The sequence below is a fragment of the Salvelinus fontinalis genome, chromosome 22, assembly GCF_029448725.1.
Source record: "Salvelinus fontinalis isolate EN_2023a chromosome 22, ASM2944872v1, whole genome shotgun sequence".
NCBI classification, from domain to species: domain Eukaryota; kingdom Metazoa; phylum Chordata; class Actinopteri; order Salmoniformes; family Salmonidae; genus Salvelinus; species Salvelinus fontinalis.
The window spans coordinates 4,677,638-4,780,191 of record NC_074686.1 but is presented as its reverse complement, the minus strand read 5'-3'; the positions used below and the strand labels follow the sequence as shown (position 1 = coordinate 4,780,191).

At 42.3% G+C, this 102,554-nt stretch overlaps 4 protein-coding genes across 13 annotated transcripts; 2 read left to right on the top strand and 2 right to left on the bottom strand.

Moving 5' to 3' along the window:
* Window positions 1-558: 558 nt before the first annotated feature.
* LOC129819595 (sodium channel subunit beta-1-like) lies at window positions 559-11,191 on the bottom strand. 6 transcript variants are annotated; one of them, XM_055875976.1, is made up of 7 exons: window positions 10,797-11,191; window positions 9,875-9,969; window positions 9,473-9,712; window positions 9,131-9,297; window positions 8,339-8,576; window positions 8,062-8,203; window positions 559-6,181 (listed from the first exon to the last, which is right to left on the bottom strand). In XM_055875976.1, the coding sequence occupies exons 3-7, from the start codon at window positions 9,519-9,521 to the stop codon at window positions 6,112-6,114; spliced, it is 666 nt and encodes a 221-aa protein (XP_055731951.1). In that variant the 5' UTR covers window positions 9,522-9,712; window positions 9,875-9,969; window positions 10,797-11,191; the 3' UTR covers window positions 559-6,111. The 6 variants fall into 6 exon arrangements, with proteins under 6 accessions (XP_055731951.1, XP_055731950.1, XP_055731953.1 ...); XM_055875975.1 differs by having other exon boundaries at window positions 10,880-11,191; XM_055875978.1 differs by having other exon boundaries at window positions 11,136-11,151.
* An 18,031-nt stretch (window positions 11,192-29,222) lies between these two features.
* On the top strand, window positions 29,223-41,550 carry LOC129819594 (sodium channel subunit beta-1-like). The gene is made up of 7 exons (XM_055875973.1): window positions 29,223-29,537; window positions 30,601-30,840; window positions 30,995-31,161; window positions 31,893-32,130; window positions 32,316-32,457; window positions 33,493-33,564; window positions 38,459-41,550. The coding sequence occupies exons 2-6, from the start codon at window positions 30,792-30,794 to the stop codon at window positions 33,557-33,559; spliced, it is 663 nt and encodes a 220-aa protein (XP_055731948.1). The 5' UTR covers window positions 29,223-29,537; window positions 30,601-30,791; the 3' UTR covers window positions 33,560-33,564; window positions 38,459-41,550.
* Window positions 41,551-52,369: 10,819 nt separating this feature from the next.
* On the top strand, window positions 52,370-72,068 carry LOC129819592 (zinc finger and BTB domain-containing protein 22-like). Of its 2 annotated transcripts, none has more exons than XM_055875967.1 (4): window positions 52,370-52,816; window positions 66,129-66,340; window positions 66,754-67,570; window positions 70,698-72,068. In XM_055875967.1, the coding sequence occupies exons 2-4, from the start codon at window positions 66,134-66,136 to the stop codon at window positions 71,810-71,812; spliced, it is 2,139 nt and encodes a 712-aa protein (XP_055731942.1). In that variant the 5' UTR covers window positions 52,370-52,816; window positions 66,129-66,133; the 3' UTR covers window positions 71,813-72,068. The 2 variants fall into 2 exon arrangements, with proteins under 2 accessions (XP_055731942.1, XP_055731941.1); XM_055875966.1 differs by having other exon boundaries at window positions 52,371-52,816; window positions 70,695-72,068.
* Window positions 72,069-77,884: 5,816 nt separating this feature from the next.
* mbpa (myelin basic protein a) lies at window positions 77,885-88,182 on the bottom strand. 4 transcript variants are annotated; one of them, XM_055875971.1, is made up of 7 exons: window positions 87,922-88,182; window positions 82,122-82,214; window positions 81,303-81,332; window positions 81,029-81,049; window positions 79,832-79,915; window positions 79,697-79,712; window positions 77,885-79,008 (listed from the first exon to the last, which is right to left on the bottom strand). In XM_055875971.1, exons 1-6 carry the CDS (start codon window positions 88,039-88,041, stop codon window positions 79,707-79,709), a joined length of 354 nt encoding a protein of 117 aa, XP_055731946.1. In that variant the 5' UTR covers window positions 88,042-88,182; the 3' UTR covers window positions 77,885-79,008; window positions 79,697-79,706. The 4 variants fall into 4 exon arrangements, with proteins under 4 accessions (XP_055731946.1, XP_055731943.1, XP_055731945.1 ...); XM_055875968.1 differs by lacking the exon at window positions 79,697-79,712; XM_055875970.1 differs by lacking the exons at window positions 79,697-79,712; window positions 81,029-81,049 and having other exon boundaries at window positions 87,922-88,181.
* Between the last annotated feature and the right edge of the window lie 14,372 nt (window positions 88,183-102,554).

Genomic DNA, 102,554 nt, shown 5'->3' with positions numbered 1-102,554 from the left:
CTTTAGTTTGAGGCATTGTTCACATCAGGCAATGGTTCTTGTGAATAGCAAACTCAAATTCTGTGACTGTTTTTTATTTGGCAGGGCAGCTCTACCCATCATCTCCAATCTTGTTTCATTGATTGGACTACAGGTTAGCTGACTCCTGATTCCAATTAGCCTTTGGAGAAGTAATTAGCCTAGGGGTTCACATATTTTTTCCCAACCTACACTGTGATTGTTTAAATGATGTATTCAATATAGACAAGAAAAACACAATAATTTGTGTGTTATTAGTTTAAGCAGACTGTTTGTCTATTGTTGTGATTAGATGAAAATCAGATCAAATGTCATGACCAATTTATACAGAAATCCAGGTAATTCCAAAGGGTTCACATACGTTTTCTTACCACTGTATATACTGTTTGCAGGAAAGGTTAAACCTACATTGATGGTTATTTTGCTGTAGCAGTTTGATTGAAATGTTTTGGCGTTCTTATGGACAGCTGTAATTGCACTCTGATTGTTATTTAAATAATGAAAATTAAAAGTTCAATATTAAAAATGGCCAATCTTCACTTAATTAATTGTATGATTTTATTTGTCATTATAATCACATAATTACATTGTAAGCCTATGTCTTCATTGCATTTACATTTAGCAAGACCAAATGAACTGAGAAGAAGACATAGTCACATTATATTAGAAATACCTTTTGAAGTTTAGTACATTTCATGACGATTGTGCATCATTTATAAGACATACAACAGATGGAGTGGATGGATTGATTTACATTTTTTGTAATCGCTTTGGTTCTATTTTCACAAGCATGTGGCGAATTTTCCATACTCAAGTACAAGACTCTAAACTCACAACGCATGTAATACCCCCTATCTTATGTTCAGAACCTTTGATTGTGCATTCATTGGGGCCTTTCACCCCTGAGTCATTCATGCAAAATCCAAGTTTTCTGTGAAATACTATGAAATAGTAATACTTGTTTAGTCAGTAATACCTCAGATAATGCTCATGATTTAGTCATTTTAACTACCATTAAATCCATTAGCAAATAATACAAGAAACAAATGTCAAAACAGTTATTTTTAAGGTGATAAATAGAGGGAAATGGTAAATATGATTTTCCATGCAGTTTGACTATAACTTGACATGTACAATTTTTTAAATGTTTTGATCCAATGGCAGGTTGTGAGCATGTTGAGGAATATGTCAGTCTTACAGTATCATGACCCTTATACAATACATACATTACATTTACATTTTACACTACATGACCAAAGGTATGTGGACACCTGCTCGTCAAACATCTCATTGCAAAATCATGTGCATTAATATGGAGTTGGTCCCCACTTTGCTGCTATAACAGCCTCCACTAGTGAGGTCTGGCAACTGACTCGCAGTCAGGCCTGGCTCGCAGTCAGCGTTCCAATTCATCCAAAAGATGTTCGATGGGGTTGAGGTCAGGGCTCTGTGCAGGTCAGTGAAGTTCTTCCACACCGATCTCAACAAACCATTTTCTGTATGGACCTCGCTTTGTGCACAGGGGCATTGTCATGCTAAAACAGGAAATGGCCTTCCCCAAACTGTTGCCACAAAGTTTGAAGAATAGAATGCTCTTGAATGGCATTGCATGCTGTAGCGTTACGATTTCCCTTCACTGGAACTATGGGCCTAGCCCGAACCATGAAAAACAGCCCCAGACCATTATTCCTCCTCCACCAAACTTTACAGTTGGCACTATGTATTGGAGCAGGCAGCGTTCTCCTGGTATCCACCAAACCCAGATTAGTCCGTCGGACTGCCAGATGGTGAGGCGTGATTCATCACTCCAGAGAACGTTTTTCCACTGCTCCAGAGTCCAATGGCGGCAAGCTTTACACCACTCCAGCCAACGCTTGGCATTGCGCATGGTGATCTTAGGCTTGCGTGTGGCTGTTTAGCCATGGAAAACCTTTTCATGAAGCTCCCGACAAACAGTTATTGTGCTGACGTTGCTTCAAGATGCAGTTTGGAACTTGATACTGAGTGTTGCAAACGAGGACAGACGATTTCTACGCACTACGCGCTTCAGCACTCGCTGGTCCCATTCTGTGAGCTTCAGTAAGGCTATTCTACTGCCAATATTTGTCTATGGCGATTTCATGGCTGTGTGCTCGATTTGTATACACCTGACAGCATAGGGTGTGGCTGAAATGTCCGAATCCACTAATTTGAAGGGGTGTCCACATACTTTTGTATAGATAATGTACGTAGGACAAATCATCAGAAATAGGGGTATTGTAAAGCAGTTGGCTGTTGTAAAAACATAGCACTGCCCCATGCAACATTGCGCAGGATCACCTTTTCTACGGGACTTGTCAAACTTGTCAAAGCCTGTAATCGAACCAACAAATGCTGATGCTCCAGATACTCAACTAGTCTAAAGAAGGCCAGTTTTATTGCTTCTTTAATCAGAACAACAGTTTTCAGCTGTGCTAACATAGTTGCAAATGGGTTTTCTAATGATCAATTAGCCTTTTAAAATGATACACTTGGATTAGCTAACACAACGTGCCATTGGAACACAGGAGTGATGGTTGCTGATAATGGGCCTCTGTACGCCTATGTAGATATTCCATAAAAAAATCTGTCGTTTCCAGCTACAATAGTCATTAACAACATTAACAATGTCTACACTGTATTTCTGATCAATTTGATATTTTATTGGACAAAAAAAAAAATGCTTTTCTTTCAAAAACAAGGACATTTCTAAGTGACTCCAAACTTTTGAACGGTGGTGTACATCTAGTGACTCTTCGATTTTGTCCTATTGAAGCACACTGGCTGATGGAAAAATTATGATGTAGTATTTACAGCTATATCCATAGATGATTTGGTTTACCTTCCACCATAAATTGAGGTCAAATTGATAAATGTTATATATAATTTTTCAGTGTTCAGCAGTTATCAAACTACATACGTTAACTAGGCACTACATAATTGTGGTTAATTATTTATCAGTTTTGAGCAGTATGATTAAGTGGTAGTTATTGTGTTGTTAACAAATGACAAGAAAATCATATCAACAGCAAAGTGAATATTGCATTTTGAAAAAGGGTTACTTAGATTGAATATGTATACAAATTGAAAGAGTGATTTGGTGCAGTGAACTAGTGACTTTGAATTTGTTTGTTGTACTCAGTCAATTGGAAATGTGCTTAGAGTTTTGAAACATGATTTTTGTGATTAGAGTTGTGAAAATGTACCACATACTTGTGAAAATTGCACCCAAGTCATTGGGGGGGAAAATGAAATACAGTGTGTGATAAAGTTATCTTAATAGCCATTCAATCAGATGAATTATCTCACAATACCTCTTAATATAAATGTACATACACTTTAGAGACCGATCATTACAACCCAAAAAAATACCTTGATGCAGGATACACAATGATTAATTAGTTGAATTAGAAACATGCTTGTGTGTGTAATGCATACAGAGGTGCAGGCATAGCTGCGGGAAGTAGGGGTGCAGCACCCCTGAAAAAAACATAATAAAAAAAAGAAATGTAAAAAAAAAAAGTTTATTTTTCTCACAAAAGTAGTGTGTATTAGCTGACCGATATCCACCTCATTTTCGAACACTTTTAAAACACAGTAGCCAAATGCAGAAACTATGGATACAACTTCCTCCATGCTCACGCATTTTAATTCATATGTGCACCACTAGAAATCCCTGCATTTAAAGGTAGGTTTCTGTTAGCTGATACATAATGACAAAATACACCATATTACTGTCCTGCTAATGTGCCTGGACTTTGTAGGCTAAACTGCCTTGGTAAAAAACAGAACTGATCCAAATGGTTGCCAATCAGGCAACCTATTTCAAAATGAATATGCATTCTAAATGACAGGTTTTGAGCGGTTATTCAAATGGCAGCCTATTCACTGCCGTTTACAGCCTAGACTAGAGTTTGCACTCACTTGAAAACACTAACATTCTTCATTACATTGTGTTGTTGTAGCCTATGTAGGATACATTGCTTGTCCCTAAAAAACATGAAACAATAGAGCATGTTTTCGAGCATCGTACCTGGAGACGAGCATCGTACCTGGAGACGAGCATCGTACCTGGGGACTGGGAGGGAGCGAGCACATAATGTAAACTACCTATGCTTTATTTTAATTATACACTTTTTTTCTTCCTTTGACTGGATATATGCACTGCAGTATTAAGCCTAACATTGGGTTTATGAATTGTGGTCGAATATGCATACGCTTCTAACTTAGGCTATATTTTACATGTCGAGCTTGTCTGTCTTCATTGTTCTGTCGCGAAATTATGCATCTGGCCTCTCCGCTGCCACGGCTATTCCTTTTACATTTTGTGGAGTCCCAGTAAAAGCCAAAAGCTTGTTGGACACTTGTTTCAACTTATTTTCATTCACCTACTAATAACCTATTGGAGGAGAGATGCATGCTTGCTCTTGCTTGCTGAATGTAAAATATGCTACAGCATTAACGGGCGGGGAGTTGGAAAGGAGAAGTCCCTATTTTCTTATAGTATGCCTAGGCCTATCTTAACACTGGGCTACATCCTGACAAAATAGTCCTACCCCATATGAGTGGCTTGCTAATGTATCTTTCGGGACCTTATACACTGTTGAGGATAGACCAAAATTGATCCAAATGGTTGTATAATCAGGCCTACGCTGTTGACCTATGCAGTTATTTCGGCATATGTGAGCGGTTATTCAAATTAGCCTACATCACTGCAGTTTACAGCCTACGGGCAATTATTGCGTATTCACTGGATAACAATAATTAATTCCTCATTGCACTGTGTTGTTGTAGGCCAGGTATAATTGCCTGCAGGAACGCACTACAGATCTGTCATATCATAATCTGTTCATTTATTTTTCTCGCACGTTGACAGGTAACTATTTAGCCTGTAGTTTAATATTTAGCTAGTGAATGGCCTAATATCTAGCTAATATTTAGCTTCTTATTCCGGCTAAACATCAATAGCCTCTCTTCCAGTTGTTCCCGTGCGCAACAGGCTATATGCCGCAAGCCTCTCCGAAATAGGCCATTTCCTCTTCGTGTAAAATCCCATCGAAAGTTATAGTCTACAAAAGCTATAGATATTTATTTTGAGGATTTTTTTATATTAGCCCTAATAGCCTATTTGGGGGGAAAAGCAGGCTTGCTCCTGCTAATTGCTGAATGTAAAACAGGCCTACAACAGCATAGAAAATGCATGTCGAGGAAAGTTGAGGGAAAGTGCATTGGTGTGATGACTTTAGGCCAGTTATGATAACATTGTTGCACAGAACATACAGAGATGAGCACAGTGAAAAAGAACACCCAAAGGAATTGACAGCCATTCGAAAAATGGAAATCACTTGCAAACCACTTGAGCAAAGAGGCAATGGCATGCAGTACAATATGTGCAGGCTAAATGGCATTTGTTGTTGAATTGCTACATTTCGATACTATATAATTTTTCCCTGGACCTACATGTACATTGAAGTAGCCTATCTGTGAGTTAGAGACCTCACGAATGGTCTTGTGTTACCACCTTATTAACAGGCAGCCTGCAGTAGGATGCTTTGATCAGTTGATTGACAGATGTAGGACTGTAGAATGATAAACGATCAACTTTCCTCCCGGATGGAAGCTCACCAATGTTTTATAGCTATGTAGCCAATAGTTTTTCACTGTAGTCAACATTAGAGTTATTGGCTTGGTGGATGGCCCAGGCTAGTTAACTCTACCACAACAGAACCAGCCTACTAGAAGGTCTAGCTGACATTAGCGAGCTTGAATGAAATGAAATAAAATTATACTTATACACTTACACTTACTTAACTGTTTACTTGACTTTAATACTCTATAAATTGACTCTTTCAAATAATTTACTCTGGAAAGTTTGCCACCAGCACGCTGCAGTAGGGATATAAAGTGGAAGTCGAATCCATCACATACATTGTTGGCTGTGCCCATTGCAAATATCACTCCGATACTTGAATTTTGTAGGCTACTATGTGCTGTACTGCATTTACATTGTTTATGCTTTGAGTTTTCTTATCCTTTCACTTGCTGATAACAGTTTTTGTTCATGATACACCTGTTTCATTCTGCCACTTGCACTCCTGCACAGTTATCTTTACTCTCCGAGGCTATAGCTAAATATTCTGCATTCCTGGAAAGAAAGGAGAAAGAGAAGTGGTTAGAATATTGCCTGCTTATTATCTAAAAACCTGAGCGATTTCATCCCATAGACATAGATAGAGGACTTTAGTGCCCAAAAGCCCATTTTAGCATGGGCAGAGCCATTAAGAGCATTCACCCTTTTGACATAGTCAAATGGGTGGGACTTCCTATGGGTTAAGGAAGGATCACATAATTCCATCAGGAGGATGAATTATACTTGTGAGCAAACATTCCATAACTGCAGGTGCCGTGGCTTTATACCTGTTCAAACAACCCACTCCAGGTGGCAGTATGCACACTTTCAGGTTCTTTATCAACTCATAGAAGTATTAGAAGAAGATTGACTACTTCCAAATGGAAATGGCCCAAATGGCACCGCCCATGCTCTGACCTAGTGGGACAGATACAATGTTGCATCCTCTAACTATCTCTATGTTTCATCCTAACCTTAAATCATTCGTCCCTCCATTCATCCTGTATTCGTCTATCTATCCATCTATAACCATTCTAATCACTGTCATTACTTAAAGAATTTCGATAAATCAAATACATGTTATTGGTCGCGTACATATATTTTGCAGACGTTATCGCAGATGCAGCGAAATGCTTGTGTTTCTAGCTCCAACAGTGCAGTAATACAAAACAATACAAAATAATACACAAAAATAATACCCCCCCAAAAAAGAAAGAAATATCAGAACAAGCAATGTTAGAGTCACGAATATAAAAATACTGTAATGTATATGATGGTGTGCATACATTATGGACAGTATATGAATAGAACAGGTGTGGACAGCAGTAGTTACAGTGTATATAGGATGAGCCTACATATACAGTGTGAAACATTATTAAAGTGACCAGTAATAAATTCAACTATACAGCATATCTCCTACTATTCCTACGTCTATTCGTTCATAACCTCTTTATCAATCCACTTAGCCCTTTAACCTCTCTATCCATCCAACAACCCCTCTAACCTTCATTCAACACACCATCCTTTTTCCATTCATCCATCCATAATAACTTCCTTTATCCTTCCATGAAGACACCATCCATCCAACTTAAGTAAACCGACTTATTGCTTTAATGTAGCAAAGCGAAGCAAGCAGTGTCAGCGGAGCTAACATTCAATCAAAGACTGAACATCATTTATTTTGAATGGCAGCTTATTCAGTTTGGCCATTCAGCAAACATCATCGCGTGTAACTGCAGCGCTTTTGCCATCCAGCCCCCCCCCTGCCTCCACCTGCTTTTGTTCTGTTCTTCTAGAACCCTACCTATAGCTTGGTTTGATCATTTCAATTCACTGAGAACTTTCCCCAAGTTGGTAGCACCCCACGGAGCACAGCCTGAACACCAAGGCCATATCCATTATCATACACATTTGTATGTTAAATGAAATGTGATGTCAACGGAATACGTGAGTTTCCTCCCCGACACAACTATGTTTCACTCCTTTACCTTCTACTCAGCTTTTAAGCAATTGAAACATTTTGCACAACTACAATACATAGTTCTAGACGGCTGAAGCGAGCAAACAAACGTTGTACCTTCTTTGGCTTTTCTAGAGGGGCAAATGTGACGATTGAGGGACAGAGGGATGGGAAGAGTGAGAAAATGGGAGTGGCAAAGGAGATGAAGATAGAGAGAAAGACTGAGTACAGGAAGGGAATATTGAACAAGGAAGAACACAGGAATTGCACTACTCAGCACTATGGAAGAGAGGAAAGAACACAAATCAACAGGACGAACAGGCACAGAACAGACAAGAAAAGGACAGTGAGATTATGTCGAGGAAAACCGTAATAGAGGACCTAAAACAAAAGGATACAGCTGCAGGAGAGGAAGTAGGGTTACAGTGTTACTTACGCGCTTTCTCGTAATGCTTCCTCTCCTGCAGCTGAGATCTTTCTGAAGCAGTATACCATCTCTATGTAGAGCCAAGCCTGTAGCCCGATGATGGACACGTACATCATCACCTCAGAGACTATGGAGGCCGTCCCTCTGGTGGCTGTAGAGACAGAGAGAGAGGGGGGGGGGAGTCAAAGCACTCAAAAGGCATCACATAGGCTCTTAGCACTTACAAAGGCCTTAATAAAAGCTTTAAATTGCATACAAAACATTAGTCTGTATAGTAATACTGAACCTTTAGCCACCACTTTCAGGTGCACAAGCTTGCTGACAACGGTCGGGTATTCGTAGAACTCGTACGTCAGGAGCCGGTGGAAGAAGCAACGGTAGGTGCCCGAGTCATTGAAGGTGACATTGAAGAGGTAGATGGACGCATCCTGTATGTCTTGGCTCTGCTTACTGCCGCTCCAGTCCACGCGCTCCTCGAAGCGCTCATCCACAATGTGGGGGCCCTCCTCATCGTAATTATATATCTAATGACACAATGACATCTGGGTCGTTCACCTGGCACTGAAAATCTCTCCGGTTTCACTTCCTAGATCGACACCCGTATCTGGCAACATCCAAGATAATAGACTCAAAGGGATACAACTGTGTTTTGAGAGAGGTTCTTTGAGTAGGGAAGTATACTCAAAGTTCCATAAAGTAGCTGTGATCCTATCTGCCTATCGGCTGTCTCAGTTGCCCTTGTGATCTCTGAGATCTAAAATGTCTTCCAGATTAATTCCATTTGAACCGCACTCAAAACTCTGCCATATAATGTAGTTGGGCATTGTGGTGTGTGCATACCTTTGTGTGTTGTGCCTTGTGGCTGTGTGCTCTGGGATGGGCTCTGGGCAATGTGGCGTAAGACAGCATTGTCTAGAGGACTACTGCTGGCATACTCTAAACAGACTGTGGACTACCGTGGCAGAATGTTTTATGTGGGCACCAGAGCAAACAAAACCCCAACCCTAATCCTACATTCTACTGCAGTTTGTAGTAATTTGGTATACTATAGCAATCATAATCAGTCTCAGATACTCACATGTGCATAGTCAGCTTCCCCTTTGGCCTTGAAATACCAGTCGACTGTGGCAGAAGCCTCCACCTCGGGCCTCATCTTACAGGAGATGCAGCCCAGTTTGAACCCTTTGCCTGCAACGGCCTCAGTGTCCGAGTCCACCTCTGAACAGGCCCCATGGCACAGGGACACTGTTGTTGAGAGGAGAGATGCTATTAGTACTTAATATTTTGATATTAGAAATGGGTAGCTTCACAATTCAACAGTACACTGAAGAATATCCATATATTGAAAGATGTTGTCTATCCACAAATGGTCAACTCCACTAAGGTGGTCAACTCCACTAAGGTGGTCAACTCCACTTACCAAAGAGGGCACAAAGCAGAGACAGGAGCAGCAGCCGCATAGTAGACATGTCCTCGGGTGTAATGTATCAATGCTAGTACAAATCCTAGGGCTGCGAAGCCTCAAAAGGTATCAAAAAATATCCCAACAGTCTCTTTGAACACTCGAGAGTAAGATATTCCTTTGAGATGTTATCCAGAAAGACTTTGTTTGAGCAAAGTAAGAAATGGTAGGGACTGAAGTTGCTTCCTCCGAAATGACCTTAGAAATAACAAAAATAGGAGTCCCAACATCTTCAATAATATATTTGACGTGTGTTAAATTCCTTCAAAAAACACTTGATATTATAATACTACTAATAATAATAATATATGCCATTTGGCTGATGCTTTTATCCAAAGCAACTTAGTCATGCATGCATACATTTTACTCACGGGTGGTCCTGGGAATAGAACCCACAATCTTGGTGTTGAAGGCGCCATGCTCGTTGTGCCATGCTCTTAGTGCCATGCGCTTCTCTTTAAATGGAAACAATCTTCTTATTTAAAGACTATTGCATTAATGAATTGACATTGTTACATAGGCTACTGTTCTCAAATGCTTTTTTCATGCAGGACATGCAAGTTTTACCATTAATATTTGTTTACAATGAATGTGTTTTAGGAAAACTCTGCCGCTTGATTATTTCAATTCAATAAAGTGCAAATATAAGGCCAACAGGCCACGGAGAGACTTTCTAGAGAACAAACAGAATACCCAATACAGGCTAAGAGTGACAATCTAATATACAGTAGGCCTATTTAAAAGCCTCCCTTAAAAAGATGACTGCAGCCAATATAAACTTTTTTTTAAACATTTAAATCTAGCAAATAAAAGTGCTTCACTTCCTTGGCTTGAATCCACAAGTTAAACATAGGTTACAATGTTCAATGCAACATTGATCTGATTACTGCTGTTACAAAAGAGCCTACACATGCCTAAACTATAACTATGATTATGGTCAGTTTTTTCTATTGTTACAGATCTTTGTTGACACAGTGTTTACAAATCTACACCCTGGCCTGGGATTATCAGTTCCCTGAAGTCTTAATATCAAATACTCTAATCTATTATTATCTTTACAGGCTATTTATATCAACTGTAGTCGGATATTCTATTCGAATAGTAGGCCTAGTTCTAAATGACATTGACACGGTTATATATGACGCTTATTGGAAGAATCTGTCGACATTTTAGGCCTTTGGTTTAAATAGGCTACTGTAAAATCGCAAGCCACTGTATAGGCTAAATTAAAAATTAATTGCATGCCAGAAGAAAGAAGGCCTAGGCTACATAAGCAACATACCGATTATATTTAATTTTTTAGGAACACGGTAAATGTGTTATTGCGCTATTTAGTTTAAATAATCATCATTTGCGTTGTCTCACATTTTACTGTCCTCACGTTGTCCTTTCTGAACAAAATTGCCTCCTTATGCCGATTTGTCCTTTCTCCGGGGGAAAATTTAGGCTATCTTTTCCTTCTGATTGATTATTATTATTGTTGATCCATTTGAGTGGCAAAAAATTATTCCACCCATCAAATGACCCTGGACTTGTAGGCCTAGAATATATGTTTCTCCCAGGATTGCATTGCGAATAATACAGACTTCTGGCTCCCTGTCTGACGCTAATTTTTTTTTACCGCAGTGCATTTGGCTGCAGCATCCTCCAAACAGGACACTTGTGTGAAGATAGCCACAATAAGGCTTAGCCACAATAGCGGAATGACCTTCGCCTTCAGAATAAAGGTCCCCCATTGGAAGTGATTCAAATGGATACAAATACTGGAATCATGCCATATTTGGACGAGATAGGCCTAATGCTAAACAAGGTCGGAATGTTGTTTTATAAATTCAACAAAAGACAAGAATTAGTTAATTTGACACGAATTTATAAAGAATCTGTAGAAATTACACTGTGGATGTATTAGACATTAGAATTGCATTACTTGGTGACACTGACATATTACAATTCTGAAGGATTTACACAAATATTAGCGTCGTAGCTCATATTAGGGAACTTTAAAGAGCAACTGCCCCTAGAAACCAACTAATCCCTTTGAAAAAGGCCTATGTAGCATTGACATGAGTCAGAACACATTATTCTAGTGTCAAAATTGACTACAACGTGTAAATATGATAATTTTGGTCATAAAGTCAGTCTTATCTAAACAGAGTTTCGAACCTCAGTGCGTCACAACAAGTAAATTAAGATTGGGATTGGATTACAATTATGTCAACAAATCCTGCCCCCTTTTGCCAAGCTCCACGTGCAAATCGCCCCTCCGCCCACTCGCTTCCCTTCATTGAGGGAGTTCTATTACACTGGCCCGGGATGCACCGGGAAATGGCCCGTCACGTCATTTGGAGCAAGCAGAGGGAGGGAGGAGCACTCTTCTCACATTAGGCTAATCTGCGCCAGTCGGTCATGATGTCAACAAGGCAGCTAGTTGCATCATCCAGAAACATATCTTTTCCATAAAATGTTAGAATTTTCGGTCCCACTTTCAATTATGTTCAGTTAATAAAGGCTTCACAAAGCCTTCATAAGCACTACATAAATGTGTTACAAAGCATCTATTACCATATTTCATGCCTTAAAGGGTTCATAACGTGGCATAACTCTGTGACCTAATCACCAATGTCAAATGCGATATAACCCATTATGTCGAATATGATTTAAACATGTTCCTGCCATTTTCTTGTGAGTTTTTCCTAGCCACCGTGCTTCTACATCTGCATTGCTTGCTGTTTGGGGTTTTAGGCTAGGTTTCTGTATAAGCACTTTGTGACATACGCTGATGTAAAAAGGGCTCTACAAATACATTTGATTGATTGATTGACATGACTATGAGACGTGACTGTGTCTAGGAGGATTTTTATTTAGCTGAGCCTGTTAGCTACCTAAATTTGATTGAAACGACGATTGAGGTAGCTATGCAATCTAACTCAACACTTAACTATTACACAGTTTCTCACTGTCTAGTGGCACCACAAGTGGGCAGTTGATTTGCAAACTCCTTGGCGTACACATCACTGACAAACTGAAATGGACCACCCACACAGACTGTCTTCCCCCGCACCTACCTGATTCAGAGGGTTTGAATTAAATGCAGAAGACACATTTCAGTTGAATACATTCAGTTGGACAACTGACTAGGTATCCCCATATCCCTTTCTCTTTCCCTTTCAACCTCAGGAGGCTAAAGAAATCTAGCTTGTCACCTAAAACCCTCACAAACGTTTACAGATGCACAATTTAAAGCATCCTATCGGGATGTATCACCGCCTGGTACAGCAACTGCACCACCCGCAACCGCAAGGCTATCCAGAGGTTGGTGCGGTCTGCCCAACGCATTACCGGGACCAAAAAGATCATCAAGGACATCAACCACCTAAGCCACTGCCTGTTCTCCCTGTTATCATCTAGAAGGCGAGGTCAGTACAGGTGCATCAACGCTGGGACCTAGAGACAGAAAAACAGCTTCTATCTCAAGGCCATCAGACTGTTAAACAGACATCACTAGCCCATTAGAGGCTGCTGCCTATAGGCTTAGACTAGGAATCACTGGCCACTTTAAAGAATGAAACACTAGCCACTTTTATAATGTTTACATATCTGGCATTACTCATCTCATATGTATATACCGTATTCTGTACTATTCTACGTTATCTTAGTCACTTAATAATGTTTACATAGCTTGCATTACTCATCGCATATGTATATATTGTATTCTATACTATTCTACGGTATCTTAGTTACTTAATGTTTACATATCTGGCATTACTCATCGCATATGTATATACTGTTTTCTATACTATTCTACGGTGTGTCATTCATTGAATATTGTTTACCTATCTTGCATTACTCATTTCATATGTATATACTGTATTCTATACTATTCTACTGTATCTTAGTCCGTTCCGCTCTGACATCGCTCGTCCATATGTATATAGTCTTAATTCATTCCTACTTAGATTTGTATTTATTGGATATATGTTGTGTAATTTGTTAGATATTACTGCACTATTGGAGCTAGAAGCACAAGCATTTCGCTACACACGCAATAACATCTGCTAATCACGTGCATGTGACCAATAACATTTGATTTGATACACTGCTAACCAAGCAACAGCGCAGGGCATGCACACTAATGTAAGGCCTGTTAAACTTTGACCCCCACTGGTGGCATTTTTTTAACATCACATAATATTGTATATTATCCTCTGTGACAAAACTGACTCGTTAGCTCTCGTCACGAACGTGCATTATTTAATTTCCCTTATAAATTGATTAGCGCATTCATGTTTCCCCATTTATGTCGTAGTTAATTTCTCATAAATGTATATACTGTTGTCCTTTCCTCTTTTGCCAGTATCATAGGTGTTTACCGTGCGCCAGGCTAATTATGTGTTGAGGAATTGTTTGGTCAAGTAGCATTGTGAAACATTGCAGTTTCATATTCAAATGCAATAATTGACCATTTTGCAATCCTCCCAGTGGATGCGATGTTCAGGTGCCCGTGAATACATGCTCCGCTGACGACAAAGAAGTTTGTTTATTTCCATATTGTCATGTGTCCTGTGTTTGAAGTTTGTGTCTCAGAGCCTGCAGAACTGTTGTTATGAAATGTGTATTCATTAATGGAAAGTATTCCCGATTTGAGGATAAGCCAGGAATGTTTAAGATGTTTTTTTTTAGACAGAATATGTAAATGTGGGTATAATGAAGATGTCTGTTACGTTATTTAATATGCCATATTTGGGTAAAGAGTTCCATGGTTAATGGTATGGTCCAGAGGGAGGGGCCATAGATAGAAAGGTACCTGGTTCACCTGGAAGCTGGAGGGATGTTCTAGCTCTGGTATGTGAGCTGTGTGGGGAGGCTGTCCATAGCCTGGTATACCCCAACCTGCTATAGTTGGTTAGGCTGGGTAGGCCTAAATGAGGCTTAGGTTTTCAGTTTATATTCAATCCTGCATTTTGAGAGTCTGTTCATTTTGTAAATACCTTTTGTAGATTATGTAAATAGTAATTGTATTTCGTCATTCACCGGGAACCACCTTTTCACTGTTAATAAACTGGACACTATTTTGCCCTTAAGGTTAAGACTGCTCCAACATCCGGTCCCTGCAACACCCTCAGAAAGTACATTTCAGTTTCAAAACTATAAGTCCTACAAGCTGTTAGAAAGGTAAGAACTGTGTTCCACCAATTACTGCTCCAAAGTTATTTAATTCAGAAAATAATGCTTCAGATCTTTTTACCTAATGGTGGCTCTCTAAACATGTGCAAATTCCCATTGGAACACAGCCATTTTAAAAGTGCTGGGCTTGTGCAACGTGCCATATTATTATTATATACAGAAAGCTGAGGTCTCTACCTATCCATTGATGTAACCATATCATCTTTCTAATCCCCAGTTTGTCCACTAGACAGCAGTAGGAGATCACATGATGTCTCTTGGCCACTTGAAACCAGTTATGGATTGGATTTTCAAGCCTGACCTCTTAAAATGACTTTAGCAATCAGGGCTTTCAAGTTATGGTGTTTGTTTTCTTGAAATAAGACAGGGACTTATGACATTGCCAGCAGTAAGACTTGAGTTTTCCAAAACGACAAGGCCGGTAGCTTTCAAATGATGCCACTTTCTATTTTCTGATTATACATTTTTTGGGGGGAGGGGGGATACCCACCAAACTCACAAGGCCCAAAACAACCGCTCAGTTTAACCACAAAAGTTGTCCCCTGATGTGGTTTAAGCATTGTTGTGAACACAGAAAATCAATTTGTTCTATAAAAAAATAAAGTGTGAAAAAATGGGAGAAAGCTGATTTTTTTTTCATTCGGCAAAAAAACTGAATTAGGCAAGAAATATATACGGGTTTAAAAAGGCCCTACCAACGTGTTTTGCTGTGCATGACTGCACTTTAGAGTGTGTGTCATCCTGCAGCACAGCATTTTGGGAAAAGTTGAGGTCAGTCAGGTCCAATATTGGCTATGCATCCAAGAAGGAAGGAGGTTGGGCCATCCTAGAAATGTTTTAGACTAATATAATATATACTATTTAGCAGACGCCTTCATCCAAAGCGACTTAGTCATCCGTGCATACATTTTTACGTATGGGTGGTGCCGGGAGTACAACCTACTATCCTGGCATTGCAATGCTCTACCAAGATATATGAATTTCAATTTAATATGATTTATAAAGCCTTTATTAAGCAGTGCTTATGCCACCCTTTATAAAACACTAGTTTTTGTCATATCAGTGGTTAACATCAGTGGTCACACAGTTATGTCAAATTTATGAACCCTTTATAGAGCATGACATATGGTTATAGATTATTTGTGACACATTTATGTCGTTTATATGAAGGCTTTCTGAAGGCTTATGAAGCCTTTGTAAGCTACACGTCATTTAAAACGGGGCCGAATTTTCAAACCAGTTTTCATGGGGAAGGCAGATAACACATTTTTATCAAAAACAATCACTCTTGCATGTGAAAACACAGAATCCTACTCATCATATCATTTAGTCACTTTTGTTTTGAGCCGGTTCCAAAACTGCCCGGTTCCAAAACTAATACAATCACTTTTCACCCGGTTCAAAGTCATCCCACCGGGGTAACCCGGGCTAGACGAACCCCCTCATTGAATGGGGCCCCTTACAAAAAATATTGCCGTTTTGAAACTACACTAAAAGTGCAGTAACTGCAGTCAACTGTGGTATTTTGGACGCAGTAATTTCAGAATAACTGCAGTACTTCATTCTAACTGCAGTTACAATGCAAAATTACTGCAGTAAAAAAAAAATCTTATTTTGGACACAGTATTTGCAGCATACTGCAGTTATACTGCACTCTGACTGCAATCTTTTTTCGTAAGGGGCTCCGTTGTTTCATCTCCCCCAAACCGTTCAAGCCAAAAGATCACTGCCGTTTGAGACTTAAAAGCCCTATACGGATTGACCAACCAGTGGGGGTTAGTATACCGTTAGCTAGACCATGGACTACTGGTTATGTACATTTTTATAATCATTATCATCGCTAGCATAGCTGACATTAGCTAGCTAGCTACCTAACTAGCTAGCTTTGTTTTTTAAAATGTTTTTATTTATATACTTTTTTATATTTATAGTCCCCCCAAAAATTGCTAGCTACCTCAATACAACTTGGATTACAAAAACAACTTGGAGTACAAAAACCTTTTGTTAGGATTGTGATGTTGCCAGACTGACTTTAGATGCAGTATAATATAGCCAGAAAACTAAAGTTGAGGGGACAACCGTATTTTAGCAAGCTAACATTAACATTGCTAGCTATTTTTGATGAACTTTGCTAGCTAGTAACAGCAATGGCAGCATTGGCATCTCTCTAAAGTAAATTTGATGACATCATAATATGACAAAGTTGTTTCCTAATAATTATTTTCCTACTTTAGTAATGTCATCCTATGTCACGTTCCTGACCTGTTTTCTGTTGTTTTGTATGTGTGTGATGGTCAGGGCGTGAGTTTTGGGTGGGCAGTCTATGTTTTCTGTTTCTATGTTGGTTTTGGGTTGCCTGGTATGGCTCTTAATTAGAGGCAGGTGTTTTGCGTTTTCCTCTAATTGAGAGTCATATTAAGGTAGGGTGTTCTCACTGTTTGTTTGTGGGTGATTGTCTCCTGTGTCAGTATGTTACGCCACACGGGACTGTTCCGGTTTTTGTTAGTTCGTTCGTTTTATGTAGTCTGTTTTCCTGGTTCATGCGTTCTTCACGTTGTATGTAAGTTCGTGTCCAGGTCTGTCTACATTCGTTTATTTGTTTTGTAATTATTCAAGTGTTTGTCGTGTTTTTCCGTTTTGTCTATTAAATCATTATGTATTCACAACCCGCGGCATTTTGGTCAAATCCCTGCTACTCCTCTTCGGATGAGGAGAAGGAGGAAGCCCTTTACAGAATCACCCACCAAACCCAGATCAAGCAGCGGGGTAATGGACAGCAACGACAGCGCACGAAGCAGGATTTATGGTCTTGGGAGGAGATCATCGAAGGAAAGGGACCATGGGCTAAAGTGGAGGTGAATCACCGCCCATGGGAACAGCGGGAGACAGAGCGGAGGAGACCGGAGAGAGGAACCGGCATTATGAGGGGACACGTCTAGCACGGAAGCCCGAAAAGCCCGTGAGTACTACCCAAAAATTTATTGGGGGGGGGCTAAGAGGTAGTGGGCCGAGGGCAGGTAGGAGACCTGCGCCCACTTCCCAGGCTAACCGTGGAGAGCGGGAGTACGGGCAGACACCATGTTACGCAGTAGAGCGCACGGTGTCTCCTGTACGGGTGTATAGCCCAGTGCGGGTTATTCCACCTCCCCGCACTGGTAGGGCTAGATTGGGCATTGAGCCAAATGTCATGAGGCCGGCCCTACATATCTGGCCACCAGTACGTCTCCTTGGGCCGGCTTACATGGCACCAGCCTTACGCATGGTGTCCCCGGTTCGCCAACACAGCCCAGTGCGGGTTATTCCACCTCCCCGCACTGGACGGGCTACGGGGAGCATGCAACCAGGTAAGGTTGGGCAGGCTCAGTGCTCAAGGGAGCCAGTACGCCTACACGGTCCGGTATTTCCGGCGCTACCTCCTCGCCCCAGCCCAGTACCACCAGTGCCTACACCACGCACCAGGCTTCCAGTGCGTTTTAAGAGCCCTGTTCCTTCTCCACGCACTCTCCCTATGGTGTGTGTCTCCAGCCCAGTGCCTCCAGTTCCGGCACCACGCACTAAGCCATCTGTGCGTCTCCAGAGCCCTGTACGCACTGTTCCTTCTCCCCGCATTCGCCCTGAGGTGCGTGTCCTCAGCCCGGTACCTCCAGTTCCGGTACCACGCACCAGGCCTATAGTGCGCTTCGAGAGGTCAGTGTGCCCTGTTCCTGCTCCCCGCACTAGCCTTGAAGTGCGTGCCGTCATCCCGGTACCTCCAGTTCCGGCACCACGCACCAGGCCTACTGTGCGCCTCAGCAGGGCAGAGTCGGCCGTCTGCCCAACGCCTTCTGCACTGCCTGTCTGCCCAGCACCGTCTGAGCCATCTGTCTGCCCAGCGCCGTCTGAGCCATCTGTCTGTCCAGCGCCGTCTGAGCCATCTGTCTGTCCAGCGCCGTCTGAGCCATCTGTCTGCCCAGCGCCTTCTGAGCCATCTGTCTGCCCAGCGCCTTCTGAGCCATCCGTCTGCACAGCGCCTTCTGAGCCATCCGTCTGCACAGCGCCTTCTGAGCCATCCGTCTGCACAGCGCCTTCTGAGCCATCCGTCTGCCACGAGCCATTAGAGCCGCCCGTCTGTCCCGAGCCATTAGAGCCGTCCGTCAGTCAGGAGCCGCTAGAGCCGTCCGTCAGTCAGGAGCTGCCAGAGCCGCCAGCCAGTCAGGAGCTGCCAGAGCCGCTAGCCAGTCAGGAGCTGCCAGAGCCGCCAGCCAGTCAGGAGCTGCCAGAGCCGCCAGCCAGTCAGGAGCTGCCAGAGCCGCCAGCCAGTCAGGAGCTGCCCTACAGTCAGGAGCTGCCCTACAGTCAGGAGCTGCCCTACAGTCATGAGCTGCCTTACAGTCATGAGCTGCCCTACAGTCATGAGCTGCCCTACAGTCATGAGCTGCCCCACAGTCAGGAGCTGTCCCTCAGCCCGGACCTGCCAGAGTCCCTCAGCCCGGACCTGCCAGAGTCCCTCAGCCCGGACCTGCCAGAGTCCCTCAGCCAGGACCTGCCAGAGTCCCTCAGCCAGGACCTGCCAGAGTCCCTCAGCCAGGACCTGCCAGAGTCCCTCAGCCAGGACCTGCCAGAGTCCCTCAGCCAGGACCTGCCAGAGTCCTTCAGCCAGGACCTGCCAGAGTCCCTCAGCCAGGACCTGCCAGAGTCCCTCAGCCAGGACCTGCCCCTTATCCCGGTGCTGCCCCTTATCCCGGTGCTGCCCCTTATCCCGGTGCTGCCCCTTATCCCGGTGCTGCCCCTTATCCCGGTGCTGCCCCTTCATTTAGGTGGTTTTAGTTGGAGGGTGGTCATTGGGAGGGGAATACAGAAGCGGGGAGTGACTATGGTGGTGTGGGGACAGCGTCCGGAGCCTGAGCCACCACCGTGGTCAGATGCCCACCCAGACCCTCCCCTGGACTTTGTGCTGGTGCGCCCGGCGTTCGCACCTTGAGGGGGGGGTTCTGTCACGTTCCTGACCTGTTTTCTGTTGTTTTGTATGTGTGTGATGGTCAGGGCGTGAGTTTTGGGTGGGCAGTCTATGTTTTCTGTTTCTATGTTGGTTTTGGGTTGCCTGGTATGGCTCTTAATTAGAGGCAGGTGTTTTGCGTTTTCCTCTAATTGAGAGTCATATTAAGGTAGGGTGTTCTCACTGTTTGTTTGTGGGTGATTGTCTCCTGTGTCAGTATGTTACGCCACACGGGACTGTTCCGGTTTTTGTTAGTTCGTTCGTTTTATGTAGTCTGTTTTCCTGGTTCATGCGTTCTTCACGTTGTATGTAAGTTCGTGTCCAGGTCTGTCTACATTCGTTTATTTGTTTTGTAATTATTCAAGTGTTTGTCGTGTTTTTCCGTTTTGTCTATTAAATCATTATGTATTCACAACCCGCGGCATTTTGGTCAAATCCCTGCTACTCCTCTTCGGATGAGGAGAAGGAGGAAGCCCGTTACATCCTATTTCCATGCAACTCTAAGTTAGTGTAATTTAGACAAAACAGTCCCGCCTCCCAGGTGCAACCCATGTCTAGGGCAGAATTAAATAATGGCTGCAGCTATGGTGGTACTAGCTAAATCCTGTCTGAATACAACTAGCAGCTACAAACTCAAACTGAGGTAAAGTATGTGTTCACAAAAACCTTTGCATTGATTGTCATAGAAATATCAAAAATAAGTGCTACTTATTCTAAAAAGGCCAAATATAAACATAGCTCAAGGAATAACAATCTACATTTGAAGCTAATTCTATGCTTTACAGATGTAAACTGGCTTTCTCCAGACTGGATTAGATTCAGGCCGGTGATGCCATTAACCCATGCAACCAACTGCGACATGTTTCGCTATGGCCCTGGGTTGGTCGTTGTTTCAGAGGTGGGTTTTGTATCAGACATTCAACATGCATTCAACAGACATTCACTGATATTTTTTATTCATTTAACCTTTATTTACCTAGGCATGTCAGTTAAGAACAAATTCTTCTTTATAATGACGGCCTAACCCGGACGACGATGGGCCATTTGAGCGCCGCCCTATGGGACTCCCAATCACGGCTGGTTGTGATACAGTCTGGAATAAAACCAGGGTCTGTAGTGATGCCACTAGCACTGAGATGCAGTGCCTCAGACCGCTGCACCACTTGGGAGCCCAAATCTCTTGTTCGCAATACCTTTTGCATTGATTGTCATAGAAACATCAAAACAAGTGCTACTTCTTCTAAAAAGGTCTCGCCTGCTTTTACAACCTTTGATTTGCATAAAAAGTCAAGTGTTGATTTGATAGAAATAATCAAATCATATACAAATGCATTTAAATCTCTTATCCTTCATTTTCTTCCCCTCATGCTTTAAATTGTGGAATACCGCAGTGCAGCTGCCTTGGGCCACTTCTTTATTTAATATATACCAACGACCTTCCTTATGCCTTATCTGTAACTCAAGCTACTATATTTGCAGATGATACTACAATTTATACAGCAAGACAATCGGTTCAACAGGTACAGCAAGCTTTACAAGGAGATTTGGAGAATATCAGGGAGTGGGTTTGCCGGAACAAACTTGTTTTAAACACCAAGAAAACCAAAGTTATGTTGGTCTGTTCAACTAGGAAAAGGCCAAAACAGCATGGGATACAATGAAGTATGGGGGGAGTACAAATTGAGGAAGTGGCAGAAACCAAACTACTGGGAGTGCAGCTAGATAACTGCTTATCATGGTCGTCTCAAATAACTCATCTATGTACAAAAAAATATTAAAACATTATGCATGATCAGAAGGATAGGTAAATATTTACCAGGAAAGATTCTTAAGCAAATAACACAATCATTAATTGAGAGTCAGGTGAACTACTGTTCTGTGGTCTGGGGAAATGCATCATCAAGTGAAGTTAGGAGGCTGCAGAATGCACAGAATAAAGCAGCAAGGATTGTTTTAAGATGGAGATATGGTTCTTCTGTTGCAGTCATGCGCAATGTTCTTGGTTGGTCATCAATCGATAAGATAATTGAAAGGAACATGCTTATTTTATTTCATAATATACATAATTTAAAACGGCCAAACTCTATTCACAACGGTATTCAGTTGATAAGAGACAGACATTCAGTAAATACTAGGAACAGATTGTCCACCATCTATGTGTTATCCAGACAGAAAAGAGAAATAGGAAAAATAACATTTCGATTTAGAGCAATAAAGCCATGGAATAATCTAACTGGGCAAACCAGAAACCTCTCAATATATAAATTTAAACAACACTTTAAAACCATTTAAATATAAGACATAGAAATGTTATGTTGGACTAGAGTAAATGAATAATCTTTATCTTTTTAGACTGAGTATTTATCAGGTCAATATGTTAGTGTATTATGTCTGTTTGTAACAGTGTGTTTATATGTGAAAATGTGTTCGTATTATAAATTGTATTTTAATGTTTAAGGACTCTTGGAAGATTAGTCCAAATGAGGACTAAAAGAGATCCAAATAAAACATTTGTTTTTAATAAATAAAAAAATATCCTCAATACATTTTTCACGGATTGTCATAGAAAAATCGAACTAAATCAAAATTATTCAAACCTTAATAAAACTGATGGTTTGTGTCACAGCCATTCAAGTTTCGGCTTTACAAATGGTGTCACAGAATTACCTGCCAGTGAATCTTAGCACACCATTCCACAGCCTTCTCTCAGAAACAAAATATGTAACTGGCCCTTCCCAGCTCTGGCCCTAACCAAACCGATTGATTGCTAGGGACCAGGTTGCCAGGTGTCTCATCACACCTTGGGGTAAGCCAATCACAGGCAGTCATCTTGGGTTCCATATCCCCAATTCTTGCCGCCTCATCTCAGTGATCTTCAAGCAGTTGCAGAGAGAGCATTAAGCTCCTTCACCTCTTCCCTGCAACTGAACTCATTCACAAATCTTGACATATGTGCGATGGTGTGCGTATATAAAGTAAGTAGAGGGAGGGAAATTGTATTTGTGTATATTACTGCTGGTTGTTCAGTACAATATTAGCTTTTAGTTTTATACAGTTCTTTGCCATTTGTGCTCTATTCTGTAAGGTTCTGTATCTGTGCATTCTTGCCCTTCTGTATTCATTTGGTATGTGAATATTAATTGCCTCTATTTTCTCCTTTTACAGACCACTACCATTCTACTTTCCATATCTGCCTATGAATGTTAAAAAAGTATCCCTGTGTGTAACTCTGAGCTTGAATCAATCCCCATCTCCTCTGACCGGAGGTGGTGCTTGAGGGTCCCAGACCAGCAAAATACGGAGGTCCAGGTCGCACTCTTTCAAATGGTGTGTAATTACTGAGCACAATGGTGTGAAATTATTGATGTACATAATTGCATGATGTATAGGGCCCCTTGTCTGTCCAGTGCCCTGACCATTGTTTTGTTTCACTGAACTTATTGAGACAGCACTGAGTGACCTGTTCCTGCCAACATAACGCCACAACCCTGAAGATCTCCACCTGACTGCCACAATGAAGCTCACTCAGAACAAGCTACAGAAGTCAAGATTAATTTGGATAAGTAGAAAATACTGTATCCCACATGCCACAAGTTGCACTGGACCAGGATATCTATAATGGGATTTTTTTTGTTTGGTCGATGTGAGGACTGTTAAAGGGCAGGAATGCGACCCTTCCATAGTCCACAGAGAGAACTAGATTATTCATTTTACAGCATCAGAACCATATTCATATAGTAGTTTAACATCTTCCAAGAACAGCTATTCATATACAGTATGTAGCAGAAACAACATGTAAGTCATATGAGAACATCAATTCATAAACTGTAAAAGTCCCACAAATCCTCCATTAGGAAATGGGCTCCTGCCCACAGGCGAGTAACAACATACTGGGCCATGACAGACGGAGTGGGGACAGGGGAGACTTCACCTCATACCAGTGTGGATGAAACCACGACATACCCAGTACTTACAGGTTCTGTATATATCTGCGCTGAGGGTTTGCATGTTAGCTTAGCGTAGCAAAGCTAACATATTTAATTATTTTAAGTTGGTCATACCTAGGTTAATTTAGCCATTAGATGTAGAATTGTAGGACCTATGTAGGTATAAATATATATTTGAAACTTACTGCTATTATCCCATAGAAGCACATTCAATAACAGATTCTTAGATGGAAAAACAGATAGTCAGAAGATAAATCAAAAGGAAGTTTGTTTTGAAGTGTCTGTCTTGTCTATATTGTAAATCTACATCTCTTGTGTTTGTGAGAGTCTCATCTTACATAGAAGGGGTCATAATAGTTTGTAGCCCAAACCGTTCGGACCAGTGGAGACTGCTGAGGGGAGAACAGCTCATAATAATGGCCGGAACGGAGCAAATGGAATGGCATCAAACACCTGGAAACCATGAGTTTGATGTGTTTGATACCACTCCACTGATTCCACTCCAGTCATTACCACCAGCCTGTTCTCCCCAATCAAGATGCCGCCAACCTCCTGTGGTTCCTTACACTACAGACGTTTCTGTGAGAATGTAGTAATGTCTCCTGGTCTGACGAACACCTCTGCCACTTTTCACCGCAGATGTGGAAGGCCAACGTAGGCGGATGCCGTGGATTGAGACTTAGCCCAGGCAAAACACCTGATAGCTCTAGCTTCAACCGACAGATTTTGATGCGGATTGTCATATTATGCAAATCAGATTTCCGCACGGGGGCAGACAGCGCATGATAACGTTGCAACTGTTAACTCTTATGTTTGCCATGCGTTTAAAAACGATGAACTTGTTGTTCACCATTATTATGTATTTTTGTGACAATTGCCAACTGCTGTATCTTTGTAACCCCTGCCAACTAACGTAATGTAACGTATGACTGAGAAACAATATTAAACTGGAAATCTGTCTCATGTTCCTTTCAGTCTATAGTTGCTGCTCTTGAATGACTTACTTTTATTTCTCATTCATATTTTTTTTCAACTGCATTGTTGGTTAGAGGCTCGTAAGTAAGCATTTCATTGTAAGGTATACATCTGTTGCATTTGGCGCATGTGACTAATGAAATTTGATTTGATTTGAAGTCTGGTTAACCAACAAGAACATCTAGTTCCACCAATATCTAGTCTAGACATACTTCACTAAATATTACGTTACATATGGATAGGCACGAAAAACTATTTCATAGTCGATGTGCAGGGATACGAGGTAGATATGTACTTATAGGTAGGGGTATATTCAATAGGTAACTAGCCACCCAAGTGTTTTGTGTGCGTGTGTGTGTGTGTGTGTGTATTGGTTGGAGTGTCAGTATGTGTGAGTGTATGGGTAGAGTCCAATTTGTGTGTGTGTATACGGTCAAAAGAGTAAAAAGGTCCATGCAGATAGTCCAGTTAGCTATTTGGTTAGCAGTCTTATGGGGGTAGAAGCTGTTCAGGAGCCTTTTGGTCCCAGACTTACCATTCCGGTTTGCAGTGCGGTAGCAGAGAGAACAGTCTACACCTTGGGTGGCTGTAGTCTGACCAATTTTAGGGCCTTCCTCTGACACTACCATACGGTTGAGAAGGATGAGTCTGGCAGCACAACCGATTGGCAAATGTACTGCAAATTGAGAAATCATGTGACTAAACTGATTAAAAAGAAACTATACTATGAAACAAAGATAAATTATATAAAGAATGAGAGTAAAAAGCTTTGGAGCACCTTAAATTAAATGTAGGGAAAAAAGGCAAACTCAGTCCATCATTCCTTGAATCAGATGGCTCATTTATCACAAAACCCACTGATATTGCCAACTACTTCAATTATTTTTTAATTGGCAAGATTAGCTAATTTAGGCATGACATGCCAGCAACAAATGCTGACACTACACATCCAAGTAAATCTCACCAAATTATGAAAGACCAGCATTGTAAACTTTTGGAAAAAATGGTGTTTGACCAGATACAATTCTATTTAAAGTAAACAAGTTGACAACAGACTTTCAGTACTCTTATAGGGAAGGACATTCAACAAGCACAGCACTTGCAACAATGACTGATGATTGGCTGAGAAAAATTTATGATAAAAAGATTGGGGGGGCTGTTTTGTTAGACTTCAGTGCGGCTTTTGACATTATCAATCATAGTCTGCTGCTGGAAAAATGTATGTGTTATGGCTTTACACCCCCTGCTATATTGTGGATACAGAGTTAGCTGTCTAACAGAACACAGAATGTGTTCTTTAATGGAAGCCTCTCCAACATAATCCAGGTAGAATCAGGAATTCCCCAGGGCAGCTTTCTAGGCCCTTACTTTTTTTAGTCTTTAGTAATGACATGCCACTGACTTTGAGGAAAAATAGTGTCTCTATGTATGCGGATGACTCAACACTATACACATCAGCTACTACAGCAACTGAAATGACTGTGACACTTAACAAAGAGCTGCAGTTAGCTTCAGAATGGGTGGCAATGAATAAATTCATCCTAAATATTTCAAAAACTTAAAGCATTGTATTTGGGACAAATCATTCACTAAACCCTAAACCTCAACTAAATCTTGTAGTGAATAATGTGGAAATTGAGCAAGTTGAGGTGACTAAATCGCTTGGAGTAACCCTGGATTGTAAACTGTCAAGGTCAAAACATATTGATACAACAGTAGCTAAGAAGGGGAGAAGTCTGTCCATAATAACCCGCTGCTCTGCCTTCTTAACAGCGCTATCAACAAGGCAGGTCCTACAGGCCCTAGTTTTTTCGCACCTGGACTACTGTTCAGTCGTGTGGTCAAGTGCCACAAAGAGGGACTTAGGAAAATTGCAATTGGCGCAGAACAGGGCAGCACAGCTGGTCCTTGGATGTACACAGAGAGTTAACATTATAATATGCTTGTCAATATGCATTATGGAACAGCGGGGACTGTGAGGAAACTCAAACACAGGCACAGATATGTGGTAATAGAGTAGTGGCCTGAGGGCATTCACTTAATGTGTTGTGAAATCTGTTGTGAATATATTGTAATGTTTTTAAAATTGTATAACTGCTTTAATTTTGCTGGACCAAAGGAAGAGTAGCTACTGCCTTGGCAGCAGCTAATGGGGATCCATAATAAATACAAATACAAATACCACCTGGTATAAAGGTCCTTGATGGCAGTGAGTTCGACCCCAGTGATGTACCGAGACGTACCCACTACCCTCTGTAGCGCCTTGCGGTCGGGTGCCGGATCCTTCAATGGGGTTCTGGAGACGGTTTTGGACACAACATGGACCATAACTGCACCTCTTCCAGTTCAGCTTGAGTTAGTGGTTTATTGAAAATATTGAAAAATAAATGGTGACATTTTTCGAGAAACTGCCCTGTCAGTGGATTATAAGATATAGTGTTGACATTCAACATTCATTAATTAGTTAGGGGTGACATTTCTCTGGCCCCATCCCTCAGCTGTTTACCTAAACCAATGTTGTGGACTGTAATGCGCATTGTCAAAAGTCACACGGGTGTCCTCTTCCTTTTCCACAAAGCTTTGAAAATGAGCTATACAATTGCATACTTACTGTTTTCCAATTCAAATATCTGGTTCCTCTTTGAGTGTCTTTTCTAGATGTTTTTAGAATATGTTGCACTTGTTTTGATGTTGCACTTGTTTTGATGTTTCACTTGTTTTGATGTTTCACTTGTTTTGATGTTTCACTTGTTTTGATGTTTCACTTGTTTTGACAATCAATGAAAAAATTATTGTGAACAAGAGACTTAAATGCATTTTTATACGATTTCCTTATTTCTATAAAATCAACACTTTACTTTTTATGAAGGATCAAAGGTTGTAAAAGTAGGCGAGACCTTTTTAGAATATTTAGCAATTGTTTTGATGTTTCTACGACAATCAATGCAAAAGTTATTGCGAGATTTGGGCTCCCGAGTGGTGCAGCGGTCTAAGGCACTGCATCTCAGTGCTAGAGGCGTCACTACAGACCCTGGTTTGATTCCAGTCTGTATCACAACCGGCCGTGATTGGGAGTTCCATAGGGCGGCGCACAATTGGCTCAGCGTTGTCCGGGTTAGGGTTTGGCCGGGGTAGGCCGTCATTGTAAATAAGAATTTGTTCTTAACTGACTTGCCTAGTTAAATAAAGGTTAAATAAAAAAAAAATAATGGTGAATGTCTGTTGAATGTCTGATATAAAACCTACTTTACCTCTGTGAAACAGCAACCAACCCAGGGCCATAGCAAAACATGTCACAGTTGCATGGGGTAACGGCATCACCGGCCTGAATGTAATCCTGGCTGGAGAAAGTCCGTTTACATCTGTAAAGCATAGAATTAGCTTCCAAATTAGATGATGTTATTTCTTAAGCTATGTTTATAATTGATGGATGAGTACAATTGTTGACCCTGTTTGTCTGTTAGACAAAGTGCCCGGCTTGGTGCCAGACCGATCCCCTGGTCATGAATGGATGCTGGGACCTTCCACACAAGAACGTTAGACCACTCCGAGTCTCTGACATGTTAGCCAAGGTGGCCCCATTACCACCAGACAAAATGCAGATAGGCACAGTATCTGTATCGGCTGGGAAGGACAATGAAAGATGAAAGCTGCACATTGCTATATTAGCAGAACACTGCTTCTATGGCATTATGTAAAGGTTTGTTTATTCTACATGGACCTGTTACTACATTTGAAAGATATCAAAACACTTAGTTTACAACATCTACATAAATTCAGCAGTTGCATTCTTCTCATATTACGCTGTAGGTTACTGACCTACTCAAAGCTTCCTCCAGCATCTAACCATACATCTGGCTGTAGTTATTGAACTCAAACTGCAAGAGGTTTGTTTGTTGCGATTGAGTGGGGGGAAACAGCTGCAGGAAAGGCTCTGACAGATGGGTGTGTCTTCATGGTGGCAAGGACACACTCAAGAAACACCCACAGCAAACACCCACAGCAAACCATAAGCCCCCAAGCCAACTCAGGTTTGTCTTCTGTCATAACAGCATTTCTTGAGGAGCAAGCCAAAAAATGTGGCCAAATCAGTGGTGCAATTCCCCTTTAACTGTGGACAATCACCTCACTATATAGCCTATTGTATGTATTGACATTCATATTGCAATGCCTATGGGTCTTGTGTCCATGAAATGGGAAATCAGCCTACTCAGTGACATAAACAGATTACAATTCTGACGAGTTAACACAAATATTAGCGTATTCATGAGGATCTGTTATTCGGAGCCCCATGAAATGACACCATATCTACATTCTACAGATGCTACTGACTATTCCCTACAATACTTTTACTGTGGCACCCAGAATAGGTTTTGCTCTATAAGCCAATATGTAATCGATATGCAGTGATTCGCATTGGTGGCATTTATGGGACCTTGGAAAGTTTTTAAAACCCAAATTTAATAGAAATGTCACTTAAATATGAACAAATATCAATCCTTGTTCATGTTTAAACAATAATTTATCATAAATCATGAACAAATAAAGGTTATTATATTGACACTTTTCTACTATTACGTGGGGTACTTTTATTTAGAAATTATTCAACATTTCGCGAACCGGAAGTGTTTTTTTAGTGCTGCTGACGATACGCTTATTAGATTTATCAGATTTAGGTGATTTCATCAAAATGTGTGGGCCTGTACGCTGGTTGTGTGAGATAATGCTATATTATTCGAATTCGCAATGCCAGCCTGGGCGAAACATCTCTTCTACAAGTAGCCTAGCCCACGGTGTTGCTCCATAAAAGAACAGCGCTGTGTAGAAAAATGTGTTGATCCGTCAGAAGGGAAGGGTAGACTACATTTTTTTCCCCCGGAGAAAGGACACATCGGGATAAGGAGGCTCTTTTTCAGAAAGGACATCGTCAGGACAGTAAAATGTGAGACATTGCAAATTATGATAATTTAGCCTAATACAAATAGAGCAATAACACTCTTACAGTGTTAACATAAAATGATTGGCATGCAATGTATTATTAATGTATGCAAGTGGCATGCGATTTTGCTGTATTTAAACCATACAGTGTCGACACATTCAAATAAGCATCATGACGAGAACGCTATATTAACGCATTTACAGTCTATGCCCTCTTCTGTGGTGCATTGCATGACAGTGTTAATATCATTTAGAAGTAGGCCTATTATTCCTATACAACATTAGGCTACAGTGGTTATACATAGCCTATAAAGATAATAGATTAGAGTATTTGATATTTGAACTTGCTATTCGGGATCCTTGGGACGTCCATCTCTGCCGTCACCCCATGGAAGTTGAAACGTAAAATGATTCATTAGGGTTGGTGTTACGGGTAGGCACGTTCCAACGAACCGCCATAGCACTAACCATTTGATATTAGGACTTCAGCGAACTGATAATCAAATACCAGGCCAGGGTATAGATTTCTAAACACTGTGTGAACAAAACGGACCATCCAAAAACGGACCATAACAGCTATATCCTAGGGGGACATATAAATCAGAAATATCAATATCATTAAATGTAATAAAGAAAAATAGTATATTCGCTGTTTTTAAGGGAGGCTTTTAAATAGGCCTAACTGTATATTAGATTAGCACTCTTACCCTGTATTCTGCTTGTTCTCTAGAAAGTCTCTCCTTGGACAATTGGCATTTTTTCATTTGCACTTTACTGGAGTGATGAAGCATCCACTTAAAGGCACATTATATTTAATTGAAATGATCAAGCTCCAGTCTTCCTAAAACATTAACATTTTAAACCAATGTTCATGTTAAATACTTGCATGTATCCTCAAAGTGCATGGAAAAAGCATAGTGTGAATGAAAAAGCCTATAAACACAGTAGCTTATGTAACAAATCAATTAATTAATGCAATAGTCTGAGAATATTTCTTCCATTAGAAAATAAGTGTTGGTTGAAGGAATTAAACCCACATCAAATGTACTATTTTTGTTTTTTCCAAGGTAATTTCGGAGGAAGCAACTTCAGTCCCTACCGTTTCTTACTTTGCTCAAACAAAGTCTTTCTGGATAACATCTCAAAGGAATATCTTACTCTCAAGTGTTCAAAGAGACTGTTGGGATATTTCTTGATACCTTTTGAGGCTTCTCAGCCCTAGGATCTGTACTATCGTTGATACATTACACCCGAGGACATGTCTGCTATGCGGCTGCTGCTCCTGTCTCTGCTTTGTGCCCTCTTTGGTATGTGAGTGTAGATGTGTAGACTGAACGTTTGTGGATTGTCACAACATCTTTCAATATATGGATATTTGTCTGTGTACTGTTGAATTATGAAGCTACCCATTTCTACAATAAAAATAAAGCGATAATAACAACTCTTATCTCCTGTAAATAGTGTCCCTGTGCCATGGGGCCTGTGCAGAGGTGGACTCGGACACTGAGGCCGTTGCAGGCAAAGGGTTCAAACTGGGCTGCATCTCCTGTAAGATGAGGCCCGAGGTGGAGGCTTCTGCCACAGTCGACTGGTATTTCAAGGCCAAAGGGGAAGCTGACTTTGCTCATGTGAGTATCTGAGGCTGATTATGATTGCTATAGTATTCCAAATTACTGCCATGGTAGTAGATTGTAGGATTAGGTTTTGGGTTTTGTTTGCTCTGGTGCCCACACAAAACATGCTGCCACTGTAGTCTGCAGTCTGTTTAGAGTATGCCAGTGCTTTTTTTTTAAATGGCTAGGGTTAGGTTTACATAGTCCTCTAGACCAGGGTTTCCCAAACTCGGTCCTGGTGTACATCTCGTCACGAAGCTTTGATTATTTGAATCAGCTGTGTAGTGCTAGGGCAAAAAGCAAAACGTGCATCCAGGGGGCCCCAGGACCGACTTTGGGAAACGCTGCTCTAGACAAACCTGTCTTATGCCACATGGCCCAGAGCCCATCCCTAAGCACACAGCCACAAGGCACAACGCACAAAGGTATGCACACACACACACACACAATGCCCAACCACATGAAATGACGGAGTGCTGTATGCGGTTAAGATTGAATCAATCTGCATGCCATTTTAGCCCTCAGAGAGCATAAGAGCCACTGGGACAGCAGATGGGCAGATAGTGCATAGCTCACAGCTATGTAACCTTGAGTATACTTTCCTACTGGAAGCCTTTTCGAAACACAGTTGCGTCCCGTTGAGTCCATTTTCTTGGATGTTGCCAGCTACGGGTCGCGATCTAGGAAGTGAAACCGGAGACATTTTCAGTGCCAGGTGAACGACCCAGTTGTCATTGTGTCATTAGATATATAATTACGATGAGGAGGGCCAGCACATTGTGGATGAGCGCTTCGAGGACCGCGTGGACTGGAGCGGCAGTAAGCAGAGCCAAGACATACAGGATGCGTCCATCTACCTCTTCAATGTCACCTTCAATGACTCGGGCACCTACCGTTGCTTCTTCCACCGGCTCCTGACGTACGAGTTCTACGAATACCAGACTGTTGTCAGCAAGGTTGTGCACTTGACAGTGGTGGCTAAAGGTTCAGTATTACTATACAGACTAATGGCTTTGCATGCGCTTGTAATTCCGATGTCAATTATCCCAATTGTTAGGAAACATTTATGACCTGAAATTAAATTCAAAAAGTGCTTTGTAAGTGCTTAGTGAGAGACTCTGTGGTGCCTTTTGAGTGCTTTGACTCCCCCCCTCTCTCTGTCTCTACAGCCACCAGAGGGACGGCCTCGATAGTCTCTGAGGTGATGATGTACGTGTCCATCATCGGGCTACAGGCTTGGCTCTACATAGAGATGGTATACTGCTACAGAAAGATCTCAGCTGCAGGAGAGGAAGCATTACGAGAAAGCGCGTAAGTAACCCTACTTCCTCTAATGCAGCTGTATCCTTTCGTTTTAGGTCCTCCCCTATTACTGTCTTCCTCCATATACAGTAATCTCACTGTCCTCCCTTTCTTGTATGCTCTGTACCTGTCCATCCTGTTGATTTGACCTCTCTACTGTCTTTCAAAGTGCTGAGTAGTACAATTACTCTGTTCCTATTTGTTCAATATTATCTGTCTTTCTCTCCATTTGTTTTCCTTTCCACTCCCATTCTCTCTCAATCTTTCCATCCTTGTGTCCAATAGTCGTCACATTTGCCACTCTAGAAAAGCCAAAGAAGGTATATTTCCTAAAGAAAATGTGTGCGCTTGCCTCAGCACTCATGAAGTGTTAAAACCAATTATGTTCCGTCTCTGATTGGATGTTAGCTCAGCTGACACTGCCTGCTTTGCGTCTCTACATTAGAGCAATAGGTCTGGTTACTTCAGTTGGATGGACGATTGCTTGATCAAATCAAAAATCAAATCAAATTTATTTATATAGCCCTTCGTACATCAGCTGATATCTCAAAGTGCTGTACAGAAACCCAGCCTAAAACCCCAAACAGCAAGCAATGCAGGTGTAGAAGCACGGTGGCTAGGAAAAACTCCCTAGAAAGGCCAAAACCTAGGAAGAAACCTAGAGAGGAACCAGGCTATGAGGGGTGGCCAGTCCTCTTCTGGCTGTGCCGGGTGGAGGTGGAAGGGTAAAGGAAGTTATGGATGGATGAAAAAAGGGCTGGAGTGATGAATGAAGGTTAGAGGGGTTGTTGGATGGATAACGACAATTTAGAGGGGTAAGTGGATTCATAAAGAGAGGTTAAAGGGATGAATGAGTAGATCAAGAGAGGTTGAAAGATTGGAATAAACGTAGGAGATATGCAGTGTAGTTGAAATGCTTTAAGTGATGAGTGGCGAGAATGGTTATACTGTAGATGGCTAGATGGATGTATAAAATGTGAATGGAAGGATGAATAAGCAGATGATGATCTTCTAACCATATCTATCTTTCTCCTTTCTTTCCAGGAATGCCGAATATTTAGCCATAGCCTCGGAGAGTAAAGATAACTGCGGTGTGCAAGTGGCAGAATAACCCAGGTTTGTCATGAGAGAAAAAAACGTAATCAGCAAGCCAAAGGAAGCATAGTGTAGTTGCCTTGTTTGGCTCCCTCACAGGGGCAAGTTAGAATAACTTAGAAAGATGCCTTACTGTCAGTGGTACGGTTGTAAGGAGAAACCGAAAGGCTCTCAGAGACAATTACAAAGATGGCACATCTTTTTGGATCTTGGATCTAATTTTGGATCTAACACACCCACTGAGCGATCAATATGCAGTACTACCATCAGGGCGCAGACTCAGGTGTTTACCTCGTAAAAACAAGAGAGGCACTAACAGTTGTGTACCAGCATCAGTATGGCTTTTAAATGAACATGGATTTGTGTGACTTATGTTCGTTTTTTAAGGCACAGCTCAGCTCTTGAATGCAAAATGATTTTTGTCAATTAGGGACATTTTGAAAATTACAGGGGGAGGGGGGTTACAAAATAGGGGAGAGGCGTGTAACCTTATTTTTTGCTTTGGGGAGGGTTGTGTGGATTTTATTGGGCACGGGAGGGTAGTGTGTTTTTTTTAAACATTTGCCGTTTTGTAGGTTTTCCTATATAATTTATTGAATTCCACATGGGTTGCCGTCGTCGGCTCGGGCTCATATTCGCCACACTGCCACTTTTGATATCTGCCTCTCCAAAGGCCATGAAACAACATGTTTTGTTGTCCATGATGAGGCTTTTTTTAATCAGTGTTATTGACTTCTCAATAAGCCAGATTCGAGTAACTTCCATGACAGCTGAACGCCAAGCGGCAGCTGCGGCGCAATCAGCCGGGAGGTAGACAGCACATGGTGCTGAAATCAGGCTAATTCAAGTCATTCATTTCAACAGTCTTGTAGGCTAGTCATAGATTTGTCAGCCAATTCCTCCAATAGTGTCACCACTCCTTAAAAAGCTCTGTGACCGTGAAGGGCTTGGTGTGAAAAGTTAAAACCAGTGCTCGAATTGAGGGGGTAGGTCTTTGAAGGTATGCCATAGCCTACTTTTTGTCAAAGAACATGTCAAAATGCATCCTCCTCGTTAGCTTAAGATTTATAAGAAACGAAAACATGTTCTGATTATATAAAGTGATTTGTAACGACACTTTCCTCCACGATGCTCTAGAAGCAAGCAACACACGAAAGATGTGTCTGATGCGCATGGGAATATCTTTTGTTCATCTCTGTGGCATTCAGAGGCTGAGCCAGGAAGTTCTATAGCCGAGAAATATTTTTTTTATTACTTTGCCTTGGACGTAAGGGAGAACGGAGAACAAAGTAGCACAGGTCAGTTGTAACAGCTTAATAACTCAAATGAGAAACCACGTAGAAAGCTGTTATTCAATGTGCTAATGTTTGGTTAGTGTCTAAATGCCTAAGAAGTTTCGTTTAAATCCTTTGATTATTTTGTGTTTTATTGGAATGAAAACAAGTAAATATACTTGCTGCCTCTTTTTTCAATGATTGACCTGTGGAGCATTTCTACGTGTATCTAAACATATATCATTTTTATCAGTAAGATGGGGTCTTTTGATTGGTGTACTTGATGACAATAATTATTGTTGTATTTTTGTCAAAAGATTCGGATTAGTAGAGGGTCTTATGTGGGGGGTTAGATGTAACACAAAACTGTATATGCTATTTAAACACATTCACATCGTGATATAAAATGTCACTTCTTTACATCAAGTTTAGCAGGACAGCTAAGATAATATCTTAGAAAAATCCAATAAAAAGTCAAATTCATACTTTTGAATGCTAATATAAAATAGGCTATATACATTTTGGTAACTTTTGAGTTTTTGGTCAATATGACATGGCTGAAAGATAAAATCAAAATATTAGTTTAAAATCTTTTTTTTTTTTTTACCATTGAAGACAGTTTTACATTTAACCCCACATACTGGGTTAATTGTAACATTTCACTCCCGCCACTTTCGGTTGAATTGTAAATGGCTGGTATGTTGTAGTTACAGTGTGTAATGGTAGCTGAGATATGTAAGTTGTTTGTATAACAATATTGTTAATCGAACTCAATAACATTTTCATAATAAGCCAAACCCTAAAAGTGTTACCTGGTTCCCCGGTCTCCTTCAATCAAATAGGCCTACAGTGTGTAACTCCGTTGCTTTCAATTGAGCTATTCACTTTTTGTTAAAGAGATGTTTAAATGCAGCCGTTTTTATATCAATATCATTTCTGGGTAACTATTAGGTACCTTACTGTAGTAGATTTCCGTTAAAATTGGCATAAAATAGCTTTTAAGTCAGATTTTTGCTAGGACTGTCTAGGAGTGGTCTGTGTGGGGAGGGTAAAACTGAAAACTAGCTGTTATTGGCAGAAAGGTTTGGAACTCTCTTTGTTGTTATTGGTCTATTAACCAATTTACCACATGGTGATGTCACCATGGAAAGCTGAAACTCCCGGCCATGCAAACCTGCTGATTAGAAGGTCCTGTGTAACTATCAGCAACTATCAGGAAATAACACTGATCACATTTTTTCAGACTTTTACCGTGTTTGTTTCATCAACTGTTGTACAATATGGTACAAAACACAGGAAAACTGAATTTTAGGGACGCGCTTGTGACATTCTCTTTTTCGGTTAAGCCACGGAAGAGTAGTTATCAGTTAAAGCTTAAATTGTTCCGCGTCGCACCTCGGTCTGGACTGGAAAGGTTAACTTTTGAAAGTAGGCTACAATGCGTAGAATCATATGACGTCTCAGATGAAATTATTTGCAAACAGCGGCAGTTTCGTTGCAAACAAGTCACACCGGTTTGGCATGGGGAAATGTGGTAAGATGAACGCATATCTCTTCCCTGAAAAGTTTATTTTCTAAATCTGCTTTTCTTTTGGGACTTTTTGAGTGCGACATTTTCTCTTGCAAGCTGATTGTTTTGAGCTAATAAAAAGTAGATTACCAAAAAATACATAACTCATTTATTAGAGACATTGTTCATTTTATCAAAATGATTATGTTGTTGTCTTTGAATTGATTATGTACTTGCCAGATGTGTTAAAAATAGTGTACTATAGGTGTACAAATTGGGCTGCTATTATTTTATGTTCTGATCCGCCGACTAATAGCTGAGGTATTAAAAAATACATTCTGCTAATGTCTTTAGTCGTAAAATGAAATCTGTTTATAGAAGTATTTTTTTTCACGAGCCTTTTTTTTTAGCCCCTGATGTTAGTAGTAAGGCCTAGGCCTACATTGTCACTGTTACTGTTGTCATAATCAATATTTAGAGTTAATTCTAATTAGTTTTTTTTTTTGTATACATTTTTTTTCAAGTACAAGGGGAGGGTCATATGAGAAGAAAAATAATGTTGGGGAGGAGGGTGCATTTTTGTGGGGGACAACTCGAGTTGGATAATTTTCGAACGGTCCTTGACATTTATCTATTATTTACCATCTAAGCATTTGTATCTGTCATGTGTGAATGTCACTGTTAATATGTTTACAATATACACTACATTACCAAAAGTGTGTGGACACCTGCTTATCGAACATCTCATTCCAAAATCATGGGCATTAATATAAAGCTGGTCCCCCTTTGCTGGATTAACAGCCTCCACTCTTCTGGGAAGGCTTTCCACTAGATGTTGCAACATTGCTGCGGGGACTTGTTTTCATTCAGCCACAAGAGCATTAGTGAGGTTGGGCACTGATGTTGGGTGATTAGGCCTGGCTTGCAGTCGGTGTTCCAATTAATCCCAAAGGTGTTCGATGGAGTTGAGGTCAGGGCTCTGTGCAGGCCAGTCAAGTTCTTCCACACCGAGCTCGACAAACCATCTCTATTTGGACCTCGCTTTGTGCACGGGGGCATTGTCATGCTGAAACAGGAAAGGGCCTTCTCCAAACTTTAGCAACGAAGTTGGAAGCACACAATCGTCTAGAATGTAATTGTATGATGTAGCGTTAAGATTTCCCTTCACTGGAACTAAGGGGCCTAGCCTGAACCATGAAAAACATCCCCAGACCGTTATTCCTCCTCCACCAAACTTTACAGTTGGCACTATGCATTCGGGCAAGTATCGTTCTCCTGGCATCCGCCAAACCCAGATTCGTTTGTCGGACTGCGAGATGGTGAGGCGTGATTCACCACTCTAGAGAACTCGTTTCCACTGCTCCAGAGTCCAATGGCAGCGAGCTTTACAGCCAACGCTTGGCATTGCACATGGTGATCTTAGGCTTGTGTGGGACTGCTTGTCCATGGAAACCCATTTCATGAAGCTCCCGACAAACAGTTTTTGTGCTGACGTTGCTTCCAGAGGCAGTTTGGACCTCGGTAGTGAGGTCCAACCGAGGAGAGACGATTGGTCCGTGCTTCAGCACTCGACGGTGCCGTTCTGTGAGCTTGTGTGGCCCACCAGACAAGCTGGGCCGTTGTTGCTCCTAGACGTTTCCACTTCACAATAACAGCACTTACAGTTGAGCGGGGTAGCTCTAGCAGGGCAGAAATGTGACTTTTTGTGAAGGTGGTATCCTATGACGGTTTCAAGTTGAAAGTCACTTAGCTCTTCAGTAAGGCCTTTCTACTGCCAATGTTTGTCGATGGAAATTGCATGGTTGTATTCTCAATTTTATAAACGTCAGCAACAGGTGTGTCTGAAATAGCTGAATCCACTAATTTGAAGGGGTGTCCACATACTTTTGTATATATATCTTTATCTTATCCGACTTGCCATAACTGAAGTTCCTTCTGGGGAAAAGTAACTATTATATGCACACGATTCAACCAGATTCAAGCATCAAGTGAGTGGAGAGGTAATTATTGTAGAATCGAGGCTTGTCATGGATATGCACATTTACATCTAACAGAGTTCAACTGTCCTTGACCTCTCTCTTGGCACAGGATGAACCATGTGTAATGTATTGATGTTTAATTCTGCTTTCAGGAATTCAAGCGGTGCCATCTACAGACTGGCCTCATCACCGATACAACCCCTTCTTTTGCATGAAGACACCCGGAAGATGTATAGTATCTCTGAGTCTTTATTACCTTTCCTGTTACAATGTTAATGGATAAATGTGATATGATGACATGATCACTTTTAGAGTAGTATGTGTATGAATCCTATTTTTCAGTTTTAATGGTATCTCTAAAGTGTATGTACATTTATATTAAGAGGTATTGTGAGCATGACACAAGGCGAGATGGTTGAGCTCCGATATTTATTAATCCAAGGGGTAGGCAAAAGGTGGGTGGGTGACAGGCGAGAGTTCATGAACCGGGTCAGAGTCCAAAACAGTACAGGATGAAGGGCAGTCTTGAGGTCAGGCCAGACAGGGGTTCAGTAACCAGATTGGAGTCCAACCAGTACAAGGGGATAGGCAGGCTTGAAGACAGAACAGGCAGAGTGGTCAGGCAGGCGGGTTCAGAGTCCGACTAGGCAAGGGTCAAAACCAGGAGGACTAGAAACAAACAGACGGGGGGGGGGGGGGGGGGAACTGGCACAGAGAGACAGGAAACACAGGGATATATACACCGGGGATAATAAGCGACACCTGGAGGGGGTGGAGACAGTCACAAGGACAGATGAAACAAACCAGGGTGTGACAGTGGGAGAATGAATCTGATTGAATGGTTATCGCGAGATCACCTTGGATTTAGAATACTAGAATGGACACGAACGTTCTGTTGATAGTATAAAAGATCAGCCATTTTGGTAAAGGAGTTGGTCAACCACAATGGTCAGCGAGTGCTGTGAGAAGATGTTATTTAAAACAATGAATTTAAAACAATGACTTTGAAAATTATATGCACAGTAATGTTTATTAGCTAGCTAGTCTGCCAGTTTTAGTAGAATGATTCCATCATTTTTTTCTAAACAACTGCCAATATCCCGACATTCCAAACAAACAATGCAGTCAATACACTAGCTGACATCAGTTGGTGATATGACTTAGATAAAGTGTAAATGCAGCAAGGTAACTGATATTGTATTATATTATAAGATTCACAACTTTCCAAGAAAACAAACACTGAAAACATTTTTGAGGCAATTTATATAGAACATTTGTATAAACCCTGTATTTACTGGTCAAAAGTTTGGACACCTACTCATTCCAGGGTTGTTCTTTCATTTGACTATTTTCTAACACATATGGAATAATTTAGTAACCAACAAAGCGTTAAACAAATCAAAATGTTTTATATTTTAGATTCTTCAAAGTAGCCACCCTTTGCCTTGATGACAGCTGTCACGCCCTGACCTTAGATTGCGTTGTATGTTTCTATTTTTTGTTTGGTCATGTGGGTGGGTATTCTTTGTTGTATGTCTAGGTGTTGTATTTCTATGTTTATGCCTGGTATGGTTCCCAATCAGAGGCAGCTGTCAATCGTTGTCTCTGATTGAGAACCATACTTAGGTAGCCTGTTTTCCCACTTTTGTTTGTGGGTGGTTGTTTTCTGTATCTGTGTTTTCACCGTACAGAACTGTTTTGATTATCATTTCTTTCTTTCACTTTGTTATTTTGTATTTTTCGTGTTCTGATATAATAAATTAACACGGACACTTACAACGCTGCATTTTGGTCCGATCCTTCCTACTTCTCATCCGATGAAGACGAAGATCGTGACAACAGCTTTGCACACTCTTGGCATTCTCTCAACCAGCTTCATGAGGTAGTCTCAACCAGCTTTTAACAGGTGTGCCTTGTTAAAAGTTAATATGTGGAATTTCTTTCCTTAATGCGTTTGAGACAATCAGTTGTGTTGTGACAAGGTAGTGGTGGTATAGACAAAATATCAAGTCCATATTATGGCCAGAACAGCTCAAATAAGCAAAGAGAAACGCCAGTCCATCAGTACTTTAAGAAATGAAGGTCAGTCAATCAGGGAAAATGTCAAAAATGTTGAAAGTTTCTTCGAAGTGCAGTTGCAAAAATCGTCAAGCGCTATGATGAAACTGTCTCTCATGAGGACCGCAATATGAAAGGAAGACCCAGAGTTACCTCTGCTGCAGATGATAAATTAGAGTTACCAGCCTCAGACATTGCAGCCAAAATAAATTATTCAGAGTTCAACTAACAGACACATCTCAACGTTAACTACGATTCAAGGCACACTAGACCAGCATGGCTACCACATCATTCTGCAGCAATAAGCCATCCCATCTGGTTTGCGCTTGGTGGAACTATAATTTGTTTTTCAACAGGACATTGACCCAACATACCTCCAGGCGGTGTATGGGCTATTTGACCAAGAAGGAGAGTGATGGAGTGCTGCATCAGATTACCTGGCCTCCATAATCACCAGACCTCAACCCAATTGAGATGGTTTGGGATGAGTTGGACCACATAGTGAAGGAAAAGCAGCCAACAAGTGCTCAGGTGAAGCTGGTTGAGAGAATGCCTAGAGTGCGCAAAGCTGTCATCAATGCAAAGGGTGACTACTTTGATGAATATCAAACATATTTTGATTTGATTAACACTTTTTGGGTTACTACATGATTCCATATGTGTTTTTCCATTGTAGAAAATAGTAAAAAACAAAGAAAAACCCTTGAATGAGTAGGTGTGTCCAAACTTTTGACTGGTACTTTGTAATTATGACAATAGTTAGGTTGACAGTAATTCTATTACACAATTTCTGATATATTACATGCCTTTTATTTTCCTGCATAAGTAAAAGCAGGAAATGGCATCACCTATGCCTCTACTGCCATTCATTCCAATGTTATTTTACTACAATGACTGCCATTCATTCCAATGTTATTTTACTACAATGACTGCCATTATCGTTGAGGGTTTATTACATAGAAATGTCAAGAAACGCTCAAGAAATGTCATAGGATCTCTTATTTATCCCACTGTATCAATAACTCTATCCACTCCACCTGTAGTATGTCTTCTAGATTATGCACAATCATCATGAAATGTACTAAAAATACAACGGTATTTCCATAATAGAATGTGATTGATTATGATAGACTGTCTACAATGTACAATGTTGTGATGATAAATCAAATAAAAAAACTTAATTGAAGTGAAGATTGATCTTACTGAATATTGAACTTTTAATTGTCTCACAAGAACTCACAAGAACGCCAAAACATTAAAAGATAACTGCATCAGCAAAAGACCCATTCATTTAAGTATAAACTTTCCTGCAAACAGTACATGCAAATCTCACCAATTTCATAATAGATCCACTGATGTTGATAACTTCTCAAACCCCAACTTTACTTACATGGCCTTTCTCCTATACAGTTGGCACGAGTAATGTAGTGGAGGTTAAACGCATGTAAATGCCTATCTATTGGAGTAAAATGCAAAATATTGGGAGCGTTGCGTTACTCCCTACAAGCGACGATCACCGTTTACCCCCTACAACATTTATTTTTTCGCCACTACTGCAGCTGGTACACACAGTCAGTATTGGGGTAGTAAGTTAGGTTGAGCTGGTACTCAGGAAACGTCCCTAGATACTGGTGGCGTCCATGGATGTGTGTTGCTGACTTCTTAGGGGCAGTCAGGGTGATTAGCATACCTGGCTGGAGTCCGTCTGTGCTACCCTGCTCCACATCCCAACCTGAAAAGGAGATGTACAGTACATTTGGAAAGTATTTACACCATTTGATTTTTCCACATTTTGTTAAGTTACAGCCTTGTTTTAAAATGGATTATATTGTTGTTTTTCTCTCTTCAATCTACACACAATACCCCATGATGACAAAGCAAAAACAGGTTTAGAAAATTAGGCACATTTATTGCAAAAAAACAAAAAAACATAATTTACCTTTGGCAGTGATTACAGCCTCGAGTCCTCTTGGGTATGACGCTACAAGCTTGGCACGCCTGTATTTGGGGAGTTTCTCCCATTCTTCTCTGCAGATCCTAACAAGCCCTGTCAGGTTGGATGGGGGAGCGTCGCTGCACAGCTATGTAGGGTCGTTGTCCTGTTGGAAGGAGAACCTTCTCTGCTCTGGAGCAGGTTTTCATCAAGGATCTCTGTACTTTGCCCCGTTAATCTTTCCCTTGATTCTGACTAGTCTCCCAGTCCCTGCTGCTGAAAACATCCCAACAGCATGATGCTGTCACCACCATGCTTCACCGTAGGGATGGTGCCAGGTTTCCTCCAGACATGATGCTTGGCATTCAAGCCAAAGAATTCAATCTTGGTTTCATCAGACCAGAGAATCTTGTTTCTCATGGTCTGAGAGTCTTTAGGTGCCTTTTGGCAAACCCCAAGCGGGCTGTCATGCCTTTTACTGAGGAGTGATTTCCATGGCCTGTTTGGTGGAGTCCTGCAGAGATGGTTGTCCTTGTGGAAGGTGTTCCACAGAGGAACTCTGGAGCTCTGCCAGAGTAACCATCAGGATCTTGGTCACCTTCCTGACCAAGGCCCTTCTCCCCAGATCTGTGCCTCGACACCATCCTGTCTCGGCGCTCTTTGGACAATTCCTTTTACCTCATGGCTTGGTCAGGGAGGGGCCCACCTATCTGAGGGGATGTCGATTCTAGCATTTGTATTTATTTAACCTTTATTTAACTAAGCAAGTCAGTTAAGAACAAATTCTTATTTGCAATGACGGCCTACCGGGGAACTGTGGGTTAACTGCCTTGTTCAGAGGCAGAACGACAGATTTTGACCTTGTCAGCTTCAGGGATTCAATCCAGCAACCTTTTGGTAACTGGCCCAATGCTCTAACCACGATGCTACCTGCCGCCCCTATGGGTACAGTGGTCTTCTTCAACAGGTCCAGGATGGAGCCAAAAGGCACAAGAAAGAGGTGTTCGACACTTACCATCTCAGATTGTTATGAAATCGTTTCTGTAGTTTGAAACAGATACGATTAGCGTTCCTGCGACATTATTTTGTTGAAATATAATTTGAACTAATTGATTGCACCCAAATTGGCAATTTTAATTTATAGGATTCATATAATATTCAATAAATATAGTACCTAACATTCGGTTTGGACTCAACTTTCTTTTTTCTAACAATGAGTTAGACATGAGGAATCCAAAGAAATTTTGAAATGCCACCCACGGACCCCCCCACACCAATCCCACCCCAACAACATGTCTATAGTATCAGTTCTCTGTGGGTCGGGTTGGGTGTGATGGCTGTGAAGGGGTGGGTGTGGGCATGTTTGGTTGGCGGGGTAGCCTACTACTAGATACCGTAAGGATCATAGGAACATAGCCTATAAATCTAGGCCAATGTTACTGTGACAAGTAAATGTAGAAAAAGAAGAAAACAAAAATGTGGTTGAACAGTTAATTTATTATGTACTGCCGCCTATCAATGTGTCAGCACTATATGGCATACTGTACAGTATATAGGCATATGATATGACCATAAGCATGATGCAGACCGTGTGTTATAATTATATGGATTACACCACTGGTAGTGGTAGCCTAAATAAGGACATCTACAGTGGCCTTCCTTGTGCCTGGGACTGCAGCATAGACATTCAGCCAGTGGAGGCCGCTGATTGGCTGAATACCCGGGGCGCGAGGTGGTTGGAGTTGTCAACAAAGCAGCATGACAGAAATATGATGCCAAGTTTTCAAACTACCGGTAGTTTCTTAGAGAAGATATAAAAAGCCATCTGTGCATTTGAACAACAGCATCAATACTTTTGTATGTCAAAACTGAATGACCACTGCTGAACTGTTTTGAACAGATTAGATTATAGTATTTAGAATGAGCAAATAGCTCACGAACAAACGAGGGCACCACGGAGAGAGAATGCAACAAGCATGCAGATGCAATAAGTGAAAGCACATTGTCTAACTGGGGATAGCTAGCTAGCTAACATCAGTGGTGTAAAGCACTTACGTAAAAATACTTTAAAGTACTAAGTACTTAAGTCGTTTTTGGGGGTATCTGTACTTTACTATTTATATTTTTGACAACTTTGACTTTTACTTCACTACATTCTTCAAGAAAATAATGTACTTTTTACTCCATACATTTTCCCTGACGTACAATAGTACTTGTTACATTTTGAATGCTTAGCAGGAAAGGAAAATGGTCCATGCCTCCTTGCCCGTCCAACATTTCCTCATCTCCCACTCCTTCTAATGCGACTAGCCCCGATGCTTCTACCTCTTTTTCTCTGCCCTGCGACAAAGTTTCTCCCTGCGTCTGAGGTGCTAAAGGAGCTCCTGAAACTTGACCCCAAAAAAACATCTGGGTCAGATGGTTTAGACCCTTTCTTCTTTAAGGTTGCTGGTTCCATATAATCGCCAAGCCTATCTCTGACATTTTTAACCTGTCTCTCCTCTCTGGGAAGGTTTCCATTGCTTGGAAGGCAGCCACGGTTCGTCCTTTATTTCAATGGGGAGATCAAGCTGATCCTAACTGTTATAGGCTATTTCTACTTTGCCCTGTTTATCAAAAGTGTTGGAAAAGCTTGTCAATAATCAACTGACTGGATTTCTTGATGTCTATAGTATTGTCTCTGGTATGCAATCTGGTTTCCGCTCAGGTTATGTATGTGTCACTGCAACCTTAAAGGTCCTCAATGATGTCACCATTGCCCTTGATTCTAAGCAATGTTGCGCTGCTATTTTTATTGACTTGGCCAAAGCATTTGATACGGTAGACCATTCCATTCTTGTGGGCCGGCTAAGGAATATTGGTGTCTCTGCGGGGTCTTTGGCCTGGTTTTCTAACTACCTCTCTCAAAGAGTGCAGTGTATAAAGTCTGAACAACTGCTGTCTCAGCCACTGCCTGTCACCAAGGGAGTACCCCAAGGCTTGATCCTAGGCCCCACGCTCTTCTCAATTTACATCGACAACATAGCTCAGGCAGTAGGAAGCTCTCTCATACATTTATATGCAGATGATATTCTTATACTCAGCTGGCTCCTCCCCGGATGTTGTGTTAAATGCTCTACAACAAAGCTTTCTTAGTGTTCAACAAGCTTTCTCTACTCTGAACCTTGTTCTGAACACCTCCAAAACAAAGGTCACGTGGTTTGGTAAGAAGAATGCCCCTCTCCCCACAGATGTGATTACTACCTCTGAGGGTTTAGAGCTTGAGATAGTCACCTCATACAAGTATTTGGGAGTATGGCTAGACGGTACACTGTCCTTCTCTCAGCGCATATCAACGCTGCAGGCTAAAGTTAAATCTAGACCTGGTTTCCTCTATCGAAATAGCTCCACTTTCACCCCAGCTGCCAAACTAACCCTGATTCAGATGACCATCCTACCCATGCTAGATTACGGATATGTAATTTATAGATCAGCAGGTAAGGGTGCTCTCGAGCGGCTAGACGTTCTTTACCATTTGGCCTTCAGATTTGCTACCAATGGTCCTTATAAGACACATCACTGCACTCTTCTGTAAACTGGTCATCTCTGTATACCTGTTCCAAGACCCACTGGTTGATGCTTCTTTATTAAACCCTCTTAGGCCTCAATCCCCCCTATCTGAGATATCTACTGCAGCCCTCATCCTCCACATACAACACCTGTTCTGCCAGTCACATTCTGTTAAAGGTCCCCAAAGCGCACACATCCTTTTTTAAGGGCAGTCAGTTCGCTGCAGCTATCGACTGGAACGAGCTGCAACAAACACTCAAACTGGACAGTTTGATCTTAATCTCTTCATTCAAAGACTCAATCCTGGACACTCTTACTGACAGCTGTGGATGCTTTGCGTGATGTATTGTTGTCTCTAGCTTCTTGCCCTTTGTGCTGTTGTCTGTGCCCAATAATGTTTGTACCATGTTTTGTGCTGCTACTATGTTGTGCTGCTGTCATGTTGTGTTGCTACCATGCTGTGTTGTCTTAGATCTCTCTTTATGTAGTGTTGTGTTGTCTCTCATGTCGTGCTGTGTTTTTTGTCCTATATTTTTATTTTATTTATTTTTTATTTTTAATCCCAGCCCGCGTCCCCGCAGGAGGCCTTTTGCCTTTTGGTAGGTCGTCATTGTAAATAAGAATGTGTTCTTAACTGACTAGCCTAGATAAATAAAGGTAAAATAAACATTTACTTGATACTTTAGTACATTTAGAACCAAATACTTGTAGACTTTTACTCAAGTAGTTGTCACGACTTCCACCGAAGGTGGCTCCTCCCCCTGTTTGGGCGGCGCTCGGCGGTCGTCGTCACCGGTCTCCTAGCTGCCACCGATTCCTTTTCCCTTTTCTGTTGGTTTTGTCTGTATTGTTTTCACCTGTTCCTTGTTTATGGTTAATTCGGGGCTATTTAAGCCTTCGAGGCTAGGTCATTTTTTATTAAGGTATCTTTACTTTTACTCAAGTATGACAATTGGGTACTTTTTCCACCACTGGCTAACATCTTTGAAATAGCTTCCCATTTCTGAATTAGTCAGATATTAGTTTGAAAGACTTGAAATTGGCATGGTGGCTAACTAGCTAGCAAGCTGGGCTAGCACAGTCTGCTTATGAAAGGTAGATAACTGGCTAATTTGACCCAAAAATCTATCAAACAATTTCTCAATATTTCTCAAAGTTCCTGTAGCTGGCTAATTCATTTGATCATGCTTTGTGATACACCCGGTTTTATGCTGTTTTAGTCCACATAACATGTCACCCTGTGCTGTTATAATTTATGCTAGCAGTTCCCCCTCACAGCAAATAGCTGGCAAAACAATCCAAGTATGTTCACGCGGCTTGCTGCTGGCATTCACTGAGGGGCAGATTATTAAGTAACTGAACAGCTTGTTTTGAACAATATATTGTTCAAAATGTACACATTTACTGCAAATATTTTTGAGCATGTAAAACAAACCATGAATTCTATAATATCTTTTTTGGAATAATTTTTTTTTTTGGGACCATTCACAAGTAGTTTTTTTTACTAATCACAAGTGGGGAGCCGACCCTAATGCACTAATGGACGGGACACCTCTGCATTCAGCACCTTGGAGAGCACTGTGATCAGTGCAAAGAAAACAGAAAGAAAATAAAAGATTTTATGCGATTTCAGCACATGGTTGTGGACAGCACAGCATATGGGTCGATTTCAGAGCCAACAAAAATTGTATTTGAAATCAATAATTTTGAATTAATTTTGAATAGAATATTTTGGAATTTCTAATGCACACATTTTGGATTTGAAACTATTGCATTCTGTTTTTCAAATTCAATTTCAATTGAGCAGACGCAAGCGGTGAAGGAAGGAGAGCGACAACGCCGGGGTTCACGGCCACGACGCAAGCCAAATAAGCTGCCTCAAAATATTTTTTTGGGGGGGGGGGCACGGGGTGGTCGGCGAAGTTGAGGTGTGAGTCAGAGACCGAGGAGTTATTGGACAAATTGGAGGAGAGTGAACGGAAGGGAGAGTTAGAGACCTTCGAGGAGTTGTTGGACAAATTGGAGGAGAGTGAAGCGAGAGAGCTATTGGTTTGGCGTAGTATACGGCATTCGTCCTGAGGAGCGTGTTAGCCGTCCGATGCCACCTGTGCCAGCTTCCTATACTCGCTCTGAGGAGCATGTCATTTGTCCGGTACCATGTGAGCCGGTTCTACGCACCAGGTCTCCAGTGCGGCTCCACAGCCCAGTACGTCCTGTGCCTGCTCCTCGCACTCTCCCTCAAGTGCGCCTTCCCAGTCAGGTACGTCCTGTGCCTGCTCCTCGCACTCTCCCTGAAGTGCGTGTCCCCAGTCAGGTACGTCCCCTGCCTCCTCCAGGCACTCGCCCTGACGTGCGTGTCATCAGCCCGGTGCCACCTGTATCGGTCCCACACATCAGGCCTCCAGTGCACCTCTACAGTCCAGAGCTTCCGGCAACAGCTCCCAGTCCAGAGCTTCCGGCGACAGGTTCGGAACCTCCCGGCGACGTTTCACGGTCCGGAACCTCCCGACGACGGTCTGCATTCGGAACCTCCCGGCAACGGTCCGCGGTCCGGAACCTCCTGAGACGGTTCGTGGTGTGTAGTCTCCAGCGGGAGTTCCGCGATCCGGAGTCTCCACCGGGGGTTCCGCAGTCCGTAGTCTCCAGAGGGGGTTCCGCAGTCCGGAGTCTCCACCGGGGGGTCCGCAGTCCGTAGTCTCCAGCGGGGGTTCCGCGGTCCGGAGTCTCCAGCTGGGGTTCCGCGGTCCGGAGTCTCCAGCTGGGGTTCCGCAGTCCGTAGTCTCCAGAGGGGGTTCCGCAGTCCGGAGTCTCCACCGGGGGGTCCGCAGTCCGTAGTCTCCACCGGGGGTTCCGCGGTCCGGAGTCTCCAGCTGGGGTTCCGCGGTCCGTAGTCTCCAGCGGGGGTTCCGCGGTCCGGAGTCTTCAGCTGGGGTTCCGCAGTCCGTAGTCTCCACCGGGGGTTCCGCGGTCCGGAGTCTCCAGCTGGGGTTCCGCGGTCCGGAGTCTCCAGCGGGGGTTCCGCGGTCCGGAATCTCCAGCGGGGGTTCCGCGGTCCGGAGTCTCCAGCGGGGGTTCGGCGGTCCGGAGTCTCCAGCGGGGGTTCCGCGGTCCGGAGTCTCCAGCGGGGGTTCCGCGGTCCGTAGTCTCCAGCGGGGGTTCCGCGGTCCGGAGTCTCCAGCGGGGGTTCCGCGGTCCGGAGTCTCCAGCGGGGGTTCCGTGGTCCGGAGCCTCCTACGAGGGTTCCCGCTGTCCGGAGTCCTCGGCGACGAACCACGGTCCGGAGTCCTCGGCGACGATCTACGGTCCGGAGTCTCCGGCGACGAGCCACGGTCTAGTTCCTCCATTGACGTGTCCACGAGCGGAGTGGGTACTTCACCCCGCACCGGATCCGCCCCCGACGCTAGATGCCCACCCAGACCCTCCCCTATTGAGTCAGGTTTTGGGGTACTGTCACGCCCTGACCATAGAGAGCTTTTATTCTCTGTTGGTTAGGTCGGGGTGTGATTAAGGGTGGGTCATCTAGGTATATTATATTTCTATGTTGGCCTAGTATGGTTCCCAATCAGAGGCAGCTGTTTATCGTTGTCTCTGATTGGGGATCATATTTAGGTAGCCATTTTCCTATTGTGATTTGTAGGATCTTGTCTATGTATAGTTGCCTGTGAGCATTATTTATAGCGTCACGTTTCGTTCGTTCATTTGTTTTGTTCTTTGACGTTTTCATTTCCAATATTAAAGGAGGGAAACATATCACGCTGCATTTTGGTCCACTCCTTGTAACGATCGTGACACATACATTTTCCCCGATAGTAGAAAATAGAAAAATAAAGAAAAACACTTGAATGAGTAGGTGTGTCCAAACTTTTGACTGGTACTGTTTATACACAAAGATCTTTAAAAGGGATTTCAAAATAAAGTTGGGCATTTATTTCCATTGTGGGCCTTATTTTTTATTTTCTCTGATAAATTAGTTTTTTGGGGTATCTGTACTTTACTATTTATTTTTTTAAGCTACTTTTACTTTTACTTCACTACATTCATACATTGCCTATGCCGTCCGGCCATCGCTCATTCATATATTTTTATGTACATATTCTTATTCATTCCTTTACACTTGTGTGTATAAGGTAGTTGTTGTGAAATTGTTAGGTTAGATTGCTTGTTAGATATTACTGCATGGTCGGAACTAGAAGCACAAGCATTTCACTACACTCGCATTAACATCTGCTAACCATGTCACATCCTGACCATAGTTCTTGTGTGTTTTGCTTGTTTAGTGTTGGTCAGGACGTGAGCTGGGTGGGAATTCTATGTTGTGTGTCTAGTTTGTCTGTTTCTGTGTTCAGCCTAATATGGTTCTCAATCAGAGGCAGCTGTCAATCGTTGTCCCTGATTGAGAATCATATTTAGGTGGCTTGTTTTGTGTTGGGGATTTTGTGGGTGGTTGTTTCCTGTGTCAGTGTTTGTGCCACACGGGACTGTGACAGTTAGTTCGTTTTGTTATTTTGTATAGTGTCTTGTCTTTGTTTATATTAAATAATGGAAACTTACCAAGCTGCACATTGGTCCTCTGATCCTTCTCGCCTCTCCTCGTCTGAGGAGGAGGAAGAGCTAGACTGCCGTTACAAACCATGTGTATGTGACAAATAAAATTTGATTTGATTCCTAAATAAAATAATGTACTTTTTACTCAATACATTTTCCCCGACAACCAAAAGTACTCGTTGAATGCTTAGTAGGACAGGAACATGCTTCAATTCACGCACATATCAAGGGAACATCCCTGGTCATCCCTACTGCCTCTGATCTGGCAGACTCACTAAACACACATGCTTAGTTTGTAAATATGTCTGAGTGTTGGTGTGGCCCTGGCTATCCTTAAATAAATAAAAAATATTAATAAAATGGTGCCGTCTAGTTTTAATCATAATATAAGGAATTTGAAATGATTTATACTTTTACATTTGATATTTTAGCAATAACATTTACTTTTCATTATTAAGTATATTTAAAACCAAATACTTTTAGACTTTTACTCAAGTAGTATTTTAATGGGGCTTTCACTTTTACTTGTCATTTTCTATTAAGATGTCTACTCTTACTCAATAATGACAATTGGGTCCTTTTTCCACAACTGAGAAACCGCCAGAAGCTTCTATTTACCAAAGAGAGTGTTTGGGTCTATCTGTTCTCTTCTACCTTTCCTGGCTATAATGTTTTCTCTGGTTTTGAATCTGAATTTAGAGAACAGAATTTCAAAACTGAATCTGAATCTGTATCTGAGGAAGTTGAATATATGACATTTTGATAAACTTGAAATGATAGTTTGTAAACTTGATACAGACTATGAATGCAATATCTACGCTATTGAAACTGAATATACAAATATTGAACTTGACTATTCAATTAAATGGGAATTTAATTTTGAAACAACAATGCCATATTCATTCAATTCCGATTGAAATTACGAAACACATGTTCAATATATGATTTTAATGATTCAATTTGTGCAATCATTCAAAATTATGGAATTCAAATACAATTTCTGTTGGTATTGAAATCGCTCCATAGTAGCACCCAGCCACACCTCGCCCAATTTACCTCACTACTCATAATGGGGAGTTTCAGCACACCTATGTTGGGATTGTTCTTGTTGTATGTGACTCTGTGCAGGAAGAAGGCCTGTTAAGCGAGATGAGACTGCCATGTGTTCTGCTATTGTTCCCTTTCCCCTGACAATAGGAAATACATTGAAAATGATTGCAACTGCTCCAGATCTCATTGGGATCTGCTACACTATATGCCAAGAAGTCTAAATCTTCATGGCGCAGGTGACAGTGTGCTCACCCCTAGCAGGGTTGTTGGTTCATGCCACACCATGGAGCTGTTACCAACAATATCGCTACATTGGTAGTATAATCCCTGTAGTCTCTCTCTCAGGGCTTTGTTGTCAGTAAACACATTTACTGCAGGTGGCAGTAAATGTGGCGTTATACCTGTTCAAACAACACAATACAGGTGGCAGTATGCACCCGTTCAGTTTGCTTGCCAACTCATAGAAGTAGCAGAAGAAGAAAATGGACTACTTCAAAATGGAGATGGCCTCAATGGCACTTCCCGTGCTCTCAGAGACGCCATAATGGGACATATACAATACAATGTCTATCTAAGTCTATGGGTGGAACTCAAAGTACACAGTGTGCTGGTCCCTTTACCACATGGTCATTGATGTAGTGGTAAAAACAAAAAGTGGGTAAACGCTGATCTCCGGTTGCGGTGAAAAAAGTAATGCTCCCTATACTTTCAATTCATTTTTCTGCAAAGTAAACTGCATTTACCCTCCAATAAAATGACTGAAACCTACAGACACAACAGGCTATATGATAAGATGCTTATGGTAATGAAAAAAGGGACAATAATGTACCTGCCAGCCTTTTTACAGGGATATTCTAATGGTAAAATCATGAATAAAGGTTAAGTAGTCCGCACTCCTTTAAATGAAAATCATCCAGTCACAAGTATTCTTGTCTTTTTATTATGTTCATTGTGATGATAGGCCTAAACTCCTAATAAATAGATCATTCATTACTAAAAGTGCCAAGGCTATAATGACCATGCCTCTAGGATGGATAGTTCTAGGAATCGGGTATATTGACAATAAATAAAGAGGGGTAGATAGCTGCCCAAACCTAAATTATTTTAGTTCTGTGCTACTGTAACTACATGAGTTACAAATGGTCGCTACATGAGTTAGCAATGGTTGGAACTTGGTACACGATGGGCAGTCACAGACAAGCTCTACACTCCCACCCTACACCCACTTGACATGATGGAACTGTGTCGAGTTGAGTGTGCGTTACCTAACGAGAAGGACTGAGTGATTGAACAACGCTGCAAAGAATGTGCTTTAGCTGAAATCACTGGCATATTTTGAAGACTCGTTTCGCGTTTGGAGAACCTGATAACAGAGGTAATTAGCTAACTGAAGCTAATAGAATTGCACATATTTTTGTTTCATGCTAACTTGGCTAGCCTGACTAGCTAGCTACTGACTACGAGTTGAGTGCACTGGGTTGAATGGACTAGATAAACAATTGTCGGTCTTGCTAATGTTCACTGTTCCTGGCTATATTAGACTGACAATGAATTTGCGCCAGTTTAGGGCTGCGAAGATTACCGTTGGGCCTTTCAACCCTTTCTGGTTGTAGCTAGCTAGCTAATGTAGCTGGATAATGTTAACAAGCTAGCTAGCCACACCACAGACATAACCAAATGTTTCACCGGATGTATAAATCTGAAGCATCCGGATGGCGTTTCCATTCCACACACCACCAAATGATGATGAGAGCAAGCCCAGCGGCCGACAGTGGGAGAAGATAGAGCGAGATGGTTCCTAAAACTCCGGTCTTAGGGGTCTGGCCTGCACTACCGTTCCTCCTTGCCCGTCCAAATCAAATATTGAAATAATGTTATTTTATTTGACCGAGACGCGCACCGACAGAAATACGCATCCGAGCGAGCGAAACAGCGCCCCCCTGTCTCAGTATGTGTAGACCATGTATTTGATGCTGCCTGGATCAAAAGAGTATGGCATGACACTATTTCTGGCCATACAGCTTCAGATACATGGGCTACATATAGAGGCCCTGTTTCGCTCCCTCTGCGTCGATATTTACCAAGTCTCGAGGGGAAAGGGCAAAATATTGATCTGATGATCCCACATATCCAGTGGAAACGTCATAAAAACAACTGTCTGTCCGGAGCTCACTGGCCCAGGAGACTGAGTGCACAGAATAGGCTAGTTGATACAATATAGCAAGTGAAGCTGTAGCTGCAAGCGAACTTGCAATGATGATTTTATACAACATGCACACAAAAATGTGATGATTGTGGATAGTCATATTAATATAATAGTTCGATAAAAATGTTTACATGCTTTGCAAGAACGATTCCCCAAATAATCCTGTTTACATGGAAACATCTGAAATCAGGCTACCTGATGGCACTCTGATAAATGCAGAAAATTGCCAATCAAAATAAACATTCTACCACAGCAAACGTGTTATTTTTGGGAAGCATGTTTGATTCTGAGTTCGGACACATGAAGTTTTCATGTGAAAACTACTTCTAATACACATACATTCAGTTGTTTCAAATTCATGTCACTCACACTAAGAGGGAGGCTTCTCAGTGAGCAAAACCTGGCTGAAAATAAGTCAAAATGACAACTTTTTATGCCTTATTCGGGACGCAAACTTGTTGAAAAAGTATTTTTTTTCAATGTTTTTTTACTGACCAGAATATTGTTTATTTTCTGACCGCTGTATGTAGCCTACATAAAAAAAAAATGTTTTACCTTTATTTAACTAGCAAGTCAGTTAAGAATTCTTATTTTCAATGACGGCCTAGTGGGTTAACTGCCTTGTTCAGGGGCAGAACGACAGATTTGTACCTTGTCAGCTCGGGGATTCGAACTTGCAACCTTTCGGTTACTAGTCCAACGCTTTCCAACGCTCTCAAGGTCATAGTTAAGACCTTGTCATAAACTGGTAATAACCCCCTGACTACAGCTTATTACCTACACTTTTTGAAAAAGAGTTCCAAATGGGTTCTTCGGCTGTTCCCATAGAATAAATAACCCTTTTTGGTTCCAGGGAGAAACCTTTTGGTTTCCATGTAGAACCTTCCGTGGAAAGGGTCCTATATAGAACTCAAAGAGGTTCTCCTTTGGGGGCAGCTGAATAACCCTTTTAGGTTCTACCTTTGTAAAAAGTATTGCAGAGGATAATGTTGGATATTGCAAACATTGTTCATTACATTTCTATTTGTTTCCAAAGTCCCCAATTAAAGTTAATCAGCAACATATTCTTACATTTAAAATAGATCAAGCAATCACCATTTTCCGCACACCTGCATACAGTAATTGTTTCATAATGCATAGAAATACTGTGAGTATATAAAGGCCCATTGTTTTATTTTATTAATGATTAATTAGAGTGGTGTGATGGGGTAGATCCTCATCAGGGAACTCTGAGCACAGAAGGCGATCTAGAGCGCAGTGGCCCTCTTGACGAGTCATGTGATGGATCAGATCGGCGGTGGAGAGAATCAGCGCATTACAACTTCAGCAATTTGAGATTTTATAAGCAAACTAGAAAGGAGATTCTTGAAGGAACTTTGTAGACTCAGCTGACTAAAACTATTTCCATGGTACTAGTTGAGTTTTGTGGCAGTTATAGCTTAGAGATATCTTTAAAAAAGAGCAACTTGCTCGTACTTTGCGTCCTTCTCCAACATGACAGTTTGGGAATTTCAAGATGGCCCGCAACACATCAACCTTCTGAGTTTTTGGGATTTTCATGACACTGTAAGCCTAAATATTTTTAAATAAAAAGATGATTGGCATCATGTGGGCATGCAGGACACGACATAACGGTAACGCACGGTAAAATATCTTTAACAGTCATAATCTACAGTACTAAAGGTGATAGAAGCAGGATGTTTGCTCCGCTGTCCCTTCATATTGAAGTGGTACATTAATTCATTGGTCATCAATCTGAAACATTTTAAGAGTATATCAAATTTAGACAGTTGGAAAATTGAAATGTTTAACTCCTCTCTAAATGGTAAAGTTATGCTGAATCCTAATACATGTTGTAATTCAAACAACTTTTTATAAACATACCGCTCCATAATCCTGAGGACATTGTTCCTGTCAGAGGTTTCCCAATTGAGGACAGTTTGGCAGTCTTAAAAAAAGAAAGTTAAATGCAAAAATTCAAGTATGTACACAACCGTTCAAAAGTTTGGGTTCACTTAGAAATGTCCTTGTTTTTGAAAGAAAAGCCAATTTTTTTGTCCATTAAAATAACATAAAAGTGATCAGAAATATAGTGTAGACATTGTTAATGTTGTAAATGACTATTGTAGCAAGAAACAGCGGATTTGTGATGGAATATCAACATAGGCGTACAGAGGCCCGTTATCAGCAACCATCACTCATGTGTTCCAATGGCACGTTGGAACAGCATCCCGGAGTCGCCTCTTCACTGTTGACATTGAGTGTCACGCCCTGGCCTTAGTATTATTTGTTTTCTTTATTATTTTAGTTAGGTCAGGGTGTGACATGGGGTATGTGTGTGTTTGGGGGTATTATATGGTAGAGGTGGTGTTGGTTGTAGTGTATGGGTTTGTGTTGAGTGTATGTATCTAGCTGTGTCTATGGGTGTGTGTAGTTTTCTAGGAAAGTCTATGGTTGCCTGAATGGGTTCTCAATTAGAGACAGCTGGTTTCTGTTGTCTCTAATTGGGAACCATATTTAAGGCTGCCATAGGCTTTAGCTGTTTGTGGGTCATTGTATATGTATATGTCGACGTAAGTAGTTTGTGTGTGCACTTGCGTTTGAAGTTTCACGATCGTTTGTTGTTTTTTGTTAGTGTTGTTTAAGTGTTTCGTGATCATCTTCGTCGTTATAAATAAAGAAGATGTATTCATATCATGTTGCGCCTTGGTCCTCTCATTCATGTCAACGCGATCGTGACAGAATGACCCACCAAACCCGGATCAAGCAACATGACCAGCGGCAAAAGGAGCAGCGCAAGGATTCATGGACATGGGAGGAAATTTTAGACCGGGAAGAACCAGGAGAATATAACCGCCCCAAAGCTGAGCTGGAGGCAGCGAAAGCAGAGAGGCGGCGATATGAGGAGCTAGCTCGGAGGCAGGAAAAGGATCTGGGCTACACTACGTGGGAGGAGATCGACAGGTGGGCGATCAACCCAGGGAGAGTGCCAGAGCCCGCCTGGGATTCTCTGGCGCAGTGCGAGGAGGGATACCGGCGGATGGAGGCAGAACGACGAAGCGGTAGGAAGCCTGTGGGAAAACCCCAAAAATTTATTGGGGGGCTTAAAGGGAGAGTGGCGAAGTCAGGTAGGAAACCTGCGCCTACTCCCTGTAATTACCGTGGAGAGCGAGAGTACGGGCAGACACCGTGTTACGCAGTAGAGCGCACGGTGTCTCCTGTACGTGTGCATAGCCCGGTGCGGGTTATTCCACCTCCCCGCACTGGTCCTATGGTGCGTGCCTCCAGCCCAGTGCCTCCAGTTCCGGCACCACGCACTAAGCCTCCTGTGCGTCTCCAGAGTCCTGTGCATCCTGTTGCTGCTCCCCGCACTTGCCCTGAGATGCGTGTCCCCAGTCCGGTACCACCAGTTCCGACCCCATGCACTAGGCCTAATGTGCGTCCCCAGGGTCCAGTATGCCCTGTTCCTTCTCCCCGCACTAGCCTGAAAGTGCGTGCCTTTAGCCCGGTGCCTCCAGTTCCGGCACCACGCACCAGGCCTACAGTGCGCCTCATCTGGCCAGAGCCATCCGTCTCCCCAGCGCCGTCTGAGCCATCCGTCTCCCCAGCGCCGTCTGAGCCATCCGTCTCCCCAGCGCCGTCTGAGCCATCCGTCTCCCCAGCGTCATCTGAGCCATCCGTCTGTCCAGAGCCATTAGAGCCGCCCGTCTGTCTCGAGCCGTCAGAGCCGATAGTCAGTCAGGAGCCGCTAGAGCCATTCGTCAGTCAGGATCTGCCAGAGCCGCCAACCAGACAGGATCTGCCAGAGCCGCCAACCAGACAGGATCTGCCAGAGCCGCCAACCAGACAGGATCTGCCAGAGCCGCCAACCAGACAGGATCTGCCAGAGCCGCCAACCAGACAGGATCTGCCAGAGCCGCCAACCAGACAGGATCTGCCAGAGCCGCCAACCAGACAGGATCTGCCAGAGCCGCCAACCAGACAGGATCTGCTAGAGCCGTCAGCCAGCCATGAGCGTCCAGATCTGTCAGCCAGACATGAGCGTCCAGATCCGTCAGCCAGCCATGAGCGTCCAGATCCGTCAGCCACCCATGAGAAGCCGGATCCGTCAGCTAGCCATGAGCAGCCAGATCCGTCAGCCAGCCATGAGCCGTCATCCAGCCAGGATCTGCCCATTATCCTGGTGCTGCCCCTTATCCTGGTGCTGCCCCTTATCCTGGTGCTGCCCCTTATCCTGGTGCTGCCCCTTATCCTGGTGCTGCCCCTTATCCTGGTGCTGCCCCTTAGTCCGGTGCTGCCCCTTGGTCCGGTGCTGCCCCTTGGTCCGGTGCTGCCCCTTAATCCAGTGGGGTTAATGTGGAGGGTGGTCATTTGGGGGAGGCTACGTAAGCGGGTAGTGACTAAGGTGGGGTGGGGACCACGACCAGTGCCGGAGCCGCCGCCGTGGAAGGACGCCCACCCAGACCCTCCCCTAGACTATGTGCTGGTGCGCCCGGAGTTCGCACCTTAAGGGGGGGGTTATGTCACGCCCTGGCCTTAGTATTATTTGTTTTCTTTATTATTTTAGTTAGGTCAGGGTGTGACATGGGGTATGTGTGTGTTTGGGGGTATTATATGGTAGAGGTGGTGTTGGTTGTAGTGTATGGTTTGTGTTGAGTGTATGTATCTAGCTGTGTCTATGGGTGTGTGTAGTTTTCTAGGAAAGTCTATGGTTGCCTGAATGGGTTCTCAATTAGAGACAGCTGGTTTCTGTTGTCTCTAATTGGGAACCATATTTAAGGCTGCCATAGGCTTTAGCTGTTTGTGGGTCATTGTATATGTATATGTCGACGTAAGTAGTTTGTGTGTGCACTTGCGTTTGAAGTTTCACGATCGTTTGTTGTTTTTTGTTAGTGTTGTTTAAGTGTTTCGTGATCATCTTCGTCGTTATAAATAAAGAAGATGTATTCATATCATGTTGCGCCTTGGTCCTCTCATTCATGTCAACGCGATCGTGACATTGAGACTGGTGTTTTGTATTCTTTAAGTATTAAGTATTCACCCCCCTTGGCATTTTTCCTATTTTGTTGCCTTACAACCTGGAATTAAAATCGAATTTTTGGGGGTTTGTATCATTTGATTTACACATCATGCCTACCACTTTAAAGATGCAAAATCTTTGTCAATCTTTATTACGAAACAAACAAGAAATAAGACAAAAACAAACAGAAAACTTGAGTGTGCATAACTATCCCCCCTCCAAAGTCAATACTTTGTAGAGCCACCTTTTACAGCAATTACAGCTTTAAGTCTCTTGGTGTATGTCTCTATAAGCTTGGCACATCTAGCCACTTGGATTTTTGCCCATTCTTCAAGGCAAAACTGCTCCAGCTCCTTCAAGTTGGATGGGTTCCGCTGGTGTACAGCAATCTTTCCTTCATGAACTGGCCTCTGTAAAATGGTATAGAATCAGCTTGATCCCCTCTGTCGATCCCCACCTTCTTTTTTGATATTTCGAGTGATATTGTCAACAAACACACACCATAAAAAAAAGAGAATTAAAACAGGTTCTGCCTGTTCGACTCTTGCAGAGTTACTCCACCTCAAGAGTTGCATTTGGCGAAAGGCTCGGCACACGCATACTCAGGCTGACTGGTTCTTGTTCAGGCAAATGAGAAATAAGTACACTCAGGCTATCCGGAAGGCCAAAGTTAGTTACTTTAAGGAGCAGTTCTCTCTGTGGGTCTAACCCCAAGAAGTTCTGGAAAACGGTTAAAGACCTGGAGAATAAACCCTCCTTCTCATAGATGCCCATGTCCCTTAAAGTTGATGATGTGGTTGTTACTGACAAGAAGCACATGGCTGAGCTCTTTAATCACCACTTCATTAAGTCAGGATTCCTATTTGACTCAGCCATGCCTCCTTGCCCGTCCAACATTTCCTAATCTCCCACCCCTTTTAATGCGACTATCCCCAATGCTTCTTCCTCTTTTCCCCCTGCCCCGTTACAAAGTTTCTCCCTGTAGTCTGTCACTGAGTCCGAGGTGCTCGAGGAGCTCTTGAAACTTGACCCCCAAAAAACATCTGGATCAGATGGTTTAGACCCTTTCTTCTTTAACCTCTCTAGGGTACGTGAGACGGTAGCGTCCCACCTCTTCAACAGCCAGTGAAACTGCAGGGCGCCAAATTCAAAACAACAGAAATCCCATAATTAAAATTCCTCAAACATACATGTATTTTACACCATTTTAAAGATACACTTGTTGTACATCCAGCCACAGTGTCCGATTTCAAAAAGGCTTTACGACGAAAGCAAACCAAACGATTATGTTAGGTGTGTGCTTATTCACAGAATAACACAGCCATTTTTCTAGCCAAAGAGAGGATTCACAAAAAGCAGAAATATAGATAAAACTAATCACTAACCTTTGATGATCTTCATCAGATGAGACTCATAGGACTTCATGTTACACAATACATGTATGTTTTGTTCGGTAAAGTCTATATTTATATCCAAAAATCTGAGATTTTGCAGAGAGCCACATCAATTTACAGGAATACTCATAATTAACATTGCTAAAAGATACAACTGTTATGCATGGAATTTTAGATGCACTTGTCCTTAATGCAACCGCTGTGTCAGATTTCAAAAAAAGCTTTACAGAGAAAGCAAACCATGCAATAATCTGAGTCGGCGCTCAGAGCCCAATCAAAACATAAATATATCCGCCATATTATGCAGTCAACAAAATTCATAAATAGCATTATTAATCTTCACTTACCTTTGCTGATCTTCGTCGGAATGCAAATAGTTACTTTTGTTTAGCGCGTTTGGTAAACAAATCCAAAGTCATGAAGCGTGTTCACTATAAGCAGGCGAAATGTCAAAAAGTTCCGTAACAGTCAGTAGAAACATGTCAAACGATGTATTGAATCAATCTTTAGGATGTTTTTAACATAATTCTTCAATAATGTTCCAACCTTCAGAAAAGCAAATGGAACGGGAAAAAACTCTCATGTGAACGCGCATGGTCAGGTCGTGGCTGCTGGCAGACCTCTGACTCATTCCCGTCTCATTCGCTCCCACTTCACAGTAGCAGCATCAGACAAAGTTCTAAAGACTGTTGACATCTAGTGGAAGCCTTAGGAATTGCAACATTACCAATATCCCACTGTATCTTCAATAGGAGCTGAGTTGAAAATCGACCAACCTCAGATTTCCCACTTCCTGGTTGGATTTTTTCTCAAGTTTTTGCCTGCCATATGAGTTCTGTTATACTCACAGACATCATTTGAGAGTTTTCTATCCAAATATACTAATAATATGCATATTCTAGCTTTTATGGCTTTGTAGCCGGCCGTTTACTCTGGGCATGCTTTTCATCTGGACGTGAAAATACTGCACCTTACCCCAAAGAAGTTTTAAGGTTGCTGCCCCTATCATCGCCAAGCCTATCTCAGACCTTTTTAACCTGTCTCTCCTTTCTGGGGAGGTTCCCATTGCTTGGAAGGCAGCCACGGTTTGTCCTTTATTTAAAGGGGGAGATCAAGCTGATCCTATCCTAACTGTTACAGGCCTATTTCTATTTTGCCCTGTTTATCAAAAGTGTTGTAAAAACTTGTCAATAATCAACTGACTGGCTTTCTTGATGTCTATAGTATTCTTTCTGGTATGCAATCTGGTTTCATCTCAGGTTATGGATGTGTCACTGCAATCTTAAAGGTCCTCAATGATGTCACCATTGCCCTTGATTCTAAGCAATGTTGCGCTGCTATTTTTACTGACTTGGCCAAAGCTTTTGATACGGTAGACCATTCCATTCTTGTGGGCCGGCTAAGGAATATTGGTGTCTCTGCGGGGTCTTTGGCCTGGTTTGCTAACTACCTCTCTCAAAGAGTGCAGTGTATGAAGTCAGAAAATCTGCTTTCTCAGCCACTGCCTGTCACAAAGGGAGTACCCCAAGGCTAAATCGTAGGCCCCACGCTCTTCTCAGGCAGTAGGAAGCTCTCTCATCCATTTATATGCAGATGATACAGTCTTATACTCAGCTGGCCCCTCCCAGGATTTTGTGTTAAATGCTCTACAACAAAGCTTTCTTAGTGTCCAACAAGCTTTCTCTGTTCTTAACCTTGTTCTGAACACCTCCAAAACAAAGGTCATGTGGTTTGGTAAGAAGAATGCCCCTCACCCCACAGGTGTGTTTACTACCTCTGAGGGTTTAGAGCTTGAGATAGTCACCTCATACAAGTATTTGGGAGTATGGCTAGATGGTACACTGTCCTTCTCTCAGCGCATATCAAAGCTGCAGCCTAGAGTTAAATCTAGACTTGGTTTCCTCTATTGTAATCGCTCCTCTTTCAACCCAGCTGCCAAACTAACCCTGATTCAGATGACCATCCTACCCATGCTAGATTACGGAGACATCATTTTTAGATCAGCAGGGAGGGGTGCTCTTGAGCGGCTAGATGTTCTTTACCATTTGCCACCAATGCTCCTTATAGGACACACCACTGCACTCTATACTCCTCTGTAAAATGGTCATCTCTGTTTACCCGTCGCAAGACCCACTGGTTGATGCTTATTCATAAAACCCTCTTAGGCCTCAATCCCCCCTATCTGAGATATCTACTGCAGCCCTCATCCTCCACATACAACACCCGTTCTGCCAGTCACATTCTGTTAAAGGTCCCCAAAGCACACACATCCCTGGGTCGCACGTCTTTTCAGTTCGCCGCAGACTGGAACGAGCTGCAACAAACACTCAAACTGGACAGTTTGATCTCAATCTCTTCATTCAGACTCAATCATGGACAATTACTGACAGTTGTGGCTGCTTTGCGTGATGTATTGTTGTCTCTAGCTTCTTGCCCTTTGTGCTGTTGTCTGTGCCCAACAATGTTTGTATCATGTTTTGTGCTGCTACCATGTTGTTGTCATGTTGTGTTGCTACCATGCTGTGTTGTCATGTGTTGCTGCTTTGCTATGTTGTTGTCTTAGGTCTCTCTTTGTGTAGTGTTGTTTCTCTTGTCGTGATGTGTGTTTTGTCCTATATTTATGTTTTATTTATTTTTTATTTTTAATCCCAGCCCCCATCCTCACAGGACGTCTTTTGCCTTTTCTTTTGCCTTTTGGTAGGCCGTCGTTGAAAATAGGAATTTGTTCTTAACTGACTTGCCTAGTTAAATAAAGGTTAAATAAAAAATAAAATAAAACATGAAATCCAAATATAAATCCATTTAAATTACAGATTGTAATGCAACAAAATTGGAAAAACACCAAGGGGGATGAATACTTTTGCAAGGCAAAGTATATCTGAAGTAGAATGATAAAAATCGAAAAGTTAAAGTGAGACTATGGAGAGAGCACTAGCCTCTGCCATATGGACAAATTGATACACTGTGATCCATTGGCAGCTAAAGAAATGAGAGCATATTACTCAGAGATAGCCTATAGGCCAATGCAGCCGTAGGCCTATAAATTAGATCGTCAACTAAGTAAAATATATAGGCCTAAAGCCGACAAGTAAAAACAGTAGAAAATATCCTGATGAAAATGTGGGTCTTAAAATTACATGAATCTCTCTACTCCACCTGTCTGCCTCCCTTTCTATCTGTTTTGACTTGAGCTATTGCTAGTGAAGTGCAACATTTAGTACGTTTACATGTACACTAATAACTCAATATTAAACGGATTATAGCAGTAAACAGATTATGCAATAGTCATGTAAACTACTTACTCTGCTTCTCTTAGTCAGCGTAAGGTCAAAATGGAAGTAATGAATTATACACTGATTAAATCACCTGGTTTTCTGAGCTATCTTTCTAATTATTAGGACATGTAAACGCCTTAATCGGTGTTCCAGCCGTGTATTTGTTCTGTGCATGTGCTAGCACCGGCCGAGCAGCACAGTTGTCATACGACGAGATAAAGACGTCTTTTACCGGTTGAAATCTGGTCGGGACATCATATAACCAGATCACAACCAGATTAAGACGTCTTCTTTATAAAGTATTTTTGACGTCATGTAAAATAAGTCTAATTTTGGTTGATATCTGGGTTTTGGTTAGAATCTGGTTAAACTACTGACCAGTTATCTAAATGCTTCTCAATTAATAGAAACCAATCTACATAACCATGTGCATAGTGTTTGTGGGCCATGCACCCATTGCATTATAAGACACTAACAATTACAATTATACACATTTTAGTAATGTTCTTTTTCATCAGGGTTTGCGTGTTTCGGAGGGGGTGGGCTTCATGCGGGCCGAGCTCTTCCCGAATCCGGCAGAATCATATTACTCTGGGTTCCGGCTAATGGTACTAGGGCCGAGTCCACTTCAGCTTATCCAGCCCGCCCTTACAAAAAAAAGATTGCAGTGAGAGTGCAGTATAACTGCAATATGCTGCAAATACTGCATCCAAAATACCACACTATGCAGTGTAACTGCAGTTACAGTGCAGTATAACTAATTCTGCAATTACTGCATCCAAAATACCACAGTTTACTGCAGTTACTGCAAGTATTTATTTTTTGACCCCGCCTCCTGTGTACCGGAAGCCTCCTTACTAGCTTGCTATCTGGATAGTTAGCACACAGTGTCACCCCCACCTGCTGTGTACCGGAGTCCTTCTTACTAGCTAACGTAAACTCACCCCATTCCGTACAAATGTGCGCAACCGCGACATTCAAACGAGGCTACAAAGAAAACCAATGGGACTGTAGCAACTGTGTTGACTTCAAAATCTGGGGTGTGAACTACGTTTCTATTCAAGCGTTGATCGACATGGTAATGGCTCTATAGTATTGGAGAAAAGTTGAAAAAACCGACCCTCCGTTACATCATGATGTGTCATGCCGTAACGTACGGCACGCATAAAGTAACTATTTCTGTCTTACAATCTCTCTCCACCAGGTGTAGCACTTCTCTCATTGTTTAAAAACAAGAAATGGACAGTGACGGGGGTAAGGGAGGGATACCTAGTCATTTTTTTGAGGGTGCTAAAATAAGGTCAATTGTACGGACCAAGGCGATGTACAAAAGTGAGTGAGTTTACGTTAACGGGAGGCAGGGGGCGATACCAGTGTCCTTCACTTCCGCCGGCAGAACACCTGCTCTGACCATATTGAACAGAACTGCGGGAAATCAGTGCCCCAGCCGGCGGGTGCAAAGGACACTGCCTACCGGTCATCCCCACTTCCCGCTAGCTACAGCGGTACACAGCAGGCGGGAGGTGGGGACGACACTGTGTGCTAACTAACTAGCTAGCTTGCTAGTTAGCTACACTGTGTGCTCGCTAACTTGGTAGTTAGCGAGAACACGGTGTCGTTCAAGCATGCTGTGTACCGCAGTCTTCCTAGGACTAGCTAGCACACAATGTCCTTTGCTCCCGCCGGTCGAACACCTGCCCTCGCCGTCGTTAACAAAACTGCAGGAAAACAATGCCCGACAGAAGTGGACGAAGCACACTGTCTACCGTTGTCACCTCTCGCCTCTTTTTCTTCTGTGGGGTTTATTGGCGGATGGCAACCAACGGGAACCTACTGTACTGGAGCGTCCCCACCTCTCGACCTGTCCTAGGTTAAAAATGGACCAGTAGAAGTATAAAGAGGGGTTCCTGCAGATGCAGGAATGCCAACATGCAGGAACACCCCGAATTGCGGGCCGCAATTGAACCCTTCTCCATTGAAGTTTAAATTTAAAATGGTGTTAGAACCTAATTTTCAGAGTACATAACTCACACACACTAGAGAAGCTTAACCAAGTTTAATTGTTCCCAAAGAGTCGTTACAGCTGTAATTCAGACAAATGACATTTCACACAAGCACTGATATTTAACCCTTTCTCCTAGGCTGAGTCTCTTCTTCCACAAATGAACAGCCAATGTATCTCTGTTGCTAGACAGAACCTTAGTGATATCTGTTCTTCCTCACTTCATCTGACCTGACCTCTACCCCAAAGTGCTCACTCCTCCCCAACTCAAGGCTGTCATGGTTATTGATACCAGACTGTGTCTCTTCTCCTCCCAGAGGATCACTGATGGTTAACACTAACATATCCTGACATATACACTACCCTCTCTCCCTCAGTGACATTGTTAGATTCTAAGATCTCCACCCGTCTCCCCTTATCAATGCCTGCCACATGTAATCGCTTCCCTGCACTCAAAACATTCCAAGCTTAGTTGCACACACTATATACCTTCCTCCTATAACCCTTCTGGTGTAGACCCTCCACTATATACCTTCCTCCTATAACCCTTCTGGTGTAGACCCTCCACTATATACCTTCCTCCTATAACCCTTCTGGTGTAGACCCTCTAAACCTTAGCACTCCATCAGTGACATGAATAAGTATATTTCACATTCTCAAAACCCAACAAGGGTAGGGGTTCAGGTTATGGTTTAGGGTAGGGAGTTTAGTGACATCCCAAGGATCCCCAGATAGCACTAACTGTAAATGCTAGCTAGCTAACAGGATTTTATTCTTCTTTATTCTTTAGGCACAATGGATCAGGACTGCATTGTCTCTGGTGCCCCTGCTGGCCCGGTGGTCCAAGTATGCTTCCCCAGTGTGCGTGCAGCAGTTTTGGACAGCCTGAATCGACAGCGGGAGGAGGGCCGGCTCTGTGACCTCTCCATCCAGGTGCAGGGACAGGTGTTCAGGGCCCACCGCTGTGTGCTGGCTGCCTCCTCGCCATACTTTCACGATCAGGTTTGTCTGTCTGTGTGCATATGAGTGTGTGTACTAGTAGTCTCTCTCGGGTTGCCTCCGCCAATGTACCAATCTTCCGGCTTACACCTCTGTATGTAAAAAACGTCAGTTTAGCATAGAGGAAAAGGCGGAGTTAGCCTATGTGACTGGCCTATGTCTATCTGAAGAGGACCCTCCCCTGAATTTTTTTCACCCCTTTTCGAAGTTACCAAGAGAGTCCGTTATTGATCCCAAACATAGGCTAGTCACTGCTGTTGCCTAGGTCTTGGTTTCCGTGACTAGTGTATTAGAGAGTGACGTCTGTCTTTGCCTGTCTCTACACAATAGTAGTTTGTGTCTTTGCTCTGTCATGTGCATTGTTGTCTGGAAAAATAGCTGTGAAATACTAGTTTTTTTTCCATCACTTTCACCAGGTATTGCTGAAGAATGTGACGACAGTGTCTCTGCCCTCTGTCATGGACCCTGTGGCCTTTGAGAGTGTCCTGAGTTCGGCCTACACCGGCCGACTGAGCATAGTGCGTGATGACATTGTCAACTATGTAACGGTAGCCAGCTTTCTCCAGATGTGGCATATTGTTGACAAATGCACAGAGATCCTGAAGAGACCTCGACCCCCAACAGAATGCAACCCTGTGGATGTTCCAGCTGCCACACGCCACGGTGCCTCCTCAAGGCAGCAGTCCCCAAGCAGCACCGACTGCCTATACATGGAGAGAGAGGGGAAAGAGAAGGAGAAGAGGACCTACGGCCAGGTGCAGAATGCTCTGCCGCCATTGGCCACGTGGAGGAGGCCCCATCAGTTCCCCAGGTGGGGCCACCCCAGGTCCTCACCCCAGCCAGCCTTGTCCATGCCTGTCCAGCACCTAGCTGACTCACAGCTGGACTCCCACCCTGCTGGGGAGAGTGACTACTCCAGCTGTGAGGAGTTGTGGATGTCCAGCCACAGCAAAGCCAGCCTCCTAAGCCATCATGATGGGAGAGGACTGGACCATAGCCACACCAGGCACGGGGGGTTTCCTGGTGAGGCATTGAGACTGAGAGCTAGACTGAGACAGAGGGCAGCACCACCAAGTGCTGAGAAACTGCATGGCAGGGATAGAGGAAGTGGAGAGGGCTATGGGGAAGATCCTCAGGAGAAGGGGACTGAAAGAGTGATTGAAGCAAGTGAAGGAATGGGAGAAGAGTTGGAAGAGGAGAAGAGGGAGGGTCCTGAGCTAAGAGGACACTCTGGTAAGTAGTCCTAGAATGTGAAATGTAAACAGGACTTGGACATTGATATGTGTTTATAAAGTGTTTATATGTGTTTATATATATTTTTTAATATACAGTGTGTGTATATATATATATATATATATATATATATATATATATTTATATATATATATATACAATTGAAGTTGGAAGTTTACATCTTAGCCAAATACATTCAAACTCAGTTTTTCACAATTCCTGACATTTAATCCTAGTAAAAATTCTGTTTTAGGTCAGTTAAGATCCCCGCTTTATTTTAAAAATGTGAAATGTCAGAATAATAGTAGAGAGAATGATTTATTTCAGCTTTTATTTCTTTCATCACATTCCCAGTGGGTCAGAAGTTTACATACACTCAATTAGTATTTGGGAGCATTGCCTTTAAATTGTTTAACTTGGGTCAAACGTTTCAGGTAGCCTTCCACAAGCTTCCCACAATAAGTTGGGGAAGCTTGACAGAGCTGGTGTAACTGAGTCAGGTTTGTAGGCCTCCTTGCTCGCACACGCTTTTTCAGTTCTGCCCACAAATTTTCTATAGGCTTGAGGTCTGGGCTTTGTGATGGCCACTCCAATACCTTGACTGTGTTGTCCTTAAGCCATTTTGCCACAACTTTGGAAGTATGCTTGGGGTCATTGTCCATTTGGAAGACCCATTTGTGATCAAGCTTTAACTTCCTGACTGATGTCTTGAGATGTTGCTTCAATATATCCACATGAAGTGCACCAGTCCCTCCTGCAGAAAAGCACCCCCACAACATGATGCTGCCACCCCCGTGCTTCACGGTTTGGATGGTGTTCTTCGCCTTGCAAGCCTCCCCTTTTTCCTCCAAACATAATGATGGTCATTATGGCCAAACAGTTCTATTTTTGTTTCATCAGACCAGAGAAAATTTTTCAAAAAAGTACGATCTTTGTCCCCATGTGCCTTTCAGGTTATGTCGATACAGGACAAGTTGTGGATATAGATACTTTTGTACCTGTTTCCTCCAGCATCTTCACAAGGTCCTTTTCTGTTGTTCTGGGATTGATTTGCACTTTTCGCACCAAAGTACGTTAATCTCTAGGATACAGAACCCTTCTCCTTTCTGAGCGATATGACGGCTGCGTGGTCCCATGGTATTTAAACTTGCGTACTATTGTTTGTACATATGAACGTGGTACCTTCAGGCGTTTGGAAATTGCTCCCAAGGATAAACCAGACTTGTGGAGGTCTACAATTTTTTTTCTGAGTCCTTGGCTGATTTCATAAACTTCTAAAGCCATGACATAATTTTCTGGAATTTTCAAAGCTGTTTAAAGTCACAGTCAACTTAGTGTATGTAAACTTCTGACCCACTAGAATTGTGATACAGTGAATTATAAGTGAAATAATCTGTCTGTAAACAATTGTTGGAAAAATGACTTGTGTCATGCACAAAGTAGATGTCCTAACCGACTTGTCAAAGCTATAGTTTAACAAGAAATTTGTGGAGTGGTTGAAAAGCAAGTTTTAATGACTCCAACCTAAGTGTATGTAAACTTCCGACTTCAAATGTATATGGTCAGTTAGAAATGTCTTTGTTTTTGAAAGAAAAGCACATTTTCTGTCCATTAAAATAACATCAAATTGATCAGAAATAACGTGTAGACGCTGTTAATGTTGTAAATTAGTATTGGCAGATTGGCAGAAATGGAAGATTTTTATATGGAATACCTACATAGGCGTAAAGAGGACCATTATCAGCAACCATCACTCCTGTGTTCCAATAGCACGTTGTGTTAGCTAATACAAGTTTATCATTTTAAAAGGCAGAGTTGCAATGAAAAAGCCATATCTCAGAATGGCCAATAAAAAGAAAAGATTAAGATGGGCAAAAGAACACAGGCACTGGACAGAGAAACTCTGCCTAGAAGGTCAGCATCCTGGAGTCACCTCTTCACTGTTGATGTTGAGATTGGTGTTTTGCGGGTACTATTTAATGAAGATGCCAGTTGAGGACTTGTGAAGCGTCTATTTCTCAAACTAGACACTCTATTGTACTTGTCCTCTTGCTCAGTTGTGGACCGGGGCCTCCCACACCTCTTTCTATTCTGGTTAGAGCCAGTTTGCGCTGTTCTGTGAAGGGAGTAGTACACAGAGTTGTACGAGATCTTCAGTTTCTTGGCAATTTCTCGCATGGAATAGCCTTCATTTCTCAGAACAAGAATAGACTGATGAGTTTCAGAAGAAAGTTATTTGTTTCTGGCCATTTTGAGCCTGTAATCGAACCCACAAATGCTGATGCTCCAGATACTGAACTAGTCTAAAGAAGGCCAGTTTTATTGCTTTTTTAATCAGAACTCAGTTCAGAAATCAGTTTTCAGCTGTTCTAACATAATTGCAAAAGGGTTTTCTAACGATCAATTCGTCTTTTAAAATGATACATTTGGATTAGCTAACACAACGTGCCATTGGAACACAGGAGTGAAAGGATTTCTGATAATGGGCCTCTGTACGCCTATGTAGATATTCCATAAAAAATCTGCCGTTTCCAGCTACAATAGTCATTTACAACATTAACAATGTCTGCACTGTATTTCTGATCAAAATGATGTTATTTTAAAGGGCAATTTTTAAAATTTTCTTTCAAAAACAAGGACATTTTCTAAGTGACCCCAAACTTTTGAATGGTAGTGTATATATATATTCTTTATAAGTTATATTCTTCAATAATCATTGGGTACATATCATTCATTTATAAGTAATTCATTTATAAGATGTACCCCATCAGAAGCCAAAATATAACCTTGTTTTACAAAGTAATGTAAACAAACACTATATAGCCTCAAAACATGGTTACAACTATATTTTTGATATCATGGATGGTCAGTCCTTGCATCCGTATCTCTGTGTATGTTTTTGAGAGTGGCTACATTTATCTAGCCCCTGCAGCTCTCTTGGCTTTTTACAAAAAACGGGGGACGGGGATTCGCATTGTTATTGTTTCAACTGCTGATTGTCCCTTTAAACATTTGTCTCATATTTATGAGAGGATAAGCACTTACACCTCCCAGTGCCTTAAATACACTACCTTTATATATTTCTCTAAGTCCATTGTACATCACTCTGTTTGTATTTCTCCAGTAGACTTCCACTCTAGTGTACACCAAGGTGAGGAGGGAGGACAGCCAGAGGGGAGAAAGAGCTCAGGGGAGCTGCAGAAGAAAGAGGAGAGACAGTTGGGGAGAAGTTCAGCCCTGACTTCTCCCCGTGCTGGGGAACCAGATGAGGTGATTCCTGGAACCTCCTGCTCAGCTTCTACACCCACTACCCAAAAGCAGTGGCAGGCGAGTCCCTGGTCTCAGCAAGTAGCTAGGCCGCAAGCTGGAGAGGAAGACTACAGAAGAGAAGACGACGAAGATGATGACGTGGGGGAAGGGGACTTTGGCCGATTTGCGGATGGTGCCTTTGGAAGGGAAACCTATGATGAGATTGAGGATGGCACCGGACAAGTTTCTCAGAGACCCTTAGTACCTACCTCTCCTGATGACAATGACTTTATCCTGGGGGCCCCAGAGTTGAACTGGCCCAATGGGGCAAACATGACCCATGGTGGTGGTACACCAACATCCACCTCCAGCTGCCACCTGTCCCCATCTCCTGCTCCATTCCCCCCTTCCTCCTCACCCCGCATCCCATCTTCCTCCTCTTCCATCTCCCTTGCCGGGGCCCCTTACACAGGAAAAGTGCACTTCTGCCACTGTGGGAAGGCCTACACCCTGAAGAGTATGCGTGACCGCCACGTCAAGATGCAGCATCTCAACCTGCGGCCCTTCGCCTGCCCCGTGTGCGCCAAGAGCTTCAAGATGAAGCACCACCTGACCAAGCACCTGAAGACCCACGGCGGGCTGCGGCCCTACGAGTGTGGCCTGTGTGGGAAGAAGGTCATCTGGAGGGATAGTTTCCTGCGCCACCAGGCACGCTGTGAGAGACTGGCCGCCAGCTATGATGGAGCCGCTGCCAGTAGTAACACCACAGCGGCTGCTGACATGGACGATGGTTATGCCTACGGGTTCAAGGAGGGGGAGGTATTTTCTTCACAGGGCGGCCAGGTGAAAGTGGAGCAGGCAGACTGTCAGGGGGAGGCGGAGTCTGGGATGAGTGCGTTGTTAGCGGGTGGGGTTGGGGCTGAATTAGGCTCTCAGTCAAGAACTGTGGTTAGTCACAGCTTTAAGGAGGAAGCCAGCAACAGGTTTAGCTGAAGCTAAAGGAAGGAGGATGGTGAAATATTGTGGAACACAGGGCCCGCAGCACTCGAAAGTGGTATTAGATAGGGTGATAATTATGTTCATAATGGTCCATGTGTAAACCATTAAAACTTAGATCCATGTTGATACACCGGTTTGAACAACTATTCTATGAGGGAGATTTCTGCTTTATTATTTATGTAAAGGACTATCCCATCATGTCATTGATATCTCGAAAGAGGGAACATACATGTAATTTGCTCGATGTGAATCATGTGGTTTTAAAAGTTTGTTTAGTGTGATGTGAGCACCAGTGAGTGTGTATGTTTTGTATACGAGATCTTCAGTTTCTTGCCAATTTCTCGCATGGAATTGCCTTCATTGCTCAGAACAAGAATAGACTGACGAGTTTCAGTAGAAAGTGCTTTGTTTCTGGCCATTTTGAGCCTGTAATCGAACCAACAAATGTTGATGCTCCGGATTCTCAACTAGTCCAAAGAAGGCCAGTTTTATTGCTTCTTTAATCAGAACAACAGTTTTCAGCTGTGCTAACATAATTGCAAAAGGGTTTTCAGATGATTAATTAGCCTTTTAAAATGATAAACTTGGATTAGTTAACACAACATGCCATTGAAACACTGGAGTGATGGTTGCTGATAATGGGCCTCTGTAGATATTCCATAAAAAATCTGCCGTTTCCAGCTACAATAGTCATTAACAACATTAACAATGTCTACACTCTACAAAAATGTTGCTTTTCTTTCAAAAACAAGGGCATTTCTAAGTGACCCCAAAGTTGATGGGTAGTGTATGTATACAGTACCAGTCAAGATTTTAGACACACCTACTCATTCAAGGGGTTTTCTTTATTTTTACTATTTTCTACATTGTAGAATAATAGTGAAGACATCAAAACTATGAAATAACACATATGGAATCCTGTAGTAACCAAAAAGTGTTAAACAGATATATTTAAAATTTTAGATTCTTCAAAGTAGCCACCCTTTGCCTTGATGACAGCTTTACACACGCTTGACATTCTCTCAACCAGCTTCACCTGAAATGCAGTCTTGAAGGAGGTCCGAAATATGCTGAGCACTTGTTGGCTGCTTTTCCTTCAATCTGCGGTCTAACTCATCCCAAACCATCTTAAGTGGGTGGAGGTCAGGTGATTGTTGAGGCCAGGTAATCTGATGCAGCACTCCATCACTCTCCTTCTTGGGCAAATAGCTCCTTCTTGGGCAAATAGCCCTAGTCCCACTAAGCGCAAACCAGATTGGATGGTGTATTGCTGCAGAATTCTGTGGTCATAAGTCATTTACATTTCCTTATATTAAGCAATACAGACGGCACCATTGTATTGTTTTTAAAATGTACGGATAGCCAGCGGCACACTCTAACGCATTATTTACAGAAGATGCTTTTGTGTTTAGTGAGTCCGCCAGATCAGAGGCAGTAGAGATAACCAGGGATGTTCTCTTGATAAGTGTGTGAATTGGACCATTTACCTGTCCTGCTAAGCATTCAAAAAGGTAACGAGTACTTTGGGTTGTCAGGGAAAATGTATGGAGTAAAAAGTACAATATTTTCGTTAGGAATGTACACTAGTGAAGTAAAAGTTGTCAAAAATGTAAATAGCCACTCCTGTGTGGAGCTATTGTCAATGAACAATGCTGAGCTATTGTCAATGAACAGCATTCTTACTTATATATTCCTCTTGTCCAGATGGGATAGGGCAGTGTGCAGTCGATGGCGATTGCATCGTCTGTGGATCTATTGGGGCGGTAAGCAAATTGAAGTGGGTCTAAGATGTCAGGTAAGGTAGAGGTGATATGATCCTTAACTAGCCTCTCAAAGCACTGATGACAGAAGTCAGTGCTACGTGGTGATAGTCATTTAGTTCATATACCTTGCTTTCTTGAGTACAAGAGCAATGGTGGACATCTTGAATAAAGTGGGGACTGCAGACTGGGATAGGGAGTGATTGAATATGTCTGTAAACACTCCAGCCAGCCGGTCTGCGCATGCTCTGAGGACGCGGCTAGGGATGCCGTCTGGGCAGGCAGACTTGTGAGGGTTAACACGTTTAAATGTCTTACTCATGTCGGCCACGGAGAAGGAGAGCACACAGTATTTGGGAATGGTCGCGTCTGAGCCGTTGTGTCTGAGCCGTTGAATTGCGTCTCCACTATGTCTCTGAACTGACGTTTTGCCTGTTTGATAACCTTACGGAGGGAATAAATACACGGTTTGTATTCAACCATATTACCAGTCACCTTGCCATGGTTAAATGCGATGATTTGCGCTTTCAGTTTTGCTCGAATGCTGCCATCTATCCACGGTTTCTGGTTTGGTTAGGTTTTAATAGTCACAGTGGGAACAACATCCCCTATACACTTCCTGATTAACTCAGTTACCGTGTCCGTGTGTATATCAATGTTATTCTCAGAGGCTACCGGAACATATCCCAGTCTGCGTGATCAAAACAATCTTAAAGCATGGATTCAGATTTGTCAGACCAGAGTTGACCTTAGCACGTGTACTTTCGGTTTGAGTTTCTGCCTTTGGGAAGGGAGGAGCAAAATGGAGTCGTGAAATTATTTGCCAAAGGGATGTTCGGGGGAGGGCCTTGTAGCCATTTCAAAAGGTGGAGTAGTAGTGGTCGGGTGTTTTATCAGAGTGAGTACTACAGTCAATGTGTTGATAGAACTTTGGTAGCATTTTCCTTGAATGTGCTTTGTTAAAATCCCCAGCTACAATAAATGCGGCCTCAGGATATGTGGTTTCCAGTTTGCATAAAGTCCAGTTTAGTCCCTTGAGGGCCGTAGTGGTATCGGCATGAGGGGGAATATGCACAGTTGTGACTATAACTATAAGAGAATTCTCTTGGGAGGTAATACTGTCGGCATTTGATTGTGAGGTATTCTAGGTCAGATGAACAAAAGGTCTTGAGTTTCTGTATGTAATTACAATCACAACATGAGTAGTTAATCATGAAAGATACACCACCACCCTTCTTCTTCCCGGAGAGTTCTTTATTCCAGTCTATGCGATGTACTGCAAACCCAGCTGGCTGTATGGACAGGGACAGTATATCCCAAGAGAGCCATGATTCCGTGAAACAGAGTATGTTACAGTCCCTGATGTCTCTCTGTAAGGAGATCCTCGCCCTGAGCTCGTCTACTTTATTCAGAGACTGAACATTAGCGAGTAATGTACTCGGAAGCGGTGGATGGTGTGCACGCCTCCTGAGTCAGACTTGAAGTCCACACCGAATACTTCTTCTCCGCCGGCGGCATCTTGGAGCAGCCTCTGGAATAGGTTAAATTGCCCTGGGGAGTTCGAACAAAGTTACTGCCGCTCTGATATCCAAAGTTCTTTAAGGCTGTATGTAATAAAACAAAAAACGTTCTGGGCTAATAATGTAAGAAATAACACACACAAAATATAACACTGCAAAGTTACTTAGGAGCTAGAAGCAGAGCTGCTATGTCTGTCGGCGCCCAAGTATTCAGACCACTTGACTTTTTTCACATTCTGTTACATTACAGCCATATTCTAAAATGGATTAAATAGTTCCCCCCCCCATCAATCTACATACAATACCCCATAATCACAAGGCAAAAACTGGTTTTTAGAAATGTTTTCAAATGTATTCAAAATAAAAATAGAAGTACTTGTACTCAGACCCTTTGCTATGAGATTCGAAATTGAGCTCAGGTGCATCCTGTTTCCATTGATCATCCTTGAGATGTTTATACAATTTGTTTGGAGTCCACCTGGTAAATTCAATTGATTGGACATGATTTGGAAAGGCACACACCTGTCTACATAAGGTCCCACCATTGACAGTGCATATCAGAGCAAAAACCAAGCCACGAGGTCGAAGGAATTGTCCATAGAGCTCCGAGACAGGTTTGTGTGAAGGCACTAATCTGGGGAAGTGTATCAAAACATATCTGCAGCATTGAAGGTCCACAAGAACACATTGGCCTCCATCATTCGTAAATGGAAGAAGTTTGGAACCACCAAGACTCTTCCTAGAGCTGGCAGCCTGACCAAACTGAGCAATCAGAGGAGAAGAGACTTGGTCAGGGAGGTGACCAAGAACCCGATGGTCTCTCTGACAGAGCTCCAGAGTTCCTCTGTGGAGATGGAAGAACCTTCCAGAAGGACATCCATCTCTGCAGCACTCCACCAATCAGGCCTTGTATGGCAGAGTATCCAGACTGAAGCCACTCCTCAGTAAAAGGCACATGACAGCCCGCTTGGAGTTTGCCAAAAGGCACCTAAAGACTCTCAGACCATGAGAAACAAGACTCTCTGGTCTGATGAAACCAAGTATGGCCTGAATGCCAAGCGTCACGTCGAGGAAACCAGGCACCATCCCTACGGTGAGGTATGGTGGTGGCAGCATGCTGTAGGGATGTTTTTCAGTGGGTGGGACTTGGAGACTAGTCAGGATCGAGGGAAAGACGAACGGAGCAAAGTACAGAGAGATCATTGATGAAAACCTGCTCCACAACGACCCTAAGCACACAGCCAAGACAACACAGGAGTGGCTTCGGGACAAGTCTCTGAATGCTCTTGAGTGGCCCAGCCAGAGCCCGGACTTGAATCCAGTCGAACATCTCTGGAGAGACCTGAAAATAGATGTGCAGCAACACTCCCCATCCAACCTGACAGAGCTTGTTAGGATCTGCAGAGAAGAATGCGTGAAACTCCCCAAATAAATGTGTGTCATGCTTGTAGCGTCATACCCAAGAAGACCCAAGAAGGCCCAAGAAGGCTGTAATCGCTGCCAAAGGTACTTCAACAAAGTACTGAGTAAAGGGTCTGAATACTTATGTCAATGTGATATTTACGTTTTTGCTTTGTCATTATCGGGTATCGTGTGTAGGTTAATGAGGGGGGAAAAATGTTTCATCCATTTTAGGATAAGCCTGTAACGTAACAAAATGTGGATAAAGTCAAGGGGTCTGACTCCCTTATCTCTGTACCCCCCGTGTAAGGTTCTTCAGTCGAGCAGTGAATTTCAAACACAGATTCAACCAGAAAGACCAGTAAGGTTTTCAAATGCCTTCCAAAAAAGGGAACTTATTGGTAGATGGGTATAAAAAGAAGCCAACATTGAATATCCCTAGGAACATGGTGAAGTTGTTATATAGTTACACTTGGATGGTGTTTCAATACACCCATTCACTACTAAGATACAGGCATCCTATCTAACTCAGTCGCCGGAGAGGAACGAAACTGTTCAGGGATTTCACCACAAGGCCAATGGTGACAATTAAACAGTTACGGAGTTTAATAGCTGTGATAGGAGAAAACTGATGATGGATCAGCTACATTGTACTTACTCCACAATACTAAACTAAATGACAGAGTAAAAGAAGGAAGCCTGTATGGAATAAGAATATTCCAAAACATGGATCCTGTTTGAAATAAGGCACTAAAGAAAAGCTGTAAAAAATGTGCCAAAGAAATTAACTTTATGTCCTGAATACAACGCGTTATGTTTGGGGCAAGTCCAACACAATACATCACTAAGTACCACTTCATATTTTCAAGCATGGTGGTGGCTGCATCATGTTATGGGTATACCTCTCATCGGCAAGGACTAGGGTGTTTTTTTGTTGATTAAAATAGACAAATTAGAGCTAATCACAGGCAAAATCCTAGAGGAATACCTGGTTGTCTTCTTTCCAACAGACACTACGAGACAAATGTATCTTTCAGAAGGACAATAACCTAAAACACAATGCCAAATCAAAATTGGAGTTGCTTACCAAGACGACATTGAATGTTCCTTAGTGGCCCAGTTACAGTTTTGACTTAAATCGGATTTGTTTACATCCCTGTTAGTGAGCATTTCACCTTTGCCAAGATAATCCATCTACCTGACAGGTGGATTTTGGACTTCAATTTCAGTTATTTAAATGTATGATTCTGAGAACTTGTCTGCAATTTAAAAATCTTTATTTCAAAGAGCATTTGACAAGAAACACATTATTCTGGTCTTCAATCCATTTCTTCACCTTTAGCACCAAGTGTATGTTATTGAGCATCCTCAGAAAAATGTATAAATTTATAAAGTTTTAATCATATTTTTTATTGAACACTCACAGTGAACAGACAGATATGTGCACACAAGGGAAGTGACCAATTAATCAAACACATAATACAATTGTTTGAGAGAATTTGCAAAACTACATGCTCTCACCCGCTTTTTTACTTTGGCGATTTATTAGACCGCTTAACAACTTCCCATTTCACCATCTCTTTTGCTCAAAAAGCTAACTTCAAACTAACCAAAGCATTGAAACGACAAATGTAAAGATTAGTCAGAAAATATGTTAAATGCTCTTAAACAGTTTTGAAATATACATTTGCAAAGTTTAACAGTGCAGTTTGGAAGGGCGTTTGTTTTAATTAGTTGTTTTAATAGGCTTGGACACCATAACACTATACAACATTGATGATTTAAGTGCCTAAACGAATCAAATGTAATTGTTATACTACATAATGTTAGTTTATAACTTGTACAGGTTTTCCCATTACATTTCCAAATACGCAAGTACTAGATTCATAACATACTTTCACAAGACAATTTGGACAATTGCATGCATAACAAGACCCACAAACACTTTCTTAGACTAGATTTCACATAAATGGTGACATACAAAACGAAACACAGTTGTGTGTTTGAGCTCCTGAAAGAAACAAGGGGGAATAGAAAGCCTATTTCTATGCGTAGAATAGATCATCCATGTACAAAATGCAGACAAATAGAAAAACACGACAACCCATTAATAGTAGACACTAGCGTCATCAGAGCAGGGTGCTAGATGAGGCAAATAGCCCATTGAGCCAAATGTTAGAGTAGAATCATTTTGTTGCATTTCCAAAACTCTAAAGGAGAACCTTCCCTTTAAGCTCAGATTATAAGGCTATTGACGAACTCAACAGCTCCCACCCTCAACGACTGCACACTTTCACCCCAGCATGCTAAATATTAGGTGCCAAGATTGTGTCACTGTCTACAAACAAAGGAGACATGCTGGTGTTAGTGTGTTAACGTTGTCAAGGGTTGTTGTGATTCTGTCAAACGGAGAACTTTCTCTTCTTCATCCGTTTCCATGGTTTTCTCATCGGAGGAGAGCTCAGAAGATGGTGCTCCAGCGTTTGGGGGGAAGGCGGGACTTGGTCTCCTGTAAACAAAGGGAAGCAGAAGTAATATATTAGACTGATATCTGAAATATTAAATTCTATACAACCAAAAGAGGAAATATAGAGCTTTAAAAGTGCTTGTCGTGGTTGGACGAGTGTCTCCATTCGATGGAAAGGAGTTTCTATTTTCTATGAGAAGATTAGGGTTACATTTGTTATTTGTATTTGCATGATTGTCAAAAGTCACATTTTTCAGGGATATACTCTCAGGAAAGAGGGTTGAGGTAGGTATAAAGACATCAATAAAAATGAGTTGTGCGATAGAGATTAAACTGAAAAAGCATTGATAACAAAAGACACCGTCCACTTTACCATTCATTTCCCTAATACCTATGCATCTACATAAAAATGACACAGCCAGGTACAGTGTACTTACGGTGTACTCACATACCTGTTTGCTTACTGTAATACCTGTTTATAACAATGTGTACCTACACTGTAATTACACTTTAACTACGTAAATATATAGGAGCATGCTGTATATCATAAAGTGTAGCCCAACCAGTCAAGTTAAACCTCTATAATTGTGTCCATTTAGTTCATGCACGTGTTAGTTTAGTATGATGTCAAATAAATTGCAATGTAATTAGCTTTTTTTTTTGTGATTTACGTCAAAATGAATGAAGATTCAGGATGGACGTGGCTAGGTTACATCTCTCATTTACTCACTTTGACGATATCACCACTGTTGTTTTGAGAGGTAAACACAAATAAAAAAACAGTGATTATCAGGTGCACTCTTCAGACAGTGCAACTGTGCAGCGACACGATAAACTTGGGGCACAAAACATCAGGATGTCTCACCAGGTTGAAGATTTTGGACAGTGTCCCTTGGTCCCTGCGGCGTCTGTAAGACGTTTTTGGGGCATCGGCATGTGGTGGCGAGGCCTAGAACAAGATGCTTTATAAACACATGGAACATGGCTGGACCTGGGTATAAGTCAGTGCTCAGCTCTCATTGGATGAAGTAGGGAGAGGACACCAAAATGGTGTTGAACTCGTAGTTATATTGAGTTTGAATATATTTTGATAAACACAACGGGTATAAATGTTACTTTACCACAATTCTCTTTTGCATTAAACCCAGAAATGTCATGTTTCTATCAAAATCCGTTTACTTCATTCAGTGGTCTGTTACTGTAAAAGAACGGTATGAACGAGACAGGAAGAGAAACAAATGAGGAATGACCAACATTACAGCAACCTTTAGGGGGTAAGAAGATGGAAGACAAAGACATGCATTACTTCAGAGCACACATAACACAGAGAACTGGCGAGGAGCACATTTCAATTCTTACACCCTGGACAGCTCACTCTGGGGACACAGAGGAGTTGAATGAAGAAACACACTAATGTAGGAAGATTAGTGAGTCACCAGGAACAGAGCATGGGGCAGAGATGAAAGAGTCTCACAGACTGGTAAAGGAAAGGAAATGCGGAAAGAAAGGCGGAAACTGTTGTGTATAGGGGTCCCTGAGAGCGTCTTTACCGGCTGCGGTTCAGAAATAGTTGAGCAGTGTCAAAGTCATCCAGAAGCAGTGACTCTAAATTAAAATGTCAGAGAAACAGAAAACATGAGACGTAATGTCACCACAGTATAAGCTGTATCTGAGCTTTTCGTCAGCCACTACGTCCCATGAATCATTCCAATGTGAGGAAAACTGGGTTCGACGTTGATTCATGCATCTGACATTTTCCATTAGAGTAAGAATAGTAAGGTCAACAACGCTTGTGCTTAGTAAAATGTTATTTAGCCTTTCTGAGAAGTATATATGCATTCTTTTGGATGTTAACTGTCTTGAAGAATCACACAAGGGAAGGAAGACGCAGAGTTGGGAGAGTAAACGTTAAATAAGAGGGAAGAACACCATCAAAACGCTCACAGAAGGACATGAGAGAAAGGCTTCAGACAGAGGGAAACATTTACGATGTCATTATCAAACACAGGGCTGTGAGGTCAACACTGTTTTGGGGGTTTAGGGTTGAGTTTGAATGACCTACCAAGCCCAAGACCTCCCTCCACTAGACATGAAAGAAAGAGAGAGAATCAGGAACATTCATGAAGGCCTACTGGAGCAGCACATGTTACTATAACAACAACAAAATGTAAAACTACTATACTAGCTAGCGAACTTGCACAGGCCCATGAAGTCATGCTCTGTAAAAAGCAAGGAGCAGTTTAAAGATAATTACCACTTTTTTTCGGGCAGAGGCCTAAAGAAACAGTAACCACAGTAAAGTGAAATGTTTTTTAAAAGGAGGTAATGGAACTCACCCTGGACTTGGGACGGGGAGAGGCTGTCACCTGAGGATACAGAACCCAACAAATGATAAGGTCCTATTCCATGAGTTCAAAGATGGAAACATAAGGACATTGGCTAATGGGGAAAATCCTTTGCAACAGCAGAGAGTTTAATTTTTTTTTTAAACAGTACTTTTGAAAGTTTGAAGGAGTGGTGCAGGCCTAGAGAAACTGACTTGTGCTAGATAACTACTCTACCCAATATCTTGTGGATATGTCTCCTAATGAGGACCAGAGCTGGGCAAAACATCTGGTCTGTCTAGATTATGAATAACTTCAATGGGTGAAGAATAACTTTGTCCAAGTTTACATTTATCTTGATGAATGTAAACTTAATGTACACTGGTACATTATTCTCTGAGCAGTACGTTCTCTCATCAATATAAATAGGCACATGAATGGGTGAAGATGAATACTGTAATGCACTACAAACCGCTTATTTACAGCTACAAGTAAATCTTGTTCCAATTGTATGGCAAGTTTGATCATGCCCTTCTTATACTGTATCAAACAATAACCATTGACCAAAGCGGATGCCACTTCAGGTAATACATTTTCTCCAAGGTCTCTACAATGCTTCAGGTAAGATAAATACCATTGACAATTAAACTAGTTTATAATTCTTCGACAACAAAACATCTTGTGTCTTGTAAGAGTCTTGTAAGAGTAAGTTCAATAGATTTATTTCACAACCTTTTCAACTTGACAATTACAATTTGTTTAAATAAAACGAATATAATACATGTTATGATATATAAAATCGCACAGAGGTAGTCAATCTAAGATACTCACGCTCAAGCTCCTGAAGAAATGCATTACGGCATTCTCATTAGCCCGACGTCGAGGGGCTGGCTTGGGGGAGGTGGCGTGACCCCGGAAGGACCCCTAAAGGTATAAACAGTAGTCAAAAACTCACAGAAGTCTCACTGCTAACGTTGGACAAATCAGGCTCAATTAAATGGCTGTGAGTACATGAACCTCTACGGGATCGGTGTCCCTATACCGGGACGGTTGCGCTAATGGGCGCTAATGTGATTAGTGTAACAGTATAACTTTAAACCGTCCCCTCGCGAACCAGGGACCCTCTGCACACATCAACGACGGTCGCCCACGAAGCATCGTTACCCATCGCTCCACAAAGGCCACGGCCCTTGCAAAGCAAGGGGCAACACTACTTAAGTCTCAGAGCAAGTGACGTAACTGATTGAAATGCTACTAGCGCGTACCCGCTAACTAGCTAGCCATTTCACATCCGTTACACTCACCCCCCTTTCAACCTCCTCCTTTTCCGCAGCAACCAGTGATCCGGGTCACGGCACCAATGTAACAGTATAACTTTAAACCGTCCCCTCGCCCCGACCCGGGCGCGAACCAGGGACCCTCTGCACACATCAACGACGGTCGCCCACGAAGCATCGTTACCCATCGCTCCACAAAGGCCACGGCCCTTGCAAAGCAAGGGGCAACACTACTTAAGTCTCAGAGCAAGTGACGTAACTGATTGAAATGCTACTAGCGTGTACCCGCTAACTAGCTAGCCATTTCACATCCGTTACATTAGCATGACGTTGTAAGTAACAAGAACTTTTCCCAGGACATAGACATTTCTGATATGGGCGGGAAGCTTAAATTCTTGTTAATCTAACTGCACTGTCCAATTTACAGTAGCTAATACAGTGAAAAAATACTATGCTATTGTTTGAGGAGAGTGCACAACAACAAAAAACTTTTATCACGGCAACTGGTTTGATACATTCACCTCTGAAGGTAAATAATGTACTTACTGTCACACCCTGATCGGTTTCACCTGTTTTTGTGCTTGTCTCCACCCCCCTCCAGGTGTCGCAAATCTTCCCCATTATCCCCTCTGCATTTCAACCTGCGTTCTCTGTTTGTTGCCGGTTCGAATTGTCTTGTCAGGTCTTAACAGCTTGTTTTCCCATCTTCCTGCTTTCTCATGTTTCTGTTTCCTTGTTCCCCCGGTTCTGACCATTTCTGCCTGCCCTGACCCGAGCCTGCCTGCCGTTCTGTACCTGCCTGACTTTGACCTGATTACAAACCTCTGCCTGCCCTGACCCTGAGCCTGCCTGCTATTCTGTACCTTATTGACTCTGCCCTGGATTACGGACCTCTGCCTTCCCTTGACCTGTCTTTTGCCTGTCCCCTGTTTGGGTCAATAAACATCTTTGATTCTAGCTGTCTGCATCTGGGTCTTATCCTGAGTTCTGATAGTAGAAACTGGCCATGACCGACCCAGCAGACTCAGACCAGCGCCACAATGCTGTCTCCCAGCAAGAAGCCATCATTGGAAGACACAAGGAGTTACTGCAATGCCTTATGGAGGGACTCCATACCCGGGCGGAACGCCATGACCTGGCGTTCGATACATTACTGGAGCAATTCCGCAGACTCCTTACAAAGCAGCAAGCCACACCAGTTATTCACCAGACTCTCAGCAATCCCGCCACCAGTGACGTTTCTTCCCAGCCTACACCAGTTTCCCGAGAACCCCGCTTACCTCCTCCCGAGCGTTCCACTGGAGATTCTGGAACCTACCGGGTCTTTCTCTCCCAGTGCTCCCTCTTCTTCAAGCTGCAGCCTTCTTTGTTCCCCTCGGACCGCTCGAGGATAGCGTACAACGCTGATGTACGGGAGGGCACTCGCCTGGGCTACGGCAGTGTCGGAGCAACAGTCTGCCGTCTGCCTCAGTTTGAAGGAGTTTGTGGTGGAAGTACGTAAGTTCGAGTCTCCGTTGTCCGGGAGAGAGGCTTTGTTACTGGGCTTCCCCCGTCAGACGGCAACAATACTATCCATTTTATTCTTCTTCCAAAGTTACCCTCAGCCAAGGAGCTCATGGTGCAGCACGTCTTCTGGATCCATGGACTTCCGGTCGACATTGTCTCCGATCGGGGTCCCCAGTTCTCGTCCCAGTTCTGGAAGGCGTTCTGCAATCTCATTGGGTCGTCGGCCAGCCTGTCCTCTGGTTTCCATCCCCAATTTAATGGCCAGTCGGAGCGAGCCAATCAGGACCTGGAGACGGCCCTTTGTTGCCTTGTCTCTGCCAACCCCACCACCTGGAGCCAGCAACTCGTGTGGGTGGAATATGCCCTCAACACCCTTCCCTCCTCGGCCACTGGTCTCTTGCCCTTTGAGTGTTCCTTGGGATATCAGCCCCCACTCTTCCCCGAGCAAGAGTAAGAAGTCAGCATACCTGCCCCTCCAGGTGGAGTCCCGTAAACTTTTCCCCCGTTTCATTGGCCCGTTCCCAATCTCTAAAATACTTAGCCACTATGCTGTTCGCCTTCTGTTGCCCCACACCCTTTGTATCCATCCTACGTTTCATGTGTCCAAGAATAAAACCTGTGTCTCGTCTCACTGTCCTTTGTCTTCTGTTTCCAGAACAGCATGCCTGCTGTTCTGTACCTTATTGACTCTGCCCTATATTATGGACCTCTGTGTGCCCTTGACCTGTCTTTTGCCTGCCCCCTGTTAGGGTCAATAAACATCTGTGATTCTAGCTGTCTGCATCTGGGTCTTATTCTGATTTCTGATACTTACATTCAGTAATCTTGCTCTGATTTGTCATCCTGAGGGTCCCAGAGATAAAATGTAGCATAGTTTTGTTTGATAAAAATCAATTTTTATATTCAAATGTAGGAACTGGGATCTACAGTTTGAAACCCTGCTGTCTCTGGCTCCACACCCACCTCACCTGGCCAACTACATGTGTGAAAGTTAGTGTATGAGCTAATGATCCATCATGTATGACATTCCTGGTAGTGTGTAAACTTACATTTTGTATTACCATATCATTTTTGTATATTCTCTATAGTTATGTACTTGAAAATGTATTAATTGACCAATTCGGCACATATGGGCAGACTTGATACAAAATATTGTCCAGTATTCCAATTCTTCACTGGATCAATCTGAAACGTTGCACACACTGCTGACATCTAGTGGCCAAAATCTAAATTGCGCCTAAACTGCAATTTTATATGATGGCCTTTCTCTTGCATTTCAATGATGATGAAAAAATTTGTAATAGAAATTGCATGTTTTTTTGTTTGTATTATCTTTTACCGGATCTAATGTGTTATATTATCCTACATTAATTTCACATTTCCATAAACTTTACAGTGTTTCTTTCAAATGGTGTCAAGAATATGCATATCCTTGCTTCAGGTCCTGAGCTACAGGCAGTTAGATTTGGGTATGTCATTTTAGACGAAAATGGGTCCATAAACTACTTTGTACAGTATGTACTGTATGTATTTTAAGCAATTTTTCAACTTGAGGTGACTTTCTGAACAGATGCTCTGCTCTGTATTTCTTTGCAATGTTATGCATCCTAGTTCACAGAGTTCATTTTTTTTTACATGGTTTGCTCAAGGAAATTAGAAATGAAATGAAATGCACACAGATGAGTTCAAAAAAAGGGTTGCATAACCAAATGCTCCCTTACATGAAGGTGATTGTGTTGTTTTTTAAAAGCTGTCTGTATGGAGGATTGCACTTCAATGGAAGATGTTCAAAATGTGTATAAATAACCTATTCTAGAAGATAAAGTATAATTGTGCAGAAATAAATTCAGACATCCAAGAACTGTACTACAGCAAGAAAATTCAGGCTGAATTCAAGCCTTTTCAAGGCCCCTCCCTCCAGATATAGGTTTTAATTGGATAACTTTTTTGTTGCTAAGAATTTCCCCGCGCTGCAGGAAATGTGGACGAGCTTCGTGATTTACACAAATTTACTGAAAATCCGCACTAAGACACGATTATATTAACAGTATCACACTTTGTAGCCTACTTTTGTCCAGTCCATAACCACAGATCAAGCAACATTATGGGCTAAACGTTCAAATCCTGTTGCAGCAGGATTATTTTGCTATGACAAATACTGGTCAAAATAAGATCCTAGGTCTGTAACCCAACCTACACCATTATGTTAATTTCCATGATCATAGCTGACAGTGATTAATACAAGCGCTGAGTGGAGAAGACTGGATATTCTTTTAGAATGTCTGCAATGGGAAAATGATGCAATTTTCCGGGTTAAAATGCATATATATTGACAAAACATGACAGAAAAATTCATAACATCAGAGATAAGCAGTTGTTAACCTGCCATCACTCAGCAATGTGCCCCCCTTCCTTAGTTTTGGTTGCAATAAACTCTAGAGAAAATACGCTGAAGACGAAGCTCAGAATCATTTAGGGGTGTTTGATCGATCTGCTTAGCTTGAGGAAAAAACACGAGACCTTGTAACCCGCAGAGGACCAACTGGTGCATGATGCAGACAGATCACATTGGATATTCCGTTTGCTATCAAGTCTGTACAGCTAAATACATGGTGGTCAACGTTTTATGAATTCAAGCTATGCAGTGGTTGTATATTAGACACCTGATTTCAAACTGTGATCATACGAAACACACCTGTCCATTTCAAAAGTGAAATTGTCACACTTTCCCACTGGGGAAGCTTCTGGAGAATTTGTAGCAATGCACCTATGACAACACACACCCAGTGAAACATACATCTATCCGGGTTGGGGTCAGTAAAAAAAATTCTGTGGTCAATTAAAATTCAGTTGGTCAATTAAGATTCAAGTCTAAAAAGAAGTTTAGAACTAAAATGGAAATTAGAGGGACCCTTTGGAATGTACTCGACTTGATTCTGACTATTGCAATAATTTGAGGAACTATACTTCAACAATATTTTAAGAGGTAAGGTATTGATTTTTTCAATGTTGGTCATAAACATTAAAGACATGCCTCGGAACTTTGACAACTATTAAATCTTTTTTAAACCTTCCCGCTTTGGGTTGAATGTGTCAATGTGTAGTTCATACATGCATAATCTATGAGCAGAATTACAATTTTAGCACAATTAGCCACAAAATTCCTAGTTTGAAAGTGACTGTTTACTGGAAGCTTTGCGGCACCATTTTCCCTACATTCTCCCACTTGTGGGCCAGCCGCATGCAATTCGAGTTCCAGCCAATGAGCTTTAGCCCGTCGCCATTTGAGTGACAGCTAGCAGGATGCACACACAGCAGAGCAAAAGAGACAGCGATGACATGGTGCACATGTCTGACGTAGTACGCAATTTTCGTGGACCCCTTTTGGCTCATGAGAGCTACTTTAAGAACTACAGGCCCAAAAAGTATACAAACGTACTGGAGAATCTCTAAAAGAGATTGTCAGCAAATAAATGGTGTATTCCTGTCAATCAACGAGAATCCCTGTTATCTTTAGCGGTTCTATAGCTATTCATTTCCCCCCTCAAAAATCCTTAACATGGAGAAACAATGCTAAACAATCTGTACAGCAAGTAGTCCATTTGATATTTTGGGTAGATCTAGAATAAAGACGTAATGACCAATTATCTAAGATTATTACATCAGGTATTCTACAAGTATTTCAGCTCTGCACAATAAATAAATCACCTTTTTTCAAAGAATCTCTCTCGACTGCACACAAGAACTGGAGAGATCTATCCATACCATCATCATAATTAGAACTCTATAGACTGGAAGAGTCTTGGTGAGGCCATTGATCATAACAGTTGGTAACCCCAGATGCTCACCTTGCCCCTTTTATTTTTGTCACCTCCAAAGAACGTGCTAATCTGATCCATCAGGCCAGGGGCCTTCTTCCTCCTGCTCAGTCCAAATGAGCTTTGCCCTGAGGTACTCGCTGTGGCCATGCTGGATAGTGGTTAGGTAGGGCTGGGACGACCGCTCTGTATCTGGGATTAAGACCTTTCAAACCAACTCTGTAATCGCTCTGCTGTTGCTCCTTGGATACTTTTCTATCTGTCTGACGTCGAACGGGCAGTCTTTGAAGGTGTCGTCCCCGTGCCCCAATGTATCATGGGAGATGAGGCAGGTCAGGTGGGGGTAGGCGGGCACAGTGGCGTACATGGTGCTGGCCTGACTCCAGGCGTTCTTTGGCCTCTCAGTGCCTGTGGAGTCAGTCACTACCGCCCTCTGCATGGGCCAGCCATTGTACTCCCCCCCCCCCCCACCCGGCCCGGCCTGACCTAGGGCCCTGATGCAAAACAGTCTCCAGCACTGTGAGGCCGTTGTTTAAATGGACCCCATATATCTTTTTTGATTGATTATATTAAAATAAGATTTACATTAGCCCTGTTTTCCATACAGTTGACTAGAAAAGGAAACACGTAAATGCTAACTAATGTCAAAACCTATGGAAATAATTTCTCTACGAAATAAGTTGTTAGTCACAACTACACAAAAGTTTTGATCAGTTATGGAAACATAAAAACCATACCTACTTATTTATCTCATAATTCATGAGAAATCCAATGCATTTTATAAGTAATAGTTATTATAGCTGATATTTACTCATGCTGTTTTGCCAATGCAATATATACGTTTGCCAAAAAATGTTTGTCAAACTCGATTGTGTTGTTTTAATCCATAGAAGCTGCAGCAGCTGTGAAACAAAGCGGATTCTGTTAGAAAACACCCTAACATTAGCATATTCATATTTTGGAACAGATGCCTTTTGTTTTTTGTTTTTTTTAGGTGATTTTTTTTCTTCAACGAAAGCTATGTCAAGAAGGTAACTTTAAGAGCAAAAGAACCAACTCTTCAAAACTCTAGTTTTACGGTGATAATATGGGGTGAATTCCAAATATTCAATACCATTTTAAAGTTAAACAGTTCACAATGCAAAATATTGACCTAGTAGGATTAACCTGCAATGGCCTTAAAGACATTCCAAATACTACTTTCACCGATCTCACTCTGTTTTTATGATAAACTCAGAGACCCCTGCTCTGCGCACCAAATGAGAGCACAGATAATAACTTTCACAAAGTCAGATGAGAGTGCTGTGAAACATCAGAAGAACAGATGAGATCAAATAAAATCGTAGTGTTAAAAGGAAGATCATGTTTCTTCAGAAAATGGGAACTACACATTGCATGCCATGTAAAAAAAAAAGCTATTATCCTTTAGCCTGACACAGGCCTATAAACTGAAGGTAGGAGGTGTGTCAAACTAAATCTGCACAATGCTAGTTTTTCACTGCATGCTGGTCATTAGTCAAAACTCCATGAGAACAGACTGGCTTGCCCAACAGTTACAGTTAATTCTATAAATGACCAGACTCACTGACATGGAACAAACCGCATAGGAACCATGAAGGAATGTGAGGAATAAAAAATTCCATAGTGTTATGCTGTTCATGGGTAGACACATTGCTTCGTGTACTACACGTGCCCCCTTACTATATATAGTATGTGGCCTAGATGGGGCCTAAATAGTAGCATGGTTTTAAAGGCTTTTGGCCACTCTATAAATGGAGTACACTTGGAGGGAGACATGTTTGTCCATTATGTCATGTCTACAGTAGTCCACCGGTTTTGTCAGAGAGGGTCTCTGAACAGCGCCCACAGGCCTGATAGAGAGCAGGAATGCACAGAGTGGGTCGACCGCTCTGCATGTGCCCTCGTGTCTAAAACACTCTTGGCTTTGTCCCACCAGTTTGGAGGGTCGAGAGAGACCGCAGGGAAAACAATACGGGCCATGGAGGAAAACTGTGGGACACAAACACGGGAGATATCCTTCAACCACGAGAAGAATGTAGATCTAGAGACCAGGACACCCACCTAGGGTAGCAGATTAGAATCTACTATTTAACAAGGCATTGTGCTGCCAATGTGCCTTAGGAGCCCACCAGTCAGGGAGACAAGTATCCTCTGTTTCATCACGCGTGGCTGGGGAAAGACAATACGGGAGGTTGTTTACTCTTATCACAACAGCAGTTACACTGGTGCTTGAACATACTGTATGAGTACATACAAAAATAACATCAGCAAGGCTGTGAATGGTACCGTGACCTATTTGAGGGCTCGTCCATTGTAACAGGTTGGTTGTTTAAAAATGAATAAGTTGTCTCTCCAAGATCATAAATTGAAACAGTATAATTTGATATTCAAAGTCTTGACTGACCATTAGGTCTGCAACGACAACTGGGATTTCAAATGATAAACTTGATAACAGATGTGTAACTGTCATCTGTCTGTTATCATGAGTATGCTATCGCATGTCACAGATGTGAGAAGAGCTTAGGAACTTGGTAATTAGTCTTCTATTTACACTGGTTTTTATCCAAGCATCTTGTATCAGCAGCACAATATATTACTTGGCTTTTGGGTCAAAACAAAAGAGCATGACATTGTTGTGACAAAAAAACAACAAATGGCAGCATTATGCTCGGGCCTGGGCAGTGGCCTCTGCCAAGCGATGATGGAATCGCTGGCTTTCTACAATTGAGAGATTTGCATTGTTTTAACTCGCCGAAAGGATCCGAGGACACTCAGTGGGAAAAGCTCAAGTCTTACAGCTGATCAGATGAGTTCAGAGGTCTTAAGAGTTCACAGCCAAACAATGGGCTCTTTCCAGAAGCCAAGCTGACACTTTGCATCAACGTCATTGATCACTCTGTATAACAAAAAACTATGCTTTAAAAGATACTACATAAATATTGTTCTATTTGAGTGCCATGTATCACATCCTAACAATCCAACAGACAATAACCGCAGACAGACAGTTTTTTATAAGACACAGGAAACAGTCAAAAGCCCCATTCTTGGCCTGTGTCAATTGAATGGTGAAAGCTTATGACCATGCCCATGTCCTCATCTACAGGCTGCCTAAAACATGGGGAGGTCATGTGGGGCTAGGACACCAATGTCACACGTATTAAGGCCTTATAGAAGAAGTTCATGGGACAAGCGTGTCATCCAGGTCAGATTGAGGGGAGGGTGAGACACCTCAATCAGCAAAGATGTATAGCAGAGCCTCATAGTGATCCTTTAGTGTGTCTCATAAACAATACATATAAGTGTTCTTCCCTGTATTTGCTGGTGCTGACAGTAGCAGTGGTTGGACTGTAACCTCAGAAACCCTCCGAGAGTATAAGCAAGAAAAGCCAGCATTATCTAGTGTAACCGATGTGAAATGGCTAGCTAGTTAGCGGTGGTGCGCGCTAGTAGCCTTTCAATCGGTGACGTCACTCGCTCTGAGACCTTGAAGTAGTGGTTCCCCTTGCTCTGCAAGGGCCGCGGCTTTTGTGGAGCGATGGGTAACGATGCTTTGTGGGTGAATGTTGTTGATGTGTGCAGAGGGTCCCTGGTTCGCGCCCGGGTCGTGGCGAGGGGACGGACTAAAGTTAAACTAGCAGCTGTTGAACATATTATTTATTCAAACTCTTTGATGGCGACTGTACCTTTACACCATGGCTATTACTCAATAGCTTAATATCAAACATTCTATTTGGCTCGTGTACACAATCATTTGATATGCCTCCACCAGTCATAAGATTTAGCAAGAAAGCCAATGTCTGATTCATTGCACTAAAGAGCAGCTCAGTATGCAACATCTGGCCTCTTACTGACAATATCTATAAATGTTTTATATAATACAATTACATTGTTATAATACAATCACTTAGTCGATATATTACAGACATGTCATACAGTACCTCCACAGGGCTGTTTTTATAACAATCCTCATTGTAATATGCTTTCCTAATATTGAGTTGCACCCCCTTTTGCCCTCAGAACAGCCTCAATTTGTCAGGACATGGACTCTACAAGGTGTCGACAGCGTTCCACAGGGATGCTGGCACATGTTGAGGCCAATGCTTCCCACAGTTGTCAAATTGTCTGGATGTCCTTTGGGTGGTGGACCTTTCTTGATACACACGGGAAACTGTTGAGTATGAAAAACTCTGCAGAGGTGCAGTTCCTGACACACTCAAACCAGTGCGTCTGGCACCTGCTACCATACCCTGTTCAAAGGTACTTCAATATTTTGTCTTGCCCATTCACCCTCTGAATGGCACACATACACAATCCATGTCTCAAGGCTTAAAAATCCTTCTTTACCAGTGTCCTCCCGTTCATCTACACTGATTGAAGTGGATTAAACAGGTGACATCAACAAGGGATCATACCTTTCACCTGGTCAGTTTACGTCATGGAAAGAGCAGGTGTTCCTAATGTTTTGTATACTCAGTGTATGTGTAATATATACACTCCCAATTCAAAACCTTTCCATAGGGTTCTACATGGAAACCAAAATGGTTTTACCTGAACCCAAAAATGGTTTCGACCTGGAACCAAAAATGGTTCTTCTATGGGGACAGCCAAATAACCATTTTTAAACCTTTTTTCTAAGAGTGTAACCACAAAAAAAGAACAAAAAAATGTACTTATTCAGTCGGAGTCGTATTCCAATGGCAAAGCAATAGCATTGTTAAAAGAGAGTGAGTAGGAAAGAGCATAGGGTGGTACTTAAATGTCATAGGTGGGCCTAACCTACTATATTATGCATACAAAAATGAAGTATTAGTCATAAACATGATTACATTTGGAACTGGAGAGTCTTTACCACCATGGTAAACTAGTAGTCATATATAGGACCCTGAGTTTTTCTGGGCCCAGAATTTAATCTAGTCATGACTCATTAGTTGGCTTAGCTGTCAGGCGAAAGTGCAGAATTTTTTGCCCTCTTCAGAAAACTTCAGTGGTTCAGCTGAACATGTAAATGTACACTTTGAAAGACGTGGTTGACCATATTTGTCAGGACCCGGTGCGAGAAACCGTCACTAATAATCGTCAGAACCCAGAAGATGAGGCAGACACAGCAGTACTAGAGATGGTGGTTTAATTAAAGAACAAAATCTTCAGGCAAAGAAACTAAATCCACAATGTCCAAAAATAAAGCCAAAAGGCACAAAATGGAAATCCTCCAAAATACAAAAGAAACTCCACAAAGTGGTAAAAAACAGCAGGGAAAAACAAACCTCAAAAGACTACTCAAATAATACACAAGAACTAAACCAGAGAACCTCTGGAAAATCCAACAAGAGAAATATCTGAATAAAACAAGGCTTGGGCTGGGGCTGGGTGCTAACTTACAAACACTGAGCAAGGAACTGAGGAACACACAGGGTTTAAATACTAACAAGGGAATGACCTACAGGTGCAAACAATAATAAGAGCAAGAAAAACAAAAGGTACAAAAAGGTGCAATGGGGACATCTAGTGACCAAAACCCGAACAGTCTTGGCCAAAACCTGACAATATTAGCTGTAAAACTTGTTTCAGCATTTCTATTGCTTATTCTAACATTTTATATGACATAAAAATGTATGATAATCAGGCCCAATTCAAAACCGTAATGAACCACAAAAGTAATGTTATTTTGCCTCTGTTGAAGCAAATCATATGGTCATTCAGTCCTACGCCATTGAGTGTCACTGATATGATTCCAAGAGAAATGTAAGTAGCTAGGTTTCCATCCAATTTGTAACATATTTTCATGCAAGCGGCAGGTAACCTAGCGGAGTGTTGGGCCAGTAACCGAAAGGTGCAGTTTCGAATCCCCAAGCTGACTAGGTAAAACAATGTATCCGTCTGTGCCATTGAGCAAGGCACTTAACCCTAATTGCTCCTGTAAATCCCTCTGGATAAGAGCATTTGCTAAATTGATAAAATGTCTATGCAAATGTTATAAAATATGCACATTTTCACACCGTAGGTTTGTTTCCATCAAAACGGACTTGTTGCGTAGAAAAGTGTTATGAATTTTATGAATAATGACTAAATGATGTATACATTTAACGTAGAACTATAACTAACAGAATTCTACCCTGTCTCTGTATAATGATAAATAATGTTTGTCCATAAGAAAGAGGGACTGTTAGCAGGCAAGGGACTGTGGCAGACAACTTGTGACCACTGTGGAACTGATAACAGGGAACGAAGTCTCCCCACCCAGGGAGGGGAGAAACTTTGGGCTTGTAGTAGATTGTATAACAGGTGGCAGGCAATGTATGAGAAGGAGAAGACTTGTGAACTATATTGTCATTGTCTTAGAGGAGGAGGGACAGTTATGACGAAATGAGAAGTACATAAACCAATGTACATATAAGGATGGGCAGAGCTCTCGTAAATAAACATTCTGACTATTGTAGACTGGCCTCTGTCTGTTTCATTTCAACAAGAACCTTACAAATTCTTGGTAACAGACCGAGTAGTTTAATTGAAGTTCAGTTTATGAACATGGAGAACATAATTATCATAACAAAAAGGCTGTGCTTTATGATGTAGTGCACATACACTTTTGCGCTAAATTTCTCATGTACTGAATAAAAAACATAAGTTCAATGTGTATCCATTGCATTTTCCACTCTATCAATGGTTTTGTCACACAAATTGTTGCAATAAATGGCAAAATTACTCAATCAGGTTTTCATGCATGCTCTCTAGACAACAGTTCACTGATAAGGGATTGTATGTTTTTATAATGAGGGACACCTATTATCTGACCTCTCCGAAATTAAAATAAATGTCCCTCCCTTCAGTCAAATATATTTTTACCGGACACTACCTGAACACTTGAAAAAAAAACAAGTGACCCTCCGCTATACCCCAAATAATGATCAAAACAAAGTGGAGAGCAGAGAACATGCATTCCATTTACTCGCACTCCAAGGACAGACCAGAGTCTTATATATGCAGTTTTAAAAACTGTTCTTCGTTTTGTAAGCATTACATGGCAAAGTAGCCAGAAGGTTCCAACAAACTGGCGCTGACAGAGAGGGCTACCTCGCTTCTTCTGTAGTCCTTAGGAAACTTTGCAGTGTTTCGTTTTTTTATGTATTAATTTAAAGCTCTGACGAAGGCCGCGAGGCCGATACATAAGCTAATTAAAGATCAGCAATACTACCAAGAGCAGTTCCTTATTTTTTCTCATCTTATCCAACTGCTACCATGCACTTGCAAAAAAGATAGCTCAGAGGTACGAGTGCCTTTTGAATTATGTATTATTTCTCACATTGTTAGCCCAGAAAATCTTAAGTGTTATTACATACAGCCGGGAAGAACTATTGGATATCAGAGCGGCGTCAACTTACCAGCACTACGACCAGGAATACAACTTTCCCGAAGCGGATCCTCTGTCCGCACCTCCCAGGGCATTTGAACTGATTCCAGAGGCCGACCCAAAACAACGACGCCGGAGGAGAGGATTTTGGAGCGGTCTTCTAGTCAGACTTCGAAGGTGCACACAACACCCACCGCTTCCGAGTATATTACTCGCTAATGTCCAGTCCATAGATAACAAAGTTCATGAAATCAGGGCAAGGGTTGCTTTCCAGAGAGACATCAGGGATTGTGGCATACTCTGTTTTACTGAAACATGGCTCTCTCGGGATATGCTGTCGGAGTCGGTACAGCCACCTGGATTCTCAGTGCATCACGCAGACAGGAATAAACTTCTCTCCTGGAAGAAGAAGGGCGGGGGTGTATGTTTCATGATTAACGACTCATGGGGTAATTGTAACAACATAAAGGAGCTCAAGTTCTTTTGTTCACCTGACCTAGAATTCCTCACAATCAAATGCCAACAGTATTTTCTCCCAAGAGAATTCTCTTCAGTTATTGTCACAGCCGTGTATAACTCCCCTCAAGCCGATACCACGACAGCCCTCAAGGAACTTCACTGGACTTTACGCAAAATGGAAACCACATATCCTGAGGCTGCATTTATTGTAGCTGGGGATTTAAACAAAGCAAATTTGAGAAAAAGGCTACCTAAATTCTATCAGCATATCAACTATCGCACTCTCGCTGGAAAAACACTGGACCATTGTTACTCTAACTTCCGTGATGCATACAAGGCCCTCCCCCACCCTCCTTTCGGCAAATCTGACCACGACTCCATTTTGCTCTTCCCTTCCTATAGGCAGAAACTCAAACAGGTAGTTCCCGTGCTAAGGACGCTTGTCTGACCAATCAGCTTGTCTGGCTTGTCTGGCTTGTCTGTGCTAAGAACGCTTGTCTAACCAATCGGAATCCACGCTTCAAGATTGTTTTAATCACGCAGACTGGGATATGTTCCTGGTAGCCACAGAGAATAATATCGACGTATTCGCCGATTCGGTGAGTGAGTTTATAAGAAAGTGTATAGGAGATGTTTTACCCACTGTGACTATTAAAACCTACCCTAACCAGAAACTGTGGATAGATGGCAGCATTCCGTCAAAACTGAAATGCGCGTACCACCGCATTTAACCATGGCAAGGCGACTGGGAATATGGCAGAATACAAACAGAGTAGTTCATTCCCTCCGCAAGGCAATCAAACAAGCAACATGTCATTGTAGCAACATTATGGAGTAGCAATTCAACGGCTCAGACACAAGACGTATGTGGCAGGGTCTACAGAAAATCATGGAATATAAAAAGGAAAGCAGGCTACGTTGCGGACACCATCGTCTTGCTTCTAGACAATCTACACACCTTCTTTGACTGCTTTGAGGACAATACAGTGCCACCGACGCAGCCCGCTACCAAGGACTGTGGACTCTCCTTCTCCATGGCCGACGTGAGTAAGACATTTAAACGTGTTAACCCTCGCAAGGCTGCCGGCCCAGACAGCATCTCTAGCCGCGTCCTCAGAGCATGTGCAGACCAGCTGGCTGGTGTGTTTACGGACATATTCAATCTCTCCCTATCCCAGTCTGCTATCTCCACATGCTTCAAGATTGCCACCAATGTTCCTGTATCAAGAAGACAAAGATAACTGAACAAAATGACTACTGCCCCATAGCACTCACTTCTGTCATCATGAAGTGATTTGAGACTAGTTAAGGATCATATCAGCTCCACCTTACCTATCACCCTAGACCCACTTCAATTTGCTTACCGCCCCAATAGGTCCACAGACAATGCAATCGTCATCACACTGCACACTGCTCTATCCGATCTGGGCAAGAGGAGTGACAATTGCTCAGCATTCAACACCGTAGTACCCTCCAAGCTCATCATTAAGCTTGAGGCCCTGGTTCTCAACCCCGCCCTGTGCAATTGGGTCCTGGACTTCCTGACGGGCCACCCCCAGGTGGTGAAGGTAGGAAACAACATCTCCACTTTGTTGATCCTCAACACTTGGGCTCCACAAGGGTGTGTGCTCAGCCCGCTCCTGTATTCCCTGTTCACCCACGACTGTGTGCCATGCACGCCTCCAACTCAATCATCAAGTTTGCAGACAACACAACAGTAGTAGGCTTGATTACCAACAGTGACAAGACAGCCTACAGGGAGGAGGTGAGGGCTCTCAGAGTGTGGTGTCAGGAAAATAACCTCACACTCAACGTCAACAAAACAAAGGAGATGATTGTGAGATGATCAGGATGATGATCAGGAGAGGGAGCACCCCCCTTTCCACATCGATGGGACAACAGTGGAGAAGGTGGAAAGTTTTAAGTTCCTCGGCGTACATATCACTGGCAAACTGAAATGGTCCACCCACACAGGCAGTGTGATGAAGAAGGCGCAACAGCGCCTCTTCAACCTCAGGAGGCTAAAGAAATGTGGCTTGTCACCTAAAACCCTCACAAACTTTTACAGATGCACAATTGAGAGCACCCTGTCAGGCTGTATAACAGCCTGGTACGGCAACTGCAGGGCTCTCCAGAGGGTGGTGCGGTCTACACAATGCATCACCTGGAGCAAACTACCTGCCCACCCGATGTCACAGGAAGGCCAAAAAGATAATCAAGGACAACAACCACCCGAGCCACTGCCTGATCACCCAGCAGCCATCCAGAAGGTGAGGTCAGTACAGGTGCATCACAGCTAGGACCGAAATACTGAAAAACAGCTTCTATCTCAAGGCCATCAGACTGTTGAACAGCCATCAATAGTACAGAGAGGCTGCTGCCAACATACAGACTTGAAATAATTGGCCACTTTAATAATGCCACTTTAATAATGTTTACATATCTTGCATTACTCATCTCATATGAATATACTGTATTCTATACTATCTTTTGCATCTTAGCCTATGCCGCTCTGACATTGCTCATCCATATATTTATATATTCTTATTCCATTCCTTACATAGATTTGTGTGTATTAGGTATTTGTTCTGGAATTGTTAGATATTACTTGTTAGATATTGCTGCGCTGTCGGATCTAGAAGCACAAGGATTTCGCTACACTCGCAATATTATCTGCTAACCATGTATGTGACCAATCAAATTTGATTTGGGGTTGGGGATTCGCAGAGCACCGTGGACAAGGGTAGGGGTGAAAAGATCTCCATTAAATTAAAAACACTGCATGAATCTATCATCTTATTTGTGGTTCGAAAATAATCATTTTATGTGACTGGAGACAAGCAGAATCTCTAATTCCACAAAGAGCTGCAGCCCTGGAGACATTTTGATTTCTATGTAAGAAAGAGTCTAAATTTGGGCTAAAGTTGTTTATGTTTGTTTACATTTAGCACAACAGAACCAGTTACAACTGAAGTAATCATCAATGAATTCGAGAAAAAGCCATTCGTTTTTTACTACAGCAACCCAGACCCGGCACCAGGATAAAGTGACTAAAGGGGGCTGTTGAAATCGCTTAAGGGGGTTCTTGCATTGAAATTATTTTGAATCCTGCTTATATAATCACAACATAATACACATAAAGTTAAAATGCCGAGACTCTGAGATCATTGAGTGCTTTTGAAATCTGTAGCCTCTCTCTGCTGAGCTGTATCAACACAACGGACAGCCCCCTACAGCAATGCCATTTAGATGGGCAATTACCCAATTACAAACAGCACATGTAAATGTGCCGTACACACACAGCTGGCTCATCAAAATACTACAATGTGGAAAGTAGTAGCCTAGTTATTCATGCATGCAAACAAAAACACTGAATAGCATTTTGTCATAGAATACCAACAACTGCGAATGCGAACAAATGCGAACATAACAAAACAGCGGTACCAAGTAGAAGGTCGCAAATAAAACCGCCTGCAGGGCAGCCACTTGGGGAACCCTGACCTACACTTTTTTTTTTTTTTAAGTTGCTATTTAGAACCTTAAATGGTTATTTGGTTGTCTCCATAGGAGAACCCTTTGAAGAACCCTTTTGGGTTCTATGTAGAACCCTTTCTACAGAGGGTTCTACATGAAACCCAAAAGGGTTCTGCTTGTGATCAAAAAGGGTTCTCCTATGGGGACAGCCGTAGAACCCTTTTGGAACCCATTTTTTAAAGAATGTACCTAGCTAGCTAGCTACCTAATGGTATTTGTATTATATTTTTATCATTTTTATAGAGAACACAAATACACTACTTCCAAACTTTGGGGTCACTTAGAAATATCCTTGTTTTTGAAAGAAAAGCACAGTTTTTGTCCATTAAAATAACATCAAATTGATCAGAAATACAGTGCAGACAATGTTAATATTGTAAATGACTATTGTAGCAGGAAACGGCAGATTTTTATGGAATATCTACATAGGCGTACAGAGGCATTTGAGGGTTTGATTACAAGCTCAAAAGGGCCAGAAACAAATAACTTTCTTCTGAAACTCGTCAGTTCATTTTTGTTCGCCGAAATGAAGGCTACTCCATGCAAGAAATTTCCAAGAAACTGAAGATCTCGTACAACACTGTGTACTACTCCCTTCACAGAACAGTGTAAACTGGCTCTAACCAGAATAGAAAGAGGAGTGGGAGGCCCCGGTGCACAACTGAGCAAAAGGAAAAGTACATTAGAGTGTCTAGTTTGAGAAACAGACGCCTCACAAGCTTCATTAAATAGTACACACAAAACACCAGTCTCAACATCAACAGTGAGGAGGTGACGCCGGGATGCTGGCCTTTTAGGCCTTCTACGCCTGGAGGTGTGTTGGGTCATTGTCCTGTTGAAAAACAAATTGTAGTCCCACCTAGCGCAAACCAGATGGGATTGTGTATCGCTGCAGAATGCTGAGTTAGCCATGCTGGTTAAGTGTGCCTTGAATTCTAAATAAATCACTGAGTGTCACCAGCAAAGCACCCCCATCTCTAACCACTAGGCTACCCTGCCGCCCCATCATGAAGCTGGTTGAGAGAATGCCAAGAGTGTGCTAAGCTGCCATCAAGGCAAAGGGTGGCTACTTTGAAGAATCTCAAATATATTTAAATTTGTTTTACACTTTTTTGGTTACTACATGATTCCATATGTGTTATTTTATATTTTGATGTCTTCACTGTTATTCTACAATGTATAAAATAGTAAAAATAAGTAAAAACCCTTGAATGAGTAGGTGTGTCCAAACCTTTGACTGGTACTGTATATTTGTGTGCATGTTATCGACTGTGATGGTGGGCCAGATCAGTATATCCAATTATGCTCCACCACGCCTTTAATACACTTACTAATTGATAAGCTGCAGCATTTCTCATTTGACTCAGTGGCAGGCAGCTGAGGTCTCTTTTGGTCTCCTGAGACGCCTGCCCTGTCTATTATACGTGTCATGAATAATATGTGCTAATGAGATATGAATTGATTGTGTTTAAAAAGTGGACATTTTCATCCATCACTCTAAATGCTGTCGAACAATAGATTACCACCCAATAACTCCCCTGATGTGAGAGTGAAAGGAATAGCAGTGGCCCTTGCTATTGGACGTCATAAATCTGCTGAATAACTAACTATATTACCGATCCGTTCTCTCAATGCTAAAGGTACTCGTACGGTCGTATCATTTCAGACACACATGTTTTATTTAACAGTTAGTCAGAATGATAGACACTGGTTATGGGGGTGACATTTTCATTTTTATTTTCACCTCAGTGTACGTTCTGTTTACCTGGGTGATTGTGTTGAGGATTTACAGTAAATGTTTGTAATTAATATGTTTTGTGTTAGTATTCATTATTCCTTTATGATGTACGCCCACTATTGATGTGTGTTTGTTTATATTGGTGTGGCTGTTGAACACAATGAGGAGACTAAATGACTTGGTGTTACCTTAGATTGTAAAGTGTCATGGTCAAAGCGTATAGATTCAATGGTTGTAAAGATGGGGAGAGATCTGTCCATAATGAAGAGATGCTCTACTTTTTTGACACCAAACTCCAAAAAGTAAGTCCTGCAGGCTCTAGTTTTATCTTATCTTGATTATTGTCCAGTCATGTGGTCAAGTGCTGCAAAGAAAGACCAAGTTAAGCTGCAGCTGGCCCATATCAGAGAGGTACGTCTTGCTCTTCAGTGTAATCACAGGGCTAATATAAATACTATGCATGCCATTCTATTGGCTAAAAGTTGAGGAGAGACTGACTGCATTACTTCTTCTATTTATAAGAAACATTAATGTGTTAAAAATTCCAAAATGTTTGCATGATAAACTTACACACACACACACACACACACACACACACACACACACACACACACACACACACACACACACACACACACACACACACACACACACACACACACACACACACACACACACACACTTACCAAACCAGACATGCCATCAGGGGTCTTTTCACAGTGCCCAAATCAAGAGCAAATTCAAGAAAGTGTACAGTATTATACAGTGCCTTCGGGAAGTAATCAGACCCCTTGACATTTTCCACATTTTGTTACGTTACAGCCTTATTCTAAAATTGATTAAATAAATACAAATCCTCAGCAATCTACACACAACACCCCATAATGACAAAGCGAAAACAGGTTTTTAGAAATGTTTGCAAATGTGTTTGAAAATGTATTTGCAAACTGTCCCCCCGGAGGGGCAGATCTCGGGTGGACAGCCATACCCTCTGCCCGAGACGATACCGAGGAGCAGAGGTCCGTTGGCAGTCCGCTTGTCGTCGATACCTGGAGGTGGTCTTGAGAAGAGCCGACCGGGCTCTCTTCCAGCTACGACGACAGTGGCAGACAAACATCTGGGTTGAGGGTATGCCGACCTCTTCCTCTGCCTCCTGGAAGTCGCTGGCTCCAGATTGTGTGTTTGGCGGAGACTAGGCAGCGAAAAGTCGTCTCCGGGTCGTGGTTGGCTCGCTCCGACTGGCCATTGGACCGGGGATGGAAGCTGGCCGACAACCCAATGAGTGTGCAGAACGCCTTCCAGAACTGGGACGAGAACTGAGGACCCCGGTTGGAGACCACGTCCACTGGAAGTACATGGATCCGGAAAACATGCTGCACCATGAGCTGGGTCGTCTCTTTGGCAGAGGGTAGCTTGGGGAGAGAAATTAAGTTGGCGGCTTTGGAAAACCGGTCCACTACTTTCAGGATGTGTTGAAGGAAACCAGCCGGAGCTTGCCGGGGAGTCTTGTTCTGCGCACAGATCGTGCATGCAGCGACAAACGCAGAAACATCAGGAAAGATG

What these genes read in the sequence shown, in the direction of transcription:
- LOC129819595 (XM_055875974.1), bottom strand. Translation starts at nt 9,521, where the DNA reads ATGTCTACTATGCGGCTGCTGCTCCTGTCTCTGCTTTGTGCCCTCTTT. An exon ending in GGGAAGCTGACTATGCACAT is followed by an intron (nt 8,577 to 9,130) that starts GTGAGTATCTGA and finishes TTGTGTCATTAG; the next exon opens with ATATATAATTACGATGAGGA. An exon ending in CCTGAAAGTGGTGGCTAAAG is followed by an intron (nt 8,204 to 8,338) that starts GTTCAGTATTAC and finishes CTGTCTCTACAG; the next exon opens with CCACCAGAGGGACGGCCTCC.
- mbpa (XM_055875968.1), bottom strand. Translation starts at nt 88,041, where the DNA reads ATGGCCACAGCGAGTACCTCAGGGCAAAGCTCATTTGGACTGAGCAGG. An exon ending in ATTTCTTCAGGAGCTTGAGC is followed by an intron (nt 81,333 to 82,121) that starts GTGAGTATCTTA and finishes CTGTATCCTCAG; the next exon opens with GTGACAGCCTCTCCCCGTCC. An exon ending in CTCCCCGTCCCAAGTCCAGG is followed by an intron (nt 81,050 to 81,302) that starts GTGAGTTCCATT and finishes TTTCATGTCTAG; the next exon opens with TGGAGGGAGGTCTTGGGCTT.
- LOC129819594 (XM_055875973.1), top strand. Translation starts at nt 30,792, where the DNA reads ATGTCTGCTATGCGGCTGCTGCTCCTGTCTCTGCTTTGTGCCCTCTTT. An exon ending in TCTGCTTTGTGCCCTCTTTG is followed by an intron (nt 30,841 to 30,994) that starts GTATGTGAGTGT and finishes TCCTGTAAATAG; the next exon opens with TGTCCCTGTGCCATGGGGCC. An exon ending in CTTGACAGTGGTGGCTAAAG is followed by an intron (nt 32,131 to 32,315) that starts GTTCAGTATTAC and finishes CTGTCTCTACAG; the next exon opens with CCACCAGAGGGACGGCCTCG.
- LOC129819592 (XM_055875966.1), top strand. Translation starts at nt 66,134, where the DNA reads ATGGATCAGGACTGCATTGTCTCTGGTGCCCCTGCTGGCCCGGTGGTC. An exon ending in CGCCATACTTTCACGATCAG is followed by an intron (nt 66,341 to 66,753) that starts GTTTGTCTGTCT and finishes CACTTTCACCAG; the next exon opens with GTATTGCTGAAGAATGTGAC. An exon ending in TGAGCTAAGAGGACACTCTG is followed by an intron (nt 67,571 to 70,694) that starts GTAAGTAGTCCT and finishes GTATTTCTCCAG; the next exon opens with TAGACTTCCACTCTAGTGTA.